The sequence below is a fragment of the Xenopus laevis genome, chromosome 1L (assembly GCF_017654675.1).
Source record: "Xenopus laevis strain J_2021 chromosome 1L, Xenopus_laevis_v10.1, whole genome shotgun sequence".
NCBI classification, from domain to species: Eukaryota; Metazoa; Chordata; class Amphibia; order Anura; family Pipidae; genus Xenopus; species Xenopus laevis.
The window spans coordinates 50,440,275-50,561,104 of record NC_054371.1 but is presented as its reverse complement, the minus strand read 5'-3'; the positions used below and the strand labels follow the sequence as shown (position 1 = coordinate 50,561,104).

The 120,830-nt window shown below is 38.1% G+C and overlaps 1 protein-coding gene across 4 annotated transcripts; it reads left to right on the top strand.

Moving 5' to 3' along the window:
* Positions 1-51,303: 51,303 nt before the first annotated feature.
* wdr17.L (WD repeat domain 17 L homeolog) lies at positions 51,304-117,581 on the top strand. Of its 4 annotated transcripts, XM_041589150.1 has the most exons (31): positions 51,304-51,406; positions 51,936-51,996; positions 75,394-75,522; positions 76,876-77,059; positions 77,332-77,562; positions 84,718-84,969; positions 85,319-85,441; positions 85,957-86,144; positions 86,284-86,452; positions 86,545-86,636; positions 88,041-88,123; positions 88,571-88,657; positions 93,654-93,818; positions 96,559-96,761; positions 97,453-97,602; positions 98,016-98,146; positions 99,816-99,941; positions 101,083-101,238; positions 102,516-102,580; positions 104,175-104,307; positions 105,668-105,756; positions 106,073-106,172; positions 106,408-106,547; positions 110,510-110,530; positions 111,027-111,138; positions 112,910-113,051; positions 113,337-113,439; positions 114,400-114,501; positions 115,550-115,648; positions 116,269-116,452; positions 117,208-117,581. In XM_041589150.1, the coding sequence occupies exons 3-31, from the start codon at positions 75,400-75,402 to the stop codon at positions 117,325-117,327; spliced, it is 3,873 nt and encodes a 1,290-aa protein (XP_041445084.1). In that variant the 5' UTR covers positions 51,304-51,406; positions 51,936-51,996; positions 75,394-75,399; the 3' UTR covers positions 117,328-117,581. The 4 variants fall into 4 exon arrangements, with proteins under 4 accessions (XP_041445084.1, XP_041445088.1, XP_041445079.1 ...); XM_041589154.1 differs by lacking the exon at positions 51,936-51,996 and having other exon boundaries at positions 51,332-51,406; XM_041589145.1 differs by lacking the exons at positions 51,304-51,406; positions 51,936-51,996 and adding an exon at positions 66,506-66,718.
* The last annotated feature ends 3,249 nt before the right edge of the window (positions 117,582-120,830 follow it).

Genomic DNA, 120,830 nt, shown 5'->3' with positions numbered 1-120,830 from the left:
GACCCTGCTGGTTGTCATTGTGAATAGTTAAAAACAGTTACTCACATTTATAATCAAACCAAGCTGCTCACCAAAGCACAGCACAATTACACTAACATTTACTATTGCCAGGGAGTGTGCTGGAATGCTCTTCTCATTGCAATTGCATTTGGAAACACATACAAACACATTCTTTAAAATCCAATTCAATATCACTAGATGTCAGTGAATTCCTGGGTGCCCATGCCAGCAACCAGACCTGGTTTTCTCTGATGTTTCACCTTTAAATGAACACTTAGCATATTATAGAATGTCCTATTCCTAGCAACTTTGCAATTGATCTTTATTATTCTTTTTTATTTTTTTGTAGTTCTACATTTTTCCAGGTGTGAAATGGGGGTCATTGACCTGAAAAACTATTGCTCTGTGAACTTACAATTTTATTATTATTGTTACTTTTTAGTCCTTATTTTTCTAATTAGTCAATATCCTATTCACATTCCAGTCTTTTTTGTTCAAACTAGGGATGCACGAATTCAGGATTCAGTTCAGGATTCGGCCTTTTTCAGCAGGATTCAGATTCGGACTAATCCTTGTGCCTGGCTGAACCGAATCCTTATTTGCATATGTAAATGTAGGGGCGGGTAGGGAAATCACGTGACTTTTCGACCACAAAAGAAGGATTTTTTTCCACTTTTTCTTTCCTGTCCCTAATTTGCATATTCAAATTAGGATTCGGTTCGGTATTCGGCCAAATCTTTCACCAAGGATTCAGCCTGGTTGCTAAGGTCAACTTAATCCATTGCAGCCAGATAGCTGCTGAAATTCTGTTCAACAAAAAGCTAAATTACAGAAAATGCACAAAAAAGAAAACCAATTGCAAATTATCTCAGAATCACAACATCTATGTCATACTTAAAATTAATCAGAATGTGAACAACCCCTTTCATAGGGTTTTTTGACACGTTACGGGACATATTTATTATGCTGTGCAAAATGAGTATCAATGAAAAATAAATGGCAAACTTGTCCAGGTTTTAGGCAGTCCGAACGCCGGATTTGTCGCCGTTAGTTTTCACTGCTTCAGACCTTGCGGAATGCATTAGGGGAAAATTCAAGCGGTAAGTACGTTTAGACAGAAGTCGCTTTAGAAAAAGCCACATAAAAAGCCACTATGGATGAACGCATAGCATCATAGCATTTTCAAAAAGCTGTTTTTAGTTGTTGGATTTGTATGTGGACATACACGGTTGCCAAAACGCAGTACAAAGCTTGACAAGTACACGTTTTTTTATTTGGCGATGCCTAAACACCATTTTTCCAAACTGTTTATTAAATAGGCCCCTAAGTGAGTTAACATGCACCAGACATCCCCACTTTAGCCATGGTACAGCGGTGATTGACAACTACAATGTTATTTGCTGTAAAAATTCCTTTGCCGTAAGACCCTAGAAACAGGAATTATGGTAATTAATTAATTAGACAAAATAACCAATTTACCGTAGTAGTGATATAGTTCCTCAAAAGTCACTTTATATGGTGTATGCTGTAAAGTGCTGCTTTGAAATATATCACTATTTAACAAACTCTGATTCAAACATGTTACATTTCAAAAACAAATTATTTAAACGTGGCTTAATATTTCCCAACAAAAGTGTAATTGTATAAAAATCCAATGTTATAAACAGCCAGTTTTCAATAAAAATGTTCCATATATACAGTATTAACTAGTGTCCTTGTAAATTAGTAATTTTAACAAGCAAATTCCTCTGCAGACAATTAAATGATAAAAGCAAGTATAATAGAGAGCCCTGAAGTTTTTGGGGCCAATGAACCTGAAAATGCTTTCTTTTCTTTTCAATTGTTTTTATTAGCATTTTTAAAAACAGAAAGAACAAAGAGCAGCAAAGCAATAGCTTAGCATAACATTAGCCAATTACATAATAATAAGAAATATTATGTAGCTGAAAATGCTTTCATTTAAATGCTTTGTTTAATATTCACAAAAGCACAATATTACAGTGTATATAGAGCCATTTAATTGTTTCATCCTATCAAACACACCAGTGCTTTATCAACTATAACCTCTCTGAATCTCAAAATCTTAAAAAACGCAAATACTTCTCTCTGTAAACATAGAATGCAGTCTCCTTTACTTTCTTTTAATTATCCGTACCATTGCTTCTCGTTACCCTTCTAGGTCCTGGTGGTCTGATGTAAATCAAATTATGTTTTTTATTATCTTATATTGAAAATGCAGTGTAGCAAAAGAAATTCTGTATCCAGAGAAGCCTTATTCAGGGCCCCATGATAACTGATTGGAAGCCCTTGGTACTTAGGTGGGGAAGCAGCACACCACTAAATACCAATTCCAACATAACCAGAATGCAAAGCATATTTTGCACCTGAGCCCTTTAGTACCAGGGCAGCAGTGGGCCCATACGGGTCTGGTAGCAGGGGGTTGGGCAGCCTGAGCCACCAATAGCACCCCTGGCTGTATAGTAAGGAAAAAGAAGGACGAATTCCCTTAGTATAATTCCATTTAAAATTTTGGGCTTTGTTAGAATAAAATGTCTACACAAAGTTGTAGGCATCTAAAGGCTCATCAATTTGTGATAAAATCGACCCTGCGCGTTTTGTCGATCAGTGACTTCTTCAAGGGCACACGATCGGTAAGAGTCGTGGTATACTCAAACTAGGGATGCACCGAATCCACTATTTTGGATTTGGCCGAACCCCCAAATCCTTGGCAAAGGATTCGGCCGAATACCGAACCGAATCTGAACCCAAATTTGCATATGTAAATTAGGGGTGGGAAGGGGAAACATTTTTTACTTCCTTGTTTTGTGACAAAAATCATGTGATTTCCCTTCCCGCCCCTAATATGCATATGTAAATTAGGGTTCAGATTCGGTTCGGCTGGGCAGAAGGATTCGGCCGAATCCGAATCGTGCTGAAAAAGGCCGAATCCTGGCCGAATCCCGAACCGAATCCTGGATTCAGTGCATCCCTAACACAAACCGCTCCTTTGCTTGCAGGTTTATGGTGGTAGTAGCATAATGATTACATATACAGGCATGGGACCTGTTATCCAGAATGCTTGGGACCTGGGGTTTTCTGGATAACGGATCTTTCCATAATTTGGGTCTTCAGGCCTTAAGTCTACTAGAAATTAATTTAAACATTATATAAACCCAATAGGCTGGTTTTGCTTCCAATAAGGATTAATTATATCTTAGTATTGATCAAGTACAAGCTACTGTTTTATTATTACAGAGAAATCATTTTTAAAAATTTGGATAAAATGGAGTCAATGGGAGCCATTCCGTAATACCTGTAAAGGGCATCATAGTTAGTGAGTGGTGATATGGTCGCGCTGAGATAAATGCACAATGCACATGTGCGAATAGTATCAAAAGAGCCGTTTTGCCTCCTCTTTCACTAAAGGAAAGAGCCGCAAAACATAACACAGCTTATAAACTTTTAAAAGTTTTAAACTTTTTTAAATTGTAACTGTTACAACAAAATAATGCAACAAACAGAAGTGCAGTGTGTATGTGTAGGCCTACTTTGAAATAAATGAAACACCGAATAGCCCTATTACATGCTAGTGTTCTCATCTGTTTAATGTGACTTCTGTTTCTGAAGCTCCACCTGATCTTCCCTCTCTTGTCTTGAGTGTGTGACCAAAGTAAGGACCATGATAAATCATCCTGCTGCGGCTTGGTCTTGCCTGTCACTCCTGGGATGACTAATCAGCCCTTGCACCTGCTCGCGGCTTCCTGCATGTGCGACTGCGGTAAGCTCAAGTCAAGTCAGTTACCCAGATGGGATTTGTAGAGTAAACCAAAACTGATATATTGGTTTTGGAGGACTACCCGGGGTCTAACTGTTTGCTTCCCACGGCTGCATACTCAAGAAGCTGCCAGCAGGTGCGAGGGCTGTATAGACGACCTGACAGTCAAAGCCGCAGCAAGCAGGATAAAGAGCCGCATGAGGCTCCAGAGCCGCGACTTGCCTACCCCTGAGCTAGGGGAGCCACATAGACATGTCATTCCCGATCCACCCCATTATTCACGTGCACAATTTAGGAAGTGTTGGTGGGTGCATGGTGCTATGGAGACCTGTCCCTGGGCAAATACCAAGTATAGGGTTTACTTGCCCCCTCCAGCACTATGCTTTGCACCTTGAGCTGAATTTTATTCCGCTGTAGTTACGGAGAGCTGCATTTCTCAAGAAGTACGTGCAGGATAAATTACTTCTCTAGCACTCTTTGATGTTTGTAAATGAGTCCTGCAGTCAGGTTGTACATATACAGTATTGCTGTTACAGGAAGAGGGTGATTTATGTCTGGTTATATTGTGGAGGAATAACAGTTTAAAGGTAAAATAATACATTACAGACTGCATTAGAATAAGGAGGATACCAACATTATATTGTGCATTATAAAAGAAGAGAATGAAGGCAAAACCAATAGCTTCTCTCACAACTGTCTTTCTGTGACCAAGAACTGATATATTCTTTCTATATACAGCACAGTATGTATCTCTTTCCTACATTGGGCTGTATTGCAATTTTGAGTTTTGTCAGTCCTCCATCCTCTCTTGGAAAAGCCACGCATAATCATTTAAAACATATGCACATCACCACTTATTCTAAGTTGTTAAGAAATCGTTTCGAGTCATAGAACAAATGCCTTCGAGATGAAGGACTGTTGGTCTTAAAAACACTGGGATGACTGTTCAAATCTAGCTTAAAAGATAGCGAGCCTATAAAAAAGCAATGAACGGCAGCAAAGGAACAGGCTTGGGAATCTACATTACCATGACAACAGATGCAAAGAGTAAAAAGGGATAGTATGTATCAGTGGGACTTGCTTACAATTCAGTCGTAGAACAGAAAGACTAAAACACAGTAGGAACAGAGAATGGTCTCCTGCTATTTATCATCATCGGTAAATCTATAGAACACTAGCTCAGAGAGGCCACATTTTGGTTCAAAAGATTAATATTATCCCCTAATCCCTTTTAATTTGGTATTTGCTCACACATACAAGTGATACATACTAGTAACACGAGAAACCTATTCCTATAAGGGACCAGCACATCCAAACAAGCAAATATGAAAAATAAAATTAGTGAGATTTTTTAATTATACCACTTGACCATAGACTATTTAAGATTAACAGCCTCATTAAGGCAATTATTTTTGACAAGTCCTAACCATTTGCTACATATTACATGGACTCATGCAGCTATGAGCCTATGACTAAGGGCTCTTACAGACGAGCGTTTTTACCTGCGCTCCTCTGCGTTCTGTTTTTCTGCGTTCAGCTGCAGGGGAACGCAGGGGAATGGGGCTGTACTCACACAGGCGCTTGTAGGCACCGAACGCAGGCTGAGACGCAACATGCTGCATTTTTCCGGCGTCCTGTGTGAGTACAGCCCCATTGGAAAAAATGTTATGTGTCTATTCCTGCGCTCCCCTGCGGCTGAACGCAGAAAAATGGAACGCAGGGGAGCGCAGGTAAAAACGCTCGTCTGTAAGAGCCCTGAGTGGCCCCAAGACACAAAACACGTTAGGCTACCTGTTTCATGTGTCATGCAATTGTCTGAATGCTGGACTAAAGTGTTCTGTGTAACTAAATACCCACAGTAATTACACCAGTATGGTTAAGGTTGGTCGAAACCACAGAAAAGATTGGGCTCATTTTCTTTGAATCCACCTCAAGCATTTTATGCACCCTATGCAGAAAATGTATTTATGGGGATGTAAAGCACTGTTCTAGGTTTTAGGGTAGGACTAAATGGACGCAATGCGACAGAAATAAGGTAAGAGATAGAAATGCTGGATGAAGTCGCAGCGTGCAGCTTCTTCATCCGACAGTCATGTTGCGTCGGATCAATGCTCCGACTTCATCCGACATTTCTATCTCTTACCTTATTTCAGTTGCATGCGTTTTGTCGCAGCGCGTCGGATCGCATTGAAAACGTCCATGTAGTCCTACCGTTAGCTTCAATAAATTTAGACAAAAGAGCAGCACCACAACTAATTGTACACTTGCTTTTAAATGCAAGTTTGCTACTGTGTATTGGACACCTAAAATCTGTTGTTAGTGTGGAAGGCTGCTCTCCCACTCATAATTAATTAGGGACTTTAGGCTGCTCCTACACAGCAGGCTTAATTTTAGCATGCAGCTACAAGCAGAGAGTTGCGTAATGCCAAGTGACATGTAGCAAGTGATTAGGACTTACCAGAGAGATTTGCCTTGACAGGGCTAATAAGCTACATGTACTATTTTGGTTTATGGTATAAATAAACAAAAAAATATTAAACATGTTTTAGCATAACAATCCATTAATTTATTAATCCATATAATCACTTTAATATACACTTATTGGTGTGGATTCTGGGTCTGCTTGCTCCAAAGAACCGTAACCCTAGTAAGAGGGGGGAATATTATTTTGATTAATAATATATCATAATTTTACACCTCGAGTCACCATGCGCAGACAGTTATAATGTAACTACTTTGTTTTCTGCTTACCTAATGGAGACCTTATTGATAGATAATTTATTGATTCACCTCATTTGTGTTAGTGCAGGTCAGATTCCTCTCAGGCAGTGTGCCACACTACATGATTCTAATGTCAACTTGGAACATGGAAAGGCACAGAATTCAACAGCAGGCGGTTCTGAAGCACGGGATAACATATATTATGGCACTATTATGCATCAGATATATTTTTCTAAATATTGGCATAGCATAGGATACCGATACAGTGCAACACACAATACTTTCACATCAGAGATACACAACTAGGATATGGAAGTCAGTGTTTTGGCTTGCTATCAGGAATATTTTACTTTAATAATATTATTATTATTACTAACGTGTTCCTTAGCTCCAGCAGAGAACTCCACTCACGATATTAAAAGCACATACATTACACCATTGGAGAACACCCTCTGCCACATAAACCCCTAAACAGATGGTAGAGTGAATGCTAAAGTGGGCACCACAGCAAGATATTAATATGCAAGAAACCATGAATTTTAACCCTAGTACCACTAGTAGGGAAGGGCGAATTTGTCCCATTTAGTTTCGCAAATTTTTTTGACGCGCATCTTTTTTTTTAACGCATTACTCCATCTATGGCCGTCATTTTTGCAGCGAAACAAGGCGAAAAAATTTGCCCATCCCTAGCCACTAGTGATATGAGCAGGCAGGACCTATTGTGGGGTATCGCATAACGAGCCCCAGTCCCGTGGGCCAGGAAAGCAAAACACACAATACAGGGATCCCCAACCTTTTGAACCCGTGAGCAACATTCAGAAGTAAAAGGAGTTGGGGAGCAACACTAGCATGAAAAATGTTCTTGGGGTGCCAAATAAGTGCTGTGATTGGCCATTTGGTAGCCCCTATGTGGATTTTCAACCTACATTGAGGCTCTGTTTGGCTGTGCACCTGTTTTTTTTACAAAACTTGTCTCCAAGCCTGGAATTCAAAAATAAGTATCTGCTTTGAGGTCACTGGGAGCAACATCCAAGTGTTTGGAGAGCAACATGTTGCTCACGAGCTACTGGTTGGGGATCACTGCAATAGACTATGATTCATGGAAGAAAATATGCCACTCATCTGAGAAAGGAAATGGATATTCTACATTCTGTTTAAGGAAGAGGGTAGAACATTCTGCAAAACTGGCCTGCTTAAAGGTCATTAAGATATCACATAAATAAAAGGAATGCATAGCCCTGGGTGATGGTTTCTCTTCTCCAATTTTTTTTTTTTATTTACAGATCAAATCATTGTAATTGGCAACATTTTTATTATTTCCTAAAGTCTTAATCTCTTTTTACAGCAGGAAGAAAGTCTGGAATTATTCAGTACAGATGAAAGGGTAAACATCTTAGCCAGCATGTCTGCATGTGCAGTACAGAAAGAGAGAGAGAGAGAGAGAGTCTCAGTGTTGCTCCTTCCCCATCCTTCAATTTATTCTCTGAGTGGGCAGGCTCGGAAAAACATCACACGGGCAAGAAGATTAGAGCACTCAACAAGGCTAGAAATGGCTTCTCTCACATGCACGATGCTGAGCCTGAAAACTGATGTTTTTTTGTTATTCCAAGCTAGCAAACACTCATGCATGGGAGTGTGTATGATATTTTTCTTTTATTTGTTTCAGATTCTTTATATATATGTGTGGGGATTCAGATGGTAAAACAGAGAAGACAGTTCCTCCATCTCCTATGATTATACAGAATACTGCAAAATTATGTATTTTATTTTCTGCACTTCATTCAGTGCCCTGTATCTTGCATAGGTAAAAGGGCTCATGTATGGAAACAGCATAGAGTGCAAGGTCCTCTGTTTGGAAGCAATTTGCCAAAATGCAGCATTTTTCCCAGAATTCCATGTGTAATTGCACCAGCATGGACACAAATAGACAGCTCATTCATTCTCCAGTTTTTAGTTTTTTTAAGGAAGAGGGTAGAACATTCTACAAAATTGGGCTGCTTAAAGGACATTAAGATATCACATAAATTAAAGGAATGCATAGCCTTAGTATTTATGGATTTATGTACAGCTGATTGTAATTTAGGGTAGTTAACTTCTTTATAGTCTGCTTTTGTATAATATGTTATGAGATTTCACATAGTCTTTCAACACTTGAGCCCTTCTTATGGGTTCATTTAATCCAGTAAAGACATTTTCAGTAAAGACATAGGCACCACAACCTAACAATGTTATATATTCTAGCTTTGTTGATAATACTATTGTCACATACAGCTCCCTAAATTCAGAATAAGTGCTAGGCACCCTGGTCTCGGCTCAATCTTCTTCAGTTAGCTACTCAGATGCCGCCAGGTCTTAAACTTGAGAGGAGCCAAGCAAATGTTCTGAACACGCAAAGAGGCACATATGTAAACAAGGTTGGACAGAAGGCAACATTTCAAGGAGTAGACGAAAAGCATGGTCAGACAGACCGGGGTCGGTACAGGCAGCGTTCAAGAATAGTAAGGCAGGTAAGGGTCAATATCAACAGAGTTCAGAATAGTCGCAGGCAGGATCAAAACAGGAAAATATACAAACAGAATCATACCCAGATACTAATGAATTAGACCTAACAGTGGGCAATGCTCACAAACCCAAAGCCCCCTTAAGCACCTTTAAATTTCGGGGCACGGACGGCATATAAAAACCAGAAGAGTGTGCTGCGCATGCCCTAGGAACCACCAGGACAGGAGGAAAGAGAACCACACAGCAGGCATCCCCGACAAAGGCGCACAAGAAATCCCCGCCAGCCCGCTATACCACCAGGGTATGTTACAACCATAGGGGGTAAAACCAAACCAAACTTTATTCAGGTTGACTCCAGGAGGGTATTGACTGGCTAAAGGATGGGCCTGTATTACAATTGGAAGGGGGGACATTTTTCTTGGCAGTTCAGTTTTTGGCCATGGAGTGCCAGGATTCCCTAGTTTATAAAAAGGTGAAACCACTATGTGCTCTTTCTCTTTTGGCCATCACTTGCTGGAGGTGGTGGTTTGCTGAAGGGTCTGGGACATAGGTAGTTCCAGTAGGTGAAGTAAGTGCCAGGAAAGATTTGTAATAGCTCACTCTAGGGGTAAGAGGCAGAATTAGGGTAGTGTAGCAGCTACTGTGAGCTTCACCTAGTGCTGAGGATTGTTTTACGATGGCGGTAAGTACCACCTCTACACCTGTATTTGTGTGAATACCAACTAAATGAGAAAGTACTGGAAGCATTTACTGATCTGATGTACAGTATGCCATAACTATAAGCAAACCTGTCCCCTCTTTCATTTTGCCCTAGGTGTCTCATAAAAGAAATGGATTACATTTTATTCAAATAGAAACTGCGCTGACAGATCTGGCCTTTTCACCAGAATTTCCTCTTAAAGGGTAAAATTGATGATGCAACATAGAATGTTTCTTTGAGTGGCTCCAGGGTCTCTTTTTGTCTTTTATACCATTAAGCTCTGCCTGTTGCATTTTGTATGCTTGCTTCTCTTCACTGTTGAAAATCAGCAGCATTGTGTGAATTTCATACCTGGAGACTGATTCAGGCGCTCCCTTCACCTTACACATTATTTCTCTTTTTGCCTGTTTTTAACATTGTCTGTCATGTTATAGTTCAACTACTGTATATGGGGCATTTGAGTGAATGGTGATTATAAGTGATTTCTGGTTGCCTAGTAACTTACCTTGATTCGATACCACACACTGTCTTTTGTTGCAGCAATAGCTAATCTTTATGTTATGCCTTGCATTCCATTATTTATTGTTGAGATCAGCTTGAGGAGCATCACTTATACATCAGCTTTAGAGGTAATCTGTTTCCTTGTGAGTCATTATCTGTCACCATGTTGAAATGCTGGATTGGTGTATTCTTTTCATAGGTCAAGGCAAATTCAGTTTTCAAATTAAGTAACCTTCCCTGGTGGGACTGATGCACTACAATTGGGGGGTTATTTATCAAAATCTGAAAATATCTCAGAAGTTTCTGAAATTGACTCCGATCAAATTCATACTGATTTTTTTCCCCTTATTCATCAATACTTTTCCTGGAAAATTTCTTGTTTGGGAAAAAACTTGATAAAATCATGAAAAAATCCGAATACCGCAACTTTTTAGATTTGACGCCCGAATACAGTTACTTTTTCGCAAAACTACAAAATCTTCAGATTATTGCATGAAACCCAGTGCAGATCAGGATATCTTCGGAGCTTCTCCCATTGACTCCTACATGAACTCGGCAGGTCTGAGTTGGTGTACTTTTTATTTGGACCCCTCGGGTTTAATAAATCCCAATAAATTCTATTTTGTTTCGTTAGTATCTGGGCCACTTTAAATACATTTTCTCATGATTGGACACACCTGCCTGTGAAGTTCAAGGCTTAATGAGCTAATCCAACCAGTAATCAGTGCTGAGCAGTTACATGCATTCAAATTAGCAAAATTACTAGGGTACCCACATTTGTGCACAGTCAGTTTTTCACACTTGATTTCATACAACTGAATGCTGCTTCATTAAAAATTGTTGTTCAGAAAACACCCCAGTACTCAGATGTTCCTGGGAAATGATTATGCAGGCTGAGTAAATTATTATGCAGGCTGAGAGGGGTTCCCAAACTTTTTCATATGACTGTATGTGACAATTCAGCTCTTAATGTTTGTAGTGAAAATGAATTATCTTTCCTGCAACCAATGGTTACAAATGTTAAATACATTTAATACATGGACGAACAATCCCCTGTTTTTTTAATGCCCTTAATATATTGTGAAGAGAGATATTTTTGACAGGCATGAATTTGAAGTGAAATTCAGCATTTTGAAACTGCAGCAAAATTTCACCACAAAAAACTTGGCAATAAAACACCCATTGACTTCAATGTATGTTGAGAACAGTTGCCACCAAAAAAGCCTATTAACTTTAAGATATTCTAATCAGAAAAAGTCACCACGAAAAAAACACCCATTGACTTCAAAGAAATTTTGCTCAGAAAAAGTTGCCATTATAAAAAGCCCATTGAATCTTATGTATTTTGCATGAAAAATGTCACAGCGAAAAACAACTATTTTTTTTAATTTGTAATAAAGTCTCCTGATTTTGGTATTTTTGAAGTGTGCACATGGTTTTTGTATTGGTGTCACATTTATTTAATAGCAAATACCACAAGCCAGGGTAACACCCTATTCTACATAATAAGCAAGCAATACATTTTATTTCACACCCCAGAAATAAAATGAGGACGTTATTGTATGACAAAATAATAACTTGGCACATTTATCATATTCATTATGTGCTGCTGAAAATATTTACAGCCTGGAGGAGATCCAGTCCATAAAAATATATATTTTTACAAATACTGTATGTGGTGCTTTCTTACTTCTGCACAAAACATTTCTATGATCTATCCAGGGTCGGACAAGGCTGTGCTGATCGAATTTATAGAGATTTTCGAGTTATTCATATTTTTTAGTGCATCTTCCAGTGTAATTTTCTATTTGTACTTTTTTTATTCAGATTTTTTAATCAAAGTCAAGACATTCGTAGTCTGTGAACTTAGTTGTGGTTTCAAAAACCTCTAAAACCACTAAAATCTGGCCTTTGATAAATAGGCTCCTTACCTGGGTTTGCCAACCAGAAACAAGTGCGTTCTTGCTAACTGTATTTTGTTTACTAAAGATAAGAAATACATATTGTAAATTACTCCATGGCCCATGGTTTAATTAGTCACTTTGTGTATGCAGTTTGTTTGTCTCATATATTGCATTGTTGCACACTTCCTTGTGCTTTATCTAGTTATCTGAATGTCCTAATAATTAAAGGTGTGGTTCACCTTTAAGTAAACTTTTAGTAAGTTTTAAATTGGCCAATTCTAAACAACATTTCAGGTGGTCTTCATTATTTATTTTCTGTAGGTTTTGAATTATTTGCCTTCTTCTTGTGAATCTTTCTAGCTTTCAAATGGGGGGTCACTGACCCCATCTAAAAAACAAATGCTCTGTAAGGCTACACATTCATTGTTATTGGTACTTTTTATTATTCATCTTTCTTTGCAGGCCTCTCCTATTCATATTCCAGTCTCTTATTCAAATCAATGCATGGTTGCTAGGGTAATTTGGACCCTAGCATCCAGAGAGCTGTTAAAGTGGACCCGTCACCCAGACATAAAAATCTGTATAATAAAAGTCATTTTTAAATTAAATATGAAATCCAATTTCTTTTTTTTTTTTATTAAAGCATTTATAGCTGTTGTAAACTTATTTAAAAATATCAGCTGTCAATCAAATATTGCCTACCCCGCCTCTATGCCTAGGCCTATAGGCGGGGCAAACAATTACTTTCACTTTCCATTCAGCACTTCCTAGATATCAGCATTCTCCCTACATTCCCCCAGCTCTCTTAACGATAACTGTGTATCCACTGCATGGGAATGGACATTGGGTCCCTGTCCCCTGGTGCACAAACAAGATTCTGAGATGATACAAGGCTTGCCTTAATAACAGTGTCCACAAAATGGCTCCTTCCTGGTTGCTATAATTATGAGTTCCCAGACTGATGGAAACAATATTCAAATAACTTATACAGTGTAATTAAAGTTCATTTTGCTTGACTAACATGATAAAATAGGATTTGGAATAATTTTGTTTGGGTGACGGGTCCCCTTTAAAAAGCTACATAACTCAAAAACAATAAAAAATTAAAAACAATTGCAAATTGTCTTAGAATATCATTTTCTACAACATACTTAATTTGTAGGTGAACAACCCCTTTAATAATTCTCAGTTGTAATAGATTGTGCAGTTGGCAACTATTTTGCGGATAATATAAAAACAAAGTCATCCCATTGCACAGTTGCATAATTAGGTCAAACATTGGTCTAAGCTAATGTTTTTATTGATTTAATTAATTTTTCCAAACCAATTTCAATCCATGCTTGATAATTAAATAAAATGTCCTACTTTGTTCTGTTCAGTTTGAGCTGAATTTGCTGTGTAGAGCCTTAATGACACCAACAACGACATTGCAGAAAATAACAAGCCTGCTGTTTGGTGGAGAAGCTTCTCTATGTAATAAATGTTCTGCAGGACCCAAGCTTCTGATGTTGCTGCCAATTTTAATACAGTAATTTAAGTGTAAAGCATGTACTGAAATAAAGCATAGTAGCATACAATAATAAACACTCTCTATTCACACTTTATCTTGCAATAATAACAATAACAGTATATTATATGCAACTCTATGAGCAGAATAAGCGAAAGTGGTTAGAAGTAGTCACATTGCTTCATTGAGTTACATAGTAGTTACATAGTTATGTTGGGTTGAAAAAAGACCAAAAGACCAAAGTCCATCAAGTTCAACCCCTCCAAATGAAACCTGCATACATACACACACTCACACAACCCCTCCATAAACTATTTATATATACCAATATCTATACTAATTGCAGATTTTAGTATCACAATAGCCTTTGATATTATGTCTGTCCAAGAAACCATCCAAGCCATTCTTAAAGGCATTAACTGAATCAGCCATCACAACATCACCCGGAAGTGCATTCCACAACCTCACTGTCCTGACTGTGAAGAACCCCCTACGTTGCTTCAAATGAAAGTTCTTTTCTTCTAGTTTAAAGGGGTGGCCTCTGGTACGGTGATCCTCTTTATGGGTAAAAAGGTCCCCTGCCATTTGTCTATAATGTCCTCTAATGTACTTAAATTGCAATATAATCACCAAAATAACATACAAAAAGTATTGCACAGTGAAATTAGCGAATACGCTATTTGCAATGGCAATAAAAGTTTTTTCAGGCAAAAAAACAAACAATATGATAAGGAAAAAAAAAGACAAAATAGTGTATGTGTGTATGTGTGTGTACAATTGGCCAATTACATGTTGTGTGCGTGTGCAAGCATGTGTGCTATGAATGTGTGTGACCCCCCTGATCCCCTAAAATTGTATATGTGTGTGTGTGTAAGAGTGAATGTAAGGGGGTTATTTATCAAAGTCCAAATTTATCTCAATATTTTGTGCTACAAACTCCGATGAAATCCGATCGGGTTTTTTACACTTATTTATTATTACATTTTCCCGAAACTTCAGGGTATTGCCCGAAACCCAGTGCACATCAAAAAATCATTGGGACTTCTCCCGTTGACTTATATGCAACCTCGACAGGTCTGAGATGCCGGATTTTCAGATTCAGACTTTTCCATCCTAGGGATTTAATAAATTCCAAAAAATTCATACTTTTTCAAAAGTCAGATTTTATTTAAAAAAATCACAAAATTTTCATGATTTTTGCATTCGGAGTTTAGTAAATAACCCCCTTAGAGTGTATTCGTAAAATAAGTGTGTGTTTGTGTATGTGGGGAGGCACTAACCTGGGATAGCAGGCTCACCGATCGTCCAGGAGGGCTGGAGGAAGAGATGGCACCGTCTTCTTCGTGGATCCGGTAAGTGGGTGCAGCTTGGTGGAGCAGGAAACGCAGGCAGTAGCAGAACATCTACATTGCACATGTCTGCTGCTGCCTTTGGGGCCCCTGGGCAATCATGCCTCAGGGACCACTCGTTCCCCGCCTAGGCTCGTTGTTTTAAGAGCTGGGAAACAAGTAGGAATGGAGCGATCGGCTTTACAAGCTGCTCCTCTGTTCCAAAACCATTTAATGCTGCAGAACGTAGATTCTATGTTCTGTGGCATTTAAAGGGTTCCATTTTTATCCCAAAGAAACATGCAAAGACATTAAGGGGTCTATTAATAATGTGGTGCAAAAAATTGGAAAAACATCCAATTGGAAAAACATCACCATGATGTTTAAGTTAAGTTAACTTTTAGTACATATGCTTAATTCGTATCAACTTTTCAATTGGCTTTTATTTTATGTCGTTTTTAAATTATTTTCCACCTTACATGGACCCCATCTAACCCCATCTAAAAAAAAATGCTCTGTAAGGGTTTAAGCACACGGGCAGATTTAATTTCCGAAGTTGCCTTACGAGGAAACTTTGGGCGACTTCGGAAATCTAAGCGCCATGAGTGCATTGGTGCTGGCATTTTGTCATTATAGCAGGCGGCAGGCAGGGGGAAGGCAGGCGACTAAATCTCCCCGAATATGCCCGTGTGCTTAAACCCTTAGGCTACACATTTATTGTTATTGCTATTTTTTATTACTAATTTACTTAATGACTAATTAATTTATTACTAATTCTATTCAGGCCCTCTCCTATTCATATTCCAGCCTCTTATTCAAGGCAATGCTTGGTTGCTAGTATAAACTGGATCCTAGCAACCCAGAGAGCTGCTTAATAAGTAAAAAAAATACAAATATTGGAAAATAAAAACCAACAGCAATTTGTCTCAGAAAATCACTCTCTACCTCATACTGAAAGTCCATTTAAAGGTGATAATTTTAACAAAGACCTATGGCCATGTGGCCAAAATGCAGCAGGTAAACTGTTGCTTTATAGAAAGAGTAAGATGGGGATATGTCAGCAGTAATCATATTATACAAACAATATCATGCAAACCATTATGGCATCACTCATAAATGTCTAAACTTCTCTTAGAAGAGGACTGCTCAAAAAAAAAAAAAGAGAATGGGCCGATTACAATGAATCTGCCCAATCAGATGCATTTGCTGATCTGAATAGTATCAGAATTCAGATGATGAGTATAGGGTGTAATAAATAAATTCTCAATTACAGAGAAGCTGGATGCCATTGCCTAACATAAACCTGCAGGTCACTGGATTCAATGTAGGGCTTGGGTAAATTCCAAAACTACCCAATTTTATCAACAAAAACAAGAAATACTAAACTATATATTGTTTTAAATTGTAGGAGAACAAAGGAATATACCAAATATGTGAAGGGAAGGTTACATATTTCAGTGCTGGAAAGGTTAAATAGCGCAATATAAATCCTGAGGCTTTTCAAGAAACATATTGATTTTTCACCATTTCTACTCATCTTCATGACAGATGGCTTGTATAGACTTGGCAGTTCCATCAAACAAATAATGCTTTATATTTCATTTCTTATGTCCGCTGTGATATAAAAGTCAGTGTAGTGTATTAAATATAATAAGGTTGGTTGAACACTAAGGAGCTCAGGATAAGTTATTGCTAATGGGAGACACACTTCTACAACCAAAAGTTGTCATACCTGCAAAGCATACCTGTATTGCTGCTAAAGAAAAACATATTAATAAATATTTGTATATGCAAACAGGTTTACTTCATGCTTTTTACTTTTTAGCTATGGTCTTTCCCATTTATGTTTTCAAAGTCCTCCTAAAGTACACTGGTTGGTACACTTTTTCAGTTGTGGCCCCTCTATAAGTACAACCTTTGGCCAAGCTCCCCCCCCCCCCTTAAGCACAGGACAATGCAATAGGAGAACATTGGAGAGGGGCAGATTTATTAAGGGTCAAAGTGAAAATTTCAAGTAAAAAAATCGATTTTCAAGCTGTTTTTATGTACTTCGAATGGGCCAAAATTCAATTTGAATTTAAAATTTGACTATTCGAATAACAAAATGTTTCATGTACTGTCTCTTTAAAACTTCGACTTCGGCCATCTAAAACCTGCCGAATTGCTATTTTAGCCTATGGGGGACCTCCTAGAACCTACTTGTCATTTGGTGGACTTTAAAAAATTTAAGTTTTATGGGACAAATCCTTTGATTCAAATTCGATTGAATGCGCTAAAACTTCGATTTGAACGATTCTAATACAGCCTATTCACCCGAAGTTAAAAACTTCGATTTTTGTAATAAATTTCGATTGGTCTTTTTTTTATTCGAATTTCGAAGTTAGGGTAGTTAAAAAAAACTCTGATTACTTTGAAATTCGACCCTTGATAAATCTGCCCCTTTAGGTGTTAACCCCAAATATCACCCTAACTGACCTTTAAGCTTGTCTTCCAGGTGTATCTAGGAGAGCAAATAAGCACTATACCAGAATCTCTTCCAAATGTAACCTTCAGGCCAGACCTTTCAGAAGTTGCAAAGAGCCATTGCCAGCAACCCAAGACACACGGTCTGACATCCCTAAGGACTATTTTGTTCAAAAGCTATCTAGTTTGGCATTTCAGCTGCTTCTGGTTTCTAGGGTTCCATTTACACTAGCAACCAGGCAGGGATTAGAATGAATATCAGAGCATCTGAGTAGAAAGATACAGTAAGTAATAAACTTAACAATACAATTTTAGGTTTTGAGGATATTATTCAGGCAAAACTCGAATTTTCAGGTTGCAAGAAAACCTCACATTTTTCTGTCTTTCGAGATTTATTATATCCCGAACCTGGAAATAGCTAAAATTTTAAAATATACCGGCTAAAACCTGTCGAGGTCATGTAGAAGTCTATGGTCCCTTTTAGCCTTCATGTTTAGATTTTTTTTGATGGTCTTCTCTCGAAAACTCGATTAATTCGAGCAATTCAAGGTTTTTTTTCACCAAAAACTGGATTAAATTTCGTTTTTGGCGAAAAAAAATGAACAGTTGCCAAGCCATTCTATAGAATATAAAAAGTTAAAATGAAGGTCTTTCCATAATTTGGATCTCCATACATTAAGTCCACTTAAAAAATTATTTGAACATTAACCCAGGATTGTCTACACTCTCGTAAAGATTAATTGTATCTTAGTTGGCATCAAGTACAAGATACTGCTTTATTGTAAGAGAGAAATCAGAAATGGAAATACTTTTTTGATTATAATGAAGTCTATAGGAGATGGCCTTCCTGTAATTTGGAGCCTTCTGGATAGCGGGTTTCCGGATAACAGATGCTATAACTGTATCTTAAATAAGTGGTACTTGGGCCAATGCTGACATCATTACAAGCCAGACAGTAGTCATTTGTTGCAGGAAGTGTGCCGTCCCTCAGATTTAGAATTATTACATCAAAAGAGTGTTTCATCTTTCAGTTAACTTTTAGGGGCACATTTAATTAGTTCGAGTGAAGGATTAGAATGAAAAATACTTAGAATTTCGAAGGTTTTTTTTTTGGCTACTTCGACCATCGAATTGGCTACTTCAACCTTCAGATACGACTTTGACTTCAAATCAAACGATTCGAATCTAAATCGACTATTTGACCATTCGACCATTCGATAGTCGAAGTACTGTCTCTTTAAAAAAAACTTAGACTACCTACTTCGCCACCTAAAACCTACTGAGCACCAATGTTAGCCTATGGGGAAGCACCCATAAGCTTTCTAAGCTTTTTTTGATGGAAAATCCTTCGATGGATGGATTAAAATCCTTGAATCGTTCGATCGAAGCATTTGCGGTAAATCCTTTGACTTCGATATTCGAAGTCGAAGGATTTTACTTCGAGGGTCGAATATCGAGGGTTAATTAACCCTCGATATTTGACCAATAGTAAATGTGCCCCTTAGTATGTTATAGAATGGCCCTGTCAGAATACAGTCATCTATTAAGAGCCATTTGGGCTTCCAATTAGGGTTGCCACCTGACCGGTATTTTACCTGCCTGGCCGGTAAAAATGATGGTTGATCCCAATGTTTTTAATAGGGAAAAAAGATAAATAGGAAGGCCGGTATTTTTTTCCAGAAAAGGTGGCAAACCTAGTTCTAATGCTTAATAAATATAATGCTGGTTTTCTAAATAGTTAAATGATGAAAGTCGCTGGCAATAAAGTGAATGAGTTACTCATTAATGCATGTGGCTCCAATCATAATTGTCTAGTATCGGACATCATTTCCACAATACTTTGGTCTATCTAGCTGCATTGTATTGGTTGGATTGCCTTCAGTGCATTTAGAGAACAATATAGATCTGTATACAGTTAGCCCAGTTATTCCAAACCTTTGCTGTACATGTAATTCAGTATTTGATTGGACTAAGCCACATTGGCCATACAAAGTATTTTCTTATTGATAGGGCATCTTTTTTTTTAGCAGTGCAAAGTGCAACGCACACATAAAAATGCTTCATGTATGGCAGTTATTATACCAACGTTTTCTGATGGCTACCACCTATTATAGAGGAAATTCACTAATTATTTTGCAGCTGGACTTTATTTTTTCTTATTCTTAGTGGGTTTTTAAATTATCTAGCTTTTAGTTTAACTGCTATTTTTGTCCTAGGGTCCAATTTCCCAACCTGGCATTGGGTTGAATTAAAGTCTGGAATATGAATAGGAGAGGGTCTGATATGAAAGATCAGTAATAAAATGAATCAGAAGAAGAAGAGAAATAATCAAAAACTATAAAAAATCAAAAAATGAAGACCAAGTGAAAGGCTTTTAAGAATAGGACAGTCTATAACTTACTAATGGTGAACTCTTCTATGCTGTAGATGAGTCACATGAGTGCAGTGGAGACCTGGATGGGCTCCTGCCATTGACCAAGCATGGATTACACGGTCCCTCTGCTTTCAGATGCTAATTTATGTATCCAAGACTCACACGCAATTTGGGGTTAAAGGTGTTTACTAATGCCTTGTGGTATGATGCCCATTTTGTTGCTAATGAAAGTGCACATCACTTCTTAACTACCTGATTTTCAGTGGATACATTTATGCTAAAATTCTGGTATAGCGGCCCTGCACAAAACCTGGGCGGTTGTTCAGGTCCTTAACACCAACATTTTTTAGTAATGAATCCACCTCTAAACTATTACTCTAAAGTAATAATGGGTACTTATATGCTCCCCTTGCTGCAGATGCAGTGGATTTCGACATAAAATGCAAAATCATGCGTTTCTGCACCAAATCCACCACTTCTGCCTGCACCCGAGCAGAGGTAATGTGTCTGGGTGCAGACAGAGCAGCAGCAATGAGCAGTTTCTCAGCCTGGGTTTTTCTGCAGGCTGAATTCAGTATGGTGTGGTCCTTGCCTAAGGGTTCGGATTCAGTTCAGCTGAACCTAAGCTACAACCATGGTATTTTTCACGGCTTATCTGCTGTATAAACGTTTTCCTTATGTCCTTGTTTCATCCTGAGTGGCTGTCACCATGACTGAATAGTAGCAATTTTTTTATAAACTGTTGGTAATAATATTTTGGGAGGAAACATACAGTATAACAATGCATGATGTTCAAACACATACAAAGACCTTAAACTGTTGGTGTTACTGGACCTTTTAGAATATCTGTCATCCAAATTCATTTTAGGAGTATGTGTAAGAGACTGCCCCAAGCTTGTCTGGGTGTTATTGGTCCACCATAAGAGAAGGTGCATATAAAGAGACAGAGGAAGAAAAAACAAGTCCATATGCTGTAAGTGGGAGGGTATACTGTAGTGTAAATGACATTCCTTCTATTTCTTACAACATTTGTAGAATCTTTCAGTATTTATAGACCCATACTTGAAGCTCAGCTTCTATAGACCCTCTTATCCTAGTAGATACCTATTGTCTACCTCCATTCCAGCCCTTTCCAGCTTTCCCTTAATAGAGATACAAAAAAGCTGCTGACATGTCTGACATTTAAAGCAGAAGCTTGTCAGAAAACTATTTTGTGCATAAACATTCAATAAAATCAATACATGGAAATATATGCATCTACTAGTGCACTACCAACTTTAATATCCCCTACTGAGATTGTAAATATATATTATACATTATAGAAATTGTTGGACAAAACATGAAGTGCGCTATCTCGTATAACTACGAACAGACAAACAGCAAGCTGCTAATTGTTTTTAAGTCAAGGATTCAAGTATTAATTTTATGCCAGTATATAATTAGACGTGGTTCTGTGCATCATGAATAAACCAGTAACTATGGAAACAAGGCACACCAGAAAGGGTGTAAAAAGGAGGCAGTCTGGATAAGCAAAAAGCTCCTCTTAATAATCGTTTTTATTCTTCAAGCCTTTTCATTAACCTTGAATCTAGAATGTGACTATTATGTGGACTTTGTACGGTTTTTTCTAAAACTAAATTACTGGGGAAAAAATCATTGATGTGATATGTGGCAGCGGAAATGTATTTTACTTAAAGCGTTCTGCATGTGCAAGTATACGGCTCCCAGATTTTATTCAAATAATCATATTATGCAGTAATCATTGGTAGGTTATTTCTCAACTTGCACATAATAAGAGAAGGAGTATTAGTAGGCAAGAAACATCATTTCACCATTAGTGATGGGCGAATTTCCTGCGAAATTTGCGAAACGGCAAAAAATTCTCGTAACAGTGCTGGCGTCTCGTTTTTGCAGAAAAAAAACTGACGCCAGAGTCCATTTTTTTTATGCCGGCGAATTTTCCCCAGCATATTTTCGCGGCCGTTTTGCGAATTCGCGACTGGTGAATAAATTCGCCCATCACTACTGACATCAGTTTCAAATACATGTAACCTGTTTTTTAGAAGCTATGTGATTACGGAATCTATTTGTCATGGTGAAAAAATGGTTGAAATGGCATATTTCATTGATCCATTTTAAAATATTGCCTATTTTTAAAAGTTCACATTTTATTCTCATAATACCATAAAGAGATGCTGACACCAGAAATGAAACCTGTTTTTACATTGTCTGTGCATGCTATTTATAATTTTGCCATAATTCTGCCTTATGCTTTCACATTGCCCCACATGTTCCTGTTCAGACAGGTTGAGAAGGGACAGTCAGGTTGGTAGAAAAGTCAGATTTAGTAACGTCAAGTAACAATTACTTAACAATTACACAAAAGCAGAGCTACTGTATCAGCAAAAAAGAAATAAACATAACCTATAGGAAACTTCTCATGTACTGGCATGGAAACCCGTTATCCAGAAAGCTCCGAATTACGGAAAGGCCGTCTCCATTTTATCCAAATTATCCAAATTTTTTATAATGTTTTCCTTTTTCTCTGTAATAATAAAACAGTAGCTTGTACTTGATCCAAACTAAGATATAATGAATCCTTATTGGAAGCAAAACCAGCCTATTGGGTTTATTTAATGTTTACATGATTTTCTAGTAGACTTAAGGTATTAAGATCCAAATTATGGCATTCTGCATAACAGGTCCCATACCTGTACATTTATATTTTAAAAAGCATTTTTAACTGTCTACTGTTATAATTCAACTTCTGCTTTGACTGTCTTTTCTCATTGTGCCATCATCTTCAAGTATAACATGCACAATATGACCAAAGGTACAGTACATGGGGGCAAATTTACTAAAGGGCGAAGTGACTAACGCTGGCGAATATACAGCATACAGCATGAAGTCATTTTGGAACTTAACCGATTTACTAACGGTCGCCGGCATAACTGTGCTAGCGAAGGAGATAGACTCTAGCAGTACTTCGCTATCTAACACCTGCCGAATTTGCGCTCTGGTGAATGGACGTAATTACGCAAATTCACTAAGATGCAGATTTTACTGAACATTACCTCTTGCGCCACCTCAGACCAGGCGAAGTGCAATAGAGTAGATAGGACTTCCTCAAAAAAATAGCTGAAAATTTTTCTAAGTCCCAAAAAATGCTGATGACTTTTTTTAATTTTTCAGGGGGATAGGCTGCAAAAGATCGTAAATTTTTTTCTGGGGTACCCGGGTTCCCCCCTACACTTCCTAACAAATGACACATAAACAATACACTGAGCTCATGTGTAGGGCAATATAACAACTCTATTTAATTTTATTTAGGTTTCCCGGGCTTGTGTAATATAATGTATTGGCTGCAACATATATGTCCATTCAACTTTAACTTCCCGCCATATGCAAATTAGCCAACATTAGCGCAACAACGATTCGCTTGCCGCAGTAATGTTAGCGGTACTTCCCCAGTGTTCAGCGCCCTGGAAGCAACTTTCGATTTTAGTGAATTAGTGTTGTCCTGGCGAATTTACGCCTGGCGAAGTGTTGCAAAGTGAGCGAAGCAGCCGCTGGCGAATTTTCGGAGGTTAGTGAATTTGCTCCATGGACTCCTATCTGTCTTTCATCTTATTTCAAATGGTATTCATATGAATTTGGTCCTTCTGATAAAACAGCATTTATTTTTGGGTAAATGGGGTGTTTACTGTTTAAATAGAGCCTCAATAAAGACTGTTTACCCTGTACTATTTCAGGAAGGCTTTCCACAAGATGTTGGAACATTTTTAGCGGGTCTGCTTCCATTCATTAGATTTCATTCCACCTCTGCAACCCAGTGCTATATGGAACTTATTTTGTGCATAGGGTTATTATGCTGCTGAAACAAGAACATACATTCCCCAAGCTGTCTCCACAAAGTACAGAATTGTCAAGAATTGTCAAGAATATAATTTCCACTTTTTTATCCATACAGTTTAGTTAAAACATTTTCACCAGCTTAGACTTTGGGAAATCCCAATATATAATGTGTGAGTTGAGGACGAATAGAGAATTGTTGATTGCAAAATAATCTGCTACCTAGTGATAATTTGAAGGCAAGCAGCTTTCCCAACTGGCCAATGAGTAATGTGACCAGTTCCTGCCCATCATTTATATAATGGGTGAAAACACATGGCTCACCCTCATGCTCTTTGGTCTAGTACTTGATACTAGGCATAGATGTGCTGAGAACCTAAAGCACAAGTGGACAGATGTCTCAGGGGAGTGTAGGAACTGAATTCTGGAAAGGGACTAAGTCTATTTTGCTTCATGAGAGGCTTCCGCCAAGATGTATCTGTACTGGTGAGAATAATCCTTCACAATATGTCTCCTTGGGTGCATGTACTTTCTTAAACTTTGCTATGCCATCAGCTCTCATATGGCCTTACCATTTTCTGTACGCAGAAAGTACCTTTGCTACTGTTCAATAAATCACCTTTTTGGTTAAGAATCCCTTTCACTTAATAATTTGTCACAGTACTTACATATTTAGAATTATAATTCAGCTTCCCAAGTTCCCAAGCTTTTCTCCACTAGCTTGTGAGGGTCCAGCTGAGTAAGCATGTTGCAATATAATAGTCTTCTACTGGTCAGCAGCTGTGGTAAAAGAAGTAAAATCAATGGCCTCCAATTCCAGCTGTTGCGGATAATGACCGTGATATTTTGCAGAGCAAATTTTTGGATTGTGCTTATGTAACATATTGTGTTCACCCAAATCTATCTTGAAGCAGGTATTCACCTTTGTTTTATTCACAGCAGGGGTTTTCACAAGACAGGGCACTTATCCAACAGTTTATTTTTCTGAGACCAGAGCAGACTGGTTCATTGGCAGTCTAAATCCCTAAGAAACCTGCTATTTGATAGTGGCTTAGCCACTACAATAACAAAATATATTCCATTAAGTTTTTTGCTCACCTCACTTCCTGGAGCTCAATCCCAGTCCCATTTCCTATTCACAGCTATGTCTAATTAATTCTAACACCTCTACTGGCTTTTCAACCAGAGCGAACACAGCCTTCACATCCGTGTTTATGTACAAGTATTCAGTATATTATACAGTATACTAGCAATTGGATTTTATATGATATATCAGTAGAAAAAAGATGTGTTTAGTGGTGAACTGAGCTACAGTGAGAAAACGATTAAGGTGTAAAATGAAAAAATAAAAATGTTTTTTTTCCAAATCTAGGTCTATTCCCCTAGCAATAAAGATGTCAAATAGGGGTTAAGTTTTAATTGCCTGTACTGACAAATGTGTATAATTACAGTCTCACATGTGTAAATGGCAAATAATTGTGCAGTACTTACGCATTATTACATTTGCCATCTAACTGAGAAATAAGGGTCTGTACTGTATGTCCAATATTCACCGAAAAACAAGACTTCTTGAATAATTGTGAATACTTTTCATGTAAGACTCTAAATCCATCTTAAAATGCTTAGGCCAGTTGTCATTAGAAAATAACCATGAGAGGTTGTTTTACATTGATGTTCTCCACAAGATCATCCTGGGAGTTGAAGTTACAGGTCAAGCAATGCGCTTCTCACACCAAACAGACCACTGCTAATGCACAAACAAAGTAGACTCACTATTATAAGATTATCGGCTGATTAACCGATATAGGATCTAAGCTGCATAAAGCTGCCGCCCCCACAACAACCAATCAATAATTAGTTATGAATGCTAAAAATTAGGGAAAATAAGCAAAGACCTGATTCATTTCTATCGGCAACTGCACTTGTACAATATAGCAGATATAGAAAGAGCATGTGACAAAGGGCAGCACAGAATGATTCACACTGGGTGATACTCACATAGGGCCTGTCCTGGTTGTGTCTGATCATGCTGACTGTAGTATAACAGTAACTTAGAGATGTAACAGCCTTTATATGTAGAACTGAATATTTGCTCTAGAGCTTGAAATGCAAGCAGTGAAATGGTTCATTTTGATGCTACCCATATGTTTCATAGCATGTCAACATCTACTGTTTTCTAATGTGTGTTTAGTACTGTGTATTGCTCCTACATAACGTCTATTTATTCAAAAATTGACTTCATATTCTATTAAAAAGCCCAAATAGCAGTACCTGTGCTTGTAGCAGCAATATCACGTGGCTGGTGACGGTGCACTTGTCATCACAAAGAGACATTACGTTCAAGCAAAACATTTGGAAATCTTAAATTACTACAACAGGCTTCCTTCTTGCAGAAATTGTAGGATTTATTTTTGGAATTCACCTGGAGGCGCAGCATTTTGCGCTACATGAATACCCTGGACACGAGTATTCTGTACACTGTTGTGCTTCTTAGTACTAGGGTAGTGATCCCCAACCAGTAGCTCGTTACTCGTGAGCAACATGTTGCTCTCCAACCCCTTGGATGTTGCTCTCAGGGTCCTCAAAGCAGGTGCTTTATTTGAATTCCAAGCTTTAAAGCAAGTTGTAATTGCATAAAAACTAAGTATGGAGCCAAGTCAAGTCTCCTGTAGGCTGCCAGTCCACATAGGGGCTACCAAATAGCGAATTATAGCCCTTATTTGGCACTCCAAGGGACTTTTTCATGCTTGTGAAAGACCCCTGATCTAGGGCATTAATAAATTGGTTGCAGTTGCTATATAATTATTACATCATTTACAACTAACGAGTGCTCAGAATTGCATCATAACATGTAAAGGTGCACAAATAGATAATTCACAGATATACATCACATGGTTAAATATGTCATAATCATTTGACCCCGATTTTTCTCAGAGGTGCCACGAGCATGTTTTATTTACTGACACATTTGCTTTTTTGCAGTGATTTGCATTATTTGTGTAATGCAATGAATGGAAAAATTAATACATCAGACCCTATAATTTTCATGCAGATTTTTAGGGTTAACCATTTGCAGCAATTAGCACCGGATACGATTATGCTGCAATTCAGAGTGAAAGTGCGGCATTGTGGTAAAACACATGACAAATTTGTATATTTAGGCATATTTTAGTAAATATGGCTGCCTTCATTCATATTCATATAGCTAATACAATGTATAGATACTACATGTAATTTATAGCTATACGAGCTGATATACTGAAGAGATTTTACAAATTGATCAAAACAAGAGGTCTTTGATCAAGTTAGTTGTATCTGTCCCAAAAGTTGTATTTGTCACAAATCACTCTTCTGGTATATGTACAGTATACAGGGACCCATATGGTTAATGTGCCCCTATGGCACTAAATCCTTACACTTCCTGATCTCCCTAGTTGCTGGGCAGATGCCCATGTATCTAGTTGTAATTTACATATCCTGGTTATTGACCAGGAGGCACTGTGACCACTTCCTCTTTGGATCTTCCTCTTTGGCTTCTGGTTGCTGATCCAGCAGGATGTTTATATTGAGACTGGGTGCAACCAGGCCGTGAATGAGGCCAGCTAGAGACAGGATACTACCTGTAATAGTAATCTCTAGGAGAGAGATAGGCAGGTTGAATAGCAAGAGCAGCTTGGCTCCAACTATGAGGGATAGCAAGGAGGTAACTCTCCCCTCAGATAAGACTGGCCTGTAGTATAGGGACACAGCCTAATAGGGAATTAGGGCTAGTGAGTTCCCTGATCCAACGTGTGGGATCCAGGTCACGGTGCTGAGATCCTGGGGGTGTATCTATCCAGGTGTGACGCTATTGCCTCAGGGAGTTCCACTTTGCTGTCTCTGAGGGACATGTAGTAACCATGTCATGATTATCTGCTGGGGCCTCTGTGGCTTGTAAGTACAAAACCTGTGGATCATTTCTCTCTGACAAATAAAAGTTTTTTCTGTTTAACTACAAGAACCTCCTGGCACCCATTTCTTTATTGGTTTATGCACAGTAGCCTGTGGGAGTTGTAGTTGCACTACACCGCACCTTCATTTCTTCCATTTTGCGAAGGCCCTACCTTCAGTGTTAGAGTCAAGTGTAGCCTATGCTCTAGTATACTAGCTGGTGATTTACCCCATTGGCCTGTATAGCCCAAACTCATGTTAAATGTACTATTACAGGCAACATGTTCTTCAGTGCTGTAGCAGGGTGTATACATTAGGATTTGGTTGAGATATTTGGCCAGGATTCAGCCTTTTTCAGCAGGAAAAATTACCCGAGGAAAAATCGAACTCTTCCAGTGGTTTAGGTAAATGTCCCCTTGTTCGTGTATGGCACATAAACATGATTATTGGCCAGAACCCCTATGGGAACATTTTCATAAAATAATCCTGCATATGTGCCATACTTTGTGCAATTTAACCCTGACTATCAAAGGTTAAAGATCAGTGACAATCTCTGGTTCCTGAAAGTCATCATTTGCATTTTCAGTGAATATAAGGAAATTGCTAAAAGATGGCAAATGATTAACCAAAGTACATTATAAAGAGAGCTGCCACACAAATGCAGGCACTTGGGAATTAGTTAAGATGTTACAGGTAGGGTATCCGTTATCTGGAAAACTATTATCCAGAAAGCTCCGAATTAGGGAAGGCCATCTCCCATAGACTCAATTTTAATCAAATAATTCAAAATGTTCAGGATCATTTCCCTTTTCTCTGTAATAATAAATCAGTACCTTTTAAGTCTTCCCAATTAAGATTTAAGTAATCCTTTTTTCGAGGCAAAACAATCCTATTGGGTTTCTTTAATATTTAAATGATTTTTAGTACACTTTAGTAAGGAGATACTAATTACAGAAAGACTTCTTTTCCAGAAAACCCCAGGTCCCAAGCATTCTGGATAACAGGTCCTATACCTGTATAAAAATTGTAACTGTGGGGAGATGTAACATTTCTTGTAGATTTGTGACTGGCTGGAATAAATGGTAGTAACTAGTGATGGGTAAAACAATTCGTCAGGTGCAAATTCAAGTCAAACTTCCATGTTTCGCCGCAGGCGAATAAATTTGCAAAACTCCCCGGCGTCACAAAATTTTGGACGCCTATTGACTTTAACGCCGCCGTCAAAATTGATTAGCATAAGAGGGGGTCCAAGAACTGTCATAAGGAAAATGCATTTCCATTTAATAACTGGGATTTCTGTAAATTGCATGAAAAAGGACCTACTGTGGAAGGGGGTAGTGTAATATGTAGACAGCACAGCTGAACCACAGACAAATGAATGCTGAGTACAATTGCTAAGGAAACACTGAAATAATAAGCAAAAGGGAAGGAATCAATATATTTACATATACATGCTGTGCTCTTTAAGAAGCACAGAGCTCTCCATTGATTGTCCCAGGGGGGCAGATTTATCAAAGGTCGAGGTTAACTTTCAAATGAAAAAAAATTGAATTCAGAGCTATTTTTTGTATATTTCAACTAGGGAATAGTCCAAATTAGATTAGAATTTGAAAGAAAATCAAAAATTCGAATACACTGTATCGAAATTTATCATGTACTGTCTTTTTGGGGAAAAACTTTGAATCAAATTCGATCTAATGCGCTATTCATTTGATTCGTAGGATTCCAGACCTATTCGATCGAAAACTGACCTATTCGACCAAAAAAAACTTCAACTTAATTTCGGTTGGTCTTTTTGATTTCGAATTTCAACGTTTTTTCAATTCTAAATTCGACCCTTGATAAATATGCCTCTTAGTGTATGACTGAGAGTCTCATGGTTCTACCTAACATATTTCTGTTGCTGAGTGTTGTTAGAATACAGGAGAGCAATACATAGGTCCTATAATTCTAATCACCAACAGACGCTCTCAGCTAGAATCTCATCTCTGGTGAAAAGCGAAAGTTGTCAAAAAACAGTGTGGAAATGGCTGATATTTATGTGGGTGCAGAATATATGGGTGTCTGAAAAATAGTTGGAAACCTCTCCGTCTTGTCTGTTGTCTTGTTGCCTTCTAAATGGGCGATATCCTTTTGGGTCATCACCACATTTTATAAAGTAGAAAAGGCAACTTATTCCGATGATCTGATCATAAAATACAGATAGAGAATAACAAATTCATCATTGTCCAAATTCTTTTTGGTACAACGAATACGTACACGGAAATGTAACAGATTTAGCCCAGGACAAGTGACCTCAAAGTAGCATTTACTCACCTACTTCAATTAGAACAATATAAGCAAATTAATTGGTTGTTATAGGTTTTTTCGATCTTCCGAAAAGTGTGTGTTGCTTCATTGTAAATGTTTGACTTCAACTGAAATCACTGATTCTTTTTTGGATCAGTAGTGTTGAAGTTATTTTAACATTTACAGATCACTCACGCTGGACTGGGGGAGGCACACTACTACTGCTGCTAGTCCGGTTAGTACAACCGTTATATATATGTATATATATATATATATATATATATATATATATATATATATATATATATATATATATATATATAGTGGATAATGTAGCCCCTACTGTAATTTATAAAGATATTATAAGTCACAGAGGAGTTATGTGACCATATAAAAGCATGAGGCCGCAGGCCACATAACTCCGAAGTGACTTCTGATAGCTTTATAAATTTCTAGTAGGGGGGTACATTGTCCACTATATGCATTATAATCTACATTTTGTAGGGGGTCAGGAGGGGGGCTCGGAGTCGAAATTCTGGTCGCCGGCGTCAAATTGTGGTCGCCGATGTCCAATTTGGGCGCACCAGCGTCCGTTTCTGAAGCGATGGCGTCCATTTCGGATATAATAAAAGTCCTTTTCAAATTAAAAATGAAATCAAAATTCTTTTTTTTATTAAAGTGATCATAGCTGTTTTTTAAAAAAATCTCAGCTGTCAATCAAATATTGCCAAGCAATTGCTTTCACTTTCCATATAGCACTTCCTAGATGTCACTGCACTCCCCACATTCCCCTTCTCTTCACCATTTAATTGGGTAACCAGTGCATGGGGATGGACATCAGGTCCCCCATTCTGATGCACAAACAAAATTCTGAGATGATGCAAGGTCCACAAAATGGCTCCTGCCAGCTTGCTGTAATTATGAGTTCCTAGACTGATGGAAACAAGATTAAATTAATTAATAATTAAAGTTAATTTTGCTTGACTAACATGATAAAATAGAATTTGAAATAAATTTTTTTGGGTGACGGGTCCCCTTTAAGGTATGGAAATCCAAATTACAGAAACATCCCTTAACCAGAAAGCCACGGGTCCTGTGCCTTCTGGATAACAGGTCCCATATCTGTACTATCTCAGTTACAGCATCTGAGCTCTCATAGCCACAAAATAAAAACTGCAAATGGCAGTTGCAGAAGAGAAAAGGATTATAATAATCATGTAAAGAATTTCTTGGGGTGCTGTAAATGTGCACATTCCTTGTTTAGAATTATCTGCATATGCAACAAAACATAAAACAAATATATCACAATAATCTGTATTGTTTTCTATTAAAGCTCAGAAACAGAAGATACTTTCCTATTGACACTTTTTTCCTGAGACAGTTTTGGAGCTATTAACAAATCAAAGAGACATCCAGTGCAAAACTAGGCTGCAGTCTGGGAGGTTTATGCACAGCATCAGTGGACCTTGATGGAATGTCTTCATGAAAAGCAATCATATTAAGGCCTATGGCTCTTTACTTGTAATGATCACTGCAAAGTCTATCATCAAAATAATATATAAATGTATTCGAAAAGAAAAAAATGATTGCTTTCCATGAGCAATTTTATCTTTGCCCAAATGCAATATAGTTATTGCGAAGCTGGAAAGTGTTTAGCCATCCCAGGTGGGCGTGGAAGAATGCTGTGCAACACTGTCGTTTTTTATAGTTATAGTTTTTTTTTATAGAAAAAAATCATGCAGTTAACATAGATGAAATATTAACATTCAAGGGTAAGCAGGGCCATAAAAAAAACCAAATACTTATTTCAAGCATGCTGCATTTATATGGAAACACTTATTTCTCTCTAAGATGATGTAATTATAATTGTGGTGTTTATACAAATGGCCTGTAGATATCACTGTGCTCAGACTTATACTGTGCATATTTCCTGACAGCTTAAAAGTGAAAGTAAAAGTTACTGTTGTGTAATGGCTGCATGAGAGCCTGCTTATAAAGCACTGTTATACTCTACTCATCCTCGGCTACCCAAAACATAATAGATTGTCGACGAGGATGGGATCTAAGCAAGAGAATAAGGAACAGTCTGATGCTTTAAACAACTTATTTTCTTTGTTTTTTACTAAAGAAGAGCAAATATCTCAGGGCTTGCAATGAAATATCCTGTATCCATACCCTTAAACAAATATTTGAGTAACTGCCGCTGAAAGAAAATGAAAGGAAACTATATGATCTGAAAGTAAATACATCACCAAGAACAGATGGTATTTGGCACTCAGGGAGTCTACAGATAAAATAACAGAAGCACCTAACACAAAAAGTGCTTGCATTTCGAAGTCATTAATTTCCCATTAAAAAAATGTTTTGCATTTGTTCTCTCTGCATTTTAGCACTAACAGCTAATTTCTACAGAATAATTGCAAATCAGCCATTTAATATGTGAACATTGTGCTGCAACTAGGGTTGCCGCATTTTCAGGAAAAAAAATACTGGCTTTGCTATATTTTGTATGGGTTTTAATTGTTTAGAAGTCTCAGGCATATTTACTTTTACAAGCAAAAAAATCTGCAAACTTGCATGTTTAAATGGTGTTCAAATTAGGGGGCAGGACACCTATGTGGCAGCTGTGCAAAACCATTGATATAAGAAAACATGAGAGTGATCTGCATCTGAACTGCATCATTTTTTTACCAAATAAAAAGCTTGCCAGGTTTTAGGTGTTGAGTTTGTCTTTTTATTTTTTAATCCAGATTGTGGATAAATGAAAGCAATTGTGAAAAAATAAGCAATTAATGCAAGAGAATTAGGACAAAATGAAGATGACTCATGCATATTCTTACATTGATTTGCCCAACCCTCGGCTAATGATAAATCTGTCCCCAAGTGTCCAACGACGGAAACTGTATAGACTGGTCTATGGATCATCCCATCAAGATTCGCAAAAACACTAGTCTGTTGTCAGGCACATTTGTCCTTCTTTGATCCCCTATTTGCCTGTAAAATGCTGTTCTACGGGAATAAACCCTACTGTATATGGCTGAGTTAATCATTTTCTCACACTGTCATCACAGGGAGACTCTTTGGCGGGAAATTTCAGTAATGGATAAACTGGAAAGCCACACAGATCTTCCAGATAAAGACAGGAAAAGTTGTTATTGACGGTCACTGATACAGTGTTTTACCTTACCACAACACCAGCAATATAAAAAAGCAGCACCAGAAAACCACAGTGGGGTTTGTATTTGCCCTCTTGCCACCTATTTCAGCAGGGTCAGACTGCCCCCCCCAGGACAACCCCAGCCACCACTGCTCCTTGCTCCACTGGTGTGCATTCCATTGTGGAACACAAGGCCATCTTTAATTATTAAAAGCAGGGTAGTGCAGGGAATAAAAGTGGTTTTGGCTGAGTGCGAGTGGCGAGTGGCGGTAGGCCCTTCTATGGCTGGGTGGTCTGCCCATGAGTCGGGTATCTGGGAGGCCCTGGGTAACCCAGTCCAATTCTGTATTTGAGTCTCGCTTTTACTCAAGGGCCCTTGTGGCTCATTTATGTGAGACAAGGACCTACTTAGCCCTGTGACTCTGAACCTTTTACCTGGCTAGTGCTGCTGGGATACCAACCCCTTTCTCAGCTGCTTAGCTAGCTGGTCTACTCGTATCTCTTATCTTAATTCAACCAAAGCTAGCCTATATAAATGATGTTGGATGATAAAACTTTCATATGGGCTATTTGATCCTCAGGCCTTGGCATCACCAGTTATCACTTTCATCAGCCAACATGGCTTGGGGCTACTGATCCTTAAGATGGCCATACACTGGCAAATAAAAGCTGCCGACAGACAGAGTCAGCAACTTATTGGCCCGTGTATGGGGCCCTCCGACGGGCTTCCCCGATCGATATCTGGGCGAAAGTTGGGCAAATGTCGATCGAGCAGGGTTAAAAATCCCATCGGATCACAGCCCACATCTGTCCCACGATCTGACCGCCCCTTACTCCTGCATTATGATCCGATCATGGGCCCTAGGGCCCATGATCGGATCACTCCGATATTGCACACCTCAAGGTGGGCATATCAGGTAGAGATCCACTTGTTTGCCAACATTGCCAAACCAGCAGATCTTTCTGTATATGGCCACCCTTACATTCCCTTCTTTTAATTGCCTTATTGTCTGACTGTCTGTCTATCTGTCTGGAATTAATGTTTGTCTGGGCCATGTAACATTCGACATTACAGCTGAAAATGATAAAAGTTGTATGCTCATTTTTAATAGTGGTGCTGCCACATACATGTTGCATTTTGACAATTGTTTTTTATTTTACATAATCTAAGTGAAGTCAATGGAATGAACATTAAACCTACCATACAGACAAACACTCATAACAAAAAATCCCCCTTTTAATCTTCCTAACATTGCAACACCATTAAATTGAGATTGTATTAAAGAAGCAATACTCAAGGCATTGGCAATTTCAGATTTCCAGATGGTAAAAGCAAGGGTGATTTCCAGGGTCATGCAGTACAAATGTTCCCTCTTTATAAAACAGCCCATTAGACCTTTATCTACAGTTTCTCTAGACCTTATCATGGATAGTGATTGTGCACCTTTTATGTCAGAAAATAAGCCCTGGCTAAAAGCTTCTGGGATTTATGTTAGAGATCTTCAATATCTATTACTGGTCTGGTAAACAAGTGTCTACAAAGCTTACCCCCCAAGACTAGCAGAAATGTATTGTATCACATTGAGGATTGTTATGTATAATGGTTGAGCAAAGTTTTCATAGGGAAAATAATAGTATTTTGGGGAGAACTGGCAGAATTATGAGTATTTAACAGCTATGATCCCCTTTATTAAAGGGAAATGTGTCTCATAAGTGTAATTTTTAATTTTATTTGAGAAATATAATTATATATCAGTTGGTTTAAAGGGAAAGAAAATATTTGTAAAGATCAAATGTGCAGAAAGTTCTTTCCTGGCTGGCAGAGAAAGACAGTGTGTGAGCAGCAAATTAGTGATTATGTTATCTAATTTGCAATTATTCTGTACAACTAATCAACAGTTCATGCAACCTTTTTTAGCTGGCTGTATCTGAATCACTGCGTCACCAATGTTCCCTTTAAATCATTTACTTTGCATGAATAAAAAGCTTGTGTTTCATCTTACCCATTTCTATAGATTCCATTCTAGCCTGCCACTTTGGGCCCATTTATTAAACCTCAGTTTTTTCTGGTCAAGGTTTTTAGGGAGAAAACTGAAATTTTTCATGGAAATATAAAAACTAAAATTTTAGAGATTTATCATACCCAAAAGCTGCTAAAAATCAGAATCCGAAAATACTCCATCTCAAACCTGTCAAGGTCATTGGCAGATGTCCCTGAATTTTCTTCTTGACATCGTGATCTGCAATGCATAATATGAAAAAATCAGGGGTTTCATCTGATAATTGAAAATAGTTACGTTTGCACAGCGAAAATTCAATAAAATAAAAATTTCGGAGCATCAATCGCATGATACGAATGGATACTCTGTTTTGTCGTTACATTTAGTTGCTCCTATTTTCTCAAGTAAAAATTATTGATAAATGAGTTCAATTTGTTGTTTTAAGAAAAAAATGAGATTCGTTTGCGTTTTAGGCCCCCTTAATCATGTGACTTGCCTCTCCTGGCCCTTATATTTTTGATTGCATAATTAATAAAGCAAATTTTTCATGTCAGCTGAAACCAAATGGGATTTCTGTGTGCCATTGAAGTTATTGTTTTTCATTTTTGTTTGACAAAGCACAAACATCATGTAAGGGTAGTTTACGCCAATGTGCAGTAAATGTAATAAAACTTATGAAAAAGTTATGTTTGCTCCAAAAGATTACGACACCTTCAAGCACTTCTTAAGAGTGCACATTTAAAATTCGCAATGCGCAATTAAAATTCGCAATGTGCTATTAGAATTTGCAATGCAATAACAGTTTAAGGAACAATATTACATTGTGAGATGTGGAATATTATTCTTATTGGTGCAAATTGTTTTTCTCTTTGCAACTTTAATTACATTCCAACCTTTTGTGTTTTGCAGGGTCCAACACCTGTCGGTTTGTGACATCTTGTGACAGATTTCTATTCCATAGCACTCTGCTTTAAATCTGTGGAGAAATCTCTGGCCATAGCCAAGGGCGCTCCGCCAATGAGGCGAGTTGAGGCACTCGCCTCAGACGGCAGCGCCCCCCTGGTTGCCAGGCGCGTTAAAAATGCTGCTCCTGGTAACTTGGAGCCGAACTTCCGGTTTTCAACCTGGAAATTTGGCTCTTCTAGTGCAGAGAGCGCAATTCCCGACCCCTGTCTGGCGCTGAAGGTGAGTGTTGTGGGGAGGCGGGGCAGCGGGGCGGCAAAAACTATAGCACAGCAGTGGCATGTAAAGTACAGTAAATCTGCAGCTGCATTGTCAATTTTAGCTGCTGAAGCCAGTCTCAGTGCTTCAATTTGCTGCCAGTGCAATTACAATGTAAGTTGAGGGAAAACAATTATTCTGCACAGACAGCAGTGCATGACTTTTCTGTGTGGGTAACAGCTCATGATTTACTAGCACAGGGGACAGTCCATAAATTTCCTACAAAGGGAACAATGTAGGATTCGCATCCAACCCCTGAGCCTGAAAGCTCACCCCTAACATCTGATTCCAAACGTCATTATTCTGAGACAGATGTATTGGGATTATCTAGTTCTGGCGCAGGGTGGACATATGGAGGCTGATTACCACAGGCTGCTTATTTAATCCCATAGCAATTTTTTTCTTTCTTTAAAATGTAGTGAGGCTTGCAATATGCTAAACATAAAGTATACAAGTTTATTGCTCACAATCTGCTCTTCCTAAGAGCAAAGAAAATTCAAAGAACGTTAACATTAGATTTCACGTCCTTGCCATTTTTTTCTGAGTATCTGGCTTGTAGTGAATTATTATTGCATAAGGCTTATATTGTTAAGTTTTACATTTGTATTCTTTACTTCATGCCTAAAAATAGAGTCCTGCAGTGGGTCAGGTATCTGTGGTTACCCACAGGTTACTTGCAAAGAAAACGGGTACCCTGCAGGTTTTGGGTAGGATTTTTGGATGCGGGTATAGATGTGGGTCACATGTCTTGTCTATATTATTTATCTTATCTATATTTTACTCCTTTGAGCATTTTTATAAACTTTTTTCTGCCCCGCCCACTTATGATGATGTCACTTCCAGTTTGCAGCAACAGCACTGTTTATTGGTGGTCAGTGGGTTACAGTTTGGGTTGTGGATAAGGCAGTTGCATGTAGGGTCCGGAAGGGTTATTGGTAGCAGGTCTGGGTCAGGTCCAAGTTTCATAAATTAGTTCTGCGCATGAATCAGCCTCAGAATATGTGTACTACAAGAAACATGTACAGTATATTTCCTACTTATAATGTATTTTTCCCAGAGTAGGCAATTTTTCCTTTATCATCTCCATGTCCATAATTACTAGCCTAAATCCTCCTCTCACTACAATGTAAAGAACTCTCCCATGTAATGTAACAAATTTCCAACAGTTAAAGGGCACAGTGGGGCTTATTTACTAATATAAGTGCTAATTTACACCAGTGCCGTTTTAAAAAGCAACCCAATCAGCAGTGCGGTTTTACATAGCAACCCTTCAGCAAGGTTAGCAGATTAATGCAAATGTTCTGATTGATTTATTGCTATAGGTAAGTATGTTGGTGCTGTTTAGTGCCTGTGCTAATAAATGATCATCTTGTAATCTCTGTAATCTGCTTTGTATTTTTGCACTGGGTTCCCTTGGTATGAGTTTTCTCCTACTTGTTCATGAAGTTTTCAAGCAAACCTTATCTCTAGATCTGCCCCATTCAGTTCTTTCCAGAAGCCGGTGGCGGTGAATGCATAAACAGGTTACCTTTTGTGGACTCAGTCTTCAGGACCAGTGATGGCTACAGGTCCTAAAGTCATACCTTTTGCTGATATCCTATCGCTGCATTCAAATGTGACCAGCCAATCTTCAATTTTGAACCTGACAAAACGATTGTGATAAAGAAGAATAAATAATCTTAAAGGATGTTCAAATGGTGCCAGGAGTTGTGACTTAACTACAACTTTAGGACCAAAGCTTGGATATCCCTAATTCTCCCCCTCCCCTTATATGGGGATCTGGGGCTCCAGCATCCATGTATTTTTAGGGGATCCCTTCTAACACCGGTCCTGATTGGAAGAGGAGAAGAAGGTTAAAGTATTGCCTCTATTATACAATATATTCAATGTTTTTTTCTAAGTAACAAGATGCAAAAAGTTAATATGAATTAGCATCAAGATAAGATAAGAATAGCTTCAGTACAGTATTAGGATTACCAGCGGTTGTATTTGTAGACACTGCTAAGGGATAACTGTTTTTTTCAATAATGTGCTTTAGATGTGCATGAATGACTAACTGGGATAAGACATCACACTGGACACAAGACAGAAAGGTATAAAATCTCTATAGTCTTGCTTTTATTATTCGGTTACAACAGGCAAAATACTTATGTCATTTCTGATAAGTAATTTATCAATTCCTGCAACATCTCTTTCTTTCAGTAATTATGTTTACCAGACACCTAGTCACCCTTCAGGTATGACGTATAATGTCTTTGTTAGCTTTACAAAAAGGAGAAATTCATTATACAGGGGGCTTAACAGTGACTGATATAGAGAATCACAGTAAATAACAGCCCCGCAGGACTGCACAGCGGGGGAAGCCAAGTCCTAAAGAGCTGAGCCACCCATGCAATCTGAAGGGATCTTCCACCACCTCCTCACCTGCTAGTCATAGAATCTCACTGTAGAAGTCATGGCCATCTCTGTTTCTTTTTTTTACTTTGGTTTCAGCTAGGAGGAAGAGGCAGAGAGAAAGACAATCAGCATTGGGATTGGGAAAGAAAAAAAGTGTGGTATTCTGCTTGGGGAGGTAATGCTTTCAATGTATCTATTCATGCAGTGCTCTCTGGCCATTTCTGTAGTCATCTTACTGATAAGTCTAAGGTTAATAGAATGCTCATTGGCTATTTCTGCAATGATTTCACTGTGATATTTTTAATACTAGTGGTTGGACATCCTTCAAAACTACCCACTTTAGTTGACAATGATTATGTAAAGTGGGGGGGGGGGGTGAACTGTAGTGACAGTCTGGGTACCTTCTTAGTAGTTATGAATCTCACCCTTGTGTTTTTTTATTCTAATTATAATGCTCCAACCCGTTTGCCTACATAATCTAATGTGCAAGGGAATTTTAACATATAAATTAGCAGCACATAACGTATCTCTGATACTCCTACCTCTTATATATCTAAAGAAGGGGGGTTCAATCTACCAAATTTATTGACTTCCTTGTAAAATGGGCCTGCTTTCTACGCCTTACATATCTGGAGACAAATGGTGCATGTTGCTTTTTTCTTTTTTTACCATGGCGTAGAAGTGCACACCTAGGTACGATTTCAACCTCATTTACAGTATATAACACACCCTGTTTAAATGTTCAAGCACTATCTACTCACACTTAAGACTGGCTCGCTGTGACCCAAAACATGTTGTGAGACCAAAAATATTAGCTGCTAAGTACTGCGTTTTGTGTTGCTCCATTCATCCTTTTTCTTTTTTGAATATACAGTGTCAGGCTTTGAAGCAGGCCATAAACCCGGAGCCACCTGCCCTGCCATGTAGCCAACCCTTCTGCCAACACCTGACACATAGCCAAGCCTCCTAACATCATGCTACTCCCTTTCCCATCATGGCAATACTCGCTCAAAAAAATTAGTGCTGGGTGCACAATACTCACAGGGCAGAAGAAGGCAGCATAGAAATGAGTCTAACACCACAGTACCCACTCAGAGTTGCACTCTGTAGTAGGTGGTGCAAAAAGCTACTCTGGGAAGGGTTCGAATGTGGAGCTTGCTGCTGCTCTCTCTTTATTTTTACACTCTTCTTTCACTACCCACACCCAATATTTACTTCACTACACATGCCCAATTCTTCCTTCACTACCCACGCCCAATTCTTCTATACACTATCCGCTCCCAGAGAGGGCTTAGAGAAAACACTGCACATAATGTGCTCTTTTAGTTTTGAATGTCGCTCAGAAGTGCAACCTATTACATGTGCTGTCTCACAGCCTAACGGTTTGGATGCATGTAAAAGAGCAGCTGGAAGTAACAGAAGAAAAAAGGAGCATTGCTTTTGGGGGCAGAGATAGAGAAAGCATCATTGAGTGAAAGGATATAAAATACTATAGAGACACAACAGTGTGAGGGAAAATTAGAGATAGTTAAAGATGAAAAGAAATGGATAGTGTAAAGAATATGTATGAAAGGAAATCAAAAGGAGCGGAACAAAAACAATTGGGAGGAGGAAATTGGGATAAAATGGAGAGTGTGAGAAAAATAAGAAGACTATATAAAATGAAGAAAAGAAAAAGGAGTGGAAGGAAAATAAAATGCAGTAAGTGTAAGATACATGAAGGGAAATGGGAATGAAGAAAAAAACAGTTAAAGTGTTAGAGGAGGAAAACATAGAAAAATATAATATGAAGGGTAAATAGAACAAAAATGGAAATTAAAGGAAAACATTAAAAAGGGTGGCTAGGAGTAAAGGTGGCAAAGAAACTTGGAGGAGTACACCAGAAAGGAACAAAAAGGAGTAGTGACCAATGCATAACAGAAGGTGAGCTCCAAACATTTATATAATAATGAGAATATAATTTGCTTGGTGTATCAGTGCCTACTGGTTCTCAGCGCACAATGTACTAGGGGTGCCAGTACCCACGACCTTTCAAAGAGTGATATACTTGTAGTGCCAGTTCTTACTGTTCTCAGTGTATTTGAGATGTCAACACCTGTCAGAGTAGGAAAAATGCCCGTGCTGCTTAAGGTGACACGTGTGTATTGAAACAAACAATCTTTCCTGGGAAGATCTTTTCCAGTAAAGATTGTAATTATTACATCCATGGCCACCTAGGACCTGGAGTTTAAAGGGTGTGGCTTTAAAAGTAGTGGCTTCATTTTCAAAGTGGTGATGTGCTGTGCACCCATTTGTGTACTGGTCCTTAAAAGTTGCACAACAGAATTTTTCTTGCACATACAGCCTATAAAAAATGAGAGGGAACATTGACGGGTGAATTAAGTGGAGAAAACAACGGCAGAGAATAGGGTGACAAATGGAGAGAACAAAAATGGTTAAAGCAGGGAAGGAGATAGAAGGATAAGGAAATAAAGAGTGTGAATAAGTGTGTGTGCCAAATGCAATGTGTTATTTCCCACACTGCGTGGCGGCGTGGGTATTGGGCGGTGCCCTGGGTGTTTTGAGTACCTTGCAGTGTGTTTTGATTCATCTGAATTAAGAGCATTACACTGATAATATCATAGTGTGCATGCCTATTGTTTTCTTTATATAGCTGGTGTGCTTAATTATATGATATAAACTTATAGTCTGTATTGTTACTATTAAGGGGGATGGGTACAGCAAACTGGGTTTGGTTAAAATGTAGGGGCCCACTTATAGGATGTAGCAAAGATTTCTCTTTCCTGCTCATTTAAACCAATGGGAAGTTTGATGGCTATAACCTATTGTATGTCAAAAAATCCAGACCAGTCCAGACTTAAGCATTAACTATACGTGGTATGGGATCTATTATCCAGAAATCTACAGAATAAAGGGATGCCATTTCCCATAGAGGTCACATTTTTTTAACCGATTTACTGATAAAAGCGTACCTTGTAAGTGACACTAAGATTACTAAATAAATGCATGCCGGTGGCAAAACAATACAATTCGGTTTATTTAAAATGTTGAAATGTTTTTTGTAGCATTAAAGCATGGTGCTCTTTCTTACAGAAACCCCCTATCTAGAAAGTCCAAGGTCCACAGCATTGATGATCCAATACACGTACTAACAATGTGAGCGTGTGTGTTTGTATGATACAGAAAAATTTGGTGTGTGTTTATCGTAACCTAGCAACTGAGGCTAGAAAAAAATGCCTCGGCCCATATTGGTACTAAAGAATAAAAACAATGGAGATATGAATATCGCACTACAGACATTTCATGCTCTACAAATCACATTTGCCTTTAAACCAGGGAATAATTATTCGTCTCTGCAAAATGACCAAGAGCAAACGATGATGAAGAATTCCTTAATGTACATTCTCATCCCTAGAAACGTGTATTTCGACATATTTTGCATAAAGGACGACATATTTTAGTTATTTCTACACAATGCGTAGGATTTAATTATACATCGACATAAACAAATGCTATAGACATTTGTTGAACGTTCACTCTTGTAATGTTGGTGCAGAGCTCCCTCTGGCGGAGAAAGATTCAAATGAATAACATTTTAAAAATAGGGGAGACACTTGGGGGTTCTATTTCTCAAGCTGTGTAAAATGATTTATCCTGGAAAATTGAATAACATTTTTATATATCTGAGTATTTCTTCTTACACACGAGGTTACACCATCCGTAGCAATAACTGCATCTATTAAAAATAACTAATTGCAGTATCTTTAAAAGTTTTTGCTTTACCGTCATCTGATTGGTCTAATTCATGCCATTATTTTTATGCCACCTCAGACAGGCCATTTAAGGTGGTACACATGTTCAGACATGGTCAGACTGGGCCACTGAGGCACCAGGAGAAAGTCCAGTGGGCTCTGGTCCTGTTGGGACCTACAACCTCCAGCATGTTAAAGGGCAAGCTATAAGTAATTGGCAGAGCAGAGTAGTGTATGGGTAGAGTTGGGCATTCGCCATGGAGTTGCGAGGTCTTCCCATGGGTATGAAATATGCCAGTACAGGGAGTTCAGACAGTAATGCATGGTGTATTTATCTTTTTTACATGTTTATAGGCCCTCTGCTGTATCCTAAATTAAGCAAAATGTGCTATAAAATTACGACAGTTCAATGAGGGTTTTGAAGGGCTGGTTCACTTTTAAGTATTATTATAGAATATTTTTTTTTTTTAATTATTTGCCTATTTCCAGCTTTTAAATGGGGGTCACTGACCCCATATAAAAACAAATGATCTGTCAGGCTACACATTTATGATTATTGCTATTTTTCATTACTCATCTCTCTATTCAGGTCCACTCCTATTCACATTCCAGTTTCTTATTCAAATCAGTGGATGGTTGCTAGGGTAATGTGGACCCTAGCAACTACATTTCTGAAATTGTAAACTGCAGAACTGCTGAATAAAAAGCTAAATAACTCAAAAAACACAAATAATAAAGAATTAAAACCAATTGCAAATCCGAATATCACTCTCTACATCATTGAATAATTGAACGTTTTTGAAAAAAAGACATTGTTTTCCCTTCTACTATTATTCTTGATTAAATGACGTGAATGTCCTGTGCCTCAGCCAACATATAGATGGCCGTTAAGTAATGAAAACAAACCAGTGAATTGCTTTTCTCTACTAAAGAGAGCAATTTCTCTCTTTAGGCTTACTTAACTTTAGAGTTAAAGTAGAATAGGTATGGATGGGTACAGGTATGGGACCTATTATTCAGAATGCTAGGGACCTAGGGTTTTCCAGTTTAGGGATCTTTCTGTAACTCATTATTTAAGGTTTTTGAGTTATTTAGCTTTTTATTCAGCAGCTCTTCAATTTGGATTTCAAACAATCTGGTAACTAGGGTCCGAATTCCCCTACCAACCATGCCTTGATATGAATAAGAGACTGGAATATGAATAGGAGAGGGCCTGATTAGAAAGAGGAGTAATAAAAAGTAGCAACAACAATATATTTGTAGCCTTGCAGAGCATTTGTTTTGTAGAAGGGGTAGGAGTGATATTCTGAGACAATTTTCAATTTGTTTTTAGATGGGGTCAGTGACCCCCATTTGAAAGCTTTAAAGAGTCAGAATAAAAAGGCAAATAATTAAAAAAAACTATAAAAGATAAATAATGAAGACCAATTAAAAATTGCTTAGAATTCCTCATTCTATAACATACTACAAGTTAATTTAAAGGTGAACCACTCCTTTAATTATATGTTGAATCAAGTGCAAGGTACAGGTATGGGACCTGTTATCCAGAATGCTCGGGACCTGGGTTTTCTGGATAATGGATAATAATTTGGTTCTTTAGACCTTAAGTCTACTAGAAAATCATGTAAACATTAAATAAACCCAACAGACTGATTCTGCCTTCAATAAGGAATAATTATATCTTAGTTGGGATCAAGTACAAGGTACTGTTTTATTATTACAGAGAAAAAGGACATCATTTTTAAATATTTGGATTATTTGGATAAAATGGAGTCTATGGGAGATGGCATTTAAATAATGCTGAGCTTTCTGTATTTTGGGTTTCTGGAAAATGGATCCTTTGGGTCATTGTCCTGCTGCAGCACCCAAGATCGCTTCAGCTTGAGTTGACGAACAGATGGCCGGACATTCTCCTTCAGGATTTTTTGGTAGACAGTAGAATTCATGGTTCCATCTATCACAGCAAGTCTTCCAGGTCCTGAAGCAGCAAAACAACCCCAGACCATCACACTACCACCACCATATTTTACTGTTGGTATGATGTTCTTTTTCTGAAATGCTGTGTTACTTTTACGCCAGATGTAACGGGACGCGCACCTTCCAAAAAGTTCAACTTTTGTCTCGTCGGTCCACAAGGTATTTTCCCAAAAGTCTTGGCAATCATTCAGATGTTTTTTAGCAAAATTGAGACGAGCCTTAATGTTCTTTTTGCTTAAAAGTGGTTTGCGCCTTGGAAATCTGCCATGCAGGCCGTTTTTGCCCAGTCTCTTTCTTATGGTGGAGTCGTGAACACTGAACTTAATTGAGGCAAGTGAGGCCTGCAGTTCTTTAGATGTTGTCCTGGGGTCTTTTGTGGCCTCTCGGATGAGTTGTCTCTGCGCTCTTGGGGTAATTTTGGTTGGCCGGCCACTCCTGGGAAGGTTCACCACTGTTCCATGTTTTTGCCATTTGTGGTTCGCTGGAGTCCCAAAGCTTTAGAAATGGCTTTATAACCTTTGAAATTGAACTCAGGTGTGATAAACCACAGTTAAGTTATTTTTTAACAAGGGGGCAACCACTTTTTCACACAGGCCCATGTAGATTTGGAGTTTTTTTTCTCCCTTAAATTTAAAAACTGCATTTTGTGTTCAATTATGTTATCTTTGACTAATAGTTAACGGTTTTTGATGAGCAGAAACATTTAAGTGTGACAAACATGCAAAAGAATAAGAAATCAGGAAGGGGGCAAATAGTTTTTCACACCACTGTATATATATATATATATATATATATATATATATATATATATGTTGCTTCATTTTTCCAAATTTCTCTTTCTCTTACATTTTAAAAATGTATTTGAAAGGTGAATTGTTGTCTAAAAGATTTAGGGGTTTATTTATCATGCTGTATAAAAATTGAAGGAAAACATCACCAGTGTTGTTGCCCACAGCAACCAAACAGATCTTTGCTCTTGTTTTTTAACTAGTAGGTGACTGTTGAAATCTGTTGCTATGGGCAACATCTCTGGTGATGTTTTCCTCCCATTGGCGTAACTAGATATTACGGGGCCCCGCAGCATATTATTTTTCCAGGTCCCCAAAATATCTCCAGTTTTATTGAAATCGTATATGAATTAGAGCCTCATGGGGCCCCTATACCTCCTGGACCCCCCCCCCTGCAGCCACAGGGTCTGCTTCCTCTATAGATATGCCGCTGTTTCCTCCAATTTTTACACAGCATGATAATTAGGTCCCTAAGAGGGTTATGTAATAAAAGGCACTAGGTTTACCAGGAGCAGTAACCCATAGCAGCCAATCAGCAGGAAACATTTACTGGTAACCTGTTTAAAAGCAAAAATCTTATTGGTTGCTATGGGTTACTGCTCTTGGGCAAACTTAATGCATATGGGTTTTAGTGTTTTATTGTAAGCCTGGCTAGTAGATATAGTATAACACTATAATAGTCAAGAGAGACAGTTGCATAGTTATTCCGTGCTAGACAATGCATGACATGATAGGAGTTAGTGCATGTGTTATGTGTATTAATTCTAAGATAGCAGATATATTCTAACATCATAATAGTTAGGGCACAGTTGTATATTCAAAGAGCTGTCAATCTGGTAGAGAGCACAGTCGGGGGACCTGCCAAAAAATTTCCGGGTTTGTGATGTGCACAACTACTCCTGAAGCCAAAGAGACTGCACTGCTCCAGCTGACACCACTGAAATGTTCTGCGCATGCGTCTAGCGGATTTTTGCTGGAGAATTTAGCAATTGTGCTAAATCCTTTAGGCTTTTTGAGATCTCCACACAAAGTTTCCTCCCCTTTCTCAAGTGCTATCACAATTGTAAAACAGGACATGGGTATATATAGGTATAGAGATCAAAAACTCCATCCCTTTAATTAAGTGACATCACACTTATATATCGCACGTATACAATAATAAGTCGATACCTGTTTGGGGACAAAGAAGTGCTAGTTTCTCATATCCTGAATCCAAACAGTTCTGATGTAATATGGATAAGCCGTGTGATGTCACTAAATTGAGGGGGTGGAGTTTTCCACCTCTATACCTCTATATATATATATATATATATATATATATATATATATATATATATATATATATATATATATACACACCTGTAGCCTGTGTTACAATTGTTAGAGCACTTGAGAAAGGAGGAATAACCCCTGAAACGTTGTGTGGAGATCTCAATAAAAGCCTAAAGGATTTTGTACAATTGCTGTTGAGTGCCATCTAATTTTCCTTGTTATGTGCCAATTCATGAAACTTTTGAGCAGCAGAGTTTTCAGATTGAGTGCCACATTATAAATGTTAATGTAAAGCTGAACCACCCAATGATTTGTCTATCTAGTCATACCCATACAACAGTCTGCCCTTTGTTTTAAGATGTTATCATTTATGCACTAGGCAGGCTTAGAAGGAAAACTCAATGAAGCATTTTTAAACAATGAGTGAATTTGCCAACCAATCAGATGTTTACCTTCACTGTTTTACCTGCATCTGTTTGAAAAAAGCCTAAAATCGTTTGGTTGCTATTGGTTACTGCTTCTCATCTGCCCGTCTTGGTGCCATATAATTTGGTTTGTACCACATTAAGAAGATATATATCACTAGGCTGAAAATATACCTTAGTGATCTATCCCAGGAAATTATGAGTTATAAATTCCAGTCCTATATTTTCTCTGTACTATATACATCTATCTTATGCGTGTAAAGAGAAATGACACTTTTTTTCTATCTCACTAACATGGTACATTGCTTTTATGTGCCCACAGAACATCTGCTCCTGTGTCTTTTATTCTCAAAACAATAAATATGTTAAGTATTTTAAATGCTCTAAATGTTGTATGCTCTCCAGAGAAATATCTATGTTTTACATTTTCGGTGAAAAAAGATAAAGCTATATTAAAGGGTATGTTCTAATTACATAATGACACAAGCTTTATTAGTTCTGCTTATATATTTTCTTGGCACATTGCTTGCAGCTGGTCATACTACATGCCCAAATGAATACGGAAACCCCTTTTATTTATATAAAACTACATCAAACTATGACATTTGTTTCCAATTCTGTGCCTCCTACAGCTGACAACAGTTTGGAAAAGGCTCTTTCCCATTTCAGTAGGATAATAACTCAATGCAAAATTGAGCTCCACATAGAATTGGGTTCAACATTGGAGTGGAAGAATTTGACTGGTTTATTCAACACAACTAAACAACTGTGGGAAGAATTGAAATGATGACAATGCAAGCCAAGCCTGATTGCCAACATCAGTGCCCAACCTCTTAATCCCAAAGCTGAAAGAAGAAGAAGAAGGCAAATAATTAAAAAAAATATAAAACAGAAAAATAGAGACCAATTGGAAAGTTGATTAAAATTAACCATTCCATAACATTATAAAAGTTAATGTAATGGTGATCCAACTCTTTAAAGTTGTATATGTCTAGTAAACCAGAATATTCAGCTTGCTTTCAAACAGTTTACCAGTAAGTACTACAAGTTGCATGGCCTGCTGGTTGGCTACTATTAGCTATCCACCTGGATGCAAACTGAAAAAATGCAGTAAATATGGAGTTGTAATCAAGAGAATGTATTCATTTGTATAATACTGTTAATTACAACATAAACTTTTAACTGTAATAGTTTGTCAAAGATTAACCTTTTTTATCACACGATGCTGCGCTATCTGCACCTCCTGCAGCAATGATAGTTGTGTAGGAATAGTTCACGCTACATTGAATGAAAGTGTTTGTTGTAGTTATGTGATCAGATGCTGATTAATGGTTATTAGTAATTGTATTAGTCCAGGCAACAGCTAGTTACACCACTGGTTATATAGTAATATTTATACATATTTGTAAACTTGTTATGAACTAAGGTGGGCTCCTGATGAAAAAATTCAACCTCCAAAGTGGGATTGAAACAAAAAAGATCGACCACAACTGAACTGAAGTCTTGTCATTGACTGATTGTAAATGCATTGAGCTGCTTGATGCTGCCAGTGGGGGGGTTCCCCTATTGCTTTGTATAATATGTATATTCTGCAGGAAATAACAAGGAAAGGATTAGCTGCCTGAATAAAAATATCTTACTCCCATTATGAAATACATAAAGTCATTATGGTATTTTGGGTGCTCGTTACATCGTATAAGGGGTAAACAGTATACAGTCTGGACATTGATGAGTACAGGTTTAACCCTACTCATGAAAATTATAATTAGCTATGCTTCAATATAAACTGTGGGTTAGCTCCAGCTTATTGTTATAGTTGAGCTAATATATATATATATATATTACCATTCATGTAAAGGGCACGGCATAAAAACGTTGCTGTATCGATTGCTTTACTTCCGGTTCAAACTTTGTTACTTCCTTATTTTCCTGCATTCCTTATTGTGGTCAGTGCCATCTTGTGATTAAAGGGGTGGTTCACCTTCATATTAACTTTTAGTATGTTACAAAATGGCCAGTTATCAACTTTTCACCTGGTCTTCATTTTTTACTGTTTTTAAAATATTTGGCTTCCTCTTCTGACTCTTTGCAGCTTTCAAATGGGGGTCTCTGACCCCCTGCATCAAAAACTATTGCTCTGTGAGGCTACAGTTTTATTGTTATTGTTACTTTTTATTACTTATCTTTCTATTCAGTCCCTCCTCTTTTTATATTCACAGCTCTCTTTCAAACCTCTGGCTGGCTGCTAGGGATGTCGCGGACTGTTCGCCCGCGAACTAATTCGCGCGAACATCGACCGTTCGCGTCCGCCGAATGTTCGCGAACGTCGCGCAACGTTCGCCAATTTGGGTTCGCCTTAGCTGGCGCTTATTTTTGCCCTCTCACCCCAGAGCAGCAGATACATGGCAGCCAATCAGGAAGCTCTCCCTCCTGGACCACCCCCACACCCCCTGGACCACTCCCCTTCCATATATAAACTGAAGCCCTGCAGCGTTTTTTCATTCTGCCTGTGTGTGCTTGGAAGAGCTAGTGTAGGGAGAGAGCTGTTTAGTGATTTGAGGGACAGTTGATAGTAACTTTGCTGGCTAGTAATCTACTTGATACTGCTCTGTATTGTAGGGACAGAACTCTGCAGGGATTTGTGGGACAGTGAGTTTAGGTTAGTTAGCTTTGCTGACTAGTAATCTACCTTCTACTGCAGTGCTCTGTATGTAGCTGCTGTGGGCACTGCTTCTGATCTCATCTGCTGACTGCTGCCTGTAACCCAATAGTCCTTGTAAGGACTGCTTTTATTTTCTTTTTTGTTTTTTTACTTTGCTACTATAAGAGCCCAGTGCTATTAGTCTAGCTGTGTTGGGGAGTGGGACTGGTGTGCTGCTCCTCCTAGTAGTTCACCACTACCAGCACCAACCAGAGTCAAAATTGTTACAAAGTATCTTATTTGCACCTGTTAGCTGTTCTGAGCTCTCTGCCAAAAGCTAATTAAGTTAGAAACTGTTTTTTTTCTGGCTGTTCGGTTCAGAGAAAAGAGGGACTTTCCAGTACAAAAGAGGGACAGGGGGTTGAGTGGTCAAAAGAGGGACAGTTGGGAGGTATGCAAGTGCCACCTAGCTGTGTGAGCTTTTTCACATTCTGTCTAAATAACAATAATAATTCCGTGTCCGTAAACATCACCTGAGTGATGTTTTTACAGCAGCAATAATATATTCCGTACCCACTACTGTATACGTTGCCCTTGCAGGCATTGTTTGCCCAGTCTTTAACCAAGTGCCACCTAGCTGTGTGAGCTTTTTCACATTCCGTGTCCAGAAACATCACCTGAGTGACGTAGTGTGATTTCTGCCCTTTACAGCACAAAACGCAGCGCTGTGTCAACAATGTATTTTTCAGATACATTTTTGCCCTTGATCCCCCTCTGGCATGCCACTGTCCAGGTCGTTGCACCCTTTAAACAACTTTAAAATCATTTTTCTGGCCAGAAATGTCTTTTCTAGCTTTTAAAATTCGCCTTCCCATTGAAGTCTATGGGGTTCGCGACGTTGACGCAAGTTCGCGAATATGTTCGCGAACATTTTTTCCGCCGTTCGCTACATCCCTACTGGCTGCTAGGTTCATTGAACCCAGGCCTGGATTTGTGGAGAGGCCACCAAGGCCCGGGCCTAGGACGGCAGGATTTTAGGGGGAGGCATGCTGCCCAACTACACCCACATTGGTTCAGGAACACTGAGGATGGACAGGAGATAAAATAGTTTTTATAAGTTTCCTGTATGCAAATCCCCATTACTCCGGTCCCGATGATGAAAATTTAAGCAAATAAAAGGGAGGGAAGGGGGCGATTAATGACAGCGGGCCTAGGGGCGCCATCACTGCAAATCCGGCCTTGATTGGACCCTAGCAACCAGATAGCTGCTGTAATTCCAAACAGGACAGTTGCTGCACAAAAAACTAAATAATTAAAAAATGAATAATAAAAAATGAAAACCGATAGCAAATAGTCTCAGAATAGCATTCACTACAGCTGACTAAAAGTTCATTTAAAGGTGAACAACCCCTTTTTGGTGTTGGTTCAGAGAAAGAGAGAGAGAGAGAGAGAGAGAGAAGGAGGGATGGGAGAGTTTTTTTCTTCTCATTCCCTGTGCCTGTGTGCCTGAGTAAATAAAGCCTGTATAGGAATAGGGAGAGGAAGGAGGGGGAGCTGCCCAGAAGGATGTCATGAGAGTTGACAGAGATCTGCACAGTGATCCCTACAGTAATGATATTGATGCAAAATCCATATATAATATTAACATTTGGTATATTATGTATTCTAATAGAAGTGTTTACATATTTTTCATGTGAAATATTTGTGTTAGTGTTCCTTTAAAAAGGAGACCCAGCCAGAGCATGAGAGACAGTCCCTGTGTCCAATCACAAGCATGTGTGTTATGGTTTAGCAAATCTTATTTAGTGGGCGTGGAGAGTTCTTGGGCAGGGGCTACTGATGTGTATCTGTGAGTGTGAGTGTGTCAGGCTGCAGGGATAAGCCCGGGAGGCTGCGCTTGTACCGTATCCCTGGTAACTTGAGGAGAAAGGTCAGTCAGTGTTTGTGCTTCCCGGGGACATGGGTGGCGGTACCAGCTTGGTAGCGCCTGGGGGGGGGGTCACCTGCTTTAGCCTTTGCGCTTGATGTCATTACATGAACTGACTTGATTAGTCCCCCCCTAAGCCCGAGCACAGATTGCTGCGTCCGTGTGACACCTCTGAATTCCCCTGTCTGTTTGGTACCGCGATCTCTGGCCAATGGCGGGATGTGGGATGAGGGTGGGATCGCTTTGGCTGTACAATTCAGTGAGACAGGCTGCCTAGTGATAACTGAACACTGAGTTTGGCTCAGCGATTCCCTTGTATTTATACAACATTCAAGTTCCATTGAGAAATGATAATGACCTTAAACGAAGCGCCGTTTAGTGTGTAGCAAATGTGCTGGGAAAATCAACAGCGTGAGTCTTGTGTGATTGGGAGGTTTTAGGTTTGGGTCATGCCAGGCCCAGAGCCACATACTGTACATATGGGACACTGTGTGCCCGACCCCGATTGATCTCTTCTCTCTCTTTGCCACAGGGAAGATTTCAGCACCGGGTCGCTGTCCAACTCCTGCCAATCACTTCCCTTCTCTGTTAAGGTAGGGGCGCCTTCATGTCAGCGCAATATATTCTAATAAAAGCGTTTACTAGTGGATCAAGCAGGATAAACTGCATCTGTCATGATCACACCTTTTTATTATTGTCATCTGGTTTTCATGGGGGAATCGTGCTGTTCCTTCTGGGGGGTTTCAGCTCTAAGTGAGTGCTGGGAGTTGTAGTTTGACAAACAATGCCAATTATTTGAGATCTGATAATACGTATCATTATTCCAGGAGGACAAGTTAATGAAGTTCAGCTGGGTAATCCAGATATTTTGACACTCTAGACTTTAAAGGGGTTGTTCACCTTTAAGGGCACACACTCAGATTCAGGGAGATTTAGTTGGCCGGCGACAAATCTCCTCTTCTTCGGGGCGTTTCGATTTCTGAAGACGCCCAAAGTTGTCTCACGAGGAAACTTTGGGCGACTTTGGAAAATGAAGTGCTCCGAGTGCCATCCCGCCGGTGATTTAGATTCTAGCCGGCGGAAGGCAGTTCGGAGAGATTAGTCGCCCCGAAGAAGAGGAGATTTGTCGCCGGGCAACTAAATCTTCCCGAATCTGAGCGTGTGTCTCTGCCCTAAATTAACTTTTAGCACAGTGTCGGGAAAAAACCCGGTGGGCCCCAGCCCTCACGGGCGCCACTGGCCAGACAGGATCACTAGACATAGGATAGCTGGCGCTCCTGCCCTCCCCCCACCCGATCGAGTAAGAAAGGCTTGAAGCAAGTACTCGCCGGCAGGGAGGGAGCAAAAGAGGGAGCCCGGCGGCGGGCCCTGCCACTGGGAGGGGGAGCTGCCGGAGGCCGTGGCGGGGCCCTGATGTGTCAGCCCTGTTGGGCTCTGACCCCCCGCAGTCCAACCCTGGGCTACTAACACTGTATTTATATGTGATATATTTTCCCTTTAAATGTGCAGGGAAACAGAGTCAGAACTAGGGGCAGGCAGCAGAGATTCTTTTCCTTTTTTTTCAACTCTCTGATATAAGCATTGTAATGTATTGTTATATTTCAATGATCCCATAGCTCATGTCTATTTCATTAAGCACAGACTGTTCCCGTATTTCCTACATTTTATATTCAAGTTCTCTAGCTTGAGAGTAGTCCTATTACACATTTGTTTTGTGTCAGCTGTGGGGGCACACAATAGCCCACTTTGCCCTGTTGATTGTATGTGCCCAGCTGTTCCAACTGATTCATATGCTTGAAATACTGGTTCTTTTTGTGATTACTTTAAATTACATTAAAAAATAAATAAAAATAAAAATCAAAGTCGCCCAGGGGTGCTAACCTGTTAGGTCATTAAATTATTTACTCACATTGTTCCTGGGGCCTTTGCTCCTTTTCAGAAAAAAATATTTCTGGCAATTTAGACAGACGTTATATATAATTTTTCACTTAATGGCTTATTTATCATGGCCCCAGCCACAACATAAGGAGAGTTGAATAAACAACCCCCTGCCCCTCAATTTCTTGTTAAGTTCAAGAAATAACAAAACCAAGAATATTTCTTACTCAAGACAATAGCCAATACAGGTATGGGACCTGTTATCCAGAATGCTCGGTTGTCCAGATTAACGAATCTTTCCATAATTTGGATCTTCATACCTGAAGTCAACTAGAAAAGCATGTAAACATTAAATAAACCCAAAAAGGCTGGTTCTACTTCCAATAAGGATTAATTATATCACATAAAAAATTTTTGGATCAGCACCTAAAGCAAATGGAGAAAGCAAAAATACAGAAACAGAAATATGTTGTAGTAATTTAGGTTATTTCTGGAGCACCCTGTGCTGGAAAAAAGTCACTACTGCGAGTTGCCCTTTAAAAAATACATTTCATTTTTTTTCCGGTTGTGTATATAATTTTTTCAGAGACCTTCACCAAGTTTGGCTAAAATGCCTACTTACAAGATTGTAGTAGAATTAACACATGTAGTAGTGGTCACCAGTATTCTCCCCTTCTCCACAGACCACTGTTAGGTTCCAAGGTAAGGTTACAGAAGTCGCTTAGTATAATACTGTTTTTTTTTTTTTTTAAAAAAAAAATATTTCACTCACATTTATTTCCATGAGTTTTAGTCACATAAACGTAAGTCTTTAGCAGGTGTCACCAGTTGGTTCCCAAAAGAGAAGATTTGCCAGTGTTGCTTTCCCTCGTGGTGTGACTGTGACGTCACTTCCGCCTGACGCATTTCACCAATAAAACCACCCCAATCAGATGGATTACACCCTATTCATGTGGTTTAAAGAAACATCCAGTCTTTTGGAGATTCCCTGTGCTTTTTCTTTGAAGCAGGTGCAGCTCACTCCCCAAGCACTTTAGGGCAGTAGCTTGTAGACAGTCCTTGCTACCAGGGAACTTGCCTCCTTGTGAAAAAACCTTAAGGGGCAAATTCACTAACCTCTTCTAACCAACATCTTCGCTCACATCGCAACACTTCGCCAGGCGTAGATTCGCCAGGACAACGCTAATTTACTAAAATCCGAAGTTGCGTCCAGAGCGCCGAACTCTGGGTAAGTTGCGCTAGCGGTGCTTCGCCAAGCGAAGCGAAGTTATGCTAGTGTTGGCTAATTTGCATACGGCGGGAAGTTAAAGTTGAATGGACGTATATGTTGCAGCAAATACATTACACTACACAAACCCAGGGAACCTTAATAAAATAAAATATTGCCCTACACATGAGCCGAGTGTATAGTTTATGTGCCATTTGTTAGGAAATGTAGGGGGGGGGAGCTCGGGTACCCAAAAAATTTTTACAGACTTTTGCAGCCTATCACCCTGAAAAAGTAAGAGACGCCAGCGTTTTTTGGGACTTAGAAAATTTTTCAACTAAAAATTGAAGAAGCCCTATACATTCCATTACACTTCACCTGGCCTGAGCTGGCGAAGGCAAGTCTGGCGGAACAGGTGACATTGAGTAAACGGCTCATCTAAGTGAATTTGTGAAGCAACGTTCTTTCGCCAGAGCGAAACTTCGCCTGGCGTAAGATTGCGAAGTAGCACTAGAGTCTATCTCCTTTCCTAGCGAAGTTACTCCTGCGCCTATTGGTAAATCAGCGAAGTCCCGAAATGACGTCACGCTTGCGAATTTTCGCTAACGTTAGTCACTTCGCCATTTAGTGAATTTCCCCCTAAGTGTCCAGCAATAAATCCTTATGGCAAATAACACAGGTTGCAACCTGTTATACACAACTGGAAAAAAAAGTTGTCTTTTTAAAAGGGGAACTCGCACCAGTGACTTTTTTCAAACACAGGCTGCTCCAGAAATAACCTAAATTACTACACCACATTTCTATCTCTGTTTTTTTTTTTTTGCTTTCTCTGATGGTTTTAGGTGCTTTTTATGTGACATTTTGTATGAAGTTGAGAGACTGAAAAGGAATGGCAGGAGAGAGCTATTCTGAAGGACTAACTAATCCTAAGGTTTATTAAGGATTAATTATATATTAGTTGGAGCAAGTACAAGGTACTGTTTTATTATAATAGAGAAATTATTATTTAATTATAATGGAGTCTATGGGAGCTTTATGGATAAGGGGTTTCCGGATGATGGATACCATACCTGTACTGGAGTTTATAAAATCAACTGCTGAATTCTTGAGGAGGTAAAAAAATTACATAGAGGTACATGGAGAGAACAGGCAGCTTACTGGAAATTCGGGCAATCTGTGACTGGTAGGTAGATGTGTTTTGTATTGGGCCTGCAACTCTTAATACATTGGTCTGTGTAGGAAAAAGGTATATAGCACAAAATAACCCCTGCATCATTTCAAACATTGTGTGCTACCAACACCCGGGAGCTTGAGCTATACATAATCAGACATAACATATGTAGTAGGTTTATACACATGAACAGAAGTTTGGTGGGTTTTATTGAAAGAGGATTTAAGTTAAACACATGTAAGCTGATTAGTGGCTGGATATGCTGCGTTATAATGTTAGATTGCTGTTCCTTGGCTGCTTTCCTGCTGAATCTATGTCTGTACTGTATATAATACCTTACTGATCTGTTGCACCTTCCATTACCATTATGGATATCACTGAAGAATAAACGGGTCAGTTTTAGATATCCCTGTATACTTGTGCAAATTGCCAATCACATTTGTACCTTGGAGTTTGGAGTTTAACTGTACATGTACTGTATGTAACCACCATTCAGTAAACCTAATTAAATCTAGCAAGCATGACATAAAATAGGGAAGGCAGAATGAGTACATTGAAATTCATATTGTTATTGTATTATAGCCTGAAGTGGAAATACTTTCATACCAGTTGAAAGTGAGTTTGGGGAAATGAGAAAAAAGGGCCTGGTTAACACTAAGCTCTCCACATACAGGGGGGGGGGGGGGGTTTTCCATTGTGCCCTAGGCTCTAATTCACATTAATTTTGCTCAAACATTGCAGCCACTGATAACTTGTTTGAGCTGAAAGCCATAGGTACCTTTACAGGCTGGGTCCTGTAACTCACTATTGCGACACAATACAGAAATATTTGTCATGTACCTGGTCCTGAATTTTTAAGGCAGGTGTTAGTTTTCCTTTAAACAATTTAATTTGCCTGTTTAATATATATACGGCGGAAGAACATAGTGGTGATTTTGCTTTGGTATAGTTACTAGTACTGCAGATAATCCTTTTAAACAATAAATTACTTTAATTTAATTGGGAGCTGTTATCCAGAATGCTTGGGACCTGCGGCTTTCCGGATAATGGATCTTTTCGTAAATTTGGGTCTTCATAACTTATGTCTAAAGGTATGGGAGCTGTTATCCAGAATGCTTGGGATCTGGGGTTTTCCGGATAGGGGATCTTTCCGTAATTTGGATCTTCATACCTGAAGTCTACTAGAAAATCATGTAAACATTAAATAAACCCATTAGGCTGGTTTTGCTTCCAATAAGGATTAATTATACATTAGTTTGGCTCAAGTACAAGGTACTGTTTTATTATTACAGAGAAAAAGGAAATAATTTTTAAAAATCTAGATTAAATCTGGATACAATGGAGGCTGTGGGAGACGCCTATTACACAATTTGGAGGTTTCCGGATAAGGGTTTCTGGATAATGGATCCCATACCTGTACTAGATAATCATATAAACATTGAATAAACCCAATAGACTGTCTTTGCTCCCAATAAGGATTAATTATATCTTAGTTTGGATCATGTACAAGGTACTGATTTATTATTACAAAGAAAAAGGAAATCACTTTTACAAATTTGTATTATTTGAATATAATGAAGTCTATTGTAGACAGGCTTTCGGTAATTTGTAGCTTTCTGGAATCTGGATCACAGGTTTCTGGATAATGGATCCCAAATCTGTACTTAAAAGGTAACTCTAATTGCTTATTATAAATTTGTTATAGAAAGTAAAACATTGATATTGCGTTTCTTTTATCAGCACCAAGCCAATAAATCTTAATATAGATAAGACTAGACTAAGTCTAGACTCTAAACCGACAGCTAAAGAAGGGTGTGTAAATGGTGATTTTAGAGTAGTAGAGATGATTAATTTATGCACACAAACAAATTAATGAATAATAATAGGATACAGTGGTACAACTGGGAGATGTATCCAGGCAACTGAAGAGTCCCGTGTTACCACAAGATGTCTTAGAACCTTGTATATTACAAAACTCACATCTCTATGGAAAATGTTGGTGTTTTACTTATGCTCTATATCCAGCAATACATTTCTGTTTATGGACCAAGCTACATGTGCACAGCGACAGAGTTAGAATGGGGTGTCTGAGTCCTACGAAGACTGCTACTCTAAGGGCCCTCTTTTCCACCTCAATGGCCTCCCCCCGGCAACATCTGCTCCACACCCATGCTGCATAGTGTACCTCTTACCTCCTTCCTCCTCCTTAAAGGAATTGTTCAGTGTAAAACTAAAAACTCAGTAAATAAAGATAGGCTGTGCAAAATAAAAAATGTTTCTAATTTAGTTAGTTAGCCAAAAATGTAATGTATAAAGGCTGGAGTGACTGGATGTCAAATATAATAGCCAGAACACTACTTCCTGCTTTGCAGCTCTCTTGGTTTACACTGATTGGTTACCAGTCAGTAACCAATCAGTGACTTGAGGGGGTGCTACATGGGTCATAACTGTTTGCAGTTAGTTGGGTTAGAAAAGCAGGAAGTAGTGTTCTGTTCTATGTTAGACAGCTGCTCACTCCAGCCTTTATACATTACATTTTTGGCTAACTAATTATATTAGAAACATTTTTCTATTTTGCACCGTTTTTTAATATTACACTGAACTGTTCCTTTAAATTGAGACTGTGAATACATGTTAGAGCTGTGATATAAATTATTTAAACTAAGCTGTGTCTCAGAGGGTAAACTATTGATTTTGTCACTAGGTTGTGTGAAAATAAGTATTCAACCCATTCAAGGCTGTGGATAATAGAATCTATGGTGGAAATATCAGCATATCAGCACAGTAGATTGTCCTGTGCGGTCCCTGTAGGAAGATAACCCTGCTAGACAACTTGTGGTGCTGGTTGTGGCTGCTGTGTCTGGCCAGGCCAGTACTAAAAGGGCCACATAGGTGTCAGTGGCTGGAGAGGGTAACTATTACTTTTTTTTTAATAGAGGGGCACTAGTGATGGGCGAATTTATATGCCAGGCGAGAATTCGCTGCGAATTTGCGCGTCAAATTTTTTTTTTCGAAAAAGCGGACGCCGGCGCCAAAAACGGACGCCGGCGTCGAAAAAACGGGCGCCGGCGTCAAAAACGAGACGCTGGCGCCGTTTCGCGAATTTTACGCCGTTTCGCGAAATTCGCAAATTTTTCGGCGAAACGGCGCAAATTCGCCCATCACTAAGGGGCACTTGTTAATAATTCATCATCCCCTCCCCCCGTGAAACACAGACATACTTGGGTCAGTTTGAACAGAGGCCATTTAAACCACCACTGTGTGTTTATACTGTGCGAAATAACCAGAGTAAACTGACACCAGAATACACACAATTTGCAGATAGGACCCTGACAGACAATCAACTCAAGACCTCAAGGGAAGTTCTGGTAACCACAGTTTCAGTAGTGTCTAGTAATAGAGTAGTGCAAAATTAGAAACCTTGATGTAATTTGCCATGTTTTTTAACCCACAGTGCAAAATTTTCCCTAAAACTTCTAGTGTAATTGTGGGTGGAGTTTAGTGAACGGCGAGTATTTGGGTGCAACTTGGGCCTGAAAAGTAATGGTGGCATTTGGATGGGAAACTGGAATGCATTAATACACACCCTTCTCTTGTGTGGGATTTGAATGATGTATAATTTAGTGCACCAAAGGAGTCCTGTACATACAGGTATGGGACTTGTTATCCAGAGTGCTCGGGACCTGGGGTTTTACGGATAACGGATCTTTACATAATTTGGATCTTTATACAGTACCTTATGTCTGCTACAAAACCATGTAAACATAAAATAAACCCAATAGGCTGGTTTTGCTTCCAATAAGGATTACAGTAATTATATCTTAGTCGGAATCAAGTACAAGGTACTGTTTTATTATTATAGAGAAACAGGAAATCATTTTACAAAAATTGGATTATTTAGATAAAATGGAGTCTATGAGAGATGGCCTTTCCGTAATTTGGAGCTTTCTGGATAACAGGTCTCAGGATAACAGATCCCATACCTGTACCAGCTGGTTAAGGCTGTGCTGCGCTTTACATGCCATTCATAGGAGATGGTGCAACAGTCACGCAGGCACTAGATGCATGAAGTATAGACTACTGTATACTCTTTATTTGTGGCATCTTAATGGAGGCCATTGTGGGTCCATTTTAGTGTCTTGCATTGTGCTGAAATAATTTCAATGAGTCCTCGTATGATAGTTCTACCTGTGTGTCACTTTTCATACAAATTACTCATTTTTGGTAATTATGTGATCTGAATTAATTCCATCTCAGTGTTTTGTAATGAGTAATGGCTTCTAAATCTTGTAAACAAGGAACTAAAAATACACACTGCAGGTTCCACTCAGTGGGTTCCAACTGAGACACTGAGTTATTACTCCCAATCTCTGCTGCTCTGTTTTTGACCCCACACTCTTCATATTCTGCCCTAGATGTCTAATGAATGGCACTCACTTTTGTATCGAGCTACTCTGGATCTTTTCACTGTGTACTGTACCTGGTTAAAGGGTTTGTTTACCTTTAAATTAACTTTTAGTGTGATTTAGAGAGTGAGACTGGAATATGAATAGGAGAAGCCTGAATAGAAAGATGAGTAATGAAAAAAGCAATGCCTATAAATGTGTAGCTTTACAAATACAGAGCATTTGTTTTTAGATGGGGTCAGTGACCCCCATTTGAAAGCTGGAGAGAGCTAGAAGAAAAAAGGCAAATAATTAAAAAAACTATAAAAAATAAATAATGAAGACCATCTGAATAGTAGCTTAGAATAGGTTGTTCTATAACTTAACTTAAAGGCGAAGCATCCATTTACAGATTGCCCCATGTCATGGTGCTATAGAAACTCAACCTGTTCTAAGCTAAATTAATTTGCCAAAATTCATCTCCATTGCATAAACCTTTTACTTTTTAAATGTAACCACCCATGTCACTGCCTAGGAGCCATCATTGTTGTTTAAAAGGAGTCCTCAATTGGAGTGAAAGAAAATGTAACTCTACACAATTGGATCTTTCATCTCGGGATCTTTTCCAGATAAAGGATCTTTCTGTAATTTGGATCACCGTATTGCTAAAAAATTATTTAAACAATTAATAAAACTAATAGGATTGTTTTGCCGCCAATATGGATTCATGCAGCTTAGTTCCCGTAAAGTAAAAACTACTGTTATATCATTACAGAGAAAAAATAAATACCAAATTGCTAAATTTGAAGGAAATGTGAATCCTCATTAGTGCAATATTGCTCAAAGTTCAGTTCTGAGCACTTGTGGATAGTGATGGGCGAATTTGCGCCGTTTCGCTTCGCCGAAAAATTTGCAGCGAATTTGCGCGATTCGCCGCCAGCGAATAAATTCGTGAAACGCCCGCGAAAATTCGCGTTAATTTTTTTCGAAAAACGGGCGCCGGCGGCAAAAACGGGCGCCGGCGGCAAAAACGAGACGCCGGTGCCCGTTTTTGACGCCGGCGCCCATTTTTGACGCTGGAGTCCGCTTTTCGAAAAAAATTAACGCAAATTTTCGCGGGCGTTTCGCGAATTTATTCGCTGGCGGCGAATCGTGCAAATTCGCCGCGAATTCGCGCCTGGCGAATAAATTCACCCATCACTACTTGTGGAATTTTAATGCATTTTTTTTTTTTAGTTTTAAAAGGAGAACTAAACCCTAAAAATGAATATAGCTAAAACTGCCATATTTTATATACTGAACTGATTGCACCAGCGTAAAGTTTCAGCTTGTCAATAGCAGCAATGATCCAGGACTTCAAACTTGTTACAGAGGGTCACCATCTTGGAAAGTTTCTGCAACACTCACATGCTCAGTGGGCTCTGAGCAGCTGTTGAGAAGTCCTATAGGCTGATGCTACAGGGCTGATGTTAGTTGCACTGGTATCTGTACTACCGTGTAGTAATTACCTGTATTAATTACTAATCAGCCTTATACTGTGACATTTATATTCTATATATACAGTATATTGCTAGTTGGTCCCTAAGCTCAGTAAGTGACAGCATCACAGCGCATGTGCAGTGAATCAGCAGAAAAGAAGATGGGGAGTTACTGGCGTGTATTTGGAGACACAGATTAGAGACACTGCTGGCTGATAAAGAAGCCAAAAACATAATGTACAAGATTTCTAGCTTAAGCTTCTCCTTTAAGGTATGAGCACATTTTGTGCAACTGATTTTGAAACAGCGTCAATTGCTGTTTAGTATGATGATAATTGGTTTTAATTTTATTTTTAATTTGTGGTTTTTGAGTTATTCTGAGGCAAATGGTTTTCATTTTTTTATTTGTGGTTATTTAGCTTTTTTTTCAGCAGCCCTCCAGTTTGCAAGTTCAGCAATCGTGTTGCTAGGTTCCAAATTACCCTAGCAACCATGCATTGCTTTGAATAAGAGACTGAAATATGAATAGGGAAGGGTTTGAATTGAAAGATGAGTAAAAAAAAAGTAGCAATAAAATGACATTCATATCCTTACAGAGCGTTTGTTCTTTAGATGGGGGTCGGTGACCCCAATTTGAAAGCAGGAAAGGGTAAAGAGGCAGCAAAGAATTAAAATAAATATATATAATGAAGACCAATTGAAGCGTTGCTTAGAATTGTCCATTCCATAACGTACCAATAGTTAACTTAAAGGTGAACTACATGTGATATTGTTCTGTTTAGAAAATGAATTTGTGAGCAGAGAAGATTCACCTGATGTTTATCTGGTTTGCCCTTTAATAAAACATAGTCACAACTTCCTAGTAAAGGGGCTAGTAATTACAATTAATAATGGCTTGAAAAAAGTTCTTTCTCATTACTATTCCAGAATCCAGAACTTGTATAAGTATATATATATGGATCAGTCCATTTAGGGAACATTGGATCTGGTTATGTAAGAACCCCAAACAATTTTGTTCTGTAATTCTTTCAGCAAAGCCAAATATAGATCCATTTAAGGAACATTGGATCTGGTTATGTAAGAAGCCCAAACATTTTGCTCATTAATTATTTCAGCAATGCTAAATATAGAGATACAAAGAAATATAGGGTTTACTTGAGAGGCTGGTTTGTTGAATATCTCTGATTCGCATTATTACCTTGGAAACAACGCTTTGAAGTGAAGTTTTCTATTTTCAGAAACTCTTTCTTATAAAAGGTTGTGTCAAAAGGAAGGAAGAGCTGCACAGGAGCCCTCGGGTTTTTATCATAAAATCCTTTATATATTATCTGCCTATCTGCCATGTAACATGTAGCTTTATGTTAGGGATGTACCAAAGCCATGATTCTGTTTATTTCCATTACCATTTGCAACATCTAGTTTATAGACTTTATTATAGACGTTACTAATAAATGTTGAGTTGTACCAGAAAGTGATTTTTAAAATAAGACTGAGCCATTATTATAGAGCAGGATTAATTAAAGGGATTGTTATAAAGAACTTTTAGCATGGCATAGACAGCATTGTGCAATTGGTCATCTTTTTTCAAGGTTTTTTTTTTTCCAACTATTTTTTGATCTGCAGGTCTCAGGTTTGTAATTTAAAGAGAAACCATTGATATTATACAAGACAATTCAGTTTGCCAGTTTTTATTTTATATATTTTTGTATGTATTGTAAATATACAAATATATATAAATATATTTGTATATATTTAGATATATTTATATTTATATATTGTATATATTTAAATGTCAGGCAATTAAGGGGGACTTTTTTGGTACGGGCGTTTAGTTCTCCTTTAAGGGGGCAGATTAATCAAAATGTGACTTTAGAACTTAATAAATAAAAACTCAGCCACCTTCTCTTCATTCCTATGGGATTTTTAGAATTGTATTTATCAATAGGTGAAAGTTAGAAACCATTTGCTAAGTACGATTTTAAAAATATCATAGGAATGAATAGAACGTGGCTGAGTGGCTGAGCAGGTTATATGTTAATATCTAGTTCTAACACTTGTTCAGCTCTTGTTCTTCCCAGGCTGTGGGTAATTTGTCATCATTTTCAACTAAATGTATGTTAGAAGTAATTATCCTTTAATTACTGGATTTTACATCTGCAGAACAAAATCAGCATTGGAATCCCTTTCAATTTAACACTGAAATTCAGACTTAAATAATTGATTTTCTTGGGTTTGAGTCATCTAAATGTAAATGTTAGGCCTCCTTTTTATTATGTGACATCTATACATGTTTGCACATACCATGTATTTATCCATATTGTCTCTGTGGTACTAGAATGTCTACATAGATAGAATCAATCATATACTGAGCTGAGATTTGTCAGTCCATTCTATTGGTCTTAACCTAGTGCTTTAATAGACAAGATATATATAGAGAGAGAGAGAGAGAGAGAGAGAGAGAGAGAGAGAGATACTGGTACCAATAAAAATAGTCTGTTAGATAAACAAAATGGACAGTTTGTAGAAGAGGCAGCAGTAATTTAGGCCAATTTAAATGCAATGAAAAATAAATCTATAAATCTATAATAACATTATCTTTAAATGCTATTTATAGTTTTTCCATAAAGGTATCTGCCTGATGATTTTACATTACCTTTCTTACCCCCTTTTTTCCCTATGAGGGGGCAGCCATATCTGTGCAGCAGGAGTCTTTTAGCTTTAGAAACAATAAGGAGGTTCTTTACTAAACTCCGAATGCAAAAATCATGAAAAATTCGTGATTTTTTTTTTTTTTATAAAATCTGACTTTGAAAAAATTACAAATTTTTCGGAATTTATTAAAGGAGGAGGGAAAAGTCCGAATCTGAAAATCCGGCATCTCAGACCTGTCGAGGTTGTATATAAATTAATGGGAGAAGTGCCAATGATTTTTTGATGTGCTCTGGGTTTCGGGCAACACCCTGAAGTTTTCGGGTGAAAATTACGAAAAAATCTTGAAAATCGAATGAAAAAGTCCGAAAAATTCGTGAAAATCAGATTTGTTCCCGCAAAGCAAATGCTGCAAAAAGCCTTAAGCCGAAAAACCGCCATCTCAAACTAGTCGAAGTCATGTATAAGTCAATGGCAGATGTCCTTATCCCAATTTGAAGATATTGTGGATTGCGCTGAGTTTAGGCAACAACCCAATAAAAATCAAGTGATTTGTGAAAAAAATCTCAAAAAATCATACGATTTGTGTTTTCGATCAATTTTATCGAGTTTTTTCCCAATCCTATTTATTTGAGTTATTTCAATGATAAATAAGGCAAAATCATGGATGGTACCGTATATACCCGAGTATAAGCCGAGTTTTTCAGCATCAAAAATGTGCTGAAAAAGTCTACCTCGGCTTATACTCGGGTCAGTGGTACCCGACCCGAGTAGCTGAGATTGCAGTCACTTTTAATCATTCCTATACCAACAGTACACTTGGGGAGAGACTGCAATATCCCACAATGCCCTCTGTTGGTTATATGAAAGAATAACAGTGACTGCAATATCACACAGCGCCATCTGTTGGTTATATGAAAGAATAACAGTGACTGCAATATCACACAGCGCCATCTGTTGGTTGTATGAAAGAATAACAGTGCGCCCTCTGTTGGTTATATGAAAGATTAACAGTGACTGCAATATCACACAGCACCCTCTGTTGGTTATATGAAAGAATAACAGTGCGCCCTCTGTTGGTTATATGAAAGAATAACAGTGACTGCAATATCACACAGCACCCTCTGTTGGCTATATGAAAGAATAACAGTGACTGCAATATCACACAGTGCCCTCTGTTAGTTATATGAAAGATTAACAGTGACTGCAATATCACACAGCACCCTCTGTTGGTTATATGAAAGAATAACAGTGACTGCAATATCACACAGCGCCCTCTGTTGGTTATACGAAAGATTAACAGTGATGGCAATATCAAACAGCACCCTCTGCACATGGTAGTGGGACAATGCACACAGTAATTCTCTGTCACCATCAACTTTGCAAAGAAGTCCGGTTGATCGCTGGGGGGGTCGCTTTGGCAGAATGTGCGCTGCTGGGAGACAGGGCTGTAGTTGTGTCTAGGCTTATACTAGAGTCAATACGTTTTCCCAGTTTTCGTAGGTAAAATTAGGTACCTCGGCTTATACTCGGGTCGGCTTATACTCAAGTATATACGGTAGTTTAGTCGAACTTTTATTATTTCAAAATGAGATAAAATCGGATTCGATTTTTAAAATCAGATGGAGGTGAAATTAAGGAAAGAACCCTTATATGGAAAACTCCAGGGCCTTATTATTCTGCATAACAGGTCCCATACCTGTATATAACTAGTGGGAAAGCCCTTGGTCAAATGCTTCTTTAAGGAGAGACATTAGCAAAATTCATACAAATACATTTTAAGTCATTGGTCAAAAATGAAACTATTTTCTAAAGCCTATGAAATAATTGCCTATGGGGCATACTAATCCAATCTGTCATCTTACATCATTAGATATACTGTAGGTACATGTTTCAATTGCCACCCATCATCCAAAATATCTTTTTTTTTCCCATGAGCAATGCCTACAATGTTATATTAGGTGTCTTTCTAGGTTTCTAAGTTCACTTTATATTGTTAGTGATCAGTTAAATGCCCCCTCAGGCAGCGAAGAAGTTAAAAGACCAATAGAATCAATTAAAATCACCCATTTCCATCTAACAGATACATACAACCAAACATATATGTATATATATATATATGTATGTTTATCTCACATTTCACGTAGTAACCTGGAGAATGTAAATTTGGGATTTGATTATGTATGATGTATATATCCCCCCAGCTTCTTATTTTATCGCTACTGTGTAAAGTGTTTGCACATGTGCATTTAGGTTAAAAGACAATGCAGAATTAGCCCTATTAGACAGTTCAGTTGCCAGGCTACTGACAGTGCGGTGTATATGTGCTGCCTGACACAATGCTCAGGCTTTTCTCCTGTATCCTTTAGGAAGTCTGCATTATTCAGAGAGCTGGCAGTCTTCCTCCATCCCTTTAGTGAGCTATATTTGTATCTGTGTGTGTGTGCTGAAAAGAATCCAGGGATACATCAGTTCTTGAGTCGGGAAAGATCTGGAATGGACATGGAAATCCTTAAATGGTTCACAAAATATGATACGTATGTGAAGGTAGGGTTATCTAAGAGATGTCTAGCAATGTATAGTGCCTGGATCTCAATGGATGCTTTTTTTTTTGACATTTCTCTTTATATTGCCAGCATTTTATATTATTTTATTAAGGACTTTTAGGGGGTTCTTCTTGGAATGTGTTGTATGTAAAGCCATCATGGGGGGGGGGGTTCTCTCGTTTGCTGAGGGTAAAGCGTAGCTACAAAGGGAAATGCTTATTCTGCTTTCTCCTATCTCCGTGGAAACAGAGATATTCTTTGATTTTAGCTGCTGTTGCAATGGGATCGTTTTACTACGACCTGAACCTCCCAGATATGCGTGTCTATCTGTAGAAAGTATGAAGGATTGAGCACAAAATGGGCACACGATAAAAAAGGCACCATTAGATAATAAGTTAAAGGTGAGCGGCAGAAGAAGGTGCAGTGATGTATTACTGATGGGTTTCTGAGCTTCTTTGTCAACTCCTGTGCTGCCATTTTGCTCAGTGAGTGAATGGTTTCTTCCTATTACAATTGTCAGGGAAACTTAGATGTGAGGGGAATGTACATGCAGGGTATGTATCAGGAGAAGGTACAGCCCATGTGCTTGGATTGTTGTTTGCCTATATAACGTGCATTTGTAGCACCCGGAGTGTGTCCGTGTATTATGCTGTATTGCTTTGGATGCCCTGTAGCAAGTGTCAGTATAATGTCCCCTCCAGCAGCTGGAGAACTCACACACAACCATAATACTAAGTCTGCATCCATCTGCTAATGATGGGAGTTGTAGTTGGACAGCAGCAATGAAGTAGAATTTTACAGCTGTACAGCATATTTTATCTATGTTGAAATTAACACAATTTTAATTTCACACTGCAGAAATGGGAAAAAGTATTAATGGCTGACTTACATTTGTCACCCCTTCTAGCTGATAGGGGAACAAGGCGGGGTGACCACTGGGATTCATCATCATAGCTTGCTGGAAAGTTTGGGAGCAGAGCAGCATGTGTTCAGCTGGAGTAGGGATTCTTAAAGGGGTTGTTCACTTTTAGTATGATGTAGAGAGTGATATTCTGAGACAATTTGCAATTGCTTTTAATTTTTTATTATTTGTGGTTTTTGCGTTATGTAGCTTTTTATTTAGCAGCTCTTCAGATTGCATTATATACAATCTGACAGCTAGGGTCCAAATTCCCCAGCAACCATGCATTGCTTTGAATATGAGACTGGAATATGAATAGGAGTGGATCTTACTAGAGAGATGAGAAATAAAAATTAGCAATATCAATATCAAATATGTAGCCTTACAGAGCATTTGCTTTTTAGATGGGGTCAGCGACGCCCATTTGAAAGCTGGAAAGAGTCAGAAAAAAAGGGCAAATAATTATAGAACTATAAAAAATAAATAATGAATGTAAAAGTGGTCATTCTATTACATACTAAAAGTTTACTTAAAGGACATGTAAAGCCTACATTTTCCTTCCATGTATGTAAGTTGGGCACATCTTCCCCACCAAAATGGCATTATTTTTACTGCATAAATACCCTCCATTTTCCAGTGCCATCACATTTTTCTAAAACAAATAGCAGGGGCCATTTTCCTCTGACACATCATCAGTGCATTTACATCTGCCAACAGCACATATGTGATGTAAAGTGGATGCAATTGAAGAAGGCAGGCTAAACAGGCATAATTCACTATGATGACAAGTCCTGCTTGGATTGAGAACTGTAATGTTTAAGCCAAGCTCAAGAGAGGGTTAAGATTTAAAAATAGGAGCAGACAGCTAGAGCAGAGTTTCTATGGGAACAGCAATGCCATCTCTTCATTGGCTGCTAGACTGGAGGGTGTGTTTATTAAGATCTGAGCATGCTCATGAGCCAACAGCCAAAAGAAATTCCAGAGGGAGGGGGATGAGTGGGTTAGAGGAGTTGAAGGAATCTTGGGTGATTAAGGGGATGCTGCAGCCTTACCGTTAACCTTTGAACAACCAAAGTGGCAGGTATTTAGAGATTTCAAAGAGGCTCCTCAGTGATAACATTTTTGTGTGGGGGGTTTACATGTCCTTTAAAGGTGAACCACCTCTTTAACCCATGGGCCAGGATGCAAAAATAGGTCTCCATGCTGATTAGGGCAGGCCCTGCCATTGTCCCCTTTCATAAAGCAAAGTTGCATGATGTGTGGGAAAGGCATAGTTATATAAAGTCTTGTTACTTTTATTGCTACAGGTATGGCATCCGTTATCCGGAAACCCGAATTACAGGATGGCTATCTCCCTTATATTCCATTTATCCTAATAATTCAAATTTTTAAAAATGATTTCCTTTTTCTCTGTAATAATAAAACATTACCTTGTACTTGATCCACTCTAAACTAATATTAATCCTTATTGGAGACAAAATCAGCCTATTTCAAATGATTGACCAGTAGAATTAAGATATGAAGATCCAGATTACAGAAAGATCCATTATCGGGAATACCCCAGGTCCCAACCATTCTGGATAATAGGTCCCAAACCTGCACCAGTAGACAATTACCATTATGGTTTAAATAATTGAAAGCCTTACAGTTTTAGTAGAACTACCATTCCCATCATTCCTAACTAACACTTATAGGTTCAAAGGGAGGATAACCCTGATCTCGCCTAAGCAAATCTGATATTTTGTTCTTGAATTCTTGCCACCCCCTGCCCTTGTCCAGTGCGCTTTTCAGTCTTCAGCATACAGCACTAGAAAGAAATTGAAATTCATCTGAGTAGCTTAAAGCGGCATTAGTACTACTTCAGCTGCTTACTGATGTGCAGCCCAATAATTATATTCCACTTTGAGCACCAACCTGAACATGTGTGAAGGAATCGATTGCACACAGAGATGCTGCAGTAGCTATGGGATCATAGAGTACAGCATCCTAAGCACAGGCATGTGGGATCAAATGCAGATAGAATTTATTTATTATCATATAATACACAAAAGTCATGAATATCTTGTAAATTATATCCTTATAAACGGTGAGTAGTGATGTCATCAGTTATAAACGGTGAGTAGTGATGTAATTTCTGTCACATGACTCACTAAAATTTGTGTATTATAATTAATAAAGTACCCCCAGTTGAAAAATATGAGGATATTATAAGTTACCTCGGAGTTCCATGACCTGTATAAAAACACTCGGCCTTCGGCCTCGTGTTTTTATATGGTCATGAAACTCCTCGGTAACTTATAATATCCTTATATTTTACAAGAGGGGGTACTTTATTCACTATATATATATATATAAATGTGAAGTAGATGCCGGCACTCACGAAAAATAAGTCATTGTTGCCTGGGTGCAGTTCCACCAAAATCATGAGTGTATATTCGCTAAAGTAGCCGCTCTCACAGGGCTTATGGCTTACCTCCCAACATTTTGGAAATAAAAAGAGGGACAAAAAAGTTGCCAAAATTTTTGGACCACGTCCTTTTTTGTGGCCACACCCCCTAATTATCATTTTCCTGTTAAACAATTTGGCAGGATTGTGAAAGTTTGAGCACATTTCTGTGTTTTTTTTCCAGTTATTACAGTTTTGCTAATGAAGGTGAATTGCCCTTTAAGCTGTGAGTCACAGTTTCCCCAAGAGACCTGTTATCTTATATTGTTACAATTACTTAGTTGCTTATCTGAAATTGTTACAAAAGTTTCCAAGTGCACCTGGTGGCTGTTCTGGGCTCTCTGCCAAAAGCCAATCAAGTTAGAAACATTGTTTCTTTTTCTGGCTGTTCAGTGCAGAGAAAAACGTGACTTTCCAGTACAAATGAGGGACTGCAGGTTGAGCTGTCAAAAGAGGGACTGCCCCTCTAAAAATGGGACAGTTGGGAGGTATGTTATGGTGTAAAAAAGTTTTTATTGTAGGTGAAAAACTGACATTAGCAGCCGCACTCTGCTCCGGATCTGTTCGTCTAATGGTTGGTGCTGGATCAAAAGTTTGTATTCATAGACTCTCACATAGAACCGCACTCCAAATCGTTTAGATGAATAAAGTCACATTTATTTTGTGTCCAAAGTTTCCGAGCCTGCTCTTACCCAGACTGGATATGCTTACATCTGCAACATAGCTGCAACATACAAAAGTACATCTTCTTTATTCATACGCCCAACCCTGTCGACCTATTGGATTACTTCTGGGTCACTCTGACAAAAGAAACCCAGGTTTTCTGTTTGGACACAACTAAAACCTATTGTATCAGTAGCCTAATTGGCCCCAGCATGATGACAGTTTGATCAAAATCAGACAGTTACTTAAACATATCATAATCGTGGCCAGCTTTACTTAAGGGGTTGTTCATTCATCAAAGGTCAAATTTTGAATTTATGTGAGTTTTTTTTATGAAATAAACTAGAAATGGGAGGTTATTTAATAAAAGAAAATTTAATATATTAAACTCAAACTAATATTACCGACCTGAAAACTCAAATCGATTTCCAGTCAAATTATACTAAACTCGAATTTGTTTTTTTTCTCCGAAAAAACCTTTAATGTCAGGAAGGCTAAAAACATCTTCAAATAGGTCACTGGACCTCTCCCATTGACTTTTATATGAACTTGCCAGGTTTTAGGTGGCGAATAGTCGAATTCGAATTGTTCCAAGGGTCAAGGTTTGTTAAAATTCAAAGCGTTTGGATTATTCCCAATTTAAAAATTTTGTCCAAAACAAAGAATTCGAAAATTCCAATTCATATTTACTATTCAACCCTTAATCAATCTCTGCAAAGAGTGATATTCTGAGACAATTTGCAATTGGTTTTCATTTTATTATTTGTGGTTTTTGAGTTATTTAGCTTTTTATTCAAATGTCAGGCAAAAGAAAGTTACTTTTTTTAACTTGTCTTTTTTCCTGACTGTAGCCATAATGACAGGCAAGTGGGACAGTTGTATAAAATGCATTACACTAGGGGGGTTATTTATCAAAGTCTGAATTTATCTCAATATTTTCTGAAAAAAACCAAAATCCACATGGGTTTTTTGGGCTTATTTATTAATACAGTTTCCCAAAAATGTTGTTTGCGGGAAAAAATCTGGAAAAAACGTGAAAAATCAGATTTTCGCGAGTTTTTTGAATTTTTCACCCGAAAACTTCGGGGTATTGCCAAAAACCTAGCGCACATCAAAAAATCATTGGGACTTCTCCCATTGACTTATATGTAACCTCGACAGGTCTGAGATGCCGGATTCAGTCAGATTCTGACTTTTCCATCCTCTGGGTTTAACAAAGTCTGATTTTATTTAAAAAAAAAATCACATCATTTTCGTGATTTTTGCATTCGGAGTTTAGTAACTAACCTACTAGAAGTTTAAAGACCGAAAACGTCAAAAGTGCTTAGAAGAGCAATTTTACATTCATTTGTTTTCAGAGTTTATATTTCTTTAAATATGTTTTAAACCCAAATATAACCTTTTGTTGAATTTATTCTGTACAACTTCACACTAGATATTCTTATATATATGCCCTACAAAGTACTGTAGTGGAAAAAGGCAGTTTAGTATTGTATTAAAAGAGTACTATTCCCCCCCCCCCTTGGTTTTAAATAGTAAGGCATTGTTCAGAGGCCTCCTGCCCCCCATATATCATCCGCACTGCCTAACATAATGTAACGACCACGTTATCAGGAACCTTGCTCAGCGAAAGTACCCGCGGACGCCCTTTTGGGGCCCCAGGCTTTCTGCTGCGGAAGCCAACAAGGAAGTGCGTAGCAGGAACGTAAGCGAGGTACCGACAGGGATGAAGAGAAGGGCGTAATCATATTCAGGTGAAAGGTTCAAGGCAGGTGGCAATAATCGTAGTCAAAAAATCAGGCAGAAGTCAAAACCAGGATATCAAGAACTAGAATAAATGCTTGAGCAGAAACAGGTAAACTGAAGCCTAGCTTGGGCACTTTCAAAATGGAGATTGGGTTTTTTAAAGAGGATTTGGCGCCAAGTTTGAAATCCGTGCCTTCGGGTGACGTCATGATGCCCATCGTCAATACGCCAGCGTCAAGGGAGTCCTAATGCGCACAACCCGGAAGTGCGAGCCTGCGCACAAGGACCCGAGACGAGACGTGCCGGGAGATAAGGGAAACGTCTTACACGTTGTTACTTTATTTTGCTTCTGTTTGTAAGACAAGATGTCTGACTTGAGGGTTAAGTAAAGGCATAAGAAATTAGTGAGTATGTTATATCATCATTTGCTAAAGATTCTCTGAAAGTAATGCTTTACTTTCAATAATACATTCTAGTCTTCCAAAGAGCATTATAGTTGTTACTAGAGGAAGATATGGCTCCTGTAATGTATTTGCTTTCACATTCTCTTCTCTAATATTTAGCCTCAATCTCCTGCTGTTGGTTTCCTAGTAATTATGTCTGACAGCTTCCTTAGTAACCAGAGCTTGCCCATAGCATCCATAAAGGTTCTCAGGGGACAGAGATATGAGATGCAAATGGACTGTTAATGGAAAGAGGGATTAATACATAAGGGGTGTGATGAAGCATGGCAGAAGCAGTATGAATGGGAGGAGCACAAGGGGATTAAAGGGATTCTGTCATGATTTTTATGGTGTAGTTTTATTTCTAAATTACACTGTTTACACTGCAAATAATTTACTCTACAATATAAAATTGCATTCCTGAACCAGCAAGTGTATTTTTTTTTTAGTTATAATATTGGTATGTAGGCAGCCATCTCAGGTCATTTTGCCTGGTCATGTGCTTTCAGAAAGATCCAGCATTTTAGGATGGAACTGCTTTCTGGCAGGCTGTTGTTTCTCCTACTCAATGTAACTGAATGTGTCGCAGTGGGACCTGGATTTTACTATTGAGTGTTGTTCTTAGATCTACCAGGCAGCTGCTATCTTGTGTTAGGGAGCTGCTATCTGGTTACCTTCCCATTGTTCTGTTGTTAGGCTGCTGGGGGGGAAGGGGTGATATCACTCCAACTTGCAGTACAGCAGTAAAGAGTGACTGAAGTTTATCAGAGCACAAGTCAAATGACTGGGGGCAGCTGGGAAACTGGCAATTTGTCTAGCCCCATGTCATATTTCAAAATTACATTTTTAAAAATCTGTTTGCTCTTTTGAGAAACAGATTTCAATGCAGATTTCACTATTAACTGATGCATTTTGGGAAAAAAATTCCAATGACAGTATCCCTTTAAGTGAGTAGGAGGTAAGTTAGCAATACAAGCTTTAAAAAAAAAAAACACACGCCAATGAGTGTGTTCCAGCGTGATCTCCACATTAGGCTTACAATATAGGTTTTAATTCCTGAGACACCAAGAAATAAGGTGGCAGGTTAAACCTCACATTGAGCTTGACTCATAAAGCAGCCTAAGCCATTTGTTTTATACCAGATTCACATAGGGTTGCCACCTGGCCGGTAAAAATGATTGTTGATCCCAATGTTATTAATAGGGAAAAAAGATAAATATATAGGAAGGCCGGTATTTTTTTTTCCAGAAAAGGTGGCACCCCTAGCTCCACCATATGTGCTCCCACATCTGTAGCTCTGCAATCTGAGGTATCATTACATTGTACCTGTACTACATTGTTGCAAAATTTTCAAAAGGATAGTCACAGTGTAAAGCATTGTGACAGTAAATTCCAAGGCATGTAACAATCTGATTAGGCTCCATGTGATCTTATCTAGTTTTGTGGGCTGCTTCTACCTGTTCATTGTACTAGTATAAGGATCATATCTAGTTTTCTGGGCTTTTACCTGTTCATTGTACTAGTGATGTGACCTTATCTAGTTTTCTGGGCTTCTACCTGTTCATTGTACTAGTTTTAAGATCTTATCTAGTTTTCTGGGCTTATACCTGTTTATTGTACTAGGGTTAAGATCGTATCTAGTTTTTGGGTGTATACCTCTTCATTGTACTAGTGTTAAGATCTTATCTAGTTTTCTGGGCTTATATCTCTTCATTACACTACACTGGGTTTATACCTGTTCATTGTACAAAGGTTAAGATCTTATCTAGTTTTCTGGGCTTATACCTGTTCATTGTAGTAGTTTTAAGATCTTATCTAGTTTTCTGGGTTTTTACCTGTTCATTGTAATAGTGTTACTAGTGTAACTAGTGTTAAGATCTTATCTAGTTTTTGGGCTTATACTTCTTCATTACACTAGTGTTAAGATCTTATCTAGTTTTCTGGGCTTTTACCTGTTCATTGTACTACTGCTGTGATATTATCTAGTGTCCATGCTTATACCTGTTTAGGACAGAGACACACGCTCAGATTCAGAGAGATTTAGTCGCATAGCGGTAAATTGCCTCTTCTTCGGGACGACTAATCTCCCGAACTGCCTCCCATCGGCTATAATGTAAATCGGCGGCGGGATGGCACTCGGAGTGCTTCGTTTTAAGAAGTCGCCGAAGTTTCCTCGTGAGGCAACTTTGGGCCGACTTCAGAAAACAAAGAGCACAGATTTCCATCCCGCTGATGATTTACATTCTAGCCGAAGGGAGGCAGTTTGGGGAGATTAGTCGCCCTGGTATTGTAATATAAATGTCCAGTTGTAACAACTCACTGTTTTGCAATGTTTTGTAATGCCAAATGTCTAGCTGCCCACCATTTGGTGACTAAGGGGGTGGCTGAAGTTCTGCATCATTTCAAATTAGCCTGACACTGTAATAGTGCAGGGGGTATTTACTGTGTTTTAATGTGTTTGCATTATTTGGTTACAGGCAAAAATGTCTCAAGTAAAGCAAGTTGGTCTTCTGGCCGCTGGATGCCAGCCATGGAACAAAGACGTTTGTGCAGCTAGTGGAGACAGGTTTGCATACTGTGCCACTCTTGCAATCTATGTGTACCAGGTAAATTCACCATCTGAATCCTAATGCAGTATACTAATGTCTGGGAATATCATAGGTTTGGTTTAAAAATAATTTGTCTCTACTTTTCTGAGCAGACTTGTTCAGTAACCATCAATAAGCCATGGCGTGCCAGGATACAAGGCCTTAAATAGAAGCATGTAGCATGTAACCACCTGCCACATGTGTATGCCATTCTCAGTAAAAAAATATTGCCACTAGTGATGAGCGAAAATAACACCCATAGACTCTAATCAGTGAAAAAATTTTTTGCTCATCAAAAACAATTTGGGGGCCCGTAGACTTAAATTAATTTCTGTGAATTTTCACCTTTCCCAGAATTTTTGGCAACGAGAAACGGGACAGATTCTCCCATCACTAATAAGCACTAAAATGTAAGCATTGCACATATTTGGTGAACAGTAAAAATCAGATATAGGTCTGACCCTAAGGATCCAATGTATATGCAGTCTTAAGATTAAAATCTTTTTGTCCAACAACCACTAAGCTCAATATCTTATGCACAGCAGCCCCTTAAACGGGATGTTTATTCTAACTTTTAAAGGGGTTGTTCACCATAAATTAACTTTTAGTATGATGTAGATCAGTGATCCCCAACCAGTAGCTCGTGAGCAACATGTTGCTCTCCAACCCTTTGGATGCTGCTCCCAGTGGCCTCAAAGAAGGTGATTATTTTTGAATTCCAGGTTTGGAGGAAAGTTTTGGTTGCATAAAAACCACGTGCACTGCCAAACAAGTCTCAATGTAGGTTGACAATCCAAATAGGGGCTACCAAATGGCCAATCACAACACTTATTTGGCACCCCAAGAATATTTTTCATGTTAGCGTTGCTCTCCAACACCTTTTACTTCTGAGTTATTTAGCTTTATATTCAGAAGCTCTCCAGTTTGTAATTTCAGCAGTCTGGTTGCTAGGGTCCAAATTAACACAGCAACCATGCACTGATATAAATACTGGAAAATGAATAGGAGAGGGCCTCAATACAAAGATGAGTAATAAAAGGTAGCAATAACTATAAATATGTATGAAGCCTTACAGAGCATTTCTTGTGACATTTGCATGCGATTGTTAAGATACAAGTGTTTCATCTATTGACCCAAGCCACTGTTGTTACCCTGTGTCAATAGCACATGATACTAAAGGTTACTTAGGTGAACGTAACTATCTTTGCTAAAGCACTAACCACCGACTGGCTTTATGGAAGGTACTTAAGTAAAATCTCATACATCAGCCAACTCAGGCTGTACGTTTCTGTGGACTCATTTTCAGTGTTATAAGATGCAAAAAAAGAGAACTGAATTCAATGCTTCTACACGTTGCTCTCTTGTTTCTAGTTGGATCACCGTTACAATGAATTTAAACTGCGGGCCATTATGTCCGAACACAAGAAGACAATCACATCGATATCTTGGTGTCCGCACAACCCAGACATTTTTGCAAGCGCCAGCGCTGATAATCTTGTCATCATATGGAATGTGGCCGAACAGAAAGTTGTTGCTAGGCTCGATAGTACGAAGGGTAAAAACAATCCTCTGTTTTTATTTTTATGCATATGTATGTCCTGTTTGATGGCCGACATAATATTTGTCTTAGTAAGAACATAAAAACGAAGGCCATCCAAATAACGAAACAAAGGAATTTACGTCCACAGGGGTATGCTAGAATTAATATACCCTGCTACGTTCACCGTATCCCTGACATTATATATATGCTTCACACTGAATTGGCTTCTGTGCAGCCGAGTGGAATGCGGCTGAATTAATAATGCAGTGTTTCTTCTTCTGTATTAGGAATGCCAGCCTCTCTTAGCTGGTGCTGGAACTCTGTGGATTCAGTTGCATTTGTATCCCACCGAGGGCCACTCTACATTTGGACTGTTTCTGGACCAGATTGTGGTGTGGCTGTTCACAAAGACGCACATAGTTTCCTGTCAGACATCTGTCTGTTCCGGTGGCATCCAAAGAAAAAAGGCAAAGTGGTTTTCGGGCACACCGATGGAAGCCTTTCAATTTTTCAACCAGGTAACTAGCTCATTGGTTTCGTTGGTACAGGTATGGAATCCAGTATTCAGAAACCCGTTATCCATAACGCTCTAAATTATGGGAAGGACATCTCCCATAGAATCCATTTTATCCATATGATCCAATTTTTTAACAATATTTCCTTTTTCTCTGTAATAATAAAACAGTAGCCTGTAATTGTCCCAAACTAAGATAGAAATAAACCTTATTGGAGACAAAACGATCCTATTGTGTTTAATTAATGTTTAAATGATTTTCTAATAGACTTAAGCTATGAAGATCCAAATTCTTCCCCGAGCATTCTAGATAACAGGTCCCATACCTGTAATAATATTTCTATGCATGTCCATTAGCAATATATTAAGGAGCCGATTCACTAACTTCGAGTGAAGGATTCGAAGTAAAAAAACTGTAATTTCGAAGTGTTTTTTGGGCTACTTCGACCATCGAATAGGCTACTACGACCTTCGACTACGACTTCAAATAAAAATAGTCGAAGTACTGTCTCTTTAAGAAAAATCTTCGACCCCCTAGTTCGCCATCTAAAAGCTACCGAACTCAATGTTAGCCTATGGGGAAGGTCCCCATAGGCTTTCCTAAGTTTTTTTGATCGAAGGATATTCCTTCCATCGTTGGATTTAAATCCTTCGAATCGTTAGATTCGAAGCATTTAATCATTCGATTGAAGGAATAATCCTTCGATCGTACGATCGCACTATTTGCGCTAAAATCCTTCGACTTCGATATTCGAAGTCGAAGGATTTTAATTCCCAGTCGAATATCGAGGGTTAATTAACCCTCGATATTCGACCCTTTGTGAATCGGCCCCTAAAAATTGTAAAACTCTAGAATATTGCTAGAATGAAAATAAAACAATAATCTGTTTGAAATTGTTCCATAGCTTGTTAAAGATATTGTGTTAAAACACTATTTATCATATATCATATGTTTATATAGAACATACATGACCAGTAACACCAAATAGAACCCCCTTCCCCCAGAGTTTGGAGAAAGTGATAACATAAAACTGTGTTAATTTTTTTTGTATGTTATAGAATGGCAAATTCTAATTAATTCTTCTTTTTATAGTTTGTGAATTGTTTGCCTTCTTCTTCTGTTTCCAGCTTTCAAATGGGGGTCATTGACCCCATCTAAAAACAAAAGCTCTGTAAGACTACAAATGTATTGTTATTGCTACTTTTTTATTAGTCATCTTTCTATTAGTCTCCTATACATATCCCAGTCTCTCAGTCAAATAAATGCATGGTTGCTAGGACAATGTGGGCACTAGCAACCAGACTACTGGAATTGCAAACTGGAGAGCTGCTGAATAAAAAGCTAAATAACTCAAAACCCACAAATAATAACTAGTGAAAACCAATTGCAAATTGTCTCAGAATATCATGTTCTACATCATACTAAAAGTTATTTCAAAGGTGAACAACCCCTTTAATAATTCCCTGTACTAGGCACAGTTAAACAAATCACTTTCAGGCTAGTGTTCCTTTAACCCAGGAATGCCAGAAGGATTGATTTAGAACTGCCAGTAGCTCTTGAGAAAGTGACCAAGGCTTATTCCTTGAAACTGCAGTACACTGACACTGACGAACATCTGTTTGCTCTCACAGTACCTGTTTATGCTTTCCGTTGCCTTGGCAACACCATCGACCTCTTGCCTAGCTAGCCTCCTCCCTTTCTCAATGGTGGTTATGGCCTAACACTTCCATGGCCACCATTTCCCATAAGGAGAATGTGTTAATTGAAGATTTGCTTTGCTTTCATTGTGTCTAAGAAAATGTCTCGCACTGTTTTGCAGAGGGGGCAGGCATGGAGGGTTCCTCACATACATTAAATAGCTTTGTGCATTTGTGGCTCTATCACCAGTTCTTTAAGCTGCTTCTGTAGCTGCAACAGTGCAGCCATCTAAATTAACGTAGTAATTGTATTATTGGTATCGAGAAGCAATTTAATGTAACATTGCGACAGACTAATTAGCAGATTAACTTCATGAAACACTTTAGAATTTGCAAATTGCTGGCTAATGAGGGGAATATTTTGCTAGAAACCCCCCATCAAGTCCTAAATTAAACTACTTAGTGGTTAATTTTTTTTTTAATAGAGTAAAAACTTTGTCATTTAAACTGAAGGCCCAGGATTTGGGATTGCCTAAATAACTGAATTTACACCAAAAAATGGGTTTGCAACATAATAAGGGTCCCTTGCGGATAAATCTTGATAAAAGTACAGAGAACAGATTTCAGTTATACAGTGTTTAGTTATTTTAATACAGGTATGGGACCCTTTATCCAGAATGCTCAGGACCTGGGGGTTTACAGATAATTTACATAATTTGGATCACAATACTGTAAATCTGAGCTTTCTGGATAGCAGGTTTCCAGATAACAGATCCCATACCTGTATCTATTTCAGGAGGATGCTGTGAGTTGTAGTATACCAAAAGCTGGAGGGTTGCAGGCTGGACATTGCAGAGTTATACTGTATATAGTATTTCAAGGATCCTTGATAGTGGTCCTAATGAGCCCCCCCCCCCAAAAAATTTCAGAAAAAGTATCCCTGTATATATGTATGGGATCCGTTATCCAGAATGCTCTGAAGTAAAGAAAGGAAGTCTCCTATTATTTCCTTTTTGTCTATAAAAAAACAGCATCTTGTACTTGACCCTAACAAGATATAATTAATCATTATTGGAGATATAATAATCTTATTGGGTTTAATGAATATTTAAATTTAATTTAGGAGCCTTAAGAAATGGTGATCCAAATTCCTGAAAGATCCATTATCTGGTCATCATACCTTAAAGGAATTGTTCAGTATAGAAAAAAAAACTGGGTAAAAAGATACAATATAGTTAGTTAGGCAAAAATGTAATGGATGTCTAACATAATAGCCAGAACACTACTGTTGGGGTAACCGGCTACTGACGCCCAGGGGTCCCTAAGACAGCGCGTCCGTATGTTCCTCGGATCCGGGAGCTTGTACAGAGAGACACTAGCAAGCAGTGAGACTCATAACACGTTCAGTTCATTGGTAGTGTTACAACAGCCTATATTGAGTACTAGGACAAAGAACACTTTGATGTATCAGAAGCATATGATCTATAGCATAGGATTAAGTAATAACAGTTGCAGAGAAGAAACAGCACATACATAGGGATATAGCGAACTGTTCGCCCGCGAACTAGTTCGCGCGAACTTCGACCGTTCGCGTCCGCCGAATGTTCGCGAACGTTTGGGAACGTTCGCAGTTTGAGTTCGTGTTCGATCGTTCGACCATTCGACCATTCGAATTCCTTCGACCGCTAAAAATCGAACAATTTCCATTCGTTCGAACGATTGTAAGCATTCGATCCAATGAAAAGCATTCGATCGAATGGCTTCGATCGTTCGATTCGAATGAAAATCCTTCGATCGAACGATTAAAATCCTTCGATCGTTCGAAACGAACGATTTTAGCGGTGTTCGAAGTTCGCGAACTGTTCGCGAACGTTCGCATTTTTTGCCGGTGTTCGCGAACGGCGTTCGCAAACACCAAATCGGCAGTTCGCTACATCCCTACACATACATTGATTGTGTAGCATTGTGTAACATAAAGGTAACCCTTCAATCCCCTCTTTGATCATATCATGATCATCATGAAAATCATAATATACAGTTAAGAAGGTTTAAGTGGGTATGAAGACGAGCTAATTGGGACTGTTCTGCAGTATAAAAAAGATACTTAACACGGGTATGAAAAGAACAGAGAAGATTAAATTGAAAATAACAAGAAGAACCAAAACAACAGTAACAATGAGAATAGGATAAAAAATAGCATGCATGATTTGAGAACCAGTGGGAGACCATCCAGTGAAAATGTCATACCAATAGTGTTGCAAATCATCCTGTAACTGGGAACCTAGAGAAAGTAATTTATGTTTGGTAGCAACAGTGTCAGTATGATGATGAATAAGTGTGCGGAACAGAGAAAGAGGGAGTTGATAATTAGCAATATGTAACACTGGTAGGAAACAGGTAAGGGAACGATAGATTGAAGGAATAGGAGAGAAGTAATACAAATGGGAATGCCATTGTAACATAGTAATATTAGAGAGACAGCCAGCAAAGGGTAGATTAGAATGAACAGAAGGAATCCCAATGGAAAGAGAGGTAACTAAACTGGTATGCTTCAAGGTGGGTTAGGGTGGTTTCCCACCATAACCAATTAGAAAAGAGTATTCCGTTTCAGAAATAACAAGTATTCACCTAGTTCACCTAGTCCTGTGTAATGGGACCAACCTTGAACAGAGGCATAAGTTTAAAGTTTGTTTAAAGGATGGTGCTTAGTGTCATGCTGACATACAATGTGGTTTCTGCTTATAGAAAATGACTTAGATTAAAGTGGTATACAACCATGTATTAGATATGATATATGTGATTATAATAAAGGCCACCTTAACATTCCCCCCTTTTGGTCACACCCATGACCAAAATTAACCTAAACTATAAACTCACCTAAATGCAAATAACCGTATTGAGACTACTATGCTCTGAAGAGGGGCTAGGCCTGTCTTCAAAACCAAGAACTCATTCTTGACCAGCAGAATTAACACAACTACATGCTGGAGAATTCCTAATCCATCCCAATCTTGTTATTTGCCTAACTACACAAAGTACTTCAGTTTAAAAGAATTAACATGAAGTATTACATATCTAATTCAACCAACACCCAAAAGATTTCATGGCATATATTTTGAAATATTGCGTTTAGTAAACATAAGTCTCTTTATCCATGTTCCAGTGCCATTTAGAAAAGATGGTTTGAACTTATTTATAGTAAAGGCATCTGCAAAGGTATTGTCCCAATTATAGTTCTTGGAAGTGATGAACTTAGTATACTTGCATCTCCATGATATAGTCGTGTTCTTGTAGAGACAGGTGTCAGCAAACTTCTCTTGGTTTCCATTGATTTGTTACCAGGCAGTAACCATTCAGTGACTTGAGGGGGGGGGGCACATGGGTCATAATCGTTGCTTTTGAATCTGAGCTGAATGCTGAGAATTAATTGCAAATTCACTGAACAGTTATGTCCCGTGTGGCCTGGAAGAGCTGAAAAGCAGGAAGTAGTGTTCTGTATTATGTTAGACACCCAGACACTCCATCCCTTATACATTACATTTTTGCCTAAGTAACTATATTAGAAACATTTTTTATTTTACATAGCCTATCTATTTACACCGTTTTTATTTTTTACCCTGAACTGTTCTTTTAAGTCTACTAAAAATCATTTAAATATTTATTAAACACAATAGAATTATTTTACCTCTAGTAAATATAAATTATATCTTAGTTGGGATCAAATATACGGTACTGTTTTATTATTACACAGAAAAGGGAAATTCTTTTTAAAAATGTAAACTATTTGATTATAATGGAGTCTATCGGAGATGGCCTTACTGTATTTCAGAGCTTTCTGTATAAATGGTTTTCAGATAATGGATCCTATACAATATAAATACAAAATAGAAAAAATGGATAGGTAGAAAGGACACTAAATGCACTTTTTTGTCTTGATAAGGGATTTGTTTGTGTGCTTAAAGGGATCCTGTCATCAAAAAACATGTTTTTTTCAAAACGCATCAGTTAATAGTGCTACTCCAGCAGAATTCTGCACTGAAATCCATTTCTCAAAAGAGCAAACAGATTTTTTATATTCAATTTTGAAATCTGACATGGGGCTAGACATTTTGTCAATGTCCCAGCTGCCCCTGGTCATGTGACTTGTGCCTGCACTTTAGGAGAGAAATGGTTTCTGGCAGGCTGCTGTTTTTCCTTCTCAATGTAACTTAATGTGTCTCAGTGAGACATGGGTTTTTAATATTGAGTGTTGTTCTTAGATCTACCAGGTAGCTGTTATCGTGTGTTAGGGAGCTGCTATATGGTTACCTTCCCGTTGTTCTTTTGTTTGGCTGCTGGGGGGGAGGAAGGGAGGGGGGTGATATCACTCCAACTTGCAGTACAGCAGTAAAGAGTGATTGAAGTTTATCAGAGTACAAGTCACATGACTTGGGGAGGCTGGGAAATTAACAATATGTCAGATTTCAAAATTGAATATAAAAAAATCTGTTTGCTCTTTTGAGAAATGTATTTCAGTGCAGAATTCTGCTGGAGCAGCACTATTAACTGATTCATTTTGAATTTTTTTTCCCATGACAGTATCCCTTTAAATGTAACAAGGAAAGAAGCCTGAAATCACTGTTTGTACACGTATAGTTTATATTGTAAAATGTGTGCTGATTTATTTAATTGGAAGTGTTGATATTAAGGATAAATAGGCAGGATGTGTTGTATAACATTGGAATGTGAGTGCTAATTATGCAACTTGTGGCCGATCATGAATCAAGCTAGTGTTTTTGACTGAAATTATCTACTGCCAGAAGTGACTGCAATAGGAAGCATGTTCATAATTGTATGAATAGGAGGGTCTGTCAGTGAGTACAGGAGCACTATGGTGATGACATATTGTATATGCGAGTGCCATAAGCTGCAGCAACAGAAATAAATGCATCTTGGACCACTGTGATCTACCTGCTATTGTCAAGATCGCTAGGATTTCCACCATGATGCATGATACAACTGCTGCTTTGAGAGAGAAAACAAACTAATCATTTGAATACCCCCCCCCCTTCTATAAAGGCACACGGTGAATACACTTTTGTTATTTTTTTCATAACCTTCATTATTGTACTGCATATATAATTCATAATTGTAATGTATATTTAATTATCAGCTTATAGTAGGAAGAAAGACATTGAAGCTAATTTTGTGTTGACAGCGCTTTAAAATGTTCACAATTCAAAAGTAAACATCTCATTACAATTGAAATAGTAAAAAAACATCAAGCCAAATAACATGTCCCATATCTGGTAACCCATATCAGATGTTTGCTTTCATTGCTCTAACAACACACTACTAGTAAACTCTGGTTACAGCTAATATATCTCTGTGGGTATGGGATAGGGGAGGCAAGGTTTGCACATAGTTGTGTAGAATGTGCCTTTAAACTAAGTTTATACAGTGCATCTGAGTTTGCAGATGTAGTTAAAGATTTTATGAATGAAGCATATTTACCCTTTAAATAAAATGATGTCTTTTAAAGGATGTAAGAGCCAAAAGCATGTCTTAAGGCCCGAGTCTCTGGAAGGAACAGATGAGGAGGATCCAGTGACAGCTCTGGAATGGGACCCACTGTCAACTGATTATCTTCTTGTTGCCAATTTGCACAATGGGATCCGACTTGTAGACTCTGAATCCCTGTCCTGTATCACCACATTCAGTTTTCCAAGTGCTGCTGCCTCTGTCCAGTGCTTGGCTTGGGTTCCAAGTGCCCCGGGAATGTTCATAACAGGAGGTAATTATTGGACATATAACTATTCCTAAAGTTGGTTTTAGGTAATGCTAAGCAATGATAAATGGTAATTATACAAAAAAAAGTGCTAGAAGCACCCAGTTGGTATTTTTCTCCAAATGATATACAGACAATATATGCACACTGAAAACCCCAGGTCAGGAGAATTCTGGATACCAGATCCCATACCTGTATAATGAGGTATGATTAATGTAAATAAATTATCTTGTTCCCTAAACTGTTGTTTATTGATCATCCATTTAAATTCTGGCTATATGGGGAGCCACAAAGGTATATATGAAATACCATAATTCCGATCTCCAGTTTGAGCAAATGTTGCTGATGTCCTCAGATTCTCAGGTGGGAGTACTCAGGGTATGGAATGTGTCCAAGACAACCCCGATAGACAACTTTAAATTAAAGAAGACTGGATTCCATGCTCTCCATGTTCTCAACTCCCCTCCAAAGAAAAAAAGTGAGTGCACTATTGTTTTGGTTGGTTAAAATACAGTATATGTTATGAATTACAGAAATTGTTATATAGATTTTTTTTAAATATTGTCTCTATAAACTAAATATGGGACCTAGGGGCAGATATACTATAATCATTGTTAACGATCTATAACAATCCGTGAAAGTTACTAACAATTGGAAAACAGTTTTTAAATATATAAAAATTGTCCATAACCTACTATTGGATTCAGTATGTCAGACATGGGAGTCTTAGTTTTCAAATCCCTGGACAGCTATCAATTTTTAATAGCTTCATTCAGATATCCTTATTTATTCAATCAAATCAATAGGATAGATTGGTTGATTCAATGAAAATGCTTGCAGAGATGAAATGGCTATGAAACTTGTAGAAATCAGGGCAATTTGTCCCTAGTATAACCAACAATTTGAAAGAACGTGTGGCGTTTCCTCTTCAATAACAATGCCCTGTTACTCATGCTTAATTATATATTTACTGCTTTTGTTTCTATTGTTTAGCATTTTTATCACATTCGCCTACTAAAAACCATCACACGTCATCAACCAGTGAAGCTGTACCACCTCCAACACTGACACAGAATCAGGCCTTTTCCCTGCCTCCAGGCCATGCCGTCTGTTGTTTTATGGATGGGGGAGTAGGCCTTTATGATATGGGAGCCAAGAAGTGGGATTTTTTAAGGGATCTGGTATGTATGTTTTCAAAAAGAAGAGCATTTTTGTGATACAACCTAATAGCACTTGTTAATACTGCATTTCAAATCTTACTTTATCATGACCTTGTCAGAGTACTCGTGTATTATTCTGGTTTAATTTTTTATTTTACAGGGTCATATAGAAACAATTTTTGACTGTAAATTTAAGCCAGACGATCCCAATTTGTTAGCTACAGCATCATTTGATGGAACAATTAAAGTCTGGGATATAAATACTTTAACAGCGGTATACACATCTCCGGGCAATGAAGGTGTTATTTATTCACTTTCATGGGCGCCAGGTAAGCCTGATGACAGTATAATGGAACATCTCAATGTCATGTAGCATTTATTTTGCAGTCTAATTTGGATTTTAATATATTCTTTTCTTAAGGGGATTTAAACTGTATAGCTGGTGCAACTTCCAAAAATGGAGGATTCATCTGGGATGTTAAGAAAGGAAAAATGATAACACGTTTCAATGAAGTAAGAGTCATTAATGAAGCTTTAGTTGTGTTTATGCACTACACATGATCTAGTTTTATGTTTTCTCTCCTTTCATAGGTTTAGAATAGGATCTAGTCATCAACCGCAACAATCAGCAGGAAGCATTTACTGGTCAGATGCTTAAAAAAACAAATCTGATTGGTTGTTATTAGACTTGGGCAATGTTTTACATTACCAAAGACTTAAAAAACATGGCTTTGCCCACTAATCCATTCCCCAAACCCAAACTATTAAGAGATGTTTAGAACACAAGGTCAAGAAGGCTTAATGAGATGAATAGGAAGAATGTGGCACCAAGTATAGGCTTGGCTCTCTTGGACAAGAAATAATCTAGGACATAAAGTATCCACGCAAACAGTACTAGACTCATTGTTATTGTTCCTGCTAGCTCCATTTCCAAGGCCAGATACCAGTATGCCATTCCTTGCAGCACTCTTGCTATTCTGTTCCCTGAGAGTCTATATTGTGTTTCAGTAATATGCATTATATTACATAGTAAATATATTTCCATTCAGAAGCTATGGAAGTTGTGAGCTACATCCAGTAAGTACATTATTATTTATAGAGCAACTGTAAATATAGCTTTTTAAATCATCATTATTAACGGAATGGGGTCTTTTGCTACTTCTCACAGCCTTATCTTTCAAATGGTGGTGGAAGCAGTGTAGGTCGTATCCTGTTGTCTGTCTAAAACAAAGTAACATTGATGCAAGTAAACAATATACTGCAGTTAAAATAGTTACAGTACATAGTAGTTGTTGCATATAAAGGGAAAAAAGAAATGCCTATAACAGTAAACCCTGTGCTAAAATAAAATCTACCAAACGTCCAGTTTATCTAGAGATGGGTAAAAAAAATAGCTACCAATTGTCTTAGAATACAAATAAATTCCTTCCTGATGACAAAATGCCTGGTACTGAGTATTAGTAGTCATATAGTTTTTCATTTAAAAAATGCATTACATGCATTAAAGTCCTTGAGAAAGGGCATGAAACGGGGCTCATTTATTAACACTGGGCAATTATGCCCATGGGCAGTTACCTATTGCAACCAATCAGTGATTAGCTTTTTGAAGCCAGCTACAAGCAGGACAGTGAATGCAGCAATCTGATTGGTTGCCATGGGTTACTGCCCATGGACAAATTTGCCCAGTGTTGATAAATGACTTGTGTTTAACAGTCTGCAATAAACACTAATCACAAGCAGTTAATATGCATTTGAGTGCTCTCCTCCTTCTCATCTAATGATGCATTAAGTCCTACCTGTAGTAGGACCAGAACATTACTACAGTGCTCACCTCCAACATTGGGTAGAACATAGCACTAATTAGAGCTTTGCCTTAGATCTTTGCCTTACTAACTTATTTATTCTTATTATTTCCAGCATGGAAAAAATGGCATTTTCTGTATCTCCTGGAGTCATAAAGATTCAAAACGTATTGCTACCTGTAGTGGAGATGGATTCTGGTGAGATTTATTTCCTACTTCTTCTTTTTGCATTTATATAGTGCTGTGGATCCTAATCTTTATAGAACATATCTAGTGGTGAGGTACAGTAGATATATGGGCCCTGGCCCCCCTACCAAAACAATTTTTCTGTGTCCCCTGGTGGTCCCTGTCCAACAAATTGTGAGTCACCTGCAACACACATGAAAGGGCAGAATATGGTCAGTCCCAAATGCTTAAATGCCACCATCATGGCATCACTCGCTCGCATTTCCTTAAACAATCATTGAGCAGTCTATTGGCACTCTAGCACTCTTTGAAAGCAAACTATTATTTTCTTACTGTTCTGTAAGTATGATAGAATGTTAAATCAGCTATGAACCTTGACTGCCCATCTTTATCTCATATGTTTTTATACACTTTTGGTAGTTTACTGTGTATCCATCTAAACTGTACATTTTATTTTAGTATTATTCGAACAATTGATGGTAAAGTTCTACATAAATATAAGCACCCTGCAGCTGTGTTTGGATGTGACTGGAGCCAAAATAACAAGTGAGTACTTGGTTTTTTAATACTACATAGGGGCTACTCTAAAATGGCGACATTTGAGATATCAGTAGAAGAAAAAATTAAATGTTTAAAAAAAAAATAACATGATTTTGCTGCTTAGCATGGGTTCCCAAACTCTCTATATATGAATGCCAAGCCAGCATCCTTGAAAGGGAATAGTAAATAAAATAAAGATTTTGGAGTCAAAAGCAATGGCAAAAATGTCTAGAGACTTGCAGAGACTTTATATTGTGCATATCTACATGTGTGTGTATGTATATATAAAAATATTTTTCACCTATTATCTAAGTTGCATCTATAACTTATATAGTCTTGTGCCCAAATTCTTGTCTAGCCACACCAGAACCATCACCAAGTTCTATTGGTGCCTGGAAAGTGGCAATATGTGAAATAATGGAATAAAAACTAATGAGAAAGATGAGCTGCTCTTTTTTGACAGGACCAGTGCCACCTAACTGGACAAGAATGATACATATACAATTATTGTTACTGATTTAACTGATAATATAAAAAAAAATTATATTAATTCATAACTGATAATAGTTGGTAATAAGTGTTGTAATACATTGATTAGTGGTAATGATTACTTTCTTAAAGGGGTGGTTCACCTTTAAGTTAACTTTTAGTATGTTATAGAATGTGTAATTGTAAGCAACTTTTCAATTGGTCATTCATTATTTTTTTTAAATTATTTGCCTTCTTCTTCTGACTCTTTCCAACTTTCAAATGGGGGTCATAGACCCCATCTAAAAAAACAACAAATGTTCAATTCAGGCCCTCTCCTAATCATATTCCAGTCTCTTATTCAAATCAATGCAACCAGTTTGCTGAAACTGCAAACTGGAGAGCTGCTGAATAAAAAGCTAAATAACAAAAACCACAGATAATAAAAAATGAAAATCAAATGCAAATTGTCTCAGAATATCACTCTCTACATCAGGGGTCCCCAACCTTTTTCACCCCGTGAGCCACACTCAGATGAAAAACTTGTCAGCGAGCCACACAATAAGGGGCCGATTCATCAATAGTCGAATATCGAGGGTTAATTAACCCTCGATATTCGACTGGGAACTAAAACGTTCGACTTCGAATATCGAAGTCGAACGATTTAGCGCTAATCCTACGTTCGATCGATCGAAGGATTTTTCGTTCGATCGAACGATTAAATCGTTCGAATCGAACGATTCGAAGGATTTTAATCCAACGATCGAAGGAAAATCCTTCGATCAAAAAAAGGTTAGCAAGCCTATGGGTCCCCATAGGCTAACATTGACTTCGGTAGCTTTTAGCTGCCGAAGTAGGGGGTCGAAGTTTTTTTTAAAGGGAAAGTACTTCGACTATCGAATGGTCGAATAGTCGAACGATTTTTCGTTCGAATCGTTCGATTTCGTTCGAATTCGAACGAATTTAACCAATTCGATGGTCGAAGTACCCAAAAAATACTTCGAAATTCGAATTTTTTTAATTCGAATCCTTCACTCGAGCTTAGTGAATCGGCCCCTAAGTGAAGAGTACCGCAAACATCATTTTTTATTAATAGTAAGCATATACTCTAAATTAAAATGATATATAATATCAATCAATGTGAAATCTGGCACTGCATGTTTTCTGCCAGTTTTTGAATATCTGAGGTTTGTGACAGGCAGCCTCATGCATTCTCCCAGATGATCATCATTTAAATGTGTTCTATATTTAGATTTTAACATTTTCATAGCTGAAAATCCAGATTCACAAAGGTAAGTTGACCCAAAACAGGAATTCAGTCTTTGTGAGGTTTCTTTTAGGATGGGAAACTTGAAGATTTCTATTAAAGACCAGAAGTCATTTTGCAGTGATCTGGATCTCAAAATGTGATCTGGATGGGTAATATGAGGGATTGCTGATGCTAGCTCAGGTACATGGGGCTATATGGTGTCTGCTGGCACATGTACACAGATGTTTGGTGCAATATAATGGATTTTTGGCACCTGCTGGCACAGGTACATATTTGGGGACACTATCACAGTTTCAGTTCAAGCACGATCCTTTCTATTTAGCCAACCTTCTGTAGTACATATAAAAGTTTCAGTGCGATACTTTCCAACCAGCCCTCATAGTCTCCAACCAGCCCTCAAATTGCCAGCATCTTCCCCCGATCAGTTCTGTGAGCCTCCTGTCAAATCGATCAGTGAGTTATAATAGCGTGTTCGCAATTAGTCCTGTGAGCGAGCAGTGAGTAGGAAGCTCAGGAAGAGAATGGAGAGAAAAGATAACTGCTGTTATAACTCACTGATCGATTTGACAGGAGGCTCACAGAACTGATCGGGGGAAGACGCTGGCAATTTATGAGAGACTATGAGGGCTGGTTGGAAAGTATCACACTGAAACATTTACATGTACTACAGAAGGTTGGCTATATAGAAAGGATTGTGCTTGAACTGAAACTGTGATATAAGCTTCTTATGGCGAGTCAGGGAGAAGGGATCTAGCTGGCCCACAATCTATTAAAAAGCTTCCTATTACACAGGGCTAGTAAGTCAGGATCTACTGGGTAAAACAGTACTGGTATGGGGCGGGAAAAGCTTACGCGAGCAACACCAAGAGGAGCTGCGAGCAACATGTTGCTCGCAAGCTACGGGTTGAGATCACTGCTCTACATCATACTTAAAGTTAATGTAAAGGTAAACAACCCCTTTAATTCAGTATATTCATGATTCATGTAAACTATTCACTGTTCATCTAGAATGGTCATTTGGCACCAAAAGAGTTGACATAAATTGCCAAACAAAACCTTGCCACTTACTAAGGGGGTTAAACTCCGAATGCCAAAAATCGTGTTTTTTTAGTTTAAAACCTGAATTTTCAGTGAAAAAAATTGAGAATTTTTCGGAATTTATTAAATCCCCGAGGATGGAAAAATCCGAATGAGAAAATCCGCCATCTCAGACCTGTCAAGGTTGGATATAAGTCAATGAATGATTTTTTGATGTGCACCAAAAGAGTTGACATAAATTGTCAAACAAAACCTTGCCACTTACTAAGGGGGTTAAACCCTGAATGCTAAAACCCCCCAAACATCTTGTTTTTTTAGTTTAAAACCCGAATTTTTAGTGAAAAAAAAATTGTGAATTTTTCGGAATTTATTAAACCGCCAAGGATGGAAAAGTCAGAATGAGAAAATCTTCCATCTCAGACCTGTCAAGGTTGCATATAAGTCAATGAATGATTTTTTGATCTGCGCTGGGTTTCGTTCAATACCCTCAAGTTTTCAGGTGAAAAATCCCAAAAAATTTTGAAAATTGGGTGTAAATTCCGAAAAAATTGTAAAATTCGTATTTTTCATACTTTTTTCATATTTTTCCGGCAAACAAAATTTTCGGGAAAATGTATCATAAAAAACCCGTGCACATTTGGTCAGAGTTTTTTTCAGAAAAAATTGAGATAAATTTAACTTTGATAAATAACCCCCTAAATGTAACACTGACACTTAGGGGGTTATTTATCAAAGTTCGAATTTATCTAAATTTTTACTGAAAAAAACTCTGACCAGAAAAATCGTGAAAAATACAAATTTCACCAGAACACTGAGGGGCAAATTCCCTAAGGCACGAAGCGCCGAACGCTAGCGTTTTTTCGCTAGCGTTCGGCATTTTCGCTACTGCGCAAATTCACTAACGAACGCTGGCGTAGTTTCGCTAGTGTTACTTCGCAACCTTATGCCAGGCGAATTTTCGCTAGCGACGAAACTACGCAAATTCACTAACTTGCGCAGTGTATCAAACGCTACCTTTTACGCTAGACTTCCTTCGCCACCTCAGACCTGGCGAAGCGCAATAGAGTAGATAGGGATTGTTTCCAAAAAAGTCAAAATTTTTTCTAAGTCCCAAAAAACGCTGGCGTGTTTTCTACATGACGGGTGGTAGGCTGAAAAAGATCGAAAAATTTTTGGGGCTCCCCTTCCTCCCCCCTACATTTCCTGACTCATGGCAACTTACCTAGACAGTGGGCACATGTGTAGGGCAAAATAAAATTTTTATTGGCTGATTTGAAGGTTTTCTAGGCATTTGTAGTGCAGATACGTGTTCCTCCATTGAAATTTGAATTTCGCGCCGTATGCAAATTAGCCTTCGCTAGCGCAACTTCGCTTTATATAGCGAAAAAACGCTAGCGCAACTTCGCAAACTTACGCTACCCCTGTGCGCAACTTCACATTTTAGTGAATTTGCGGAGCGCTGGCGAAAATTCGCCTGGCGAAGTGCGGCGAAGAGCGGCGAAGTTGATTCTTAGTGAATTTGCGAAGTTGATTCTTAGTGAATTTGCCCCTAAGATTTCTTATGCTTTTTGACCAAAAACTCCGAAAACTTCGGGGTATTGCACGAAACCCAGCGCACATCAAAAATCATTGGGACATCTGCCATTGACTTAAATGCAACCTCGACAGGTCTGAGATGCCGGATTATCTGATTCGGACTTTTCCATCCTCTGGGTTTAATAAATTCTGAAAAATTCGTGATTTTTTTTTCACTAAAAATTTGGATTTTATACTAAAAAACACAAATTTTTCGGGTTTTTGGCATTTAGAGTTTAGTAAATAACCCCCTTAGTTGTTATGATTGTGAAAATGACAGCAACTACAGCCAGATGAATTAGGAGCATCACACATTAGTAAACATGATCACTGTGTTAATTTTGGCAGTAAAAAAAACTGCAATGTTAAGGGGCAAGATAAATACAAATTGAATTTAGAGAAATTAATAAAAACAGGATAATAGGGGACATGATCATTTGCTAATTGGAGTAGAGCCGCTATACATTCAATGTTATATACAGTAAATGTCACATCCTTAGGGATCTGCACCACAGGTGTCAATTTTGAATAAGCAAGAGGAGCACACAGATCGATATCAGATTGGTCAAATACCCTAACAGCTTAAGCATATACAAAATATTTCTGGCAAATAACATCTAAATTGTATGATATGTATTTTTTTATTTATAGGGACATGATAGCAACTGGGTGTGAAGACAAGAATGTCCGCGTATATTATCTAGCAACCAGCTCTGATCAGCCTCTCAAGGTTTTCACAGGGCACACAGCCAAAGTGTTCCATGTCAGGTGGTCTCCTCTCAGAGAAGGAATTCTTTGCAGTGGCTCCGATGATGGGTAGGTCCTTTGTTAGTGCTTCGGCTCTTTTGTGTTTGAGGAACATTCACTCAAATTTAAAGGACAAGAAAACCTTATGTCACTGTGGGGTGCCAGTTTGTTTACTTCCCCCATACCCCAGGCTGAGCTCCACTTCTTTAAAAGTTACATTGGCCATGTCTAACCTGGCACAGATGTTTCTTAAAGGTTTCTTAAGTGGAACTATCGCAAAAATTAAAAGTTGATATAAGTTTCAGCAAAAAAGAAACTTTCTAACAATTAATTAAATATTCTGCATTGTTTCTGAAATAATAAAGTTTATGTTCACTGTCCCTCTCTCAGCATCTGTTTTTCTTTATTCTGTCTTCATGCAGCAGTTGGGTGTCAGATATTCATTGACAGTTAGATCCAATATATCTTATAGAGGGCTTTCTTTTCTAGCAGATGTATTAGAGCTCACTCCAATAACTGATTCCAGTACAAACCAAATAACAGCCTTTTGCACAAATTCTGCATGTAGAGAGACATGATGTCTAGTGATTTTAATACAGTGAGCTCTAATACATCTTCTAGGCAAAATGAACCCCACCTATAAGATATATTGGATCTAACTGTCAATGATTATCTGACACTCAACTCCTGATTGAAGACAGAATGAAATGAAACTGACGCTGAGAGAGGAATAGCGAAGATAAACTTGATTATTTCAGAAACAGTACAGAATTTTCAATTGATTGTATTTAGAAAGTTTATTTCAGTATGCTGAAACTTAGATTAACTTTTAATTTTTGCGATAGATCCCCTTTAATAAGATGGAGGCCACCAGTCCCACCATAAAAGGCAAGTTATTAAAGTCATTGGGGGTTGCCTAATGGATTGGCTCCCCCAGAGACCTGAATTTAGCTTTTCTTTTAATCAATATAAACCTATATTATATTTTGTACTGTAGAGGATTTCATGTATGTCCAGTTTCAAAAATGATGGATTCAGTGACACATTGATCTACTTTGATTAATGTGTTAAACACATTCAAAGTAATTTTTACTTACTCTGTTCCGAGGAACAGCTATTTCTATTTTGCATCATAGCAAATGGATAGATCTATCATATTAAACTATAGTTTATATTCCCATAAGTACACCCTAACAATTGAAGCATTGCTCACAATGGTGGTGGATGAAGTAGAGTATATATGTAGCTTTCTTTCTTTAAGACCATGTCATTAAAGCTAATATTTTGAATTCACATTTTCAGACTGGTTTTTTTTGGCCTATCCTTCCTTTTTTCTTTTTAACTAAATTGAATACCAAAAAGCCTGTTATTCTGATCTGGAGCTTACAAAAAAGTAACCATAATAGGCCACATTTCCCTTGAGGAACCAAGATTCCTGGCAAAGAAGATGATTATGGCCTATATAGTGATACCCAACTGTGGGTCAAGTTCTTGATGTTGCAAACCCTCATCAAACCTGCGAGGGAGTATTTGTTCCCATTCACTATACCCCAGATTTAATACTAATAATGTACTTTATATATTTTGTCCTTTAGTTGTTGGGGAAGAGGTTGCTGGAAGTTGTAGCTCAAGAACACTTTAGTCAGAATATATACATGTAAAGCAGCGCTGCCTAAAGTACAGCAGTTGTTTAAGGTGAGATAGGGTTAAAAAGGTTGGATAAGGATATAAAAAGAAATTGAACATATGCACACCAGTAATCCCCAGCAAATCCTCCTGTCATTTGTCTGCTTTGAGATTGACTGCCAAATGTTCTAGAGATATAGTTCTCATATAATGTACAGTTTGGATATAAATATGTGGGTTTGTCAGGCTGCTACATAAACTATAAACTAATCTTACAGGACAGTTATGTTGTTGCATCAATACACTCCTTGCCATCATATTATTTATGAATTAAGAACATACCTGACCAATTATGATTTCTTATCCACAAATATAAGCCGTTGCTATGTCGGTTCAGAGCAGTAGGATTAACATGCCTGAGAATCTATCCCTCCCCAATGTGTGAAATGGGGACAACTGTAATATCTCATTCATGCTGGAAACTTGATAAGTGGAAAAGCTTTGAGTGTGAGAAAATTCCTTAGCATAAAGCACCAGATTTGGATGCAAGCCCCCCCTTTTGAGGTCCAACATTTGACCAGGGCCCCCGGCAGCCCATAACAAGGTTACAGATACATTAAAACATTTCTGTATTAGTCATTCAGCTAAATTTATAAGAATATCCAGGGTCATTATTCACCCCAGACTCTGACTGTACAGTATATCAAAGTAGTATTCCAGCAGCATGTAGGAGATCAACTAGACATTGTACTCAAATGTGTCCCCAACTTGCCTTCAGGTGAAGCACTCCAGCCCTGGCTCCACTGGCCACTGGCACAAAGCCATGTTCAGTTGTTGGCCATGACTTTTTCAGCACCCCAATACACCAAGGGCATATGACTAAGGTCAACCAAGCTGCTGATTGGTTCCTCTCCTGTGCGGGAAAGGAGGCAGCAGGAAGTGGAACAGATGGGTGGGACTAGTAGGGTTTTTGCCAAACAATTCAATAAGTAGCAATTGTCTGTATCATTTTGGGCAAGGAAAATCATGGCTGGCAAAGCATTTAGCAGTTATTTGTGAGGCTCTCCCCTTATAAATATTTAAACTTATACAGACTGATCCTATCCTACAGAATTTCTCACAGTAGAAAAACTCAAGTGAGTTTTTAGCAACACAGTAACAATGTTTGTTTTTTTATCTCTAGTACTGTGCGTATATGGGACTACACACAAGATGCATGTATAAATGTGCTTAGTGGCCACACTGCTCCTGTCCGTGGGTTAATGTGGAATACAGAAATTCCATACCTGTTAATATCTGGCAGCTGGGATTACACTATTCGAGTCTGGGATACAAGGGACGGTACATGCTTGGATACAGTGTACGATCATGGCGCAGATGTGTATGGTAGGTTAACGCTATTTTTTCTTGTGCGCTGTATCTTAAAGGACACTTGTAGCATGACTAAAAACCCTTCAAGTCTCATATGTAGTGATGTATAATATATGGTGCCGGTTTTACTTTGGGCTAAACATTAATAATATCTTTAAAAATCGCCCCTTTATTGGTGCTCCCCCCTAGATCTGCTTCAGCATCTGTTCCTGTGCAGATGAGAGGTAGTCATGTCCTAACGGTCCCTGTCAGAAGCACAGTAGGAAGGGGATAGCCAATCACAGCCCTGCAGTCACACAAGCAAAGACAGGCTTCAGTTACCTATCAGGTCAGCCAAGCTGCTGATTGGTTGCTATCCTGCAGAGCCTGGGAAAGGAGACAGCAGAAAGTGGAACAGATGGATGGGACTAGTGTGGTTTTTGCAAAATAAAATTAATAAATCAAGACTATTTTTTATCCCATGCCTTCTATATTAAAAATAGTATAATGCACTAGCACATTCTTTTTTTACACAATATGTCTCCTTTAAATTTCTTTGTGGTCCTGCTTTAAATTGACCTCAGCTGCCCATTTAGATTTTTTCTAAAGATGTTTTTTCCTGTGGGATTCTGTGAGCTGGAATTTAACATGTACTGAAAACTATATACATATGTGTGTGTGTGCGGTGTTCGTTAAAATCTATGTTTGTGTATGTTCTTTCCCCTAGGTTTAACCTGCCACCCTAATCGGCCATTTACAATGGCATCTTGCTCCAGGGACTCCACAGTAAGGCTTTGGTCATTAACACCATTAATTACACCCCTTCAAATAAATATCTTGGCAGATCGTCCGTGGGAGGAGATCATTGGTAACACTGGTATGTTTGCTTTTTGTTTCAGGAAAGCATTGGGCCTCGTTACAAGAGTCTAGGGTCATAATAAAGTATAGAAAATGTATTAGATGTGAGTTATTGACAGGCCTGCCAGAACTATTACTTACTGGAGGGGTGTGGAGTGTATTTTGGGACCTTTTCTGTCTAGAGAGAATATCCAACAAGAAAAAAATGTTTTTAGGAAGTTCATTGCTTGAATAAAAAAAACTTGTTGACTTACTATACACCACGTAATTGTGTGCCGCACCCTCTTAATAAATGAGCCACATGTGTTCACTTTGCTCTGTACATCTTACTGATGGGTATTAGGTTTCATTTAAAACTGTAAATGTGATTATAAATATTTTTTAATGTATTGCTTTTAAAATTGTTTCAAAAATGATTTTATGCTGTGTTAGACCGTGCAATGGAGGCCGGAGCCCCTCCTTTACTCTGCGGGAAGGTGTCCCGGGATATTAAACAGGAAGTAGATAAACTGACTGGGAATCTGAGAGGGAAGAAACTGAGATGGTTCTCAGAATGTCTCTCTGTAAGTATCCAACCTTCATTTCTATTGATTTGTAAAGATTTATTGCTAGTGAACAATATCTGTGTTGTTTTTCTTATATTAATAACAATAACATCATATTGGTAACATTGACATTTAGGGGCCCATTTACTTAGCTCGAGTGAAGGAATAGAAGAAAAAATACTTAGAATTTCGAATGGTCGAATATGGCTACTTCGACCATCGAATAGGCTACTTCGACCTTCGACTTCGACTCGAACGATTCGAAGTAAAAATCGTTCGACTATTCGACCATTCAATAGTCGAAGTACTGTCTCTTTAAAAAATACTTCGACCCCCCTAGTTCGCCACCTAAAACCTACCGAGGCCCATAAGCTTCCTAACAATATTCTGACCGAAAGAAAATCCTTTGATCGATGGATTAAAATCCTTTGAATCGTTCGATTCGAAGGGTTTAATCGTTTGATTGAACGATTATTCCTTTGATCGTTCAATCATAGGAATATCGCAACTAGGGAGTTATTCAAATTCAATTTGAGTTTTTAAAAAAATTAGATGTGCGAGATTTAATTTTTTTTAAATCATATTTTTGGCTCAAATTCAACTATTTGCCATTAAAAACCTGTCAAATTGCTGCTTAAGTCATATTTTGGCCCTTTAAGAACTCAAATTCCACTATTTGCCACCAAAAACCTGTCAAATTGCTGCTTAAGTCAATGGGAGTGGTCCAGGGATCAGATTTGATTTGAATTCGATTCGAGTTTGTGAGTCGATTTAATTCAAATTAGTCGAATTTCAAATTTATGGGAGTTTAGGGAAGTTTTTAAAAACTCACATGAATTTCCAAATTTGACCATTGATAAATGTGCCTCCAAAAGTTAACTTAAAGGGGAACTCTGGGTTCCAAACCAAAATTTGATAAAGAGGCCCACATAACACAGAAATTCCTAATATATCCATCACAGCTACCTGTTTCTTCAAAAAGTATAAATAAATTCTTATTTTCTATGCTGAAATCCAGCTGGTTAACAGTTCTTCTCTTTCTATATCATTTGAAATCCTGGCAGGGAAGGAGGAAGGAGGGACTAAAAGACTGATGTTACAAATTGTAACAACTTCTCCACAGCTTACAGACAGCATGCAGGAACTACATACCCCACAATGCATTGCACTGTGATGTTCTGTTCCTTACACATGATCCTTGAAATCATGTGTGCAGGGAATTGTGGGGTTTGGAGGATGCAGGCTGAGGACAGATGGCTGTTGATGCAAAGTCACAGTAGTCAGCCAGCTCAGCAAAGTAGTCAGACAGACCAGCAGGAGAGCAGGGCTTAGGGAACTGTCAGAAACCATTAAAATCATGAAAAGTCTGCATATTTTTTAATTGATGTATATTGCAAAGTTGCTTGAAATTATGTTTACTTTTCAAAAAGCTTAAGTTAGGTTTTTGTGGAGTGGCCCTGGTTAAGTGTCAGCTGGAAGTGATATTGTTTGTTCTATCCTGACTTCCATATTCCAGTGAAATGCTTACAGACAGGCTTATAACAAGTCAAAGATAATATGTCTCACTCACCTTAAATATTTAAGGGAATAGAAATTTAGCTGATAATGTATATCAGCTGAGCAAGTCACGCAAGTTGATCATATGTGCTAAACAAATAACATTTTTCTTTATATTTCCACCTTTTAGCCTCCGGGAGGTAGTAAAAATCTATGGGACTTAGTAGCAGTCCTAAAAGGTCAAGATGACAGTTTACTTCCACAAAACTACTGCAAAGGAATAATGCACATGAAACATTTGGTTAGGTTTAAGACAGTAAGTACACATTTAAATAATTATTTTACTAAATAACCATTTCTATTATAATAATGATATTGGAAAGATTTATTTGTCTTCCACTCATAACTGTCAGATCACATTCACACCCATCATCTTCACTGTAGCACTTGGCAGATGCCATCATCTGCAGCCCTCATCAGCTCATGAGTTCAGAGTTCTCTTTCCAGCTACTAAGCTTACAGGATTTAGCCTCCTACTTATAGTAACTTAGTAGACTTATAACTAACCAGTGGTGCAGTGTCAGACAACACCCAATAAACATTATAAGGCAAAGTGCTATTATGACTGCTAAGTGGGAATTTGCCCTATAAAGTGCAGAATTGTATGTGCTTTCAATGCTAATTGTACGGAATTGATCTGAAAATCTACAATGTCAGTAATAAAAAAAATGATGTCTATATCGAAATTCTTAAGACATAATTATGCTGCGTCTATTGATGCATGCCTTTGTGGGAACCCTAGAGCTACTGCCACTTTTGAAGTGACAGTAACTCCAGGCTCCAGGGTCAGCAGGTGCGTGAGTCATCCAAATGCATTGCAGTGGTGCACTAGCATTTTACACCAAGTGCAAGTACAATGAACAGCTTTAGATGCAAGTACCTTTAATGCAATAGCTCTGGCAAAAGTTGGGCGACCGTGTTTGTAATTATTAAATGAACCCTAATGGCAATGTCTGTAGACTTTTTTGGTTCCATGCTGCATACTCAAAATCCAGTATTTGTATATTTTTACATTGAAGCCACATGTTACATATGTTTTATTCATTTTTGCTCCTGTATGAAAATACAGGAGATTAGTAATATGTATAAGTATACTTCTAATTACAGTTAATAATAATTATATTTTTATTTATTCTTACAATAAATGTTTGAGCAGAACAGATGGACAGAAAGAAATGAAGTAATGCTATAAGCAATTTGGTGTGTTTTCCTTTACCTTTCTTTAGTTATATGAATGATATACACCTATTATGATATGACATTGCGCAGTACATTTTCATACAGTACTTAATGAAATGATTCCCTAATATATGACAGCAACATTACATGAAACTCAATTTTTAGTGATCATCTCTAGATTTGCCATCTAACATGCTATATATATGTGTGTTTATTAGTCCAAAGCACAGGAACTAACCACAGTGAAAATGTCCAAATTTGGTGGTGGTATCGGAGCCCCTAGCAAAGAAGAAAGGTTAAAAGAAGCTGCAGAGATCCACCTGCGACTAGGACAAATCCAAAGATACTGTGAGCTTATGGTAGAACTTGGAGAGGTACTGTATGCCATCTGGCTATATACCCAGTAATAATAATAATAATAATAATAAAATGCTGTACAGGTATGAGATCTCATATCCAGAAACCTATTATCCATAAAGCTCCAAAATATGGGCCTCCATAATTGCCTTTTACTCTGTAATTATTAAACAGTACCTTGTAATTTAGCTGCACAAATCCAGATTGGGTTTATTTAGGTGTTATTTATCAAATTTTTTTCATAGTTTCATAGTTTTTTCCTGACATTTTGAGTTTTCATGGGTAGTTTTCAGTATAAATTTTTGGGAAAAGAAAAATCTAATTTACTCAAAATAGCTATAATCCGAAAATACTTCAGCTAAAGTCAATGGCAGAAGTCCTTTAAACCATTTGAAGACATTTGTAGCTTTCATGATGTTCTGTTTATTTTCCTGTGGGTTTTTTTTCATAAGTTAGAAAACATTCCTGTTGTGAGTCTATTCAAGGTATAAATAACCTCACAAACTTACTCAATGTTGAAGTGCTCAACCCCTGTATTCTTTCCTTTTGCATCAGGTGCCAAATAGTGTATTACCCAAGCTGCCACGGGTTAGGAAGTCACATCCAGTCCAAATTACTGCTGCACACTGACAAAGTGGATCACCATTTTAGTTGTGTTATTTTATTGGCTCAATACAAGGTAGACAAGGCAATGTTTCTGACCTCACATGGCTTTATAAAGGGCATTGCTTTGTCTACTTTGTGTCTAATGGTGATCCACTTTGTCAGTGTGCAGCAGTAATTTGGACTGGATGAAACATCACAAATTCGACCTTTGTTAAATAACCCCCCTTAATGTTTACATTTGTTTTAGTTAAAGTACAGAGATCCAAATTGCGAGAGAAAAAAACCCTTATTTTTAAAACTCCAGGTCCAAAGCTTTCTGGATAATACATTCTATATGTGTATGTGCTGGTACAGATCTACATAAATGTATTTGATTCTAATAAATTAATAAATAATTGATTTTATGTTGATATTCTTTAAATTCATTTTCATTACAGTTATAATAGTTTTAAAGGGTAGGAGAGTCCCAAGAAAACTCATGCAGTTTAATGTAATAGTAGGGTAGAGTTTCAGGGCTGTGTTGCAGTTAATTTTAGATGGAAGGAACCAAGAAAGGTTTGGATGGGGCCTCTAAATTACCAGACATGGGTTTACTTGTGTTTATTGTAGGGTATGTTAATATTAATGCTACTACACTGTATGTTTAATTTTTCCATTAAAATCTTTTTAACAATATATCTTATTTTAGTGGGACAAGGCACTTTCAATAGCACCTGGTGTTTCAATGAAATACTGGAAAAAACTGATGCAAAGGTAAGAATAGTTTTTATTTCATATGGCATAATAAAACAAAACTACTATATTGCAAAATAATGTATATCACAGTTTAAAAATAGGTTCTTAAAAGGGATAAACGAAATGGCTTGATTATGGATATAAATGTTGGATATGCCCACTGCAGTGTCAGGCCCTTAAAGGAACAGTTCAGTGTGAAAATAAAAACTGGGTAAATAGATAGGCTGTGCAAAATAAAAAATGTTTCTAATATAGTTAGTTAGCCAAAAATGTAATGTATAAAGGCTGGAGTGCAGATGTCTAATAAAACAGCCAGAATCCAACTTCCTGCTTTTCAGCTCTATAACTCTGAGCTAGTCAGCGACTTGAATGGGGGTCACATGGGACATTTCTGTTCAATGAGTTTGTAATTGATCCTCAGCATTCAGCTCAGATTCAAAAGCAACAGATATGACCCATGTGGCCCCCCCCCTCAAGTCTCTGATTGGTTACTGCCTGGTAGCCAGGGTAACCAGTCAGTGTAAACCAAGAGAGCTGAAAAGCAGGAAGTAGTATTCTACTGACTTTTTATACTTCAAATCACTCCAGCCTTTATACATTACATTTTTGGCTAACTAACTATATTAGAAACATTATTTATTTTGCACAGCCTATCTATTTACCCAGTTTTTAATTTTACACTGAACAATTCCTTTAAGGCGTCCATACACTTGAATGGTTAGGTATTGTCAAGTTTAAGCCATTGGCTGCAGAAAACAAATAAAAATGAACTACCATAACAAATCTGTATCTTTATGAATAGACCAGTATTTCCTTCTGTACTAAGAAAAAAATTCTAAACTGTTAACAAGCTCTTGTTGTGGTTCATCGATGCCCCAAATTCTACGTTATTATGTTTTGTGATATGAATTCAGCTGTATCCTGAAACGTCTGCCGAATACTGTAAATCTGAAAATCTTGTTTTTAATGTGTAGTTAGTGTGCTGGACAACTGAAGGCATGTCATATAACAGAGAATAAAATGTTGATGATGGATTCTGAACTCACAAACAGTCAGAACCCTGAACAAAGGAATCACTGAGTTTTATAGACTTGGGATAGTACAACACGAAAATGTACAGGAGTAAAATGGAGTTGCCAGGTGGTAGAGCATATAGATATCACTTCACAGCACAGACAAAAAGAGAACTGCTCTTGCAGCCAAGTAGGTGGCTCTGCCTCAAGGTCAGGATACTAGTAATAAGGCTAGCTTGAGAAAAGAATCCATCCAAGTCAGGAAGGCTACCAGAGGGAACCTGCATACACAGAATTGTATTATCTCTCTCTCTTGCTTGAACAAAAAATGATAATGGCAACATGAAAATTCCTGTAATAATGTCCATTTATTTTTTTTTCATATTGTTAAAGTTGAATCCGGCAACTGTGTCCCATATGGTTGGTTGAACATATAATTGCCTAGTCTGACGTCTGGCTACTCTCCTCATAGTTTTGTTGAGTACATACTGAGATCTTAAGACCAGTTGACCACATACAGTAGTCACTATTCTCCTGGCATGAGGCATACATTTAAAGTTAATAAGTCATCAGTAGTAACAAAAAAACTCTTATTTTAGAAGGGCGAGTCAGTTAATTGAAGAGGAAAATGATGATGTTATTCCCTACTGCATAGCCACAGGGGATGTGAAGAAGCTGGTCAACTTTTTTACTTCCAGAGGACAACTGAAAGAAGCTTTATTGGTGGCACAGGTATTGTGAATCCAACTTCAACTTCAACAATCATTTAATTTTCTATTCTTTGTATGGTGGATTTTTTTTTAGGGGGTACTTATGCATCTATTAGGTTCCCACCATGTTAGGATTTGTATAAGAGGGAATTATTAAGAAAGCAGCAAGGTTTTTTTTAAGGACTTACAATACTGCGTGGCTTGACCCCTGTCTACTTCAAATGCTTAAGCATGTCTGATTCAATGGGCTCCCACCTGTGACATCCACACAAAACCCAACCAGGGGTTTCCTACAGGAAACAGAATTTGACTTTATCAAGGGCATAAGGAAATTAGGAAAATAGAGTGGAAAGCACTGGCATTATAAATAGTGAAAATAGGTGAAAGATCTTTACCATTCTTTAAAACAAGCAGCCCACAATCAACTACATACATGAAAACTGGCTAGAACTCTAGGCTTTATTTATCAAAATCCGAATTTTTCTGAAGATTGGATTGGATTGGGGACAAACACGAAAAAATGTAGTAAATTTCTGCGCGTAGTCAGATTTTCGGGCTAATTCCAGCTCAGACCACAGAAACTTCCAAATCAGATAGGGACCTCTCTCATTGACTTATATACAACCTTGGCAGGTCTGAGATGCCGTATTTTCAGATTCAGACTTTTTCCAGCCTCTGGGTATAATAAATCTCCAAAAATTTGAGTTTTTTTCCCACTAAAATTGTTTGAGTTTTTGGCAAGGTTTTCCTTAGGCACCCAGCCTGCTTCAGGATTCAGGCCTAGTGTTGGTTAACTGTGAAATGTAATATGTCTGGAGTAAGAGCTGCGAAGTATGTGACCCCATGTTAAGGTCCCCATAGACGCAAAGATTTCTCTTGCCGAACGACCGATTTAAGCGAAGTCCGACCGATCCTTCGGAATTATCAAGCGGTTAGTGGGATTCGAAGGATCGAACATCTTACGATTTTTCGGCCGACATCTGTCAGGAAATTGATCGGGCAGGTTAAAAAATCTTTGTCGGTCCCAGTGCAATCTATCTATGTTTGCAGGGCCAAGCAGGCAGCTCCCCTTTGTTTTCCCGGCAAATTGGTCTTTTTAGTTAATGGACAATTCGTACGATCGTTCCGAGATAATCGTGGCCTCACGATGATGATCGGATCTTTTAAAAATCTCAACATCTATGGCCAGCTTTATAGCGTGATTGCTCTTTTAGTCACACTTGAGGCATGTGTATATTTATTTATAATAATTACATATTTATATTTATTAATTTATAGATGAGGAGTCACTGGGTAAACTGATACGGAGAGCAATATAATTTGTTATTTATTCTCCTTTTATTCTACAGTTTCATTTATTTACATTTTTTTCTATCGTTTAGGCAGCTTGTGAAGGCAACATGCAGTCTGGGCACGTTTCTGTACCTACTGTTTCTCCAACAGATGGAAACAACTTTGATGATTATAATGAGTAAGTCAATGAGTTAGGGGTTGTCTGTCTATGATTTAACATCAATACATAAGTGGGCCTATCATCATTTTTAAATTACATGTTTTCATTTTTAAAATTCTTGTAGTCAACCCATGTCCTACCACTGACAAATCAAAACAAGACTTGTTTTTGGCTGCTCCATAATATTCAATTGTCACTTCTAATCCAGAAAAGAATCTATTTAGTAACTAGACTACTAACATTGACAGGCTTGGAATTAGTTTGATTAAGCTTATTACAATATATAATGAGAGAAGATGTATAGAAATGAAGAACTGTGTTTTTATTTTTGCAGACTTCTCCATCGAGTCAGCACAGAACTGGCTGAATGGTACTTCCAAGATGGGAGGGCAGTCCTTGCTGCATGCTGTCATTTAGCTGTTGATAATATAGAAGTAAGACTCGTAATAACATATTTACATGATTCATTACAAATAAAGGAATGTTTGCAGGAAAGATGGCTTTTATAAAAAGACATTAAAAAATAGATATTTACGGTAATTCACTATGATGTTTATATAGAGAAAAGATCTGTTAAATATATGTTGCACCCTGTGTCTTTGTGTATGGAAAAGAACTGATGGCGTATATTTTGTCTAAAGGAAGCATCTCATTTTTGTTTTGAGCAAGCTGGCCATGGCTAATCTCATCCGTGGCAATGAGCTGGAGCTGGCAGTGTGCGTGGGCACAGTCTTAGGGGAGAGTGCAACACAAGCAACTCAGTATGCATTAGAGCTACTTGCAAGGAAATGCATGACTGTTACCACGTGGTATGTATATCAGATTAATAGTATCACCAGATCAGGAGATGAATGAGTCAGGCTCAAAGTGAGATAAACACGTCAGTCATAGAAATAGGTCGTTTTAATGCCTCTGTGATATCAAGATATATCTTAGAAACAAAAACAAACCAACACACGTTCGTTTCCAGGTCTCAGGCGCAATTTTGTCAGGGTTAATAAATATACAGGTCACCTTTAAGTAAATGTTTGGTATGTTATTGATTGGCCTATTCTAAGCATCTTTTCAATTGGTCTTCATTATTTATAGTTTTTGAATTACATGCCTTCTTCTTCTGACTCTTTCCAGCTAAAACCCATCTAAAAACATATGCCAAGTAAGGCTTCAAATGTATTGTTATTGTTAATATGTATTACTCGTCTTTCTATTCAGGTCTATCGATCCTATTGATATTCCCGTCTCTTAATCAAATCAATGCATGGTTACTAGGGTAATTTGGACCCTAGCAACCAGATGGCTAAAATTGCAAACTGGAGAGCTGCTGAATAAAAGGCCAAATAACTCAGAAACCACAAATAATAGAAAATGAAAACCAATTGCAAATTGTCTATAAATTTCACTCGCTACATCATACTAAAGGTGAATGACCCCTTTAATTAAAATCCCTCAAAAAACAATCCTGTGCAGGGGAATAATGAGCTGTGTAGTTTCCCTCTAGGAAACCATAAAATGAATTTTTCACTATTTGTTCTTTAAAGCATTGCACTATAAATGATGCTTGTTACCAGCCTGCACCTCCTGTGTCTTATTTCCTATCTAAATTACGTGCAGCTTATGGGATGTGCCGATTTTGGAAGAGGCGGCTCTTCCCTCTTGGATAGAGTGCTACCAAACGCAGGCAGCACTCTATACAAGGGGCTAGCCCCAGGTCTATACACGGCAAAAAAAAACGCAGAGGTCTGTAGCCATTCTGCAGGAACAAAACACACTGCGCAAAGTAAATAAAAATGGGCAGTTGCAGCACAAATGCATTTACTTCTCAAATGAGCCATAGTAAAGAAATATATAGAAAAAAGAAGTGCCGTTAAAACGCAGAATAGACGTTTCTAAAACTCATGTACTACAAATAACTACCGCCATGATTCAAAAATTCACATCTCATATTAAAATACAGGTATGGGATCCGTTATCTGGAAACCCGTTATCCAGAAAGCTCCGAATTACGGAAAGGCCGTCTCCCATAGACTCCATTATAATCAAATAATGCAAATTTTGAAAAATGATTCCCTTTTTCTCTGTAATAATAAAACAGTAGCTTGTACTTGATCCCAACTAAAATGTAATTAATGCTTATTTTAAGCAAAGCCAGCCTATTGGGTTTATTTAAAGGAGAAGGAAAGGTTAGACTTAGATTTCTATCATAAGTCTGGTGCACTCGTAACTTACAAAGCGTAGTTGATGCTTCCTCCCTGGTGTCTAGAAGTAGGAACAGCGCTCTGCTGTAGAGAATCAAGCAGTGGACTCGGGTGACGTCTTGAGGCGCGTTGGGCTCAATTATAGTTATGCTCATGTCTCAGAGGTGCAGCCTTTCTCCCCAGATGACGTGCATTCAAATTTAGCCATGCGAGCAGTTCTTGTTGCCGGTGCTGCTATTGCTAATGAGCGCTACGTCACATCTGACGCACTCAGGGGAAGTTTTTTCACACTTGCGCATTACTGATGTAGAGGTGAAGGAGGTCTCAAATCCTTTAGTAAGATGGCCGCTGCGTTCTACAGAAGCAGAGCAGCAGGTCAACCATCATTTTCTGTTTTTGGATGCGCACTGGTGAGAACATATAGCGATTAAGGACATCGATGTGAGTACTATAGATGGAGGTAGTGTATGAAACCTTTCTTTCTCCTTTTAATGTTTACATGATTTCCTTTAGGACCAGTAACATAATTTTTTTTTAAAAAATTTGTTTCTTTCTAACTAAAAAAAAACATCAAGAAAGTTTAAACTTTTAATTTGCAAAGCTTTTATTAAGAAATCACTTACTGATGCGCTCCTCCTCAGAAATTGCGACAGGGCGACGATCCATCGTGCGGCGCTTGATTTCTCCTCCCTGGCTATCTCCTGTAAGGAAGGCAGGGAGGAGAAATATAACACCGCACAATGGATTGATGGATCACCTTTTTTAAAGAGGAGCGCAAGCAGAGTTTCGGTCAGTTATTTCTTAATAAAAGCTTTGCGAATTAAAAGTTTAAACTGTCTTGTTTTTTTTTTCGTTAAAAAGAAATTGTTACTGGTCTTTTAAGGTATGAAGATCAAAATTATGGAAGGATCCTTATCCGGATAGCTCCAGGTCCCAAGCATTCTGTATAACAAGTCTCATACCTGTATTTCTACCAGTGACCATTACTCCTAATCCAAATAGTGCTTCCCATACATCACTCTTCAAGTGCTTTGCTCCTTCAGGATTTGGACCCACTACTAAGAGGCACAAAGCATCTCAGCTCCCCGGCACACATGTGCCATTCTGGATGTACAAGGCAGAAGCAGCAGGGGAGGCACAAAGCACAACATAGCCCTGTACTTATCAGCTGCTAAAGGCACACATTAAATACAGCCTTTGCTTTTGTTGACTGAGCTCCTATCGGCTGATTTGTTGTGTTTACTGGGAATTTGCACCAGTGCTGTTGCCCATTGCAACTATTTAGCTCATTTTCTAAATGCTGGTCGACTGATCAAAATGAATTGCTGGTTAGTTGCTATGGTCAGCTGCTTTGTTACTACCTACAGTAAGTTTGTAAATGAACCTTTTCGTCAGATTTTTAATCTATCACAAGCATTTTACTCTTTGTAGACAATTCAAGTGGAAAATGGATTTTGAGATATTTGGAGTGTAGGTTTTGGTAATGGTTTTCTCACACTTTAAAAGGGTTGTTCACCTTCCAACACTTTTTTCAATTCTGTTGGTTTCAGATTGTTCACCAGAAATAAAGACTTTTTTCAATCACTTTCTATTTGCAACCGTTTTTCTAATAATGAATCTAAAAGGTTACTTTTTCACCTTCTGAAGGGGGTCGCCGACCCTGTAAACTGTTCTAAACTGCTACATTAAGAGGCAGATTTACTAAGAGTCGAATTTCGAAGTATAAAAAACTTCGAACTTCGACCATCAAATTAAAAAAACTTCTAATTCGAATATCGAATTCGAAGTTTTTTCAACAAATTTGGCAATCCTCGATCGAATAAAAATCTTTCCATCCAATGATTAAATCGTTCGAAATGAACGATTTTTAGCGATCGATCGAAGGATTTTTATTCGACCAAAAAAAAAACTTAAAGTAAAGGTCTCCATAGGCTAACATAGAACTTCGGTAGCTTTATTTTGGCGAAGTATGAAGTCGAAGTTTTTTTTAAAGAGGCAGTACTTCGATTATCGAATGGTCGAATATTTGAACGATTTTTACTTCGAATCGAAGTAAATTCGAAATCGTAGTATCCTATTCGATGGTCGTAATACCCAAAAAATTACTTCGAAATTTGAACTTTTTTAACTTCGAAAATTCACTCGAGGTTAGTAAATCTGCCCCTAAATTGATACATTTCTTATGTTTGTCCCTGCTGGGCAGAATCCTTGAGTTTCATTAAAGGCAGCTGTTAGAATGGATACAAAAGTTGCTAATATCCACAGATGCAGTTGAGAAATGGATCAATTAAACGTAGCAAATTATAAGAATTGTTTCGATTAAATGTTTAAATGGATCACTGAGCTGCCAGACTGAAACACCAGAGACACAGACATTAAACTTTACACTTCAATTTTGGAAAAAAACATACAAATAAAAAATGGAAAGCAATGAAAAAAAAAGTCTATATTTCTGGTAAACAGTCTGAAAACAACTAAACTAAAAATGTTTTTAGCAGGTGAACAACCCCTATAATAAACGTAGACCTTAGTGTTTCACTTCTTTCTTTTAACTTTGTGATATTGCTTTCCTTCAGCTTTCCATCTCTTGGATACAGGTAGTGTATATATATATATATATTGTCTTGTATAAACACTTGCAGGAAGTTGTTGTAAAGCAGCTAAAGGGTTTCTGGTTGGACATCCCTGATTTTCATTTGTTTCTCATCTTTGGCTTCCTGACTGCATTACCTGTGTTTCTTTAATACGGGGCATTACCTGCGTTTCTTTAATACGGGCCCTGGTGGAATATAACATTTTTATGCTTTTGCAATCATTTTTTTATATCAATTCTCAATTTTCCAATTACAATACTGTAAGTAGAGTCCTACATAACAACACACATATAAAGACGTTGCTGCTGGAGATAACTGGTACACTGGACTGTTGGGTTCATTTTAATAATGTGTAATAATTGTTATTAATAATTGTAATAGTAGCCTAATAATGGAATCCTAACAATGGTTGGGGGGGTGAGCGATGGCCTGTGTATTGTGCAGTGGAATTGTATTATAACACATCATTATAATCACACAGGGCTCATTTGTTTTGCAGGGATTTGGCAGCAGATCTTCTCAGGATGATTCCTGATAACGAGCTTTTCCTAGTCAAACTGTGTGCTTTTTATCCAGGGTGTGCAGCAGAAATAAATGATTTGCACAGCAAAGTAAGTTGTAGAAATGGATATTTTCTGTTTCAACTCATCTCAGTGAGACATCAAGGGGCCGATTCACTACCTTCGAGTGAAGGATTCGAAGTTAAAAAACTTCGAATTTCAAAGTTTTTTTTGGGCTACTTCGACCATCGAATGGGCTACTATGACCTTCGACTACGACTTCGAATTGATTTGGATCGAATCGTTCGACTATTCGACCATTCGATAGTCGAAGTACTGTCTCTTTAAAAAAAACTTCGACCCCCTAGTTCGCCATCTAAAAGCTACCGAAGTCAATGTTAGCCTATGGGGAAGGTCTAACTTTTTTTGATCGAAGGATATTCCTTCGATCGTTGGATTTAAATCCTTTGAATCGTATGATTCGAAGGATTTAATCGTTCGATCTAAGGAATTATCCTTCCATCGTTCGATCGAACTATCTGCGCTAAATCCTTCGACTTCGATATTCGAAGTCGAAGGATTTTAATTCCTAGTCGAATATCGAGGGTTAATTAGTGAATCGGCCCCCAAATATATCCAAGTGTGTGTGCCATATCCCACCTACAATCACCTCTGCTTTATCTGTCACTATGCTGCAGTATCATCCTCATGTAATACTGTAATGTCTTAAACAGAATATTATCCTGCTTATATATACTCCTTCATCTTAGGGTTTCAGCTTTAATTTTTAACTCCTTGTAGCTTCTCTCTGCTGTTACTTCTAAAAGGTTTGTTCTAGGGATGCACCGAATCCAGGAATGCGAATCCAAAGAATCACGTGACTTTTCAGCACATAAACAAGGAAGTCAGTGGCGTAACTATAGAGGAAGCAGACCCCGCAGTATTCCTCCGAATCTTTCACAAAGGATTCAGAGGTCGGCCGAATCCTAAAGTAGTGGATTCGGTGCATATCTAGTTTGTTCCCACTAGTTTCATTCACCCAGGTCCTGTAGGTAATAGCTTGCCTTTGTATGTACTGATATTACTGTAATGTGAATATTGATGGATTATACTGCTTCCAATTTCCGTGAATGCATATCAGTAATTACTAGGGACTAGTTTTCTGCAGACTTACAACAGGGCTTTGTCAAGTCAAGAGTGAGTTTGTTGTCATTTCATCCATATACGTTTGTACAGTACACAGTGAAACAAAACAACGTTCCTCAAGGACCATGGTGCTACACACAATATAGATGTACCGGACAACAGACAAAAGTCTGTTTTGATAAAGTGCAGATGTGCTCATAGAGAACAATTGTATCCAATGGCTATTTATTTATACAATGGCGTACAGTGGCAGTGTAACGTTGGCGTACAGTTGTTGTGTAACGTTGTGGTATATAGTAATGTCAGATGAAGTGTGTGCGTGAGAGAGATCTGTCCGGTCCTTGTGTATTCAGGAGCCTTATGACTTGGGGGAAGAAACTGTTACACAGTCTGGTAGTGAGGGCCCTAATGCTTCGGTACCTTTTTCCAGATGGCAGGAGTATGAACTGCGAGTGTGAGGGGTGTTTTGGATCAGCCACAATGCTGGTGGCTTTACGGATGCAGCGAGTGGTGTAAATGTCCGTGATGGAAGAAAGAGAGACACCTATGATCTTCTCTGCTGTCTTCACTATACTCTGTAGGGTCTTGCGCTCCATGACAGTGCAGTTCCCAGTCCAGACAGTGATACAGCTGCTCAGGATACTCTCCATAGTCCCTCTGTATGGGTCCAGATTACTGTTCAACACTAATACAGTTCCCAATGTATAATGAATAATCCTATCTGATTGCATTACAGTGTGACCTGCCATGTTTGGAAGAGTGTGCTCAGCTAGCAAATCAATCCCATGAAGATGGAGATATCTTTCAGGCCGTCAAATATTACTTGCTAAGTTCCGAACCAGAAAAGGCTCTTCCTATTGGTATCCATTTTGTAAAAGGTATAGTGCATCTGTCTAATGTCATGTTATTTGTAAATTGACGTTTTAGGTTATTCTTTATAATATAGCTGTTCAGAAAATACTCATTGTACTCTTGTGTATTCTTTACCTGTTTAATTAGTTATTATATGAGGAGATGTTGATGCTTTAGTCTACTTCTCAAGGAAAGAAAAATGACCCCTATAAAATGAGCCCTACCCTCCCTTGGTTTTCAGGCATAATAGTGTGTGTCTAATGATTTCTCTGTCATTTACTAAATGTTTTTTTCTGTTCTGTATTCCACAGAACAAATAAGCAGCTCCCACTGGACTTTAGACTCCATTTGTCCAGTTCTTGATCTTCTCAGTTACATACGAACTGAACGATTAGTTCTCCATAAATGTAGTGAGTAAGTATTCTATCTTCCTCCTTCCACAAACAACTGCAGTGTATACTGTATATATTGTATAGCAGTGGTCCCCAATCAATGGGGTTGCCACGAGGGGGGGGGCATACCAGATGTTGGTGAAGCCCACCTTGAAGGTAAATTAGGGTGAGCATTAGGGTGAAGAACACTTCTTTGCTATATTTTACTGCTATAACTGAATGATACAACAATGTATAACAAGGTTATAAAGAAAATATTAACAAGTACCATGTATTAGAGTCCTGCACGGGTCCATTTTTTGGAACCCGTACCTGCAACCTGCAATCCAGATCCGCAACCCACATTCTTACTCGATTGGAACGCTACCCGACCCGCAAGTACCTTAGCCACAACCAGGACCCGCTGACCATTAAGAATCAGGAAGTGCTGCCGTAAACCGGAAGTGACATCATCGGAAGTAGGCGTGATCAGTAAAAAAGGAGTAAAACAGGAAGTGCTGTCATTGTAAACTGGAAGTGACCTCATCGGAAGTAGACGTGATCAGAAAAAATTAATAATAATAGCTATTGAGAAGACCCGCAGCCCGACCCAGCAGAACCGCCGCCCCGCGTCTATACCTGCACCCAGAACTTCTACCCACAACCCGGAGGGTACCGCAGGTTTTTCCGGGTAACCTACCCGCTGCAGGACTTAACAATGTATTATGTCATTGGGCTGGGTAATAAATATCCCAATGCCTCAGGCCAGGAAGCAGGGGGTCAGGACAATAAACAATGCACTGCAAATTCAGGCAATAATTACTTTCTTAAGTAATACGTGAAAAGTGAAAATGTGCTTATTTAGAATTGATTTAGATGTAACAGCTTTATCAATGTGGACTCTTTCTGTGGTTTTATTTTTTGTGGGAGGGGGGCATAATCATCCATTAATTTTTTTTTCTTGAAGGATTTGAAAGGATTTACATATTGTTTTTTTTAACAGAGTGCGGAATGAGCTGCTCATACTATGTGGATACACTGGGGCTTTACTTGCCATCAGAAGGCACTACACAAGCATTGTCCCTGCACTTTATGAATACACAAGGTGACTTGTTATGAATAATGCATAATAATTATACCCAGATAAGTATGGAATTCTACTATCAGTTGCAAATCTATGCAGGTACAGAAATATCACAGTTTGTTTCACATTTTGTTCGGGAACCCCCATAAGCTAATGACACACTAAAAGTTCTGCAGCAGAGCGGAGCCATGTGTAGCGTCATATTCCATCTGCAGATTAGTCTCAACAAAACAGTGCTACGCAATATGTACAGTGCTTTGCAATATGTTGGCGCTATATAAATACATGTTAATGATAATTATAATAATAATTGTCATAAGGTTCACATAAACTCAATGATACATATTGAGATGGCTTAAGACCTGGTAGGAAAGTTTTTCGAAGGGGTAAAATAGTTGACTTCATTGCAAATCATAATACTATGAGTTTGTGCCAGCATGGTTTATGTGAAACCGACAAAAAAGGCAAATTGAATTGCCTTTTACGAGGAGGTGAGCAGGAACCTTGACTCCCTAATAGCAGTGGATGTGATCTTCTTATACTGGGGCATATTTATCAAAAAATGAAGTTAGAGATCGCCAGTCTGCTAGTGTGAAATTCCGCCACTCTCCATTCATTTCTATGGCATTTTGAAAGGCATATTTATCAAAAGGTGAACTTTCCTTTTCACCCATTGATAAATACTCTTTTAAAAATCCCATAGAAATGAATGGAGAGTGGCGGAATTTCGCTATAGGGGACTGTGGCGATCTCTAACTTCACTATTTGATAAAGAAACCCCATGGTTTGAGTATAATTCCCAGAATCATAGTCCATGTGCCGTTATTTCAAACTTCTTGTGAGGATGGAAGTGGTGTTTGCCCCATGCTCTTCCTGTGACTCCCTAAAGTATATGCTGTTCACCAGCTAAGGAGACAGTTTGCCTTTAGGGTCATAGTTTTACATGTAGAGAAATCACGACCCTATTATCTCTGATCTAACAGAGCATCTTGTCTCATCAGAAGAAACTACCAATATTCAAAAATAATCTATTTATTTTGTTTTCACTTCTTTTTATAATAACTTGCAGTCAGCTTTTGAAGCGTCGTGAGGTGTCTGTTCCCCTGCAGATAGGGCAGCTGTCGGTGGAACTGGACGCATGGAGAGCCTGCACTCTGTCTACTAACAAGTGAGTGGCCTTCACTGACGCTTGGGTGCGTTTCTAGGGACATTCAGAGCTTAATAATGCGCTAGAAAGTAAAATGTGGTTTGTTTTTTATGTGTAAATTGGTCAGAGTTAAATGTCTGACACTCTCAGTTAAGAAAAATATGATCTGTAATATATACCAACTCAGGATTTGTACAAAATACATTCCCTGAGGAGGAGGAAAAAACACAATTTTTAACTGAAATCATTGCAATGCTGATGCCTGATCTGATGCCTAAATAATGCCATTATCTTTTAATTTAAAAAAAGAGAGAGGAATTATATTTAGGAGAAACTCTGGCACTAATCAATTCTGACTTTTTACTTTCAAAGTGGCAGAAAATTCTGGTGCAAAAATGACTGATTTAGCTTCATATCCTCAGACATTTAGTACACAAGTTTTGTCTCAGCATGAGAACATTGGCTACCACATTGGATATTAAGATATTAGACTTCATTTCTGCACCAAGTATCTACATCATGTAGCGGTGGAAAAAACATTCACTGCTGTTGACATATACAGTATTAGGATTATGCTGAAATAATATGTGGCATTTACAGCTATATTGTTCCAACATGCTTTTTTTCTATTTGATGCAAAGATCAGGTGATGATCTTCCATACACCCCTCCTACAGAGTCCCAAAGGAAAATTTATTCAAACCTTCTATCAAAAATAAAAGAAGAACCCCTTAAAGGATTGACTGGACCAGACTATGTTACAGGGTCCAACCTACCCAGTCACTCAGATGTCCATGTATCATGTTTAACTGGCTTACGGATACAGGTATGGATTCAGTGTAGAGGCAAAAGTAGTACCTTACAAGCATTTTATTATAGGCATAGACTCTGCCCCTACCCAAAGCAAGCTGCCCTATCAGAGGTATACCCATGTACCACCTATCCTTCAGGCACAGAGTAAATGAATATAAAACAAGACAAATACATTTTAAGGAATTGTTCAGTATAAAAACAAAAACTGGATAAATAGGCTGTGCAAAAATAAAAAATGTTCCTAATATAGTTAATTAAGCAAAAATGTAATGTATAAAGGCTGAAGTGACTGGATGTCTAACATAATAGCCGGAACACTACTTCCTACTTTGCAGCTCTCTTGGTTTCTACTGATTGGTTACCAGACAGGGGGGGGGGGGACTTGAGGGGGGGGGCACATGGGTCATAACTGTTTTCATTTGAATCTGAGCTGAATGCTGAGGATCAATTACAAACTCACTGAACAGTTATGTCCCATGTGGCCCCCCTTCAAGTCGCTGACTAACTCAGAGTTAGAGAGCTGAAAAGCAGGAAGTAGTGTTCTGGCTATTCTGTTAGACATCCAGTCACTCCAGCCTTTATACATTACATTTTTGGCTAACTAACTATATTAGAATTTTTTTTTAATTTGCACATCCTATCTATTTATGCAGTTTTTATATGTACACTGAACTGTTCCTTTAAAAATTTTATGACTGCCCAAACCTCATATGATTATATTTAAAAAAAAAAAAAACTAAATGTCAATGTGTTATTTTCATTTTACAGGGACCAGTGTTCTTTCTGGAAGACGGGAAGTCGGCCATTTCTTTGAACGATGCCTTAATGTGGGCAAAAGTGAACCCCTTCTCACCTCTAGGAACAGGAATCCGTCTCAATCCATTCTAATACATGTTGCGCAGTTCTTCTTGAAATAGCTCTGTACTAAGACACAACCAAGGGACTTACAAAAGCACTGAAACAACTTCTTTGCTCCCGATCCATCCAACAGTCCAACGCATTGTTTTATTTCCAATGGATGAATGCAGATATTATTGAACCCTGGGACAGGCAGCTTAAAATAGATTACTATTTAAAGGGGACCCGTCACCCAAAAAAAATTATTCAAAATCCTATTTTATCACATTAGTCAAGCAAAATGAACTTTAATTACACTATATAAATTATTTGAATCTTGTTTCCTTCAGTCTGGAAATTCATAATTATAGCAAGAAGGCAGGAGCCATTGTGTGGACACTATTATTAAGACAAGCCTTGTATCATCTCAGAATCTCTTGTTTGTGCACCAGAATGGGGGACCTGATGTCCATCCCCTTGCCCTGGTTACACAATTAAACAGTGAAGAGAAAGGGGGAATGTGTGGAGAGCTGTGACATCTAGGAAGTGCTGAATGGAAAGTAAAAGAAATTGTCTGCTCCACCTCTATGCCTAAGACATAGAGGAGGGGCAGACAATATTTGATTGACAGCTGAGAATTTTAAATGAGTTTACAACAGCTCTGAATGCTTTAATAAAAAATAGAAATTGGATCTCATGTTTAATTTGAAAAGGACTTTTATTATACAGCTTTTTGTGTCTGGGTGACAGGTCCACTTTAGGTCTAATGGAACTCCCTCTTTTTATCTTTTGATGGTACAGTCTAATTTTAATTGCCTAGCCAGAATCTTAACCCCAAAAATTAAACCCTTTAGCAAACCATTTTCTTCTCACGCAAACAGTGCTGCTGCTGCTACTAGGGCCGAGTCCTTCAGTGTGTGTAACTGTGTGTAGAATACTAGAAAAAGGGAAACACACAATCATATGAAAAATATGAAACAACAAATGTATTTAACTGTGTGACTACCACAACATCAAAATTTGCATCAAACAACCGACTGTACTTCCCCTTATGCAGTTTACAGAGATATAATTAATAGCCCTCCACTAATTATAATCACTTACCTGATGGCCTTCTGTTTGCTGAAAATACTAATGCTGAAAACTGCACCAGGTCATTTCTGTAGTAGTGTCACATTATAGTCTTCTTACGTTTCTTCCCTGGGCCAGCAGAATAGTAGGCTTTTTTAATTTGGGCTTTTCACTCTTTGTATGCGCATCCAACATTGTGAATGAAGAAGTGGAAATGGATGGTGATCCAGTTTTCACCGAGCAGGAGCGCTGGTCTGGGTTATCAGGTAAGTGATTATAATCACTGGTGGAGGGGGTGCCTAACATTTGGAACGATGCCCCCACTGATTTAAACATTTGTTCTCCTTTAAACGACCAGTAACATAAAAAATGTAAAAAAAAATGTGTTTGTACATAGGAAAAAAAACCCACCAAGACATATTTAACGTTAAATTTGCAAAAAAAAATTTAAGAAATAATTTACCAGTACTTCGCTTGCGCTCCTCTTCTGAAAAGGCGACGATCCATCGCACGACACTCGATTTCTCCTCCCTGCCTTCTATAGGAGATAGTTAGGGAGGAGAAATCAAGCGCTGCACAATGGATTGTCGCCCTGTCGCCTTTTCTGAAGAGGAGCGCAAGAACCGGTAAGTTATTTCTTAATCTTTTATGTTACTGGTCCTTTAAGTTAAAAAATCCTGTTTGAGTTATTCTGTATAAGCTGCTTAGTGTCCATGCCACTGCTGTGTACATAAGCCAAAAATGGAAAGAAGTTAAACTGTGAAATTTATGAGCATTTTTATGTAATGTAAGATTTTAGCATACAATTTGTACTGTACTTCTACCGTGTGCAATACACCACTAAATATAAATATACAGTATGAATGGCTACTTTTTTATCATATGCATTTTCCCTAACATTATTTGTTTATACAAATTCTCTATTTACAGAATAAAGTTAGTGATAAAAACCAAATGCTGGTCATTTCTACTAAAGTTTTAGGTATTCTTTATTTACCCGAGGAAAGCCATGCTGTTCTAAGTCGGGCTATGGAGCTTAAATATATAGTTAGTATTTTACCACAACTGTGTATTTATAGTTTCTCTTATATATATTCGAGACGAGAATTTTCTTATTAATTAGCACAAGTTATAACAGAATTCAGGAGGTTACGCACAGTGAGGGTCAGATGTATCAAAGGTCGAGGTGAATTTTCGATTTAAAAAAATTCTAATTTCTAGCTATCTTTTATGTACTGTCTCTTTAAAAATGCGACTTTGACCATTCGCCATCTAAAACCTGCCGAACTGCTGTTTTAGGCTTTTGGGGACCTCCTAGAACCTACTTGGAGTCAATTGGTGGAGTTTGAAAAATCTAAGGTTTTTTTGGGTAAAACTTTGAATCATACGATTTGAATGTGCTATTACTTTGATTTGTACAATTCAAATTCAAATTCGACCCTTGATAAATATGCCCGAGTGTGACAGTTAAAACGTTAGCTGTGGATTTTGGGAGGAAATAAAAAATGTATTCTCCTCTGTTTTGACTTACAAAGCCAATTAATAAAAATAAATTAAAATAAAAGCCCTTCCCACAGATTTGGGGTCAACACAAAATTTTTACATTTTGGTTTTAATACTTGTAACAATGTGATTATACTGCACACTTGGCCCATTGATTTATGGGTTAGTTTATTTTTTGGGCCTTCAGCTTTTATTTGTAAGGGCAGTGGCATCTCCAAAAGAAAATGAAATATGTGCTTTAAACTATAGTTTCCGCATCCTAATAGGTCTCCATAGATATTTAAAGGGTATGTTCACCTTTAGAGGCCTTAAAAATTCCAATTCGGTTTTAAAGAGGTTTTAGAGTTTTTTTCTACTTCGAATAAACTCACAATTGAAAAAGACTTGAATGTTTGCGCATTTATTAAAAAATCAGAATGTAAAAAACTCAATTGAATACAATTGAGGAATAAACTCGAATTTATCGAGTTTATAGGCTTGAAAACTCGAATTTTTGAGTTTACAAGCTCAAAAAGACTTGAAAATCTTAAATTAAAAAATGGCTTGAATTTTGCGTAGGACAACTTGTATATGAACTCGCCAGCTTTTAGATCCTGAAGGTTTACATTTGAGTTTTTTTTAAATACCAAATGTTTGAGTTTTTGAAAATATAACTCCAATTAGTGAGTTTTTGTGCAAAAAAAATCGAATCGTCGCAAAAATTCAAACTTGAACTTTGATAAATCACCCCTAATGTTTAGTATGACATAGAAAGTTATATTCTGAGACAATTTGCAAATGGTCTTCATTTTTTATTATTTGTGTTTTTTAAATTATTTAACTTTTTATGTAGCAGCAACATCATTTTAGCAGCTATCTGATTGCTAGGGTCCAAATTATCCTAGCAACCATGTATTGGTTTGAATGAGAGACTGCAATATGAATAGGAGAGGGCGTGAACAGAAAGGTAATTAAAGGTGAAGAGCCCCTTTAATTTTAGA

Coding starts and splice junctions, on each gene's coding strand:
- wdr17.L (XM_041589145.1), top strand. CDS start 66,668: ATGGACATGGAAATCCTTAAATGGTTCACAAAATATGATACGTATGTG. Junction 106,173..106,407: donor TAGCTGTTGATAATATAGAA/GTAAGACTCGTA, acceptor GTTTTGAGCAAG/CTGGCCATGGCTAATCTCAT. Junction 113,440..114,399: donor GTTCTCCATAAATGTAGTGA/GTAAGTATTCTA, acceptor TTTTTTTAACAG/AGTGCGGAATGAGCTGCTCA.